This window comes from Achroia grisella, unplaced genomic scaffold, assembly GCF_030625045.1.
Source record: "Achroia grisella isolate CSIRO2021 unplaced genomic scaffold, CSIRO_AGI_Agris_v1 utg770, whole genome shotgun sequence".
Lineage (NCBI taxonomy): Eukaryota > Metazoa > Arthropoda > Insecta > Lepidoptera > Pyralidae > Achroia > Achroia grisella.
This window is the reverse complement of record NW_026713016.1, coordinates 425845-570023: the sequence shown is the minus strand read 5'-3', so window position 1 is coordinate 570023 and position 144179 is coordinate 425845. Positions and strand designations below refer to the sequence as shown.

The 144179-nt window shown below is 32.7% G+C and overlaps 2 protein-coding genes across 3 annotated transcripts; both read left to right on the top strand.

Moving 5' to 3' along the window:
- Positions 1-59826: 59826 nt before the first annotated feature.
- LOC131850492 (angiotensin-converting enzyme-like) lies at positions 59827-120195 on the top strand. 2 transcript variants are annotated; one of them, XM_059200726.1, is made up of 12 exons: positions 59827-59915; positions 110213-110434; positions 110962-111217; positions 112055-112198; positions 113309-113500; positions 114115-114382; positions 115455-115579; positions 116640-116767; positions 117323-117537; positions 118113-118253; positions 118969-119144; positions 120037-120195. In XM_059200726.1, exons 1-12 carry the CDS (start codon positions 59901-59903, stop codon positions 120111-120113), a joined length of 1959 nt encoding a protein of 652 aa, XP_059056709.1. In that variant the 5' UTR covers positions 59827-59900; the 3' UTR covers positions 120114-120195. The 2 variants fall into 2 exon arrangements, with proteins under 2 accessions (XP_059056709.1, XP_059056708.1); XM_059200725.1 differs by lacking the exon at positions 115455-115579 and adding an exon at positions 115301-115425.
- Positions 120196-126514: 6319 nt separating this feature from the next.
- LOC131850498 (angiotensin-converting enzyme-like) lies at positions 126515-134933 on the top strand. The gene is made up of 13 exons (XM_059200731.1): positions 126515-126610; positions 126939-127160; positions 127674-127929; positions 128245-128388; positions 128925-129116; positions 129533-129630; positions 130386-130558; positions 131167-131291; positions 131990-132117; positions 132730-132944; positions 133574-133714; positions 134451-134626; positions 134799-134933. Exons 1-13 carry the CDS (start codon positions 126596-126598, stop codon positions 134876-134878), a joined length of 1965 nt encoding a protein of 654 aa, XP_059056714.1. The 5' UTR covers positions 126515-126595; the 3' UTR covers positions 134879-134933.
- The last annotated feature ends 9246 nt before the right edge of the window (positions 134934-144179 follow it).

Genomic DNA, 144179 nt, shown 5'->3' with positions numbered 1-144179 from the left:
ATCTGTTAAATCATATTTACTGAGCAAGGCCTGTTACTCACTGAACGACTACTTGAATGACGATCGTGCATGGCAATAGTTTTCATGTTCGGGATTTTCATTTAATGTTAGACATAGACACCTATATAAATACCTATGCATTGTAAATAAACTGGATTTAAAAAAAAAGTATATCAATTGAGTTTCTTGCCAGTTCTTCTCAATTGGATCTATATACCGAACGAATGGTAGGGAAAAAAAATTATAACGTAAAAACTTGACGTTCATAAGCGGCTAAAATGTCCTACATGAATAAATGATTTTTGAATTTGAATTTGGTGTGAATAATATAATATATACAATGTACAGTCACGACTACATATCTTATATAATTTATTTATTTATTCATTTGCATTCCATAGTGTTACAATAATGGTTGACATAACTGACGACTATATATTTACGACCGATGGTCGCGGGTTATATAAGTATGATTGTTTGTATCGGTTATTTTTCTATATAGTATGTATGTATTTACAATAAAAAAATATCTATGTATATGTATCAGTTATCTAGTACCCATAACACAAGCTCTAGCTAGCTTAACTTGGGTCTAGATGACGCTGTGTGAATTGTCCAGAGTTTATTATTATTATAACATTATTATAAGAGCGCCATGGACCCTGATGGGCGCAGCAAGCTACAATGAGATACAGTGGCGTTAACAGATCTTAATTATTTTGTATATTATTTTTATGATTCATAAGTTATCTGTCAAATATGCATGGACATTATAATAACATTTGTTTATAAGTAATATCTTTAAGTTATGTATAAACATTTTGTCTTTCTTTATATTTTTAAAAAAATCGGGTAGTTTGTTTTAATAGTATTGAATTAAATGAAAATATTTTAATTCATGTAGGTCTATTACAGAGTATTATGATGTGTCAAAATACTGTCAGTCTGAAGTGCTTTCCAGCTAAGAAGAATTGATTGAAGAATCGGCTCTTATTCTATCAAATGATCTTGTACATGATGACAAAAATACAGATTCATTTTTAAATTCAATTAGGGAGAATATAGTGACTACCAGCACATGCTGTTATATATTTGTCAAAGGAAAATAATTTAATTAGTGGCCGTAACTCGAACATACCAGTCTCTATAAGCTGCAGCCGTTCACGAGTATGACAGATTTAGATTGCATTGTAGATTTTCGATGTTGTGGCGAATACTTGACATTATACCAGGTTAGAATCCAAGAAACATACAAATTGTCCAGGGTTATTATATTATACAGATTACTAGCTGTCCCGGCAAACGATTTGCCATATAAATTTAGCTACTAATCCGTTTTATAAAATAGGGGTTGGTGGTTAAACGGCGAAAATTTAGTATGTATTTTTAATGCCAAATTATAAAAAAATTGTCCAATAAAAAAATCTGTTAAAGGTGGACTACCCTTATCACTTAGGGGTAAGAAATATGATAGTAGCCAATTCTCAGACTTACTGAATATGCACATAAGATTTCATAAAAATTAGTCAAGCTGTTTTATAGGAGTATGTAACTAACACTGTGACATTTTATATATAGATTATAAAAGTATAACGCACAAGAGTAAAAACGTCCATCGACACAACTAATGAGGTAAAATCACAGATGTATAGTAAACAAGCGTGCCCAATTAACTGAAACGTAATGCCGTGTCAATACGCTGGATTACGTTTAGCTCATTACGACTATATAAATACTGAGTGGTTCATTTAATAAGTAGCTTACAGCTTTCAGATAAACACAGTTGTAAACAAGTCGAGAGCGAACATATGTTCGATATAATTATATATCCGATAAGTACCAGTTGAGAAGAATTATTACTTTCCATTAGACTAGAGGTATCCCGTGATTTCGTCTGCATCTCTATGATATAGGTTACATTTTAATGTGAAAAAAGGGTTTATATAAATACTGAGTGGTTCATTTAATAAGTATCTTACAGCTTACAGATACACATAGTTGTAAACAAGTCGAGAGCGAACATATGTTCGATATAATTATATATCCGATAAGTACTAGTTATTAAAGGAATTATTACTTTCCATGATACTAGAGGTATCCTGTGTTTTCGTCTCCTTCTCTTTACATAGTATAATGTCTCTGTCTCGCTTTCACACCAAAATAACTTAACCGTTTTTAATCAAATTTGATACACAAACAGTTTAGAGGAAGGAGAAAGGACAGAGGCAACTTTTTAATGTGTAAAAAGGGTTATAACGTTTTAAAGAGAAAGTGAAAGATTGTATGAAAGAATTGTCATTTACAAAGCTAGAAACTTATTTTTTTAGGCTGTTGTTTGAATTGTATGGAAATCCATCATTTTGATCAAGGTCACTATTTTACCCGGACGAAGTCGCGGGTCGAACAGCTAGTTTAATATACAATAGATTTTAAAGAGTATAATAAATAAATATACTTAATAACGACCCACTTTTACTTTGCTTTCTTACAATTAACAGCCAGATTTCCCAATTGCTTTCTTCCTTCCAAAACCTTAAATATCTACATATCAGTAGCGCGAGCTAGAAAATGACTAAACCACGATGCTGTAGCAGTATAACAGTTTATTTAAATAGAATAATTAATTATGAATATTATTCCAATTTCATTAATTCAAACGTACAATAACATACCGCTAACTTCATATAAGAATAGCGAGTAACTAGTTGATAAGGCCCTCAAAAATACATTAACAGTTAACACAGAAAGGCGCTATCAACAGGCAATTAATTTAGCCCATTATGATGCTAATTAAACGTTACCACCATACTGTCTTGTAAATCTGGCCTCACATTATTAGGTTTAGTCGGACGGTTGTCCATATGCTAACAGTGTTCCGATTGGCGCATTTCCAAAGAAGGAGGGGCTTAGAGTTAAATGCACCAATCGAACGATAGTCGTACAGGACAATTATCTAATAACGTGAGGCCAAGTTAAGGCAACCATATAAATCATGGTATCAATGTGAAATAGGGGCGTTCAGAATTTTACGTACACAATGAAAACGCTAATTATTTTTTTATGAGGATTTTAGGAGGACCATTTTCTTCCATTTAAGTTTGTGTATATTTCATTATTGTCTTTGTTAGGTCATTACAATGACCTACATGAAAGACATGCAGTTTCATTGGCTTTTGTGAATTAATACAACACATTACGAGGAGTGCAGAATGCTAATATTATTTTTAAATTATACATTAAGTCACTAAAAAAATATTGCACACACTATTTAATATGTAATACATGGTGTATTTGACACTCGCACTCTGTGGTCATATTGTGAATAAATAAAGATTGTATATCTTTATTATTAATTGTCTATAGTCGTACTGAATGCAAAATTAATTATGGTCACCTCAGTTTTGACCACTGAGCGACCACGTGTTTTATAAATACAAAGTTCAAAATTCTCATTTCAAAATATCTTTATTCATGTAGGTCTATGACTGTATGTACAGAACCTTATGACATGTAAAATCTACAGTCAGTTCGGAATGATTTCGAGCCTAGAAGAACTGACAGGACCACTCAGCTCATATTCTTTTCAAATGAGCTTGTATATGTTTAAAAAAATACAGATTCATTTTAAAATTCAAATTAGGGTGAATAGAGTGAACATTCATTATTTTGAGAGTTGCGTTAAAAAACTTCGCTGTCAAAACTTTGGTGGGCGACGCGTTCCGGCATAAATTTAAAGTTCACACTTGGCCATTCATTTGCTGACGGCGTGGGGAATATGCTGATTCTGAAAATAGGATGCTCTTACATCATCAGAATACAGGTCAGTCCATTAAATATAACACTTTATTTTATTACATCAAACTAGTTGATTGGTACCGTCATCGCATGGGTAAACAATGTAAACTAAAATTATAGGGAGAACAGATTTAATATAAGTTTTCAAAGAATTAAACCAGTTTTTTTTTAGAAAGTCTCTAACCTATAGAAAGCTGTGTATTATCTTTTCTTCAGGTTATTTGCCATTCCGACTCGTTGGTGTAGTGGTTGGCACACCGCTTTATTTCCGATGATCGCGAGTTCGATTCCTCGTACGGTACAAACATTTGTATTCATGAGTATGATTATTTGTATCTGTATGGGAGTTATTTATGTATGTTAAGTATTTAAAAAAAAAATCTAAGTATTTATATCTATTGTTTATTACCCATAACACAAACTCAGCTTAACATGGGACTAGATAACCCTCTATGAATTATTCTGAGATATTATTGTTATTACTAAAATTACACAAATAAAATAAAAAAAACTATTATGCATCACATTTAAAATTAGTACTATTATTACTTTGCAATTATAACATACGTGCACCTATGACAAAATTATATTTACTATTACATATCCACTGAATATCTCCATCAAAAACAAAGCTAAAATTTTCAAGATTCTACGTTACGTTCTTAAGATAGGTTCCTTCTTAAGATAGGTAATAAATTAACAAATATTCTACATGTCAAAACATGAGAGATGTTAATACTGGTCTTCGAAACAAACTACCCTAGCGTCTAGTGTCATTCCAAAACTACTTACAAAGCGAGGGAAGGAACTAATTGTGATCTCGCCTGTAGCTTCACAGAATAGGACGGCATGCGGATGCATTTTTAATTTTCTCGTTATCAACTTCGCTCCACTCGTAATTTGTCGATGGCACCTCATAAACCCTTAATAGCATTTTACGTCATAATAAATATTGCATGAGGTGATGCCCGGTATATTTCGAAAAGTTAAGTTTTTTTTATTTTGTGTTTTTAATGGCGTCTGCGTTGTGCTGTGTAGACAGAAATAAGTGGCAATGAATGGAATATTAGAATAAACTTAAAATTCATAGCGCTGACAATATTGTCTAATGAGCGCGTAGCGGTTCCTATGTTGATTATCGTATGCCCCTTACTTGTTATTGTGTACTTAATTATTTATATAAAAAAACATCTATTCAAAAGAGCAACACACAAGTTCTTTTGCTCATTCTTCTTGTGATGAATCTGCGTTCCGAATGAGCGGCAGAATAACTATACAAAAGTGCTACTACTGAGTTTATTTGAATAAAGATTTTTTCTATTAAAAACAGTCTCTACTTTTAATATAAAAGTAATTTTTTAAATACTCAATAAATCTGACATATATGTAATGTCGACAAAAATATTATTCTACTTAAAAAACTAATACTTAATTATCTTCATCAGGAGTGCCTCCTCCTGATGAAGATATTGTATTTTCAGATTTGTATATGTCAGAAATTGATCGTCAGATCGTAAAACTTTCAGTAGCGGTGGTCAGGTCACACTGAATATTTGCCGTCTCACACATGTCAGTGGTAGCCGAATTAAACAAAACAATATAAATCTATTAAATAATGAAGTAGACTTCCGCAAAATAACACCCAATTCGATAAAATATAATATAAAAATGTAAAAAAACATAACACTGAAATAGAGAAGAAAAAATTAAGAGTCACACTACACTACATTTACAATTATAATCAAACTGAAAACCAATAGTTAAACAAATTACAGTGAAAATGAAAATTCAGTGTCTGAACAATAAGATTTTTTGCACGGTCTACATTTTTAAAGCCAATAAGAGCAGAAAATCATTTAAAATAATAAGATATTTACATTTAGATAAAAATCAAATTATTTTTCTGTCTCAATCGTTCAGTCTATTTATCTATCTACCTAATTGCTTTGATCTTGTCTGTCAGCGAATATAATTTCGCAGGCTTTGATAGTAACGACTGTAATGTTCACTTTGACGGCCTCCATGGTGTAATGGTTTAGCACACCGCTTTAGTTCCAATAGCCGTGGATTCGATTCCTCGCACAGTGAAAACCTTTGTATTCATGAGTATGATTGTTTGTTTCGGTCGGGTGTTTTCTATGTATATTATGTACGTATTTACAAAAAAATACGTTAGTACTTATATGTTGTTTAGTACCCATAACACAAGCTGTGCTTTACCATAGGACTAGATGGCTCTGTGTTAATTGTCCAGGGTTATTTATTTATTTGTTATTTAAATCCTCTTATATCTTCTAGTATATTAGTTGCTATCGCTATAATATCAGCTCGCTAGCCATAGATTTACATCTACTCCACGGTATCTCTGCAGACTATATATCTCCTCTTGCACCTCACGGACCGTGTAACTTAACTCTCTACTACTACTGTTACACATACACTATAATGACTAATATCAACAGTAGAGGGGGAAAGTAGGTAAGGACATTGTCAGGGTAGAAAGGTACATTATCAGGTTCACCTCCACGCGGTTCCCCTGGAAACCATTGTGATAAATTCTTGGTAAATTTCTCACGATGGGCTAACTGACCTGACCTCATGCTTAACTTATCATCCTCCACTAGTGCCCTGCCAGCGTAAACCGTTAGCGTAGGCGGGAACACCATTCTATTGTCACCCATAAAAAAAATTCAACAGTTAAAATGTAAAATTTAAACTCAAGAAAACAGAGTTCTTTTTCACTAATTTCTGTAATTCATTATCATGCTCAGATTGTCTACTTATTGTTGTACTATTTTAGAAACCAGCGTTATATCGTTACAATGTTACTAAAATGTCCATAAACACACGACCCTAATTCAAAAGCATTCAAATGACGAATGTTTACGACATACCCTCTAGTTACCCGGTTCGTGTTTTAATGCCATTTTTACCCTTCATTCATAGTGTTCATTTAACATTTAACTGCGATCCCGATCTACGAGACGTGTCATTTTATGGCACATTAAACGTTTAAGGTCCTTTTACACACTTGGTTTTAAAATAACGTCTCCTGAATGAAAGGATATGGGCTTTACTTTATTTGTAAAGGTCTTGAATAAACTAGGAATTATTCTGTTTAGTTTTTTTATGATGATGATGATGAAGATAATGGTATATGTGGTAAATGTATAATAAACATGAAAAGCATCAAGGGTTTCACGTTATCACTCTTGCGTTGTTATTACAAGGGACTAAAACGTGATTCCATATACTTATTTCTTAACCATCAATCATTCATTACGTTAACCACTAATTACTATAATATACAATACTACATAAGGTACGTTAGGTACGTTACAAAAACATTTATTCAGAATAATTTAAATTACACTATTTTAAATTATTTATTATTTGAAAATTATTGTTATGCTAAAGCACCAGACATAGAACATTTAAAAGATCAAAATCCAAAATTTTCATTCATGCTTAAAACTGCATTCCGAATTAGCAGTGAGTATGTACATAAAATAAGATAACAATTCCAAAATATTTGTATTAAGTTTATTTGAATTAAGATAATTTCTATTTTATTTAATATAACTAGATACTAGTTAACCTAAAAACTAAAAGTTCTTAGTGAGGAAGACTCTACCGCCCGCCCAGGCGTAGTCTTCCTCACTAAGAACTTTTAGTTTTTAGGTTCAGCATGAGGACTTTCACAATAAAAAAAGATATATAAAAAAGATATTACTTAAATACTATATATTTTAAACTGTTCCTCTCATTCTGTTACATTGTTTATACACTGTACCGTTCATTGTAACAGCATAGGAAACAAATAAAGTTTTTTCGGATGCCTGTAGATGGATTACCGAAGTGAAAATATTTGCACAAAATGTAATGGATAGGCCCGATTTGATCGATGGATAGCTTCATGTTGTCGAAGTTAAATTATCATTGGAATTCATCTTTCTTTTATTACACTAATGGAGGTATTGAGTGTAGAGTGATTGGGTTGATAGTTTAAAGATAACGCAAACAAATATATCGTATTTATTTATTTGGTCTTCAACAAAATTATGACAACACAATTTCGTATATAATCAAACAAAAATCGAATTTAAAACCTCCACCATTATAAAGTCAGTTGAAAAATGAGTCTTTTCCTATGAGTATAGTTAAATATAAACACACAGGTTATATGAGAAAAAACAAATTAAAAAAAAAAGGATTTAATCATTAAGAACGAGACGACAGCAAATGTAAGTTCATTTACACATTTCTTGAAGAAAACAAATATTTAATTAACAACCTCCACCATTATAAAGTCAGTTGAAAAATGAGTCTTTTCCTATGAGTATAGTTAAATATAAACACACAGGTTATATGAGAAAAACAAATTAAAAAAAAAAGGATTTAATCTTAAAAAAGAGGGGACAGCAAATGTAAGTTCATTTACACATTTCTTGAAGAAAACAAAAATTGAATTAACAACCTTATAAAGTCAGTTGAAAAATGAGTCTTTTCCTATGAGTATAGTTCAATAAAAACCGTGTGAACTATGACCAGTTCCTCACTTTGACACTTTGCCAATAAACGTCTCCATAACTCCAGCCACTAAACACGTTATAAATGGCTAAAAGGAATGACATTAATTCTTTATTCATGACGGCCTTATGGCTCTAGAAGAAAAATTGACGGATCAAAGAGATTCAGAATATAGCTGTGCTTGGAGTTTCTGATGGCAAGTTTCCTGTTTATGAACCAGAGCGTCTTGCTTAATTCTTTGGATGCATTTAAATTTACCTATTTACATAATCAATTCATGTTTTATTTTCCTCGTTGGGAAGAAAAGTCGCAAACTTTGTTTATTTTGTTTTAATCTTTTGATTTATGGTATTTAATAAAAAAAATGTATATTTTTTTTAATTGACTTAAACGCATAGGTAGAGCTTGGTGGCGTAGAATAAATATACATTAAAAGAAGTGGGGAAGATCTTTGCCCAGAAGTCGGACTAACAATGATTAATAATAAATAAAGTAAGTAGTAGTAAAGTGAACTAAAAACCCATTGCAGGCAATGTACCTTGTCAGATTGACCTCCACGCGGTTTCCCCTGGAATAAATAAATCCCTGTGAATTTGCCACGATGGGCTAACTGACTTTAGACACATACCTATCTTTTAAGATTCTTATCATAACCTTTTTTATCGTAATTAAATTTCTTCTGTAACAATGCATTATTTACGAAGGTGTTTTTATAAACATAATATTAATCCTTATCTAAATAAATATGTCATTTATTTATTTATTTTAGGTAATCAACAGCTTATACAATTTATAGACAATATATAGTATTACATAGTTAGTAAAACCAATAACAGATACCTCATGAATTTATCTTTAATATTAAAGTTATATTTAAATTGGTTATTTAAAAACAATACAGTTAAACATTTAAACAGGTCAGAGCCAATATATATATTTATTAAATATTTAATCATGAACATAATTGTCTTTTACATCATTCGATTTAACGAACGAACACTTTAGGAGATCTCTTAATTTCAATAAAATAAACTCAAATAATGATTCTTGCGAAGCCAGGGCTGCTAGTATTTAATACGATTCTCGTATAGCGATGATTCAAAGCTCAGATAGATTTAAAACAGTATGTTTATTTGCTTAAATTAGATTCACGTATTACTGAATTCACTGAGCGGAAATGCATATCACGCGAATTAACAGAATTTCTAGCGGTTTCTGTCATAACTAAATTTATTTTATGTATGCTTTTTAAACTGGATGTTTACGTACTGATATAAATATATATTTTTTGTATATGCAACAAAAATAACGTTGTGATGTAACTGATGTAATCAATGTGGACTGATGACCTATTGCTAACAATGTACCATGTCAGTCCACTATACTAACTGACCTGACCTCATGTTCATCCTATCATCCTCCACTAGTGCCCTGCCAGCGTAAACCGTTAGCGCAGATGGGTGAAACATATGGTATGTTAAAAAAAAACACAACAACTATTTATTAAAAAACTGTAATAATTGTACGTGTCGATAACTCAACCAAAAACAAGTCAAAACAAGTGAAAAATGACATATAAAAAAAGAGATATCAAAATAATACAATATTTATAAAAAGAACGGTGGAACCAATAAATTAATTGTATTTGTATCAGTTGTCTAATAGCCATAACAGAAGTTCTGCTTAGCTTGGATCTAGATGGCGCTGTGTGAATTGTCCTGAGATATTAAAGATCAATCATTGTTTTATTAATCATCCTGTATTTTATTATTGAAGTAACTATATATGTACATATTTACTTGAGTACAGCTAGCTAATACAGTTGATAAGGACTGACAAGAAACTCAATTGGTACATTTTTTTGTTATGATTACTTTTTTAATCACATTTCAGTTTCAATGAAGTGCAATTACACTAATAAAAGCTTACGTAATCACAACAAACTGGTTTTACCTAAGTACCGTTTGACGAAAGTTAGTAATTCGGCTTATGGAAATTGCGTACGGTTTTACAAACTGACAGTCGGTCCTCAATCTGCCAGAAAAAGATTCAAATGTTTTATAAAACACTTCCTTTGTAAAGCTTATTACAAGCTTATTATAAAATCCAATGAAAAATCATTTATACAAGTAGGACATTTTAGCCGCTTATGAAAAAAATGAATCAAAGAGCAACACACAAGTTTCTAGCTATTTCTTTTTGTGATGAATCTGCATTCCGAATGAGTGGTAGAATCAAAATATGCCTTTTCAAAAGTAATGAGTTTATTTGAATAAAATTTCTATTTATTGTTTAATAATGTTTAATGTTCATAGAAATATAATTATTTCTATTTCTATGAACGTCAAATACAATCAATTCAATCAAATAGTCTTATTGCACAATGATTGAGTGCCTAGCGGTTTCTATGTTGATTCTCGCATGCCCAATCCTTGTTAATATGTATTTGGTTAGAACGACATTTATTTAAAAGAGCAACACGCAAGTTTCTTGCTCGTTCTTTTTGTGATGAGTCTGCATTCGGAATGAGTAGCATAATAAAAAAATGATTGTGTCTCTCCACTGGTAAGTCGTAAAATTTGTATAATTATAATCTAAATATATATAACTCAAAGGTGACTGACGTAGTGATCTATAAACGCAAAGCCCAAACCACTGGACGGATCGGGCTGAAATTTGGCATGCAGGTAGCTGTTATGACGTAGGCATCCGCTAAGAAATGATTTTGATTAATTCTAACCCCAAGGGGATAAAATAGGGGATGAATGTTTGTATGAAACTTTGTCAATATTAAACCGATCGGGCTGAGACTTTGCATGCGTAAAGCTACTATGACGTAGGCGTCCCCTAAGAAAGGATTTTGATAAATTCCACCCCTAAGGGGATAAATTAACGCGAGCGAAGCCGCGGGCAAAAGCTAGTATAAGATATATTATAATTAAACTAAATCTACTTCCTGCCTAAGATCAATAATACTGTAACAGTTGAGATGCGATGTACTATGAACCTAGTAATAATTTATAAGAGTTGAAAAATTCCAAAGTGCATTAAAATTATTTGAATAAATTATTTCTTTTTCTATTCATTATTCAATCTTTAAAAAATAACATAGCTCTTAAATACACTTTTAAATCTATGCAATGTATTATCTATAATACTACACGTATCTGTTCCCAATGTGTACAATGTTTGTGAGGAGAAATAAACAAAATATTATTATTATTACCATTTGAACGCTATGTTATATTTTTAATGTTGTTATTGAACGATATGCTTTTCATTTTTATTAATATGACTAAAATATTTAAATAACGTTTAAACATTATGCGGATTAGAAATTTAATTTAAATTTGCTAAAGCAATTTCGGACACCGACCTATCCTTTTATAAACTCTCGCATAGAAATTGTTTAGTTAATAATATACTACGACAAAATATAATTATTACGGCTTAGGTGACCTAACCTTTTCATGGATGACCTCACATCGAGGTCTCGTTTTATTAAATTAGGTACAATGTCGATGCAAAATATACATTAGGTTAATTTTGACATTTTAATATTTTTTCTAACATGTTTACAACACACAATAGAAAGAGATACATTAGGTTAATTTTGACATTTTTTATATTGATATTTTAATATTTTTTCTAACATGTTCACAACACACGATAGAAAGTGATTTTTCCAATCATCATAAAATCTGGATGAAATGATGTTTGTTTGTATTCTCGCTAAAACTCAAAAACGGCTGAACCGATTTGGCTAATTTTGGTTTAAAATATTTGCTGAACTCCGTGGAATGTTTAAGTGGTCAGAAAATATGAAGAAATTGAATTACTTAAAGATAGTAAAAACAACAATTTTATTTTCACATATAAACTGTTCATACCTGTCAAACTAAATTTAAAAATTAAATTTCTGAACGAACCTTGCGTTCAGAAATTTATTGCGTACCTGAATTTCAAGAAATCTTTAATATATTATTTAATTCTGAGGCAGAATCGAGTTCGCGGTGTCAGATAATAAATAATAATAATAAGAACCCCAGGTTAATCCACACAGCACTATCTAGACTCAAGCTTTATCAGAGCTTGTATTATGGGTACTAGTCAACTCATATAAATACTTTTTTTTGTGAGAACATACATAATATACATAGAAAACACCTATACTATACGTCTATACTATACGAGGAATCGAACCAGCGACCTTTGCAAGTTAGGCCGTGTGCTAAACCGCTAGAGCACCGCCTTCAGACGAGAATGAATTCAAATCAAATCAAAATATCTTTATTCATGTAGGTGTATTACAGACAGACATGATAAGACAGGAATGTAATTTCGAGCCAAGAACTGACTAGAAATTCGGCTTTTATTTTCAAATAATATTGTACACGATTACAAAAACACATATTTAAATTTATTAAGATCGATCCAATTATTCTCGAGTTGTAAATAGAATAAGCGACCCAACTTTATTTTGTTAATATAGATAGATAGATAGAAGAAGATAGATAGATAGAAGATAGATAGATAGATGTTATTGTCCTGGGTGGGTAAATTTTGCATGGATGGAGATTATATGACCGCAATTATATTATATTTAATACATATAAACATTCCAATAGCTTCTGTGGTGTCCCGGTTTAACACCGCCTTATTACCGATGGTCGTTGGTTCAATCCTCGTACGGTGTAAACATTTGTATTAATGAGTATGATTGTCAGTCTGTCTGATTTCTAAGTATATTATGTATATATTTACAAAAAAAAATATAATTAGGTATTTCAATAGGTTGTCTAGTATCCATAACACAAGCTCTGCATAGCTTAGGACTAAATGGCGTTGTGTAAATTGTTGTAGGTTACTACACTAATAATAAATACCTAATTATTTATGTATGTATAAGAAAGGTAATAAGCACAGAGCACCTGTAACATTTAGAAGGCATTTCTTCTGAATGCCAGATGTTCACCTTTACCCAAAAACTGTGGTTCCGAAAGTTAAGTAAATCAAACACTGAAAGTTATTTATTAAGAGAAATGGGCAAAGTTAAAGATAAATATGTTCATTTTGTTAATGACTTTACCCATCAGCCATCCATTATTTATCTTCGCCACGGATATCACAAAATAAAACTGCTTTTTAATGTAAAACAAACTAATGATTTACCTGATTAGTCACCCTATTCTGTCAAATTTGAATTTAAAAATAAATCTGTATTATGATAAACATATATAAAACTATATTGTTCATTTGAAAAGAATACGAGCTGATTATCTTGTCAGTTCTTCTCATCTCAAAACTCCATTCCGAACTGACGGTACATTTGACATATCATAAAAGTCTGTATTAGACCTACATGAATAAAGATATTTTGAATTTTGAATTTCTTTTTAATTTTGATTGTATTGTATATAGTAATAAATAGATAGATAGAATATACTTTAATTGTAACATACAGGAAGGAAAAGGCATACACAATGTATTAATGAACATATGTATAGTGACAATAAAGCGGCCTTATTGCTGAAAGCAATCTTTTAAATAATAATAGTCGCCTAGATACATGAATAGCATGACGGCCATCATGTGATGGCACATATGTTTTGCCATTCCGAGGTACAGAGTCGAACTTCTCATTATTCCATAAATGCACCGTGTGTGTGCCGGGTCCATCGTGTGGTCGAGAGGGAAACTCCGAGCAGTTCCCGGAACTTGTGACCTTGGTATAGGTTTAGCCTCACCTTTTGCGCTCGTGTTTCTCCTCTGCCCAGCCAAATCTGCTCAGTGCCTGCTAGTATAGCTTTAGATACACGTCCTAGAATAAGACTTACTGCATTTCTGACAGGCCGTAAGAAATAAACATTTAGTTTTAATGTCCTACATGAATAAATACTGTGACTTTCACTAGACTTTGTCTTTGAAGCCTGTCTCTGATAAATTTTCATTAATTCTCTACACATCTTGAGCCATGTGAAAAAGTTACCAAATATTAACAAGTTCTTATAAACAACTTTGAGAGTATGTAAGGAAAATTCCTTACATATATTATTCAACGTTGTTTGGGAATTGTTCTACGACATGTGGATAGGACGGCTTCGTTGTCCGTACCATACACGAGAAGCTACCATTAATTATTCCTCATTTTATTTTCAGTTTTACCCTTTGATGTAAGTATTGCTAAGTACCTATATGGCTGTCTTATATTAAACAGACGCTTATGCATGATGTACCTTTATTAAATTATTTGTTTTCTCTATACTTCTGTCTATAATTCTTCATAAAATTTCCATTTTTTAAAAGTATAATTTTATTATGAATAAGTGTGCTTTCTTGGAAGATCAAGCATCTTACCTCATTAGATGGAAAATGATAGCGAAAACTAGCGCGTAGTAGCGCGTTTACTCAAAAGTTATCAATTCACCATAGATTTGAAGAATCCGGGGTTGCACTTCTCCGGAAACACGAAAGCTGGAAGTGTATTCCACTTAGTGCGTATTAAAAATGACGACGCAAACCGCTCGGCGCGAATATGTGGAATTTCCACAACGTAAGGATGAATGCCCAGTATAGTAGTAGTAATCATTAATTAAATCATCATGTTTCGTCATTCACTCCCCTTGGCATGACAAAGAAACGTCTCGAGTAGTCATTCCTACCCATTTTTGACAAACAAAGGATTTTCATATAAAGTTCTTAACACTAACAACGTGCAACATTGAATGAATGTAATTTTAATTGTAAGTATTGTAACTTCCGAACAAAATGACTAATAAAGATAAGTACCTACTCACCGAAATGTTATTGAACTTTAAGTTTAAAATAGACTGAAATGATCCCAAACACTCCATAATACTTGACACTCATCAAAATTGGCGCGAGACGCTCCTATGCGTTGGCTGCCCGCCAATGTTTCGGACTATCAAGCGACGCCAGCAATTGGGTATTTTCCGAACGCAATGGCGTGTAAAACGACCAACTGCTTGAAGCTGCTGCTTTCGCTTGACTGGTTCAATTTGCGGTAGCGAAATATTATGACAAAGGCTAATGAATATGGTAACAGAAATAAATTATTACTCATTGTTGTTGATCTTGTGCCTTCGATGTGATTGTGGTTGATTATTAGATTCGATAGGAGAAAATTACTTTGGTACTTCGGGCATGATATGTAACAAAATAGATAGAAGCATATAATAATTGGAGAATACCTTCCAATAACAAATATTACAATAGACTGTTAGCTCAAGATTCAGCTGCATCGCAAGATGTCTTTTCTGGACGTTGATCGATAATGCCAGTAAAATACAATTTTTCTCTGCACGACTTATGGTTGACTTTTAGATAACGCCACACGATGTTAATTCTGCCAAATCTACTTTTTGCATTATGTACATTAAAGTTAACTCATGTACTTTATGACGTCACTCCATTTAGTAGGCTAAATAGACAAATGTAGCAAACTCTTCAGGAATTAACTACGATGATTTCCAATGACACTGTGAAGATTGTCCTGATAGGAGAACATTGTTAATAATGAGAACATTAGAACTAATTACTACTAATTGCTTTCGATTCGTGTGTCACGAAAAGCGGTAATTTAGGCACTATGGCATATGTATGTAATAAATGTATCAGGGCAGACTAGTCTAGTACACGGGAGTTCAATTATGCGAGGCAAATGCCAACCAGACTGATCGACATTTCAATATCACTTATAATATTCGTTGCCTGTTCTATTTATATAACGTTTTCATTAATTGCAAATATTCCAATCAGTATCCAATACTCAGGATTAATGATGTTTATTTAAAATTAAAATTGTAAACATTATTGCAGAATGCTATAATTATTATATTATATTGTAATGAACTAATGATACAATATTTCTATATAGGACCATGAAGTAAAAATAACAAGGTAAATTCCCACAAGATGGAAACTGGATAAATCGACACACACCGTATCAGATCAGAAAGAAAATAATAACAAGTGAATTACACAAGAATCATGGTCGAAAGTGATTGTACACCTAAATGAAGTGAATGTAGATCATATTCCACTGTTAGATAAGTTAATAGACCGCGTTTTAACGTCTAACGATATAATATTATTGAAATTCTCAAAATTTTTTTACCCAAACTCACAAGGGGATATCGCTAATAATTATACAATAAATAAAAAGGTTGATAAATATAGTGCCATCAAACATACGGTCATAAACTAAAGCAAATATTCGCTAACATTTCCACTTGTATCCTCTATAAATAAAGTCTTAATTAGCAAAGTGCTCACATTATCTTCATTATCTTATGTTAGAGAGCACGTTAAAATATCGTACCTTTACCTTTCTGAAGCAGGCTTGCAAAATATAGGAGTTCGCTCTACGCCTCGGGCCAAAACGTGTTAATACTACTCCCTAATTTAGGCAACTTAATTAAATACCTCTGCTTGGAAGTTGCGTCGTTGTTTTGAATATGGTATATCTATTTCTATGGGAACATGTGTAAGCACTGCCACAAGGCAGTGACTGGGGCTAGACATGGGTCGTGTTGGCAAAAACGTTTGACATTTCTTGTGACGTTTCAGGAATTCGATCTTTCCAGAATGATAATAGTCGGCGGTTAGTTTGGGTTGAAGTTTGTAAGTTTAGTTGAGCTAAAGAGCGGTAAATTAAGTGAAATATGGCACAATTAATGGTTTCCAATTTAAGAGGCCGTAAAAGTTTGTTGTAATTTAAGATTTTATTATTACTTTGGAGTAAACTAACTCAGGAATTGTTTCAGTAACACGACTATGATATTACAGATTATTTTCTTTCACAAAAAACAATTGCTTCCAACTGAACTGATTAAACAAAAGACGTCAAAAGGTTGAGAAACTTCTGGTATTTGGAGTAGGTTAATAAAGTATTTGTTTCCAGAACAGGGGTAATAAATATGAGACCAAAAGCAAAACAGCAATTTAAAGAATCCATATAAAATTATGTGTTTAAAAAAATCAATAAAAACACAAATACTCACCAACATTTGCGATACAGACTAAGATTTTGAACGCGGCTTTGTGGTTTGGTTAGACCCGAGTTTCCTTCATATTATCAGAAGTTTTATATTTTAGTTTGCGGAATACCGCAAACTAAAATATAAAACTCAAATAACTCAAATATAAAACTAAAGATATTAAGAATTTGACCAAAATAAATACTCCTGTTGGTATAAGCAATGTACTTAAATGTTACTAATCTCTAAGATTCAACATAAATGTAGAGTTATTGTTAGTAATTAATTAGACTTGTACAGGCCTGGAAAAAACCGACTTCAATTGGACTATTAATAATACTATAACTCAAAAGCACTGGTTAGATCTTGATAACATTACAAGAATAGTACATAGGAAATAAAAAACGAAAGAAAGATAATATGACGGCCTCGGTGGTCTAGCTGTTTAACACACAGCCTTAATTCCTATGGTTGCGGATTCGCACACAGCACAAACATTTATATTCATAAGTATGATTAGTGTGGGTTTTTCTCTCAATGATGTATAATATACATGTATTTAGAAAAATGAAATATATATTTAAGTATTTATATCAGTTATCTAGAAACCATAACACAAGCAACGATCATACAGTCCTTATAAACTCGGAAGTTGAATGTACAGATCCTTATACACAAATACAAATGAAGTTCTTGTTTTATCGTATATTTTTTATATAATAGAGAACTATTTAATAAGAAATATAGATTTTTCGAACTCTGATCAGATATCTGTAATTGGTAAATAAAAAAAATATCTAGTTATCTAACTGCTCATACCGTAAGGGACTCGGCGTAACCTTTTGATCTTTAGAGTTGTAGTGGTTAAAGATTGCTAAGATTACAGCCGTAATCTCCACTTTTCTAGAAATCTTCTAAAACCTATGTGAACGGAAAAACTGTAAAGGAGTTTTTAGTTCATTAAACATCTTAAGGCTTATTTGTTTTATAATAAAAACTTTTCTATAACCAAAGAAGCAGAGAAACAATAACCTTTGTCTTACTCTGTTCCCGAGATCGACGCAAAAGAAGAAAGTTTTATTTTATATTCAACTCAAATCTAATTTCATTATGCACTTTCGAAGTGAAGCCGTATTCAACTAACTTCTGCCCGCGACTTTGCCAGTGTTTACTTTTGAATTTAAAGATAAAAATAGTGAATATGTTAAATCAGTTAATAAGTTGTTTACGTGCCAAATCTCCACATCCGTTCATGCGTTTTTGCATAATGAGTAAGAAACAGACAAATATTCAAACTGTGTAAGTTGTAAACCCTTAACCATCTTATGAAGACACTGTCTATATCAGTGTTTCCCAACATGGGGCCCACGACCCACGTTTGATTGACCACCCACAATTATTATTGATTGTTATGGTGGACAAATCAAAAATTTAATGTGAATTTCAATTTTTCATTAAGTATATGTTTTGAAAATTTACTTACTATTTCATTAACAATTTCCTAGTGGTTTCTTCCTAAAACCTATTATTTATTTTTCTTAAGTGAACGACTAAATTTTTTAATGTTATAAATTATGTGTGTTAAGAATTTTAGAAAAACTAAGATGGGGAAGGCACTAAGAAGATTGGGAAACACTACTCTATATTGAATAGAAGCCAACAAAGAACTTCAGACGATAAACATCCCAATTCTTCTTTTTATCAGTTGTGATTAGTGATAATGTTGAAGTCATCATCATTTCAATTGTCGCTGATGATGAGGATGAAACGAATTCTATAGTTAGGAGTGGTTCATTCCCGTCGCGACCTATATCCATAAATTGAGTCAACGTCTAGGAATTTATTAGAGCGTTTTTCTTATCCCTTAATTGACGTTCGGATAGCTTTAAACTATCTGAAATGATGTCACCATTCTGTAGACTCGGTTCGTAACAATTGTCCTATTTTTATATACAGTCCGAGATTTACATGAATATTCTGCGTAGTATAACGCGTGATTGTGTGTTAAATAAACGAGTTGCATTATCATCAATATGTTTATTTAGATAAGTATTTAAACCATACTTAAGGAAGATCCTGCATCTTCCTTAAGTATGGTTTATGGATCATATGGATACTAGATTGGATCACAATATGATAAGAAAGATCAAATAGGATACAGCATGCTAAGAAGTCTCTGAAACTAGTGAATAGTTGTTCATACACTGAATTTTCATTTAATGTTAGACATAGACACCTCTATAAAAAGAAATTGTAAATAAACTGGCTTTAAAATAAAAAAGTAATTCAATTGAGTTTCTTGCCAGTTCTTCTCAATTGGATACCGAACTGGACGGTAGGGAAAAAATGAAATTATAATGTAAAAATTTGACGTTCATAATCGGCTAAAATGTCCTACATGAATAAATGATTTTAGAATTTTGAATTTTGAAAAAAAAACTGTCCTGTAACTAGGGAATAGGATGACAAGCGTTTGAGAACCATCTCAACTAATGTTAAATGAACTGGGGTCTAGGCCCGTTACATGCAAGCTCAAATAGTCCTTATTTACTCTGGACTTGAAAGATCCTATGTTGTAAGCGGCAGGAAGCATTGACGCTGGTAGAGAGTTCCACTCTCTTATTGTAAATATGTATACAATCATCGAAGACAGCTGAGTTTTTTTGATAGTACTTCTTGGCTTGAAACTGCATTCCGATTTGACGATACTTTTATCTTATCAGAAGTGTACGTAATTAGACGTGCCTACGTAAATAACGATATTTTTGATTTGATAGAAAATAGACATAGAGAAATAGATTATAAGATATTGAATAGAATTTACAACTACACAAAGAATGACTGTATTCGCGCTAAGATTAAGCTTTGATACGTCTTTGTTTTTATTAAGAGAGCATTTGAACGTCAACTCACGTGATGTTAGGTGATGATAGGATCTACGTAAGTTCAAATAATGATTTTTCCGATCCAGAATTGTTTTGCGTTGAATAAACGAAAAACGTAGTTCTGAACTCATCTTAAGTTGAACGATCGTGGTACAAATTTTATTGAACAGTTGCATTCGACACACGTACGGAAATGCCCTCCCACCTTTCTGGTATATTGATACGTTCACAAAGAGTGCTTTTATGTGTAGCCGAGTCACGTGTCCCGGATTGCTGTAAATATTTTCAGGTTTAAATCAAAATTCAATGGAAAATGGTTACCGAACAACGGCTAGTAGCGTTCTTTGGTACTTTTAGGTGAATATCCAACTTCATTCAAAGAAGGAAGGGATTACGGACTATGGACATTATAGACCTGTTCGTAAAGTTTTGATAAGTATTTACGAGTGTATAATACTAGCCGTTTCTGATATTTTATTCCTTGTGGATGATAATGGAATGGTACATCCGACTGCGCTAATGGTTTACGCTGGTGCCCACCAGTGGAGAATGACAAGTATGAGGTCAGGTCCGTTAGCTCATAGTGGTAAATCTACCATGAATTTATTACGGTGGGTTCCAGGGGGAACCACGTGGATGTCAATCTGACATAGTACATTGCTACCAATGTGAGTATTGGTCCATATTACTAACAATACTTATATTAGCGCGTACATATGCACAGATAAAGAGACCGAAATAGCGCGTACATATGCACAGATAAAGAGACCGAAATTCTAAAAATAATTGCGGTTCTACCACGCTGATAAAATTCGCCACCAACAGAAAACCTCACAAAACTTCTATGTACAGTTAGCGAACGGTTATTATTAATTGCATGAGCATAAATTTAAGACAAGTTTATTAATATAGACAGAACAATTTATAGACACATTAGACAGAATGCCCTCTACAAATCGCAACTGGAGCCACCATACAACTTCTTATTAAGTACTGAAGCATATACACATCGTAGTAATTGTAGGGTTATTAAACTAAATATCATCTAATGTATAACGTTATAATCCATTATCATCTGCTTCTTCCTTATCCCATTTATTTGGGATCGGCGTAGTAAGGTTATGTTCATTATTCATTATGTTCAGAAGTTTTTCCAGAAACTTTTGTAATCACCTTCCAGCAATGGTATTTCAGAACCAATACGATATTGAAACATTCAAGAAAAGAGCTTATTCCTTCTTACATAGCCGGCGACGCACCTGCAATTCCTCTGGTATTGCTCATGCTCATGGGCGGCGGTAATCACTCACCATCAAGTGAGCCGAAAGGTTAGTTATCCCCTATACTATAAAAATAAATCTCAAGTCATATATGCGATCAGTTCCATCGTGTTGTTATCATAAATTAATAGTCGGTCGGGTCTATTGTTATTAAAAAGTGCGATTACCTAATTTCCCACGTTCGTGAGCATTTAACACTGGCCTAGACGTAAACTAGGGTTGCCAACCATAAGAAGACTTGTTTTTGGTATTCAAAAAACTATGTGCTTAAATTTATACCCACAGCAGGTACAATTTTGTAACTTTATCACAATTTGGGCAATTCACACAGCTCTATTTATATTTTCAAAAGAGAACTTCTGTTGTGGGTACTAGATAACTTATACTTGGCTTTATTTTTTGTAAATACACAAATAATATACATAGAATACACCCAGACCAAGTATTTGTATTGGTCATCATAGTAATGATTACAAATTTTAAAAAGTACTGACTGAAGAATCTAACTCACGCCCATCGGAAGTAACGCGATGTAGTAAACCCCCGATGTAGACTTTTAAAAAGATGGAGTCTGGTGCAGTTTTAAGGTTGGTAACCCTGACGCCAACTGGAAACAATGACTGCGATATCTCACAGATAAAAACATGCTTAATTGTTTATAAAACTACTCTGTGATTGTAACTTGGAATACGGTTAGTGGAACAATGAAAGTTATATATTTTTTTGTTAACGAAATGGAGAGTCTGTGAAGTATTCACATACTTTTAATACAATTTGGTATTCACATTTGTAGAATTAACCGTGACATTTGGATGGAATCGCTGGGCTTTCACTTCATTATGTTCTTTGGTTTTCTTCTTATTTTTTTGGGTGATGTGAATTTATTAAATTGTTAGTCGTTACTAAGTGTCACGCTTCAGTTCCTATTAAAATTAAATTGTCTTGCGACTAAAACAGAAAACCAAGGAAAGTACATTTGTAGTTGAAAGTATTATTTATTGCACTTTGAATACCTGTTCTCTACAAAAGAATTCTTCTAGTCAACCCAAAAAAATGTGCTAACGTGAAGTGTTTGAGTCAAAATGTGCAATTAATAACAAAAACCAAATTCAGTTTAGTCATTTTTAACATTATTGCAGACAAACATTCATACGGGAGGATTTTGTTTTACATATATATATACATAGGTATAGATTGCAGTTTACAACGAAATATACACGTAAAACTCTGTGATAAATACCTCAGAAATCACTGTGTTGGTGGATGACAACCGCATGAAAATTAGTTTAGTATATTTTGAGATTATTGCGTACAAACAATCAGTCGTTTTATGTATATATACAGATTGCAGTTAAACCGGTAAGCGTTAAAAACGTTGATATATTGTTACGTTAGCGTTGAAAAAATGCTGTCAATTAATGTCAGTCGTAAATACCGTTACATTCATTTATTTCCATGTCAATTAAGGTCGATGGACACCATCGATAAAATTCGGAGGCACCTTGAGTGGCCCGGGGCAACAGATGTCAGAACTTTTAACATTCAAACGAGATGCTGTATTTTGGCTTCTGAACACAACATCAAGTCTACTCCTGTCAAACTTAGACCTGAGCGTCATGCGCGAAAGACTCTTCATTTCAGAGTAGAATCTAAACAAAAATAACTAGAATATAATAATGATAATAATTATTACCATAGTATATATTTTCACTGTTATAACAATAAGCCAAGGCAATTGACACTTGACACAGCGCCATGTAATCCCAGGCTACGCTGAACTTGTGTTATGGGTACTATATAGTTATATCCATTTATCTTCTAAATACATATATATTATACATATTAATCACCTAAACCAATACAAACAATCATACTCATGAATACAAATGTTTGAAATATTTGTACCGTACGAGGAATCGAACCCGCTATCTATCGGTAGTTCGACTTATACATATATATAAAAAGTTCAACGTTTAACCACACGAATCAAATGCCACTGATTTCGTACATTTATTACACTCGTCTTAATCTCCGAACGAGCTTCCTCAATATCCGGCGATGTGTAAAATCGTAGCGGTACGATCCCAGATGCACGTTGAGGCAGAACGGCCACGGACGCGTTTACCGTGCAGGTGTTCAAAACAAGACAGATATAGGTTAGATAACGAATGTTAATTATGTCAAGATTACATCTCAGATCTCTATAGGTCTCAGTATTTTTGCTACTTTTTAATTCATCCTTACTTCCTTACTTATAAATGCGAAAGTAACTCTGTCTGTCTGTCGCGCTTTTACGCCAAAACTACTAAACCGATTTAAATGAAATTTGGTACACAGATGGTCAAGACCATGAGAAAGGACATATGCTAATTTTTAATGCGAAAAATGGTTATAATGGCTTGAGAAGGGAGATGAAATGTTATTTGGGAGTATCGTCATTTTTAAAGCTAAAAGCTTGAACCACAAAAAACACTTAACAGATTTTAAATGTTCATTCATCTACTGAAATCTATATTATCCGCGTAACATGGACTCTGTTTCTTTTAATTAGATACCTACCTTACAATAGTTACATGTGTGCTAAGTCCGTCGCTAGTAATAAATGAAACAGAAGTAAATTAAATAAATTGTTTAAATAATAGTGACCGTACCACCTCCATCCACATTTGTGACTTTGATGCATATTATAACGGTGTGAGTCTAGTACCCATGCTTGTAGAGTCAACCATCATGCAGCGTTATGGCGTTAATATTCATACTAATGATGGTATTATTAAAATTTAAAGAATCATTATTAAATTAGACAATTCACACAACGCTATCTAGTCCCAAGGTAAGCAAAATGTTATGGATATTAGACAACTGATATAAATACTTAAACATGTATTTTTTTTGCAAACACATACATAATATGCATAGAAAATACCAAAACTGATATACATTCATTTGTATTAGGTACAGTCCATATGTAATGTAGATTTCAGAATAGACATCATTCTAGAAAGATTTATTGGAGACCACAACCCTCAATTTTGACGATACCAATAGACAGGGACTAAAAATGTACAAAATAAAACAGATTTCTTTTAAAATATCTCATCTACACTTAGTGATAGACAGTTTGTCTGCCGGCGCGTGAGCGGTACACACGTAAGCAACTATTGACGAAACCTGGCGTAGATCCAAGTTAAACAACTTACTGATATTACAAATAACAGCTTCTGTGTACTTGTTACTCAATGTCGATGGAATTCTGTGTACAAGTGGACCATATTTCAGTTAGACACAGCATTTTGTATCTTATTTGAAACGGATAAAAACAAAATTCTACAATTAGTAGTCAATAACTTATTAAAATGGTCCAAATTCACTCAACTTTACAGAAGAACTGAAAGAACAAAATATAAATCTTAAGGAAATAATTAAAATTAAAAATAGAAACCATCGTGATAAATTTCTGGTGAATTCGTCACGATGAGCTAACTGACCTGATCTCATACTCATCTTATCGCTCTCGTTAGCGCAGACGGGTGCACTATTCCATAAACTTCCAATAAAAAAATCACTCGGGAATCAGAAGGACTGGTAGGGAGAAAGGATAATCGGTGCGGAACGCTTATAAAGTAAACAACTAACAGCCAACAAGCAACCCCTGTAAACTAAACTTAATAAAGGTTTCTAAGGGAAATAGCCTGGAGGTAACCCTGATATATGGTACATCGGTAGTAATGGAGCCACTAGTTCCCATTACAATACGAAAAATCCCCTCCGCCCTGCAAGATAGTTCTAGAATATAAGTGTTAACACGACAAGACCAAAATATCAAAATCACAAAACAAATTGTTCAGTATACTCAGACAGTGCCAAAGAAATGAACTAGTGTTTAAATAGTTATTAAAATCTTATAAGCGCTCTAATTTTAATTAACAAACATAATAGTTAGTTTTAACTGCGTAATAAAGTTGGCCATTATTTTTTTACGACCATCAATCTTTCTTGCATCTCTATAAAAACGTCATAAATGATTAAATGTCTATAAATAATAAGAATATTGATTGCAGTCAACACCCGACCTGTCGGTTCGATTTGCAGGACTGAGATTGCTAGGCGATGCTCCAATTAGATGGCCCCGGAGGCGTGCGCATGTACCCACAGGCGTCCATAATTATGTAGGGCGAAATAGGTCGCCCTAACAACGAGATGGAGCCTGCCCTACACTATCTACAGGGCGGGCCGACGTCACCGTAGCCGCAATAGTTATGCTAAAGCCACCTCGCGACTCCGACAATAGCGCTCGTAGGTACACCGTTTGGGTTTTTAGTTGGTAAGAATCCCACTTTCCCACTCTTCGACACCCTCCGGCAGGAAGGGTTGAGGGGGGGGGGGGGGGTTAAAGAATTATCCATACGATAAAAAAAGTATATTAACTATATTATAATGCGTTATATATGAAATTGTGTTGGTGATATAACCAATAAATAACCCTGGAATAAAATACCCAGAGGCAACTCTACTTGGCAATGGCACTCGTAGGTACACCGTGTGGTTCAGCATACCTCACTCCCGATGGTCGTGGGTTCGATTCCTTATACGATAAAAACTTCTGTATTCATGAATATATATGATTGCTTTCAATTGTCCGGGCTATTATTATTTACATATTCACAAACTGTTGCACAAGTATGTGAGGTGCCCGAATGTTATCAAAGTTTGAGTAAACATTTACACTTTGTCATGTCAGGCCGTATCAGTTTTTGTGCGAACATAAAAACCGTTTAAATATCAAATGTGTATATATATAGCGTTTTCAAATTGCTCGAAATCAAGTAATCTAGTTCAAACCTGCAAATAAAAAATATTGCAGAAACTGCGAAAATGTGAAGCAGACAAAGTTGCGGGATCAGATAAAGCTATTAGAGTAAATCTACACTAATATTCTAAAGAGGAAAAAATTAGATTGTTTATTTGTTTGCTTTGATTAGCCTCCAAAACTGCAGGCCCGATTTGAAAAACATAGACAAGAAAATATTTTCAAAAACATTAGGGATACGTATGAAAACTTCGATAATGTAACCAAACGAGTGAAAAAAAAGATGATGGGCAAAGCCGCAGCAGCCCACTAGTTATATCCTTACAAATAAAAAAACTAGAAATACCTTTACCAAATTGTAAATAACCGGTAAGTAAATATAATACAAAATAACAATCCGAGACGTAAAAACACGTGGGAAGGAGCAGCATCTTGTCCTTGTACAGATAATCTGTATTTAAAACTCAGGTAATGTTAGTCTTTATTCCAAACCAATAAGATTCAAACTGAAATCAATGTGACAATTGTTAAAAATTGCCAATTACAGAGTATTACGTACCGCCCACGTGCTTCGCCGCAGTAAATAAACAAAGAGTGTACACAATATATATATTGCCAACATAAAGTAGACTTTATTATCTGAGACTAGTCGATCCTTTTTATATGGCACAGAATACAAGATGGTCTGGATTTACAAACTAAAAATTGGAATAACAAATAAAAAACATTAGTTTACTTAAGAAATAAGATTATATGGCGCATGATTTATTATTTTATACTTCATTGTATACAAACAAAATATTACATATTAATAAGTTTGTATAACGAATACATCAGCAAAGGGGCCCCAATAATACTACACCTGGGCCACAAGTCCTGGATGGACCTGGCACCTGCACCATGAATTCATGGAAAGCCGTCATCCAAAGAGAAACCAAAGAGTCCGTCTCTCATTATTACATGAGTAATTAGTGCTTCTGTCTACCTATTTAACCAGCAGCTTGTTTTGAAAGCTGTTTGGTTGAAGGGTGCGATAATCCAGTAAATTCATCATCGCAGCCCGGAAGACGTCCACTGCTGGACATAGACCTCCCCCAAAGATCTCCACGACGATCGGTCCTGCGCTGCTCGCATCCAATGCCTTCCAGCGATCTTGAGCAGATCGTCGGTCCACCTTGCTGGAGGCCTTCCCACGCTGCGTCTTCCGGTCCGTGGTCGCCACTCGAGGACTTTACTGCCCCAACGACCATCTGTCCTACGAGCTATGTGCCCTGCTCATTGCCACTTCAAAGTCCCAATTCATCGGGCTATGTCGGTCACTCTGGTTCTTCTGCGGATCTCCTCTTTTCTGATTCGATCACGCAGAGTAACTCCGAGCATAGCCCTCTCCATTGCCCTCTGAGTGACTCTGAGGTTGTTGATGGGGCCCATAGTTAGCGACCACGTCTCTGTTCCGTAAGTCATCACTGGCAACACACATTGGTCGTAAACCTTCGTCTTGAGACACTGCGGAAATTTGGACGAAAAGATATAACCAGTAAATTACAGGATAAGAAACAAAACAACTTGGTCCTCTGTAATGGCAATCAGTAGTATCGCAGGCGTCAATTGATAAAAATACAAGCAATATAGAGTTGTTTTTGCGTGAGTCGAATAAATATATTAAAAATTGCATACCCATCTCTATATACTTGACGGCCTCGGTGGTCTAGCGGTTTAGCACACTTTATTTCCGATGGTCGCGGGTTCGATTCCTCGCACGGCACAAACATTTGTATTCAAGAGTATGATTGTTCGTATCGGTCTAGGTGTTTTCTATGTATAATATGTATGTATGTATTTACGAAAAAAAAACATATCTATGTCTTTGTATCAGTTATCTAACACCCATAATACAACCTTCAGCTAGCTGAACTTGGGTCTAGATGTCACTGTGTGAAATGTCCTGAGATTATTATTATTTTTACAATTAATTAAGTAATTAGGTAAAGAGTGAATTAAGACTTTACATACCAAATTTCTAAGTCTACATAATATTCCAATGAAATTGGAGAGAAAATAGAATGTGTGGCTTATATTGGACTTCAGCGGAAATATATTTGTTACAATATAATGGGATTCATCAATGTTGTTTTACTTAAACCTATTCGAGTTATTATTAAAAATACAAAGTAACATAGTCAATAATAATATTTACACTTAAAAATTATTTGGTTTCATGAATGCTTACATTGCCTTGAATCCTACTCTATACGACAAGTCTATGTGTATAAAAATCAGAGCTGTTGCATTTTGTACTACAGATAAGATGGAAGAAATGAAAGTTCAGTTTTTTTTTATTTATATAAGTACATTAAGTATATGTATATACATATTTATAACATTTCTTCCAATATTGTTACCATCATTACACCTCTAACAGACGCAAATCTAATCACTTCTCTCCATCCTAAGGTTGCCTGAAAGAGATCGCTTTTTAGCGATAAGGCCGCCCATTGTTTCCTCTTTGTCTTGTTTATTATTGTTTTTTTTTTATCATTTTATACATAATTGTGTATGTACCTAATTGTATTTTCTGTGAGAGGAACAATAAAGAATTTCATTCATTCATTATAACATTATTTAAATTTTATAAACGAAATAGACTTAAGTGTTATATCATTTTTAAGTTTATTCAACGCTCATAAGACTTATCTTTCAAATATCTTTACAACTTACAACTGAAGTTTTAAAAAATTGGGAGCTGTAAATATTACTTTATATGTGAGTACCTATGTCTAATATTAAAACATATTAGTAGTGATACTATAATTATATAAAATGATCAACATAATGTTGCCTTATATACTCGTACAGTATATACACAAATCTAAATCCCTGATAGTAGATTTCTAATGATAATAATCAACTAAATATCTCAAGAAACAGCAAAGAACAAATTTCCATTTAATACAATCGTCCTTAACGGTTTCCATTCAAGTTAAAATCTATAATCAGCTTTGGTTTGTCATTTCATCCCTGACAATTTCGCTCGCAAAATCCTTTTTAATTGAATTAGGGTACGCAATCGCGGTTGTGGATGCTGTAGATTCTCTTCCAACTTAATTGTACATTTCGAAGATGTTTTATTAGAATTCCACAATTTGGTGGCTCGATTTTCGCCGGGTTGTTTGCCGCTCATTCAGTATGTGGGTAGAGTTTAGATACAGTTTATATAATACTACTATCTATATTTAGAAATTCGTTTATATGATTGACTATGAAGTTACGACAAAAATTTTTTTTATCGACATTGTGACCTGTAGAGATCCATTCTGCTCGCACTTTTTCCAGAATTCACTATCGAGGCCCGTCTACGTCAAGAATTTAGTCTTTCGTCAAGAATTTAGATTCTCTTTAGTCTTAGGAGCGATGGATTTTATCGCCCTAGGATACAGTATGTACTTTTTGAAGGAGATATTTCGTTTATGCATGATTGGATTACAACCACATAGGAGTAAGTTACCATAACTAACGTTTTTTATTAATAAATAAGAGTCATGTATCACAAATCATATTCTTAAATATACACCTAATTTTCCATCATTCTCCATTCCATCATTTTTTTTATTTGGTTAAATATCGGCCTCGGTTATATGTTTAGCACACCGCCTTACTTCCGTTAGTTGTGGGTTAGTTTCCTCGTACGAAACATATATTTGTATTTATAAGTATGGTTTATTGGGAGAGTAATTATAGCTGTAAGTCCATCTTTTGTTCCATATTCTATTGATCAATAAAGCAAATGAATAAAAATGGTTTGTATCGAATTAAAAAAAGAAAAATTGTTATTGTACTTAAGTATCTTATCAGTTGTTTAGCACCCATAACTCAAGCTCTGAGCTCTTAGCTTAGTTTGGGACTAAAGGATATTGGGTGAATTGTTTAGGGTTGTTATTTATTTATAACAGAAAAAAACCCTACCAATTTTCTTGCATTTATTTTTTAGTATCTTCAACTTCTAACATTATAGACTGAAAATTCTCAGTAAAACCATAATTGACAAACAAAAACAGGCAACGTACATAAATTGATAAGTTAAATATTGGAGATTGGTTTCTTTGAAGTAAACTTCAATATAACATAAATCAACTGTACTATACTTTTTATATTTAATGTTTGTTCGTGACAAGTCGTTTATGAGAAAATTACGGACCGGATGAGAAAAAAAATTACGCCCATTACATTCCAAAACATTAGAAGTCTCAAAAATTCCAAATTCCAGCTTTAAATTTGTACTTTCAGATGCACAGGATGGCACTGTAGTTTTCTATGTCCATATACATATAGGTGATGGCTATGGCTAGAGTTACCGACATCATCAACAAAATCACACAGGTAAAGAGATGGCGATACAGATCACTAATGAGGCGACCTGGGATGTGAAGGAGAAGCGTAGGCAAACCAGCTTCCAGATGCTCGGCCATCCTGGACTAGATGAGCCGCAGACCAACGAAGGTAGAAAATTATGCAAGAGGCATATCTAGCAGTGATAAAGAAGAAGTGTCAAGAGGTATACGTCCAGGAGTGAACTAATATATGCCGAAGAAGAAGGCCATCAGTAGGTTTGCTATTTCAATTATAAGACCTCAAAGATGGAACCCAAATATTTTGAATAAATCAAGATTTTTGGTTCTTTCTCTTAATTTTTTTTTTTTATTTATTTGGGTTCTATCTTGTAGACTTAGTGATTTTTTCTCTGTCTGTCACTATATCTGTCGACAGTCGGGTCAGCTAGTGTACAATAAACCCCAATATCATGCATAGTCTTTAACTCGGGCGAAGTCGGAACAGATCACTAGAGGAGAAACAAAGGTTTTTTTACGCCAAAGATAATGACTTGATTCATTACTCAACTGCAACAAAGCAATACATCGTGAATACTGAACTAAAACAGACTTTATTACTTACAAATAAAGGTCATTTTCACATTTTTGTATAGTATTGGAAACTTGTAACTACTGATTGCAGTATCATTACTGATTTTCTACATATACTGATTGGTTGCTTGTATCCAAATCACGTACCGTTTATGTGGTCATTTGTAATGATATACAGGTGTTTTCTATTGAACTTTCTTTAAAATTGTCCATTATACATTATAAGCACTTACCATCACTTGGACTGCCAGCATATTTGCCATAACATAAAAAAATGTAAAATTATTGTAATATTTATTACAGCCTGTACCTGGAACAGAAAAAAAAAACAGTGATATTTTTGTTTTAAGTATTCTATAATTCTAAACTTCTAACACTAATTCAAAACTTGTTTGTATCTAACACTAGTTTGTGCATTATCTAGTACCCATAACACAAGGTTAACTTGGGTCTAGATGGCGCTGTGTGAATTGTCGATTATTATTATTATTATTATTACTAGTTTGTGCTTGGGTTGCTTTGCGATTTCTAACAACTGTGTTCCGGTTTAAATAACTCTTAAATAATGTTATCATGGTATATACGCCATTTGTTTGACGGACTCGATGGTCTAGAGGTTTAGCACACAGTTTTATTTCCGATGATCGCGGGTTTCCTCGCACAGCACAAATATTTGTATTCATGAGTATGATTGTTTGTATCGGTCTGGGTGTTGTCTATGTATAATATGTATGTATTTATAAAAAAAATCTATGTAGTTGTAGCAATTATCTAGTATAACCCAAGTTTTAGCTAGCTTAACTTGAGTCTAGATGGCGCTGTGTGAATTGTCCAGAAATTACTATTATTATTATCATCAAATAAATTTAATATAAGCACCTTTGATGAATCATTGTAAACATTTATTAAATAAGTTACCTCATGTATATAATCTAAAGAGTAGTATTACATCGACAGAAGGTTTGTTAAATATTAGCGTTATTTCCTCTCATAGTAAAATTTACGTACATAATAATCTGATACCGTATATATGGACATAGTTTGCTAGAATCAATACACGTTAATAAAACAACAGTTACGCTAATATTTAGCAAGTCTTCTGTCGATGTGATACCACTGTTTAGATCAGCCATATCAATACGAATAAAATCTACAAATATGGTATTTAGTGAGAGGTCATGTACCAGAACTGTGTTATTGAGACCAACGTTTGTAGACTTTATTAGAATCTTAAATAAACAATCAGAACGTTATAATACGTATTACGCCCATTACAAATTATTTTGATAATAAAATTAAGCAATAAATATTATTTAATTACTCAGTACCCAATCTGTGGTTATTATTAACAAACAATTATCATTAAGCGTCATATATATACTTAGTGTATGTACCGTATTTATATTCATATGTATGTAGTATAAATGGTAATTTCAATGTTACACACAGACACTCCAATTTTATTTATATGCGTAGATTAATATAGATGACGCTTAATGATAATTGGTACTAACATATTTACAATTTTGGTCTGTCTGTCTGTTTGTCTGTTTGTTTCGGCTAATCTCTGAAATGGCTGGACCGATTTTGACGGGACTTTTATTGTCAGGCTGCTGATGTAATAAAGAGTAACTGAGCCTACATTTATTTTAGAAAAATTCTCTAATAAACTTTTTTTGTTAAATTCCACGCGGACGAAGTCTCGGGTACAACTGGTATGTCATAAGTGTTTTTACTGACAGACTCTATTGCGTGGATACCTCAGTTGCAATTATTTCAATCGCCAAACAGCTAAGATTTCATTGTAAGGTCGTTTGAGACATAAATTCACAAATCTACGTTTGTTGCTACTATTGAAATTCCAAATTTTACCGTAATAACGACCGCATCAAATAAAAAAAAGTATTTTTGAGTTTAGTCATTACAAACATTGTCAATGTCATTAGTCTTGCCTTTTTGTACGAATGACATAGTTTGTTACAAAATATATTTTTATAATATACTATTATTCTTCTATTGCGCCTTTTATTGCCATCATGACCGCTGACTGCATGGACCCCATCCCCCTACACAATGCTCCTCCGATCGATCCCCCGTCCAATTCAAACGGGGACCGAAATTACGACGGCCTGAGCCGAGGTTCGAACACCTAGCGGTGCCCTCAGACTATAGTCGTATCCGTCAGACGGGTACGACTATAGTCTAAGCGAGCCTTCAGCCGCTCCATAAGTCCATCCATGGGTTTGGAGTGCAATCTGGTCCTTCGGAGTAGACCAAAACAAAAACCTACAATTATTATTATAAATCTTGCTTCTTTATAATATTAGTGTAGTAACCTCGTAAGCATAATTTGCATACGTGTATACTCTTGGTTGGTACAATAAGTGGTTGTGTTAACGAAATAACACGTTTCTAGTCTTGGTACAGATACGACGTAATCTGGTGACATCTGTGCAAATATTATTTTCATTATCTATAGTCTGTTTGATTTGAATGTTATTCAGATTCTTGCCTTTATAATTGTTACACAAATAAATAAATATTTGTGACATCGTGACAAAATATAAGTACATTTATTCTTAAAAATTCATTGTACACTAGCTACCCCGCCCTGGTTTCGCACAGGTGTATTATGGCTATAACCCTTTGTTTTGAACCAGTCTATCTACTGCAAAAAATTGTATGTGACGCTAATAATGGAGTCTATTTATAAATAACATTATTTTAAGTAAATAACAAATTAAAAAAAAACATGTAACATTTCAGTCAAACAGTCGCCACTAGGTTCCTAAGCTATATCCGAGCTCATTTCATTGCCTGATGCCTCATTCAGAGGCTAAACACTTGTGTTCACCAAATTTTCATATTCGAACTTACTACATTTTTGGTCTATGACAATGCAGTAAACCACAAAACTACCAGGTATACTGTAATGTAGGTTAGGCAAACAAAGAAAGAACAATCTAGTATGTAGTTGTTTACGGTCAAAAGTTATGGTTACTTTACAACACTGTAAAATGCTGTAAAAGAATTTATTCTTTATACGAGAAAATTTATTACTGACACTTAAAAATTCCTGTCTGAATAAACCTTGGTATTTTTATCGTTTCAATAAATTATTCTTTAATTTGTATGAACTTTTGTTAGTAGAAGTATTGAAGTGTATGAACTAAGTAACCGAGGTAGATTTTATAAATCCATATACGTGAAGCAAAAACTTTGTGACCCTTTTTACGAACTTTGCGCGGATGGAGTAGTATGAAATTTTGCACACATATTGTTCATATAGATAGAATATACAGAAAAAGTATAGAACAGTAATTATATTATTTTTTTTTTAATTCCGCACAAAAAATACATCAGTAAGTAGTAGTACTAGTACACACACATGCATAATATATACTTACTCTTGTTTATCGGTAGTCTGTGGTCAAATTGAGAATATATTAATATTGTTTGTCTTTAATATTATTTGTTTATAGTCTTTGACAATGATCGTACTCATTAACAATTTACTGTATACTAGCTGTACTCGCGACTTCGTCCGTGTGGAATTTAACTTTATTTTTCTAAAATAAGCCCATGTTAAAGTAACCTATGTTACTCATTGCATCAGCTACCTGCCAAAAAAAGTTCCGTCAAAATCGGTCGTCGACGTGATGCACGTAAACCTACCTACGGTCCCTTTTCTCTTCATCCTCTTCCTCCATCATTCCTTATCATTTGGGGTCGGCGTAACGTTCTCTATTCCTTACATTTCTATTCGCAGTCAACTAGTTATTCACTCCCTTTCCTGCCATATCATCTAAAACACAGTGTGCATCCATCTTCTTTCAGCCTTCCTCTGCCTTTATAACCATCCTCATTCATATCCCTGGACCTATCCATGTACATCAATTACCAGAGAGTCTGACATAAATATAACGCCACACATTTTTGACAACGACCAAATTCTACTAACAGTATTTTGAGGTTCAATCCCAGTTATAAATTAGAACATAATAATCCTAAATACCAGGGGATTATCAGTAATGTGAACTGAAGATCCTCTTACTAGCAATGTACCATGTCATGTTGAATATAATCTCTCCATTATCATCTATTTAAAAAAACCCTCAGAATATAAATTCTTTTATATTAACCCGCAAATACAATAGAGACTAACGATCGATCATGTTATGAAAAAAACATATACATTCAGCAACTGGCCGCTACAACTCCGATAGCAGTTAGTAGAGTGTTAATAAAAACAAAAAATACATCAAATAACAGTTTTCCATACGTGGCTCCAGCAGATTTACTGTTTAAATTGTTTGCACGGTATTGATTTGTAGCCTCGAACTGAAGTTCAGCAATGAAATACAACATTGTAACAACTCTAGTAATAATAATCTTACTTATATTATAAACGCGCATGTTTGAGTGTGGATAGATGTATGTTTGTTTCTCTTTCATGCAAAAACTACTTAATGATTTTAATGAAATTTTACAATAATATAGCTTGTACATCAGAATAACATATAGGGTATAAATATCACTCGAGTGTAACCGTGGCCACAGCTAGGTATTATTACAAGTGTATTACCGGCCTTTATTGGTTGAGAAAAGACAATGAACCAGTGCAATGTAGTCCTAAAGTTATTCTTGCTAATCTCTGAGATCGCAGGGCCGATTTTGACGAGAATTTCACTCGCAGATAGCTAAAGTCATAACGAGTCACTTAGGCTACTTTTATTTTAAACATTATTCCTTCATCTTATTAAAAAAAACTTTTTTAAAAATTTGACGTGATTGTCATTTATACATAACATTAGGAAAATCACGGGATCTTACCACGTTTTATTTATTTTTAATGAGTTCCCGATATTTCATCAGTTTTACAACCGCCATGATCACGGTACATTTCCTAATTAAAAAAAATTACTCATCGCTAAAAGCTATCTAAACGTAGGGTAAAAGAAAAAAGGCAGATATTTACAATAATAGACGAGAAAAATATTAGGATACTCAATACTGTACGAATAATTATATTGAGGGAAAAATAGGAAAGAGGGGGAAGGGAAGACCAAGGCACAGCTACATCAAGCAAATTAAAGACAAAATTGAAGTCGTGTCGTATCAAAATTGAAAGAGCATGATGGAAGATTGTGGAAAGTGGTAACAACTCCACCAACATGAGCGTAGGTCTTCAATTATGAATGAAAGAATGTGCAAATTAAAGATAAAATTGGAGTCGTGCCGTATCAATATTGAAAGAGCATGATGGAAGACTGTGGAAAGTGGTGAGAGCTCCACCGACAAGAGGGTGGCTCATAAGTTTCATATATATGTTAGTCTATAAGGTATTTATAATATGAAATAAATACTTAAATAAAAAAAAACATGAACGAATGGTTTTAGTTAAGTAATAAACGAGTACTTAAACATGTTTATGATGCCGACTGTACGCAGTTGTTCACTGAATATAACAGTATCATAATTGGTTCATAAATTATGTATGTGCACTACCATACACATATCTAGAGAATGTAATAATGTTACGAGCAGATGAGTAATGTTTGACATACAAATGTCATTCTAATTAACAACCATTTTGTGTGAATTAGAGGCGCTGATAGTGATGGATGGCAGGTAACAAGGTGAAGTGAATTCATTTAGACACATACTGATGACAGCCTCTTGGTCTGATGATTATTTCAATTTTATTTATTTGCTTCTCACATAGTACCTGATAGATTTTATTAATGAATGAACGTAAAATAATAATAATAATAACCCTGGATAATTAACACAACGCCATCCAGTCCCACGGTAAACAGAGCTTGTGTTAGGTGTACTAGACAACTGATATAAATATTTAGATATATTTTTTTTGTAAATACATACATAATATACATAGAAAACACCCAGATCGATATAAACAATGATATTTATGAATACAAACATTTGTACCGTGCGGGGAATCGAACGCAATGCTTTGTTATTTGTATAGAATTATAGTCACTCTCACAGACCCGACCAAGTGAAACTTTGTAGTTCGGTAGCTGTAAAATGCGATAAATATCGATAAATCCGAGAATAAAAACATAAAATCATCGAAATTAATTTCTAGTGTAAACCTGCAAAAGATACCTATAAGAATACACATTTCTGAGCAGAAGGAATATTTTGTAGCCCAAGAAATACAAGAAGTTATAAGAATACACATATCTGAGCAAGGTATTTTGTAGAAAAGCCAAAGAAATATATATCTGTAACATTGGGACTTCTCATTCACAGATTTCCCAATGTTTCGAAACTTTGGTAGGTAATGTTTATTTTATTTACTCGTTTCGCACATTAGATTACAAACAAAAGTTCCGCTTACATAATATAAAGGTACATTACAACTTCGTAATCCAATTACAACTGTAAGTAACACAGACTGACTGCTGACTTTATATTATTTGATAATTTTATATTTTTTCTATGGAACAAATTTAGTAAGTACGTAAAATTAAGTTACAATACACTAGCTGTGCCCGCGGGATCATCTGCGTGAATTTAGCCTATATGTTATTCTGATGTATAATCTATATTACATATATTCTTTATTGCACTTTTAAATACAGTAGTAAGCTTAAATATATATAGAGGAAGCAAAGGTGGACTTATCTCTAAAAGAGATCTCTACCAGTCAACCCAAGAGTGAGGCACAACTATTAGTGAGTGTACTGTACAGTTTCTGGATTCTGGAGCGGTTAAAAGCCAACTCCGGCCTAACGAATACGACTTTAGTCTGAGGGCACCGCTAGGGGTTCGAACTCAGGCCATCCTAATTTCGATCCCCGATTAAATTAGGACGGATCCATAGGAGGGGGACATTTGTCGTTAAGATATTTTGTATTATGAGTACTGAAAGAAATCAGCCAATTCAATTTTTATAAAAAAAAAGTAAACAAATACCTAATTGATTACAATGCCAGTTCTATTTAGTTTAAGACTAAATGGTACTGTATTACAATAAATACATAGTATAAAATAAAGTCGCTGTCGCAGTCTGTCCGTCCCTATTTATGCGTAAATATTTAAAACTACGCAACGGATTTTGAAGCGGTTTTTTTAATACATAGAGTGGTTCCAGAGGAAGGTTTATATATGTATTTAAACTAAAGTTCTAAACTCTCATTAGGTAGGTATACTCTATAGAATACCATTGTAGGTATACATACAAATGTGTTGATAGGTATATCTAGATTTGTAAAACCAATCTTATATATCCGTAATAAGGTTAATATTATTGCTTATTATATAATACATGTACACCCGTGCGAAGCCAGGGCGAGTAGATAGTTACATGATAAAAAATGAATCCAAAACAAATCACAGTAAAATCTGGTAACAAATAAATGATTTAACATTTAATTTCAGATGTTAATTAGTAATTTCAACGACACACTGCCTTGAGATTAAGACAGATGATGGAAAGGTATGCTTGATATTAAACTGAGTTGAAAGTGAGGGTGGCCCCTTTAAGGTATGCTTGTACGGGATAAATTACAAATGGTGACACGGTATTTGATTATAATCCTACTAAATTACTAAAATAATATCGCAAGACAATTCACACAGCGCCATCTAGTCCCAAGCTAAGCAGAGCTTGTGTTATTGGTATTAGCAGTTTTGAAATTTCATATATAATATACATAGATAACACCTAGACCAATACAAACAATCGTATTCATAAGTACAAATGTTTGTCCCGAGCGAGGAATCGAACCAGCGACCATAGGAAGTATAGACAGTGTGCTAAACCGCTAGTCTACTAATGAGGATTGTTAGAAACTACATTTACAACCACCGAGGGGGCCAATATGAATTTATAGTTTAAATTATTTATTATGTAGAATGGAACAGAAACACACCTTTATAAAAACAAAATCCGGCCAGAAATCCTTTTTAACTATTAGTGTTATGTTTTGTCTCTTTCTCACAAATGAAGAATATAAAATGCAAGATAAGCTTTATCTTCACGTATCATCGTCCACTGGTGCCCCGCCAGCATATACCGTTATCGCAGGCGGGTGCATCATTATCACCTAGTAAAAAATGATATTTCCAAAGTATTCTATATTTAAAAAAACAAGACGCCGAGCAAAGCTCGGTCGCCCCGATACATTTAATAAAATAACGTTAAATTTCTAAACGATTCTCATAATGAATTTCAAATTATAAACCTTCTTAACAATTACCTGTACACGGCGAAAATTCCCCAACATGATATTATAAAATCATTTCAACCTTATATCAGTCGTTTATTTAATCTTTCGAGACACTTGAAAAGTTAAATTGGATGTTCTTACAGTCGAGATATTTTAAGACAATAAATAAGCCTTATTGATCGTTAAGGCTGGAACACATGGTGGATTAAATAGAAAAATCTCAAAGAACGAGCATACCATAAAATTCAAAATATGATAACGTACGACCGTCGTCATGCTACAATCTGTCTTAATATCAAATTTCATTAAGATCCGTTCAGCCCTTTTGTAGTGAAAATGTAACGAACAAATAGACACTTTCACTTCTTAGCCCTCCACGGATTCATCGTGCACCACCAGATCATGTGGCAGAGAGGTAAACTCCGAGCACTTCCTAGAACTCGTGACCCAGCGTAGGTTTAAGAGACTCCTTACTGACCGTACGTCAACACTCACCTTTACCGCTAGCATTTATCTCCCTGCCCAGCCAAATCTTGTAGGTGCCTGCTACTGTACCTTTACATACACGTCCTAGTACAGGACTTAATGCAGTTCTGACAGCCCAAGATCTTTTAGAAGATTGTAGGCAGATTTCGCTGATACACCTCTCGCTCCCACTTCAAACGCATGTAAATTAACCATATATCCATTTTCGTTAATTCGTTTTTTAGTTCGTAATATTTATTTGTTTATATTGCCTGGTTATCGGGTATATTTTAAATTAAAAATAAACTTAACTAAAAATATTCAAAGCAAATTTTAAGACAATAAAAATATACAAAAGACGTTATTTGTTATTTTTTCACTCATTTGACTTTGAAATAGTCACCATTAGAACGATCCAATAAAAATATCTCGCCGTTCCTTTCCTCCGTATAGGACTCCTACTTGTAATTTAAAACTGATTTTCAGCCTAATAGTACATTAATAAATATTATATATTAATGAAATAGTTATAATGAAGACATAGATGAATAGAAATAAATTTATTTTTAGTTTATACATTTTTCTTTGAACTAATATTATTTTTGATCTTTTCAGTTTTCTGGTAAAATGGAACGTAATTGTACGGTGACAGACATGAGTGACTGATTTCTGTATGGAATACATAATGAACGATTTAACTGTAGTACTAAGTAGTCCTCTGTTAGATCTGGATTCGTAATAATGTTAGGTTTATTCCAAGTATTAACATTATGAATGGTTTAAACCACGACCATTTAGACCACGTTTCGTCCGAGTTTTAACAGATTTTTTGTAATAAGACCGTATAAGTTCTATATGTTTAATTTAATAGGAATGCGTGGAAGTATGAATATCTAAAAGTCAGTAATGTTAAGGTTTTAAATCGATCACGCCTATAATCGCCATTAAACACCGAAAGACGACTCAGATTTTCTGATTATTTCGGAATAAATTTAAATTACTCGCAGCCTTTGTAATTTGGGTAATTTTCGCTAATGGCCCTACGTAGTGAATTATAGGGAAAACATGACACTATGGAGTTTAAACATTTGCGTAATTTGAATATTACATCTCGCATTTTGGCGTACAGTGCTTAAAATTGTTACAGATATAATATAATAGAAATATAAATTAAATTACATAACATTTAAAATAGAAACTTGTTTAACTGAAACACATATTGATATTATAAATGCGAATAATTGTCTGTCCGTTTGTTATCTTTTCAGGGCTTCACGACTGAACTAATTCTAATAAAATTTTTAATGAAGACACATGCGTGTTATAATATAGAACAAGCCGAGAAACCAAAGATTTGTAATGCTAAACCCAGACGGGTCGCTAACATTATAACATATACATATATAGGACTGGTCTTCCTAGAAATCTGTCATGCAATACTACTAAATATTTTATCATATTATAACGTCCGTACATCTGACATAAATCTGACCATCTGAGCCAATTTAACAGGTATTTCTAAATTGACCCGGGACCTCGATTAAGCGAAGCAATAGACGCCGCAACTATACTATGAAGGTCTTCAATTGTTATTATCAAATACTTAGGAATCTAAAATGAAAATTTATATTATAAATCTATAATGGAATACTTAAAATTTATACCTACCTAGTTATAATTGTAAATGTTTTAATATAGACTAGCTGAGCCTATGACTTTGCGCGCATGGTATATAAAATAACAATAGATTACAGCATTATGGTTTCTATCATCATCCGCTTCTTCCTTATCCCATTTATTTGTGGTCGGCGTAATATGTTTTACTCTTCCATTCATACCTGTTCGCAGTCATCCTGTTATTTCCTCCCTTTCTTACTATATCATCTTTCACACAGTCCATCCATCTCGTTTTCTGCCTTCCTCTGCCCTTAACCATCCACATTCATATGTAACACCTTCCAGAAACGACTAGTACTACATACTCGTACATTAGCAATAAGAAATACTTATCAATTCTTTACGAACAGGTCTATAATATCAATAGTCTGTAATCCCTTCCTTTTTAGAATGAAGTTGGAAAATCACCTAAAAGTAGCAATGAACGCTACTAGCCGTTGTTCAGGAACCATTTTCCATTGGATTTTTAATTAAACCTGAAAATCTGGCTATTTACTCCCTTTCTTACCATATCATTTTTCACGCAGTCCTTACATCTCGGCCTTCGTCTGACCTTATAACATTCATATGTAACACCTTCCTTAGAATATTATCTTCAATCCTAAATATATACATAATATACATAGAAAACACCCAAACCAATACAAACAATCATACTCATAAAAACAATTGTTTGCATTGTACGAGGAATCGACCTCGTGACCGTCGTAAGACGGTACACTAAACCGCTAGACCACCGACGCTGTTGTTGAACAATATTTACTCTACGCAGTGTTTACACAAACCGATTATTTACGATTTATTATACTTATATGTATGATGAGATAGCACACACGAAAGTAGTCATTAACTCTACATTACACAACACTAGGTAGTCGTTGCTCGTACCGGTTTTTTTACAAGTTACCGGTTTTTGCCGCTCTACTTCCAATGCGGAAATAAGACAATGAACTTGCTCACCAAATGTCAAGATCGTGCGTAAACGAACTTGTACCGGCGGCCGTACGAGTGTTTTGTTTTCATATTTGGATGATCTGGGTTTTGATTTTTTTATGGATGATAATGGAATGCTGCCGTTTGCACTAACGATTTACACTGACGAGGCAACAGTGGAGGATGATGAGATGAGCATGAGGTCAGGTCAGTTAGCCCAACCATACCATTTGTAACCATATTATCAATTTTTGTCTAAATGCATGTGAAATACGGTTCTTAAATGAATATATAATTTAAATATTTTTTTAAGTAAGTATATCTTTAATATACTTACTTAAAAAAAAAATTTTAATGTTATTAAGTAATAAAGATTTTACATAGACAGTTGTTTTATATATTGACTCGCTGTATCGCAACAAACTGTAGAACAGTTTGTTGGCAAGATATCGGTCAGTTTTTTTTTAATACTTTTCTACCCATATATATATTATATATGGTATATATGGTAAGTACAGTATATTTAAATTATATATTCATTTAAGAACCGTATTTCACATGTATTTAGACAAAAATTGATAATATGGTTACAAACAGATACTTAAATTTTATTTATTTGTAAAGATGCGGTTAGACTCGTAGTTCAAACTAAATAAATACTTAACAATGTAAATGAAGTAAGTACCCTCGACTCAATTCGACACAAAATTAACACTCCATTGAGGTATTTGTAAATCAACCAAAATTGCTTGTAAAGTTTAAACCCAAACACGATACTGCACAGTGAATACAGAAGTTAATAAATTTCACCTTGAAGGACATTCCATTCCCGACGAATGCTAACTGATGCTGAAGTCAATTTATTTTTGTGTACGTGTCATGCACAAGTTTAACGTGATGCTAAAGTCAATTTATTTTTGTGTAAATGACATGCACAAGTTTAACATGTGATGCTAAAGTCAATTTATTTTTATGTAAGTGCCATGCACAAGTTTAACATGTGATGCTAAAGTCAATTTATTTTTATGTAAGTGCCATGCACAAGTTTAACATGTGATGCTAAAGTCAATTTATTTTTATGTAAGTGCCATGCACAAGTTTAACATGTGATGCTAAAGTCAATTTATTTTTATGTAAGTGCCATGCACAAGTTTAACATGTGATGCTAAAGTCAATTTATTTTTATGTAAGTGCCATGCACAAGTTTAACATGTGATGCTAAAGTCAATTTATTTTTATGTAAGTGCCATGCACAAGTTTAACATGTGATGCTAAAGTCAATTTATTTTTATGTAAGTGCCATGCACAAGTTTAACATGTGATGCTAAAGTCAATTTATTTTTATGTAAGTGCCATGCACAAGTTTAACATGTGATGCTAAAGTCAATTTATTTTTATGTAAGTGCCATGCACAAGTTTAACATGTGATGCTAAAGTCAATTTATTTTTATGTAAGTGCCATGCACAAGTTTAACATGTGATGCTAAAGTCAATTTATTTTTATGTAAGTGCCATGCACAAGTTTAACATGTGATGCTAAAGTCAATTTATTTTTATGTAAGTGCCATGCACAAGTTTAACATGTGATGCTAAAGTCAATTTATTTTTATGTAAGTGCCATGCACAAGTTTAACATGTGATGCTAAAGTCAATTTATTTTTATGTAAGTGCCATGCACAAGTTTAACATGTGATGCTAAAGTCAATTTATTTTTATGTAAATGCCATGCACAGGTTTAACATGTGATGCTAAAGTCAATTTATTTTTGTGTAAGTGCCATGCACAAGTTTAACGGCCTAACCACTTTTCCAAACAGCATACTAGATTCAAATTCAAATTCAAAATATCTTTATTTATGTAGGTCTATTACAGACTCTTATGATATGTCAAATCTACAGTCAGTTCGGAATGATTTCGAGATGAGAAGAACTGACAAGAAACTTAGCTCGTATTCTTTTCAAATAAATGTTGTACATGTTTACAATAATACCGATTCATTTTTAAATTCAAATTTGGGAGAATAGAGTGACTGTGCGATATATGTAGTTGTAATGTCAGGAGAAATAATTTTTTAAAAATTTGACGGCTACGGTGCTAACGTACGGTACAAACTGTTGTGTTAATGAGTATGATTATTTGTCTGTATGTCATGGTACATATACATTTATATAACAGTCAATCTTTATAAATTATTGCTAAGAACCATTTCCATCTAAGCTTTTTACAAAAACACCGCATCATAATCGGTTCACACACAAATACATCAAGCTTCTAACTCACCTTTTTGTGAGTTGGGGGTTAAAAATATAATATATATTTATTGCAGTATCACAAAAATATAACCTTCACATAATATAATAGAACATATTACTAATATAAACGCTGAAGTTTGTGAGTATGGATCGACGGATGGATGTTTGTTACTATTTCACGCAAAAACAACTGAACGGATTTTGATGAAACTTTACAGGAATAACACATAAGCTATAAATTAAAATGATATTATTTAAATTGAGCGAAATATAATGTTAAATGACAATTGATTGTGATGCTGACGAGGTTGCGCGGATCAGCTAGTTATTAATACCGAAATAGTGTATTGACCTTAGAGTCAGAATAAAAAAGCTCAAAAATTTAAAGACTCTTTAATTATACGCCTTGGCCATTTTCTGGTTAAAAAAAACGAAGGCTAACTTTAACAAAGTATTCAATGAAAGTATAATTAAATACTCTCTTCACTGAATGATGGCGGACTTAATTAGTAGCTTATCGTAATAAGATTATAGGCATCTTTGATCATCTTTCCGTTCAACAGTTTATTGGTATATTTGAAATTCTTAATAATGCCAAAAAGTGCCAATGTTAAAGAGATGCTCAGAAAATGTTCACGGGCCCTCATTACGTTCAACTGTTTATTGGTATACCTATTTGAAGTTCTTAATAATGCCAAAGTTCGAATGATGCTCAGAAAATGTTCGAGGGCTCTGATTCCGTTCACATAGTTTGTCGGTATACCTATCTGATATTGTTAATAATGCCAAAAAGTGCCAAAGTTAAAGTGATGGTCCAAAAATGTTCGTGGGCCCTGATATTTAGTGGTATATGGAATGTTTCTGAAAGGAAATTATTTTTTGTTTCCACAAACAATACTTACAAATTCTTGACAACACAACGGCAGCGTAGGCCCATAACCTATTGTAAATTGCGCGATTAACTTCTGCCTATTATTCTAACATGACATAAAGAAAGAATGTGGGAGCGAGTGCAGAATGCACTCCAAACCCGTAGAAGGTCTTGTCGAGCGTCTGAGGGCTGACGCATACTACTTTAATCGTACTCGCTGTTTGATACGGGTGACGAACAAAATCTTAAAACAAAATATTACGTTTAGTTAACAGTTGTCTCCAGATAACGGTTAACATGTTCACCTTACAAGCGTTTCGCACCTAGTGTCTACTCAAAATGTATTTTCTCCCTCCCAACCGCTATTGCCCTACCACATTTATTTCGAAGTTTTTATAGCGCTGCTGAATCCCGAGCGCAATACAGTGGCGTTCAGGGAAATTGTTAGCAATGTAGTTTAATAATCTCTTTGTTAGTAATGTCACTTCACGTAGTTCTCTTGGAAACCATCGAGCTAAACTCCAGGTTTTGGCAGCTTAACATAATTCTCATTTTATCATCTTCCACTGGTGCCCCGCTAGCGTATACCGTTAGCACAGGCGGATGGATCTTTCCACTATCATGTACAGTGATGTCACCATAATACAGTGGCGCCCCCAATCAACTTTCTTACGATAGTGACAACAACCGACATTTTCGAGTAATAAAGTAATATAAGGCAATGCAACGTATATTCTTTCTTATTTATTATATAGCTAGCTGTTCCCGCGACTTCTTCCGCGTGGAATTTAACTTTATTTTTCTAAAATAAAAGTAGCTCAAGTTCCTCCTTATTACATCAGCTACCTGCCAACAAATGTCCCAACAAAATCGGTCCAGTCATTTCAGAGATTAGCCGGAACAAACAGACAGAGAGACAAAAATTGCAAAAAATGTTAGTTTGGTGTATGTACCGTATTTATATTAATATGCATGTAGTCAAAAACGATTATTTTAATATTACAAATAGACACTCCAATTTTATTTATATGTATTGATGTATCGTTATTTGTCCGCGATGGACACCTAAACTATTGAAACTATTGCAAATTTGATTTGCACATTGTGTGCAATTTGATCCAACTTGAAAGATAGGACAACTTACATCTCAATTTATAGTCGCAACATTATATCACCTTAGCCACAGCAACGCGTGGCCGGGTCTGCTAAATTTGAAATAAAAAGAAATACAAAACTCTTTGACTGTCGTATATTTTTTAAATCAATTTTAGATAATGGTAATGATCATTAATAATAAACCGGTGTAGCGTAAACTGGGCAAATTGCCTACGTTACTTCACGAATCGATAACGTTCATATTGATGAACCAATGATGCCACCGTAAATGGAGTTTAATTCATACTTTCTAGATAAGATATTAATCGAACGATGGTATATTAATTGCCGTGAAATCAATACGAGTCTAATGGAGATTTGAAAGGGTTAACGTAGCTATTGTTTGGCTGGATCACTTTTTACCGTATACAAAATGTAGGTTAATTCGACTATTACGTTACTAAAGCGATTACTGAGCATTCTTTGGAAGACGTTTAGTTTAGTCATTTTGCAATCTTATATATCCTTATAATGATTCTGAGACCAAAGGTATCAAAAGAGAAAAACATTCCTTCATAATTCAGCTTTATTAAAATAAGGTAAGTTTATTTATAAAATACTATAGTTTAGGGGGGTCCGGCGGGGGGTTGGAACCACAGTAAGTGTCTGGCAATGAGCAGCGCAAGTTATAATAATGCTACGAACAATATATGAAAATATGGAGTTTCTTAAAATAACGAATTTGATATGAATTTTTTTACAACCTTGTTACCTCCCAAAGGAACCACGATACAGGTTTCATGTTTGGGGATCGTTCTTACCTGTGTTGTACCACACATACAAGAACTTTCACGTTTACTAAAATGACATATGTCTGGCCGTCGTGGGCTCTTGCTCTATAAGTTTGTGAGTATGAATGGATAGATGAAAGGACGGATATTTTGGTTAAAAAATAATCAGTATCGACAACACGTAAGTAATTATTTTTAAACTTCCGCGTATAGTAAATATCTTTCTAATATCTAATATAATATTATAAATGCGTTTATGAGAATGGATGAACAGATGAATGGTTGTATGTTTGATACTCTTTCACGCAAAAACTACTGAACGGATTTTGATGAAACTTAACAGTAATATAGTTATACATGAGGGCAACATATAGGCTATAATTTAAAAAGATATTATTTAAATTGGACGAAATATAACGGTAAATCGTAAGCTAGCTAGTTGTTAATATAGAACAGGAAGTGCAATCTAGTCGAAACGTCGAGAGACATTTTAACTAAAATTATTCGTGTAAAATGGAAGCAAGTTTGGATAGAGCCAAAACGATAGGGCTGTAGGATAGACTCAGAATGCCGTAAACTGGCCCAATACATCTGACCAAACAAAGAGCCCACGATAGAGATGATTCTCGTGGAACCGGAGGTGACAATATTTTTCACTTTTATAATTCAATTTAGTATTACTATAATTGATTGAAATATAAACATAGTAAAACATTGTAACTACAAATAAAATAAATAAAAATCCTTTAATAAATTTATAGAGGATAACCAATATAATACAAATACCTTTATTTTTTAATTTATTTTATAGATTAAGTAAGGAATTTTAATCAACTTATATTGGGGGTAAAGAAAATTTTAACTTAAATGTACGTTTTCGCTTACTATGTGTGTACTATCTCATAGCACCATATACACAATTTTTTATTGTTACCAGTTGTATAGTAAAGAATTTAAATTATTATTAATATAGATTTGACAGATATATAGGCAGTGTAATGTGATAAAATATCAAATTAACATGGCGGTAATAGATTATATTCACACAAATTATATACATGCAAACGGGGGCACAACCACTATCAGAATGTATGATGTATGTAATGACTATACCTACTAAATAATCATGTTTTAAAGCCATATCGATATTATCTATAACAAATGCTAATGTGATTAATCATTAATATAGAATTCATTGTTGTCTTTCACTTCTTTGATTTCTATACTTAATTAAAGAAAAAATCATACAAATTAGCTCACATATTTATCGTGTATCGTGTATTTACATATTTATATTTTATCGTGTGAAAAACTTCAAAAATACGTCCCATATCCCACAAGACCATCCTACACACCCCCACTTCCGTCCCCTGGCCCCCGCTGGAGAAATGACGAGGGGATGGGTGGGATTCTTACACACTAAAGATCCACACGATGTGACAACCACACACTGCTAACACGATCTCGCGAGGGGGGAAAAGGGGATTGTTAGTAATGTAGATTGATGATCTCATTGCTAGCAATGTACCATGTCAGGTTGACCTCCACGCGGTTCCCCCTGGAAACCATCGTGATAAATTCTTGGTGAATGTGTCACGATGGGCTAACTGACCTGACCTCATGTTCATCTTATCATCCTCCACTGGTGTCCCGCCAGCGTAAACCGTTAGCGCAGGCGGGTGCACCATTCCATTGTCATTGATAGAAAAAAAACACGATCTCGCGGGAGAGGGGGAGGGGGGATTGATAGTAATGTGGACTGATGACCCCATTGCTTGTAATATACCATATCAGGTTGACCTCCACGCGGTTTCCCCTAAAAAGTATCATGAGATAAATTCCTGGTGAATTTACCACGATGAGCTAACTGACCTGACCTCACGTTCATCCTATCATCCTCCACTGGTGCCCTGCCAGCTGAAACCGTCAGCGCAGGCGGGTGCACCATTCCATTATCATCCTTTAAAAAAAAACGCAGTGTCCAGGTTGGCCAATCCTCTCACCAAAATGACAACTCAAACGATAAACCCCGCTCTACAAGTGATCTATTAAAAAAAAGGCGATCTCGCTACTCCGACAATAAACTTTAAAGGTACACCTTCGGATTTTAGCTGGTAAGAACTCGACAGCACCCGTTTGTCCCTGGAGCGGACTACATGATAAACTCCCCATTTAAGACATGTCAAGTGTCGGTCTAATGTCGGGGTCATTTATTGTCACTGCGTACCTGCAACTGGGCTTGTAGTACTATAATAATAGAGATAAGTGTACTAAGACTGACTCTTGTTATACAATTAGTGGGAAAGTAGGTTACCTACCTTACTTACCCTACCTTAGCGTATAGACCTATGTTTTATTCAATTAAAACATATTATGATATGTCAATTCTACCGCCAGTTCGGAATGATTTCGAGATGAGAAGAACTGACAAGAAACTCAGATCCTATTCTTTTCAAATAAATGTTGTACCTACATGTTTACAATAATACAGATTCATTTTTAAATTCAAATTTGGGAGAATAGTGTGACCACCAGCATATACTTTATATATACGGATAACTGAGTCCGCAGTAGGGAAAGAGGATTGTTAGCAATGTGGACTGATGATCTTATTGCTAGCAATGTACCATGTCAGGTTGACTTCCATGTGGTAGCCCCTGCAAAGCATCGTGATAAACACTAAGTAACTGATCTGACTTCATGCTCATCCTATCATCCTTCACTAGTGCCCCGCCAGGGTAAACCGTTAGAGCAGACGAGTGCATTATTACATTATTATTATTAAAAATAAAGATAATAATAAATATACGTAATCGCAGTTATTTACTCCCTATTAAAATATTTAACGGAGTGTTTACCTCAAATTATAAGTATTTATTTATAAACCTATTATTTGCCTGCTTTGAAATCAAATGTCTTGACAATTATTATACAATAATTTAAAAAGGAAAAATGTCACAGTGATTTTAACCGACAGCAAAAAAGAAGTAGAATTTATGTCCAAATGCTCTATTTGTTTTTTTATAAAGATATATTCATCGATAACTTCGTCAATTGGAGACTGATTAGAAACATTCCTTTTTTGTTTGGATGGGAATAATCCTGTGGTAGTCCCATTAGTAGGATCTGACAATCAAGAAATACGAAGAAAATTCTCAAATATTACAGGCTGGAATTTTGTTTATACTTTCTAGTTGAGTTACTCTGCTAATTGCGTCTGTGAATTATTACTTGTCGACGTATAAATCATTAACGATTGCAGTATAATTACTGAGAAGTACTAACCTTCGATAGCAACGACGTGGTCTCGAATCTGCTGTGCAAGCAAGGGATCCGGCACCAACTCTACGAGGTCATATAGAGCGTAAATCGAAGGATGCACGCTCTCAAAACGCTGTATCTCCTGTCTTATAGACAGGGATGTATTTAAACACGCCTGGGTATGCTGTCTGTTGCACATAGTGGACCTGAAGCCCAGCATTTAGGCAGTAAAACTCAGCACAACACAACACTACACCTTATGCATTCTCATTTCAACGCGTGGTATATAAACGCGGTGGTAAACTTTCTCAAAATACACTCTTGTTTCTTATCCAACGTGTTATTTTCTATCAACTGTACACAATAAACACATGTCACAATTAAATTTGTAGTTATAATAACAATGTAAATAAAGTAAACAACAGATCAGCGTGCGATACACTGACAGCACTAAACATAAACCACCTGAGCGGCGGCCATTACCGAACTGGCATTCCGGCCGGCCGCGTCCTAGCGTGACCTGTCATGTTGAGCTAATTCACAAATAGCGCCATCTACATTTTTATTCCTACATTTCTGTATACTGTTTGTTTGCTAAGAATTTGTTTTTATAAATGCTAATAGATGGCTCTCTCGTTGCTTTTTGTTGATCTTACGAATATTAGAAAAACGAAAGTTTGTGAGGATGAATGGATGGATGTTTGTTACTACATAATATATATATATCACACAAAAACTACTAAACGGATTCTGATGAAAATTTACAATAATGTAGCTTATACATCAGAATAAGATGAGCTATAATTTAAAAAGATATTCTGTAAATTGGGCAAAATATAATGGTAAATATAAAAGAACTGTGATGCAGAAGTTGCAGGGATCAACTAATGACTTCATAAAATATTATAGTTGTTACAATACTGGCAATTCAAAGGGTTTCTGTAAATAAAATAAAAGACAATTCCTTAAATGTATTAATAATAAACAATATGAGAGTGTTTTGGCAGGTCGTGAATAGTGTATTATTCCATTGAAAAAGGCTTGAATAAAATATAATATTGTGCCCTGAAATATTCTCAGGATATATTATGAGGATATTTTTTGACACAATATTATATTTTATTCATGTACCTACGTTAGTTCTTTATGTTCGAGTCGCTGGAAGAATGTAGACTACATTCTTTTATTGATAAAATATGAGTGTAAAATAAGCGAATTGTATATTTTTTATACTACGTAGGTAGCAAACAAACCCACACATATACCTATATGTCACTTCACTGTGTCTACCATTCATATCATTTATTTTTTATTCATCATTCATAACTACTATTAAAATATTTATCCCACTATGAATCGTTTTTGTACAATATTTGTAGTAAGTAATATTTCTACAAAAATGATATTAGCAATGGTGGCCCCACTGCTAATAATGTACCCCGTTATTCCCCGTTATTAATTGACTCTTCCCTCTCCTCTCTCCCTCTTCCTTCTTACCTCCCTCTTCTCCTTCGTCATACTATTAGAGCACATAATTTAAAATTTGACAAATATTGAGTGCGTAGCATTCTCTATGTTGATTGCCGCATGCATAATCCTTGTTAATGTGTATTTACTTTAAATAACTTTTATTTTTTTGAAGATTTTAGAGAGAGAAGATTTTATATCTAACTGTAATTTATGAGAATTTAATATATTTTTATAATATCTAATTAAATTATAATTTATAAATTTATTTATATTGGTAGTAGTTTGAATAATTTTATGGTTTTAAATAATTTACACACCTTGAATGGTAAATATTGCATAACACCTTATTAATTGTTGTGTAAGATCTGCCCTATGCAATTACCAGTATTTTCTAAATAAACATTGATTTCATTTCATTTTTAAACAGCAACACGCATCGTTCTTCTTGTGATGAGTCTGCGTTCCGAGAAAGTGCTAGCATATAAAAATATGACTATTTAAAAGTGCTTATATTAAGTTTATTTGAATATTTCTATCTGTTCTATTCTATTTAAATTCTATTTCAATACAAGTCTTTGTGTTGTAGCTGTAGATATATCTATAACGTTTGTTCTTAGTGTAATACAATATTTGTTCAACAAACACTGCGTATTGAATGTATGCACAAGCAGCACTATTTCCATCAAAATTGATAACATATAACACATCAATATATACTTTATTGCATTGTGGTAGGTTACAAAATTGTTTGTTTGTCTCTTTTATGACATTACACCTTATTTACAAAATCCAATGCTGAGACAGGTACATATGACGTTTTATTTGTAAATATTTGTACTGTAGTAATGCCAGACCAAAAATATATAGATAAGATTCTTCTGGAAAGAAACGACAGAAGAATTGTAATAATTAATTGAATTGAATGATTCATTTAATCATTATTTATTAGTTTATTGTGATGGAATATTTATGTATTGTATGATATGTATCTTTATTCATATATATTTGTATAACTATTTATGTTTATGTATATTCGTATTTTACTTTTGTATTAAATTGTACGATTTGTTAGTTGTTTTAGATTTAGTAGTATTATATATATAAACCTTACTCTTGAATCAATCTATCTATTAAAAACCGCTTCAAAATCCGTTGCGTAGTTTTAAAGATTTAAGCATACATAGGGACGGACAGACAGCGACAGCAACTTTATTTTTGTCTGTCTGTCTGTTTGTTCCGGCTAACAAACAAACAGAAATTATTTTGGTGCATGTACTATATTTATATGTATATGCATGTAGTAAAAAACGGTTATTTCAATATTACAAACAGACACTCCAATTTTATTTATATGTATAGATGTATTATATGTGCAATAAAGAATATATATATTCTTTATTTTAGCTAGAAAATTACTTTCGACAGAATTATATATATATAATTCTGTCGAAAGTAATTTTCTAGCTGTTACTCGGGACTTCGTCCGTGTGGAATTCAACTACTTTCTTTTATTGAAATAAATAAATTTTCTAAAATAAATAGCTCAAGTTACTCCATATAACATTAGTTGTGTGCGAGTGTAAGTCCCGTTAAAATCGGTCCAGCCGTTTCAGAGATTAGCAAGAGCAAATAAACTGTCAGAAACACATTTTTTTTTGTAAGTGCAATATTTATAATTTCACATGTATAATTAAAATCTGTTAATTTGATTAAACTCATGACATCTTCTCTCTTTTCTGATACTTGTACCTATAGTAAATAATCTAAATATACATATATAAATCAAGGGTGACTGACATAGTGATCTATCAACGCACAGCCCAAACGACTGGGCGGATCGGACTGAAGTTTGGCAAGCAGGTAGATGTTATGACGTAGGCATCCGCTAAGAAAGGATTTTGATTAATTCTACCCCCAAGGGGATAAAATAGGGGATGAAAGTTTGTATGAAACTTTGTAAATTTTAAGCCCATCGGGCTGAGACTTTGCATGCATAAAGCTACAATGACGTAGGCATCTCCTAAGAAAGGATTTTGATAAATTCCACCCCTAAGGGGATAAATTAACGCGAGCGAAGCCGCGGGTAAAAGCTAGTCAATACATATAAATAAAATTAGAGTGTCTGTTTGTAATATTGAAAGAACCGTTTTTTACTACATACATATGCATATAAATACGGTACATACACCAAAATAAATTTATGTCTGTCTGTCTGTTTGTTTTGGCTAATTTCTGAAACGGCTGGACCGATTTTGACGGTACTTTTTTGGCAGGAAGGAGTAACTTAGGCTACTTTTATTTTAGACAATAATGTTAAATTCCACGCGGACGGAGTCGCGGGAACTGCTAGTCTTTTATATTGGTCATCAGGTCAGTCATGGTTACGATGTTCAAGGAGAGCACAAAAGTTTGTTATTACTGTAGTTCTAAAAGAGAAATCGGGTATCGCTTACTACTGTGGTCCTAGCCTTATTACAATCGAGCGATCTGGTCCATACGCTTATTGGTACATACTACACTTAGAACGTGTCCAATCTAAGTTGCAAGAATAATGAAGTTATTGTCTGATGAAGTGGAACTATTGGAGACCTTTGATACTATGTTGCTAAATACTTGAAAGTTACTTGATATCGCTGTAGTGTGTAAGAACTATGTAATATTATGTTATCTGTGGTAAGAACACAATGTTATGACTTCGTAACAACTCCACCCGAAATACAGCTTAAACAGCCAGCTTTTTTGTGCACTAGGAAAGTCAAATAAGTCGACTATCAATAATTCATACATCTATACATATAAATAAAATTGGAGTGTCTGTTTGTAATATTGAAATAACTGTTTATTAGTACATCCATATGAATATAAATACGCTACATACACCAGAATAACATTTTTTACATTTTTTGGTCTGTCTGTCGGTTTGGCTAATTTCTGAAATGGCTGGACTGATTTTGACGAGACTGTCTTTGGCACGTAGCTGATGTAATAAGGAGTAACTTAGGCTACTTTTATTTTAGAAAAATAAAGTTAAATTCCGCGCGGACGTGGTTGCGGGAACAGCTAGTCATACATAAAAAACATGTTATATATTACTAAAAATTGAATATTGCCCTAACGTATGAATAATGCAGTGCACTGTCATTGTGACTAATAAAATGTTGCGTTTTAGATGGACACTGAGTATAATTGTGTAGAACAGACATTTTTATTCAATTTTTTAAGGATTACCTTATGGTAACTAGTAACCATGTTCTGTATACAAGAATCACCATATCATATGACACCCATGGTGCCATTCATGTGTTGCCATTCTGGAGGAATAAAATGTCATTCCTAGTATCCTGCAATTTCATTTTGTTATAGATAATTTTTGCATTTATTTGTTTGAACGTATATTCAAATGAGTGTCAAATATTTGATCAAATCTTTAATGGTATTTAATGTTATTATGTCAAACATACACATATGTAGGATTTGTAAAGCGGAACATCATCACTACATAGTATAAAACAAAGTCGTTGTCGTTGTCTGTCCGTCCCTATGTATGCTTAAATCTTTAAAACTACGCAACGGATTTTGAAGCGATTTTTTTTTAATAGATAGAGGAAGGTTTATATATATAATACATGTACACCTGTGCAAACTCGGGGCGAGTAGCTAGTGACTATATAAATAGCAAAAATTACTAAAGACGAATATTGCCCGCTCTATATCATAGTAAGTAGTGGTAAGGAGTGCATTGAATACGCAATAACAGTGATACAGTGACGCAGATGCAGCAGTATAATTGAGATATCAACTCATAAACTAGCGTGAGAAATTCTGAGAGCTGTGCTTGTTAATTTCTTGCACCTGTAGGTGCTAAAATAGTGCAAAATTATAAGCTAGAATTGCCTCCTTTTATATAAGTCAATTAAATTAACCACGCCGTCTTAATCATTATCTAAATACTTTTAAAATGATATATAATACTTCTGTGTAAATTTAAAATCTTAAAGAAAAAATATAATAATTTAAATAAATAAAAAAGAAACATTTTTTTTTTACAAGACAAGCATTTATTTTCATTGTCTTGTAAAAAATGTACATTTTGAATGCTGCCATTTTTCTATTTAACCGACGATATATTAACTGTAATGCATAAAACTGATTTGTAAGTAACAATAGCTCTCTCTCTGTAATCACGGCCAATGTATTAAGTATACTTATAATAATAATAATAATCTAAGGACAATTCACACAGCGCCATCTAGACCCAAGTTAAGGTATCGAAAGCATGTATTATGGGTACCAGGTAACTGATACAAATACATTGATAACTTTTTTTAGAGTATGGTTGTTTGTATTGGTCTTTCTATACTTTACTTTCTATGTTTTTATATAAATATATACTATATGTATTTATATCAGTTGTCAAACTATGTTTATCTTGGGACTATTGCTCTGTAATTGTCTTGAGATATCAATATTATTCTATACTAGCTGACCCTGCGTCCGCGTGGAATTTAACTTTATTTTTCTAAAATAAAAGTAGCCTATGTTACTTCATATTACATCGGCTACCTGCCAAAAAAAGACCCGTCAAAATCGGTTCAGCCATTTCAGAGATTAGCTGGAACAACCAGACCGACAGACAAACGGAAAAAATTGAAAAAAATGTTATTTTGATGTATATACCTTATTTATATATATACATGCAGTATATAACGGTTATTTCAATATTACAAACAGACACTCCAATGTAATTTATATATATAGATGATGGAGTGCTACCACCTACGCTAACGATATATCTTTCCAGGGCGTGGAGAATGATAGGACGATCATGAAGTTTTTTTTATGTATGACAATGGAATGGTGCACCCGCCTGTAGTAACTGAGTGAAGCATGATATGAAGAGAATATAATCAACACAACGATAGGTTATCGTGATGAAATCACCGAAAATTATCAGCTTTGGTTTCCAGGGCACGGTCGATGTCGGCAGCAATGTACCCTACAGTGCTAACAATAGGGTACAGCTATTAAGATAGGTGGACTATTCCATCATCATCCATAATGAAAGAAAGAAAGAAAAATATTTTATTCAGTGCAATGTAAAAAATACAATATAAACAACAAACTAAAAAAAAAGAGCTAATAAAATGTACATATAATTAAACTTAATTGACCGTGTAGATAATTAAAAATAAACATAAAATAATCATTTTTTACTGCTCGATGTATTTATATTATTTTGTATTAATAATATAAATCTATCGAGTAGTGAAATGGACTTCCGCAAAATAACATCTAATTCGATAAAAAAAAAACATTTTTTACATCCAAAAATGCACTGAAATGGGTCCACTCACCTTTAATGTATGTCCTAGGTGAACATACAGCTGGAAAAGTATAAAAACGAAGAATTTCTCATCCAGGAAGCCAGAATTAAAGTAAGCCTTCACAACCAGAGATTTTACTGCCGTATCTCAACCGTCGAATCAAATAACATTTATTACTGGCTGTTTACATAAAATCTTAATGAATTAGGGTAACTGCGTCATAACATTATTTATTGCATTAAGAAATAATAAAAATAATCTCAAGTAATTATATAGTGTGGATCTTAGGAATTTATATTATATTGTTTTAGATTATATTATATTAATAATTATACAAAAAAATGTTATAGTTACATATTTGATATATAAATGAAGAGTGTCTAGTTGTTTCTAGAACATTACGTAGTCTTATTATTAATGTTATAAACGCGAAAGTCTGTGAGTATATGTAGATTGATGTTTGTTACTCTTTCACGCAAAAACTACTATACGGATTTTGATGAAACTTTACAGCGATATAGCTTATATATCAGAATAAGATATAGGCTATAAATTTAATGCGGGTAAAACCGTGGGCACAGCTAGCATAACACAAGTTTACTACAATACTTAGATAGTTTTTTTTTGTAAATATATATATACATAACTAGCTTTTGCCCGCGGCCTCGCTCGCGTTAATTTATCCCCTTAGGGGTGGAATTTATCAAAATCCTTTTTTAGGGGATGCCTACGTTATAGTAGATTTATGCATGCAAAGTCTCAGCCCGATCGGTTTAAAATTGACAAAGTTTCATATAAACTTTCATCACCTATTTTATCCCTTTGGGGTAAAATTAATCAAAATCATTTCTTAGCGGATGCCTACGTTATAATACCCGTATGCCAAATTTCAGCCCGATCCGTCCAGTGGTTTGGGCTGTGCGTTGATAGATCACTACGTCAGTCACCTCTGAGTTATATATATTTAGATAGAAGAAGATATGCATAGAAAACCCAGACCGATATAAACAATCATACTCATGAATACAAATGTTTATACTGTGCGAGGAATCAAACCCGCGGAAGAAAAGCGGTGTCCCATACCGCTAGACCACCGAGGGCCCCTCCGATCGATCCCCCATCCAATTCAAATGGTGATCGATATTACGACGGCCTGAACCCAGGTTCGAAGCCCAAGCGGTGCCCTCAGACTAAAGTCGTATCCGTCAGGCGGGAGTTGGCCTTCAGCCGCTCCATAAGTCCATCCGCGGGTTTGGAGTGCCATCTGCACTCGCCCCTATCGTCCGGTGAAGCTGTAAAGGCCAGCTACGGACAACAGCATTAGAGTAGTCCGAAAAAAAAAACACCGAGAAAATTTTTCACATGAATGGAACTCCAATGATCATTGTATAATCGATTATGTTTTAAACACAATCCATAATAGATGCGCCTGAATAAGACATCAGCTGAGTAAATATTGTTTTACAAATATTACTTACTCTGTTATTCCACTTTCTGTTTTATTCTTACAAATATATTTCATTCATACATGAAGTAATTATTCTATTGTGTAAATAAAAAAAACCTCGCAAAGCCTATTCGGTAGCCTGAGCAAACAAATTGTTCGCGCAACAATCAAAACACGGTATCAAACACTTTCGCGCTCGACGCCACTATAGCAGGCAGTGTTGCCAACTTAATTGTTTTACCATTGCAAATGGTGAATTTAACCTTATTTTTGGTGGGCATAATTTGTTACTGGTAGTTAGTAGACTGTTAGTGAGCTTAAAAAACCATCTAATTAATGATAACAAAATGGAAGCCATAAGTTACTCATTGGAAAAATTTATTGTATAGATAAAAAATAGTTTTCAGGTGGTTAATATGTTTTATATTTCTAAACGATTTACATAATGTAAAGTAAATAATTAAAGAGTCACTGGAGTATTTCTAATATTTTAATTATAGAGGAAAAGTTTTCTTAGTAATGAGCAATGTAACATGGTCATGTATCACAGTTATTTCTTGGTGAATTTATCACGATGTGCTTATTCCTTTAACACAGACGGCTGCAACATTACATTATGACCATTAAAAATTCATATTATTAATGCTAAATTGAAATTTAAGCCCTAAACCAACCACTAGTTCTTAATTCTTATTTGGTTTTATTAATATTGGTTAAATAATTTGGTAGGTAGTTGTTTGGAGGTTTCAGGAGTTCCAGCTTGTGGGTTTCTTCTTACTAAGCTGGCAACACCGTCAGCGGGCCAGCAGTATCTTTGCGTGTGTCGATCGTGTCGCGCGCTGGTTCGGTTCAGCGTTCGCTCCAATTGTTCGTATGACCCAAGTAATTGTTCACCATGTCTAAAGTCAAGGTAATGAAATTGATAGCGGCATTAATGAACAAAAGTTTGGTGGTATTTATGTGTTGTATGTTATTTCGCGTTTGTTTTGTTTATTTGTGTATCTATTTATGTGTTTGTTTTAATGTTTATAGAATAATCTTTGTCGTTTTATAGTGTAGACGAATATATATTGTATTCCGTTTATTTAGTAAGTGATATATTTAAGATGTGCTAAATTTATCGTAAATTACGTTTTTAATATTCGATATTTTCCGTATTTTATATCTTATTGTATTAAATCTAAAAGATTAAATTACCTTGCCTAATTTCGTCGTATAATCTTTTTCATTAAGTAAATATATTTGATAAAAAAAACAAATACAAGGGCTTCTTCAGCCCGGAATCCAGTGTTTACCGTTCCAATGGAAACTTAGTAGGAATTAGTCTACAATCGGAAATGTATAGCTTTCTAGCATTTTTTTAATAGAAATTCAGTCCTAGAATATTGCGTCCTCCACAAAACTGTATGAAAATTACCACTGCATATTGTAATGCATTTCAAGTTACCTTGACACGCTACGTTTCAGTTTTATTATGAAAAAAATTATAGGCTGCAGGTAAATTGAGATCAACTACAATGTAATGGTTATTATTGTGAATACGGATCCTGGTTCCCGGACAGATCAGAAACAAAGTGAGTGTGTGCTTGACGATTTATTCAAGTAAGTCCGACTGTTATTTATATAAATTAATATTAACATTAAAAAAATCAGACAAAATTTATTTATCGTTTACACCGTCCTGAAAATAGAAGTTTTTTTAGAAAACACTGTTACTTACCTCGTTTTTAATTACAATTTTTCGATAAATTTATATTAATACCTATTTAAAAAAAAAGTTTTATTTATTAGCTACACTGTTCTGAAAATAGATGAATTTTGAGAAAACACTGTTACTTACCTCGTTTTTAATTACAATTTTTCGATAAATTTATATTAATACCTATTTAAAAAAAAAGTTTTATTTATTAGTTACACCGTTCTGTAAATAGATGAATTTTGAGAAAAAACTGTTACTTACCTCGTTTTTAATTACAATCTTTCTAGTTCTATTATTACTACTTATATAAACGTGATTGCGTGTATTGCCAACGCTATGACATTGCGGGTAGATGCAAGATTATAGTCAAAGTGGAATAGAAAAAAACAGAATGAAAGTAAATATCCAAATATTTAGTATATACCTTATAATAACTTATATTAGGTAATTCTGACATTTTTTTAACATTGACTTTTAGCCAAAAAATGGAACACATAGTAAAATAACATGTACTTATGATAATATCCTAATCTTCTCCAAAATGTTACCACAGATAAGATACATAATAGTCCCGGCTTTGTCAGGCATTACAATTTTTTTAATTTCTCGTCTTGTTCTATACTATAATAAGCATGTATTATACATATAAATCTTCCTCTTGAATCAGTCTATTTATTGCTGAAAACTGTATAAATATCCGTTGCGGAATTTAAAAGAGACGAGATGTTTTATACCATGTGATGATTTACAAATGTGTACCTTTGCATGTTATTATACAAAAAAAAGCTAACGTAACCTACATACTTTCATGTTGATTTAAATAATATCAAATACATTTAAAGTCAGATAAGTGTTTAATTATGTCTGTACAAACATGGAAAAAGTGCATTAGTGCAATAGTTTTTTAAAGTTGATAATGGAATGGAGCACCCTCCTGCGCTAACGGTATACGCTGGCGGGGCACCAGTGGAGGATGATAAAGATGAACATGGTCAGGTCAGCTAGACCATCGTGGCAAATTTACCAGGAATTTATCACGATGTTTCCCTGGTGGAATCGCGTGGAGCTTAACGTGGTACATTGCTAACTATGGGGATATTATTTCCCCCCTCAGTGCAATAGTTGTTCATTATAACATAATTTAAGTGCCTAATGATATTGATGTAAGAATGTAGACTTTCAAAATGTGAGTAGGTACTGCTGTTTGTCATTAAAAAAAAACAACTGAGAGTCGAGAGGTCGTCTATTGATATTTACGTATTTTATAAAACAACAGTTTTTTTGTATATTAAAATTGCGGGGTACCAGTGGAAGACGATAAGATGGGCATAAAGTAAGGTCAGTTAGCACATAGTGGCGAATTCACCTGAAATTAAGTACAAAAAATGTTGTTTACACTGTGATCTTGTTATGAATCTCTGTCACTATAACAATCACACGCAGGTGAGGTCATACGAGTATGATTATTTATATTATTAACCGGGTCTACACGAATAATTTTATGGCAAATAACCTGACTAGGGCCCTCACAGGACAGTGTAAATTGAACAAACATATCGCAAACAATAAAATCTGCAGATTTTGTCAAACTGAAAAGGAATCGCCACTACACATCTTATGTGGTTGTAGCCCACTCAGGCATAAACGAAATATGTTTGGAAAGTATTACACTGTATCCTGAGGAGACAAAAACCATCGCTCTGTAGAATATCCTTCAATTCTTGTCCCCTAACGGTTCAAGGTAGAAAACTCAGAAATAGGACGAGCAGAATAGATTATGTAGATCGCAGTGCTCAAGCCCATATAAAAAAATAAGATCCAGTTAATAATATAAATAATCTATATTAAACACGAGGGTTTAAAAATACGAGTGTGATGACATAAAAATCATGAAACTATATATTTTTTAATTTAGTTATATTTATATCGTTGATTTTATATGCTTGCTTTTGAAGTGTCATGAGCAAACGACGAGTGCATTCGGTCGAAGTTCTCTCAAATGGATCTGGAGGGGTCACTGACCAAATTAGATGTACCCACTACCGACGTTGATTTATCTCACGACTTGAATCGTGTACATTCAGACACATTTCCACTAGCAGTAGGATATACTCTTATTGTAACAGATATGTTACAATATGAGTATATCCTATTGTAAATATTTTCATTGAAGGCCTCGGTGGTACAGGGTTTTAGCACACCGCCTTACTTTCGATGGTCGCGGGTTCGATTGATCGCACGGCACAAACATTTGTATTTATGAGTATGATTGTTTATATCGGTCTGAGTGTTTTCTATGTATAATATTTATGTATTTATGAAAAAAATCTATGTATTTGTATCAGTTATCTAGTGCCCATAACACAAGCTTTAGCTAGCTTAACTTGTAAGATGGCGCTGTGTGAATTATTATTATTATATTATTATCATTCATTCATTCTGGAAAGAATGAATGAAAGTCTTTATTTTTCCTTCACAGAAAATACAGTTACTAGTTAGTTTTTTCAAATAGTATCAGTGATTCCGGAGATTTTGCAACAGCTATACTGACTATATTACAAAAATCCCACGCTCTCTTTGCAACAATTTTGTCTGGTGTAGAGACATAAAGAGAAACTTAATTTCCCATAAATCTATATTAGAATAATTAGTATTTAATATTAACTTTGGTGTGGTACATTTTTTTAATGTTAATGGAATGGTGCACCCGCCTTTGCTAACGGTTTACGCTGGCGGGACACCAGTGGAGGATGATAAGATGAATGTAAGGAAGGTCTGTTAAACCATCATGGCCAATTCACCAGGAATTTATAAGAATGGTTTGTAAGGGAACTGAGTTGAGGAATGAATTTCCAGGGGCCTCACTATCAGGGGCTATAAATCCCCTTTACTAACAATCTCCTTTCCACCCTGTGATGTGGTACTATACAGAGACAGGCTTTATATCCCTAAATTTGATAAACTTGAAATATTTATTTCTCGTGACTATAGTCGATTTTTAGTGGCACTTTTTAGTGAAACCAGTATCAAATATTGCAAAAACATATTACACTAAAGTATTCTATAGACTATGTTAACATTATAAAGATTCTATTGTTTGTTTGTTTGTGTTGAATAATTCTTCCACTTTTTCTTACCGACAAGTCGCACAATTATAGGATGTAACCGTTTTCATTAAATAAGGAAATTTATTTAATGGAATGTGTCAGGAACTCAATCTATTTGCAATAACAATGTGCTGTTTATTTATGATTATCTTTGTGTGTGGGAACCAGGGAATACTGACGGTGCGTCGTTTTAGATTATACTTGCTACCCGCCCCGGCTACGCACGAGTGTACATGTATTATACATATAAACCTTCCTCTTGAATCACTCTATCCATTGCTGAAACTATATTGAAATCCGTTGGGTGAATTAAAAGACCTAAGACCTAACCAATTTTTATAGTATGTACTTTTTTATATTTTCTTTGTGTCACTGAATAATCAAGTAATATATATCATACTACTACTACTTCTTATAGATCCTTATTGACTCCAGAGCAGGCTATTTGGCTAAAATATCAGCTTTCTCGTCTCCTTGTAGACCTACATGAGCTGGGATCCATTGCAAACCCCTAAAATTGTTAATTTTCTCTAATTTTTTAAAATCTGTTGATATTCTTCTACATTGGGAAGCGTGTCTTAAAATATTAAATTAGATACGGGCTATCCGTCCCATGCCTTCTAGAGAGAACACGTACCTCCGTTTATTTAATAAATCTAAATATTTCAATGCTAGTGGACAGTTAATTTCGTAATGACGGTCGTAGTCGCTTGGTATTCCAGCAATGACTCAATGACTTGATTGTGGATCCACAGCGACTCACATATTTTTTAATAGTTCATTGTTTTAATTAAGTGGCTTTTGCGCCTTTTGTTTTCTTTTCATTTACTATGTGTGTAAGATTTAATGTCTCTTTGTGTGGACAAATAAGATCTATACTAATCTTGTAATTAGGGAGATCAGATGTTATGAGGAAATTAATTAATTAAAACAATTCCTAGCATTTATATATTATTATTATTTTTTGAAAGCCTTTGGTCGCTTAGGTAATGGTCTGCGTCAACAGTTATTTGTATTTGAATTGATATTGATGTACATTTTGATTTATTTATTTTATTATTTTTTTCTTCTATTATTTTTATTAAGAATTAGTTTAATTTAAATTTTGGTAACATTAAGATTGTTGAGTGAATATGTCGCTGCACGCGATCGCACCACCACTGGGCTGCTACTGAAAATCAGTGTTTTGCTCGCTGAGCAAATTGTTCACTGAGTAGCTCAACCCTTTCGTATCCCTGTGGCACCTAATATATATTTTAATGTTTATTTTATGTTTTTTATTTTATGTGGAAGTTAAAGTATTATGTGTTGTATTTTTTTTTTATAATTATTTACTATTCTTATGTGTTATTTGAATTTTATTTGTACTATCTTTGTTATCGGGATACGAATAAAGATTTTTATCTATCTATCTATCTAAATTAAACTGCTGTACCACATTACGCGTAATTAAGAATTTCTTCACTGTTTGAAAGTTACATTACTCCAGAGTGGCAAGCTATATAAAAAGAAACAAAACGAATGGCCTAGCGGTTCAGCACTCCAATTTACTTCCGATGGTCGCGAGTTTGTTTCCTCACACAGTAGTTCACAGTACAAACATTTATATTCATGAATATGATTGTTTGTACTGGTCTGGGTGTTTTTATGATTATTATGTGTTTAAAATATATATTTTATTAATAATAATAATAATAAGTTTATAATACGTAACTTTTATTCAATTATTTAAAAAATAATAATAGATTAATTCAATATGTATTTGCATGTCTGTAAAGACCAAAAGTGAGAGCTATATAACAAAAATAACCATACAATCTATTATGTACTAATTTTATAACAAATAAATTTCATTTCACTTCATTACACATATATCTCTGTGTTTTTAATAGTTGTCTAGTAATTATAATACAAGCTCTGCTTAGCTTGAGACTAGATGGTACTATCTGAAATGTCCAAGTAAATTATTATTACCCAAGACAGAATTCTTAATAGTTACGAATACGGCAGAACTCTTGGGTGTGCTTTTTATCTGTGCTTTTCTATATTGTGCGGTGCTAGCAGACCGAAGTTAGAAATAACTGAAATATTGTATTATTTATTTAAACACTTCTTACCTAAGTCGATAAAAACCATCGGTCATTCAATTCTTGTCTCTGACGGGTCTAGGTAACGAACTCAGAAAAAGGGCGAGCACAATAGATTTATGTAGGTACCAGTGCTGCAGGTCCTAGCACCTCACAAAGGGGTGAAGAGGATTGTTAGTAATGTGAACATGTTCTGATTGCTAGCAATGGTTCAATCAGGTTGACCTCCAAGCGGTTCCCCCTGGCAACCATCGTGATAAATTCCTGGTGAATTTGTCAGTTAGCCCAAACTGACCTGATCTCCTGCTCATCTTATCATCTCCACTGCCTCGCCAGCGTAAACTTTAGCGCAGGGTGGGTGCACCATTCCATTATCATCCATAAAAAAAAAACAAAAAAATCACCTGACCATAGCCCAAATCCCCCAATAAAAAAATAAACACTATTCCAAGCATTAAGTACATTAAGTATTAAAGACAGTGTGTCCTCCGTGTGAAAAGACATTTGTTGATAAACACATTGGATCACGTTCACGAGTGTAAGCAAAATTGTATCACAGTTCTCAAGTTCAGTGAATAGATAGTATCAGATTCTAACTCCCACGGGAATGGGTCTAAAACCAAATTAACGTAGGCGTCAGTTGATAGAGACACTATCAAATTAGGATTCCACAGCAATTATTGGTTCTTGATACTCTTCCTGATATGACGGCTGACGGTCTCGGTCTAGCGGTTTGGTACACCGCCTTACTTCCAATGGTCACGGGTACGATTCCTCGCATGGCACAAACATTTGTATTCATGTGTTTTCTATGTATAATATGTATGTATTTACGAAAAAAAAATCTATGTATTTGTATCAGTGATCTAGTACCCATAACACAAGCTTTAGCTAGCTTTTCTTGGGTCTAGATGGCGCTGTGTAAATTATCCCGAGATGAAGCCAAATCTCGAGATCATTGGCGTTGCTATATCTAGTGACGTTCAATTTGCAGTCCTTTGGAGGACAAGGCTAAAACATCTAAAAGTTAGGTGTGCTCAGTATAGTGAGACGGTTTCACGGCGGCCCATAGTTTGTAATTATACAAGGCACAGATCCGGCCGCATATGGAATACTGTTCTCGTCTCTGGACGGGAGCATTACAATCTCAGTTACTTCCATTTGACCGCATTCAGAACCGAGCAGCCAGAATCATTGTTAATCAAAGTCTTTGTGACAGACTCAACCCATTGGCTTTGCGGCGAGACATTGCATTCTGCATTTTCTACCGTACATATACCAGGAATGACAGAATAAGGAATGTGTATATACGAGGAAGTTGGAAAGTTGCGCCGGTTATAGAAAAGTTACGAGGTAACAGATTGAGCTGGTATGGGCATGTTATGCGGAGGAATGAGGATCATGTCTTATGGAAAGTGTATAATATGAATGTGGATGGATGTAAAGGGAGGGGACGCCCTAAGAAAAGATGGATGGATTGTGTGAAAGATGATATGAATAAAAGAAGAGTATGTTTAGATATGACGACCGATAAAGAGCAGTGGAAGAGAATGACATACTGCGCCGACTCCAAATAATAGGATAAAGGTAAGGCAATGATGAGTATTCTGAGTTATTCAGATTGATACCAGCTACTGAATTTCACCACTAACTCTCCGCCAGAAACTAAAATACTATCCCTATCATCTCGATGAATGGCGGTCCTCCACTGTGCTTTTTTTCAGAAACTTTTTCATTGTGGTTTGGGCATTGTATTTGCCACGATCGGGAATATCCCCAAGTAATAGTATTTCCGAACCTGTACGATATTGAAACCTTCAAGAAAAGAGTTTATTCCTTCTTAAAAGGCCGGCAACGCATTTGCAATTCCCCTGGTGTTGCGGGTGATCGTAGACGGCGGTAATCAAGTCAAGCTAGTTTGTCCCTTGTGCTATAAAAAAAGTAAAGAACTGGCATTCGGTTGTAGACCAATTGAAAGTGTTTAAAAAAGGGTTAGAAGGTAGTTTGGGAGACAAACCAAAAGACTGGGACCTATTTTTAGTGAGGCAAAAAACCTGAAGTTTCCATTGCCTTTCGATTTATATAATTAAGGATTTATATAAGCAATGTTTTTGGCTTACAAAATATTCAAATTCAAAACTCATTTGTTCATGTAGGACATTTTAGCTGTTTATGAACGTAAAATTTTTTATATTATAATTTTTTCCCTACCGTCCAGTTCAGTATATAGATCCAATTGAGAAGAACTGGCGAGAATTGAGTTACTTTTTTTTCTAAAGGAGAATGTTCCTTATTCTCTCTTATTTAATTTTTTATTATTTATTATACAATAAAACATGTTTAAAAGTCGTACTTAAGGCCATATGGCATTGTCTGCCAGCTAATATTTAGCTAAAAACAGAAACAGTAAACAGTTTTTACCTAAAGATTACCCTACAACTTGTAGGGCAGTCATAGGGAAAAGCTATGACAATAATACTATATTATCATATATAAATAACTAAACAATGTTGTCCGTGTAATGACAAAGTGTGACACAATTGTCACATTACCATAATTTCATTTACATACATTCTATTCATGTATTATTTAAAGTTAAACTGAGGTTGACATACTTAAACTTTATGTTGATATGATTTTACTATCCATTGATAACCAAGAAAAAGGTAAATAACACGGTTGTCGATTTGTTTTATAACTAGTGCGAGGCCATAATGCGTAAAAGCAATTGTAAGTACATACAACTAACAGTTATTTCATGCCTATTTTACCCATGAAAATATGTCTATATCCTATGTCGATCTTCCGTCTAATTCAAACGGGAATCGAAATTACAACGGCTTGAATTGAGGTTCGAACCCCTAGCAGTGCAGCCGCACCATAAGTTCTTCCGCAGGTTTGGAGTGCCGTCTGCACTCGCCCCCTATTTTCCGGTGAAGCTGTAAAGGTCAGATGCGGCCAACAGCATTGCTAAAGTCCGAAAATCACACAACAAAATTTTATTATTAAAGGATTTTTTTATTTTTAATGGAAAAAAATGAAATAGGGACTCATGGTCATCTTATCATCCTCCACAGGTGCCTCGTCATGGTTAACCAGGCGCGGGTGCAGCATTATAGAATCACAATATCATGACTAAAAAAACTATGCTATACATAATATATCATGGTTACCCTTACACATTAGTTTCCGCTGTAATTACTTAATGATTTAATCAGTCTCAGTCTCTCATAATAATTTATTAATACATGAAACTGCACGATTCATATTTTTGCGTATATCACTCGCTTAATAATAAACTGCATTAACTCAAAAATTTCAAGTTTTTAATAATCGACTATAAGTCTTTGTTTTAGGGTTCAATTTAAAAAATATATAATTTATTATATATGGCGTGATTTATATTACCTGTAAACATGTTATCAACGTTATATTACCACTGAAATACATGATTATGTTGTAAATGACCTTGGTGATTTGCTTGTTTGTCTTTTCATGTATATGAAACGACTCTAGTGGAATCGAACTAGTCACCACTGCGTTTTTGCTACGGAACGCTAATACGCAGGGGGGCGGAGGGGGGGGGGGGGAGCTAAAGGGGGTTGTTAATAATCTGAACTGTTGACGGTCTGGTCAGATTGACTTCCCTAAGGTTCCCCATGGAAACCAGCATGATAAATTCTTGGTGAATTTGTCAAGATGGACTAACTTATCTGACGTCATCTTTGATTGCATTGCATGGGTGATTACATGCACCCTACACTAGTGCCTCGCTAGCATATACAATTAACACAGACGGGTGCACCATTTCATTATCATCAATTAAAAAAACCCTAATATTGACTTAAACAACCGTGTTGTAAACGCTGTCAGCGTATAACATTAGTTGTCATACTATACTATGTAAATTTAAGTCAGCAAGCATTGATCATTTATATTTAAATCTGTGCTCATAATGTTTACTTATGTAAATCATAAGCATATTAGTACATTTGTCATTCAAGAACAGTATATTATCAGCGATCTTAAAAAAAAATAAGAATAGAATACAACATTCTTTATTCAAATTTTGAATATTCGATATTTTTTAATTTGCCGCTCATTCGGAAAGCTGTCTCATGACAAGAAATCCCAGCATGAACTTGTTCACTATATAAATTAAGTTAAAATGCCTTTAATGTACATTAAGAAGTATTATTTCTTTTGTTTTTAAAATTAGAATGACATATCATTCTTTTTTTTTAATTGCCTACAAAGATTATTTGCGCTCTGGCCTCTGACGTTCTGTTTTTGGATACTCTGAATGCCACAGATATGTGTGAATTCAAACTACCAATTAGCACTAATTTATTAGAATAATATAAGTCAAGGAAAGTGTAAAGGAACCTTTTTTTCGTATTCCATGTGGTAATTAAAATACGAGGAATCTATATTATTTTGTATAATTCCGCTTCAATTAACATGTGTGAGAGTATATAGATATTCAGTACGGAAACCTGACCGCCGCTACTGGAAGTGTTACCACATTACTGACATTCTCGATTCTTCATCTTTATTCAAATAATCTTAATATAAGCACTTTTGGATTGTCATATAATACTTTTTTATCGATGATCTCGGTGGCCTAGCGGTTGAGCACGCCGCCTTACTTCCAATGGTCGCGCGTTCAATTCCTCTCATGGCACAAACATTTGTATTCATGATTGTTAGTATTGGTCTGGCTGTTTTTTATGTATGTATAGATATGTAAACATCACATATCTATGTATAGATACTTTTTTTCCTAAATATATATTTTATTTACGAAAAAAAATATCTATGTATTTGTATCAGTTATCTGGTACCCGTAACACAAGCTTCAGCTAACTTAACTTGGATCTAGATGGCGCTGTGAGAATTGTCCTGAGATTATTATTATTACCACTCATTCGGAGAGCACACAGAGCAAATAACATAAAGAGATGTGTTAAAATAAATAAATAATTGCGAACACTATACGAGTATCGTACGAGACAAACATACATATGTATCCGCTCGCATCTGTACCAGGATATAGATGATTTTACGAAACTAGTGCAGCGGCCGTGTCCGTAGGGCGTCGTAAATCAAATTAGGTCCAATTAAAGTAACACGATATTTCACAATCTTCGTTTCGTTTACTACAAAAATCTTAGTAATATTAAAAATGCGACAGTTTCTGAGTATGGATGGATCTATCCATCCATAGATGGGTGGATGTTAGTCTTTCTGTTGAGAAACACTTTTGATATTAATATATATTATGTTTTCTTGTATTCTTTAATCAAAATTATAAAAACAAAATTATATAATTGTCACTTCACTCTCTACCATCTTACCATTAAATACATTTTTCCAGTCATAAATAGTTTTACTACATATTTCTACAACACTTTCACGCAAAAACGACTAAGTTGATTTTATTTAAACTACAATAATATAGCTTATACATCAGAATAACCCGAATAACATGGCTATAAATTTCATAAGGGCACAACTAATTATACTATTTATTTATTAAACGCCTTAATTATTTACGGCGTTTTAATATAGATTCAAAAATCATTCGATTTAATTAATTAGACACCGATACCCGATGATTCGATTTCGAAATTCTTAAATAAACGGATCCATTGAAAATGTCGGAAAATGCTTAGGCACTCATATTGATAACCTTGGTGTTTTAGCGGTTTTGTACAGCGCCTTACATCCAATGGTCGCAGGTTCGATTCCTCGTCCGCTACAAACATTTGTATTTATGAGTAAGATTGTTTGTAATGTTCTGGCTTGTTGCATGCTTGTTTATTTGTTTGCTATGTATATTATGTATGTTTTTACAAAAAATAAATTTAAGTATTCATACTAGTTGTCTAGTATCCATAACACAAGCTCTGCTTACCGTGGGACTAGATGGCGCCGTGTTAATTGTTCAGCGTTATTTATTAATTCTATTTCAATTATCAAAATCATTTTGTCACTGTCATATGTCGAGGATTTCATAAATCACAGTATAGGTCAATATATATAATAGGTCAATAATATATGTTGACATATTTCGGAGTGTTTCGATATATTCAGAATCATTCGGTTGATTTCATTCTCTATTTTCCGCTGCGTCACTCGCGCATTCAATATCTCTCGCTCCTCTGAAAATGATGAGATGATGTAAAATCAATATTTTATGTAACATTGTAACATGTGTATATAACATTAAGATCTATATCTGGAGTATAGCCTTGAATGCATGTAAGACAAGGACCTTAACACAAAAAGGAAGGGACAAACTGGAAGCTTTTAAAATGTGGTGCTGGAGAAGGATGGAAAGAATTAGCTGGAAAGAGTAAGTAAGAAATGAAGAAGTATTGCAGTGGTGATAGAAAAAAGCAGATATTGAATACTATAGAAAATGGACGAGGAAAAATGTTAGGACACTTGATACGGCGCAATGAATTTATGAAAGTTATTATTGAGGGAAAGACACAAGGAAGAAGGGGGAGCGGAAGACCAAGGCACAGCTACATCAAGCCAATTAAAGACAGAATTGGAGTCGTGTCGTATCCAGTGTTTAAAGAGTATGATGGCAGATCGTGGAAAGTGGCAAGAGCTCCTAAAAGGTAGTTATTTAATGTCAGCCCCTCGTTTTCCTACTAGCTGTGCCCGTTACTTCGCCCGCGTGGAACCTTGGATAACATTTTTAATTATTAGGCTTAAGTGTACAATAAATAATAGTCACGTAATATTAAATTCTAAAGTAATCTACTATTGACGAATAAAATAAACAAAACAATGACCCAAATAAAGGAAAATATCTAGTATCTAACCCAAAAAGATAAAGAAATAAGTTTCATCGTTCTATGTTTAAAATTGACAAACTTCCATAAAATTTGGATATTTGGATATTATTTGGATATTACTAACAATCTCCTTTTCTCCAATTTATAAATTCAATCAAATCAAATCAAAATATCTTTATTCATGTAGGTCTATTAAAATATGATCTGTCAAATCTACCGTCAGTTCGTAATGCTTTCGAGATGAGAAGAATTAGAGTTTAGACCTTCTTGTCAGTTACAAGAAGGTCTAAACTCTAATTCTTTTCAAATATGGTTTACAATACAAAAAAGTCATTTTTAAATTTAACTTTGGGAGAATACTCAATATTTCGACGATGACGATAGTTATTTCCATGCTGCTGCAACGGTGATCATTTTCCATGAAGTCGGTCGTCATTGTATAATAGTAAAAAAAATCTAGTTCACACTATAATTTATATTAACAATGTATCAGCTTTAACATGCAATTCTAAAAGGAAAACAACCGGTACATCGAAGGCCGTACGCCTTCCATATTACACAACTGTGGGGACAATAAATAATTATTGCTTTCCTTTCGACACTTATTGTGGCAATTCTTTACCACTAATTGTTTTATTTTCATTTTATTATACTACGTGACCGTATAATGTACAATTTACTAGTTGTGCCTGCGTGAAATTTATAGCCTATGTTATTCTGCTATATTACTGTAGTTTCATCAAAATCCGTTCAGTAGTTTTTGCGTGAAAGAGTAACAAACATCCACATACCTATCCATCCATACTCACAAACTTCCGCGTTTATAATATTATAGTAAGTGGTCACCAGAAATTGATTGACCATTAATTTAACATTCAGTAAGATTATAGACAAATAATATTAAATACGAAAGATGTTAATCTACTTTCAATTTGACCATAGACTTTAACAATAAACAAAAGAGTATATATATATATGTGTGTGTGTTTATTGTTAGCATTCTGCACTCCTTCTTTATACAATCTGTAATTGTGTGAAATTTCATACATCTTCGTACGGCTAGACCGTACGAAGATTTCGTAAAAATTTATATAAAATTTTAATTCACGTATTAATATATATATATTACTAGCTGTGCCCGCGACTTCGTCCGCCTGAAATAGTGACCTTGGCCAAAAATATTTCATAATCTAACTCCAAAAAAGCTAAAGAAAAAAGTTTTATCGTTCTAGCTACAACAATGACGAATTTTCATACAAATTTTCATCCCCTATTTAACCCCCTTAAGGATAAAATTTTTACAAACTTTGTATGTCATATTTACTTATATTTAATCAACCGCACAAAAAATAATTTTCGAGCTTCTAAAAATGACAATACTTCCGTACAATCTTTCATCTCCTCTTTCAACCCCTTACAACCCTTTTTTCGCTTCAAGAAGTAGCCTATCTCCTTTCTCAGGATCTAGACTATCTGTGTACCAAATTTCATTTATATCGGCTCAGTAGTTTTGGCGTGAAAGCGAGACAGACAGACAGACAGAGTTACTTTCGCATTTATAATATATTAGTAATTAGTAAGGATAATTACTCGCTGAATACCGCAGTTGTGTCCACATATATATGTAGCTTGTATGTTACGCATTGATTATGATTTTTCCCATTTTTTACCTACTTCCTTATCAGCTTATTAAATTATCTATATTTTTTTTACCTCCTTCACTATTAGTATCTATGACTCTATATAAATATATTTCTTAACGATGATAATAAAATGGTGCACCAGCTTGCGTTTACAGTTTACGCTGCCGGGGCACCATATGCATCCATGGAGGATGCTATAACGAGCATGAGGTTAGGTCAGTTGACCAGAAATTTATCACGATGGTTTCCGTGTGGATGTCAACCTGACCTGGTAAATTGCTAGCAATGGGTTCATCAGTCATCAGTCCATTGTGATGTGAAGTATATTGAATGAGCCGATGACTGGTTACTGTAACCAGAGGCTCTATGCCCTTCCTTATATCCTTCCTTAATTAATATATCCAATTTTAAATCTGCACCCGTATTGCTACGTGTTTCGCATCCAAATGAAGCATAAACAGCCAATTATTCGATTGAAGTTTAATAACGCATTCATTAGTTAGTTAATTGAACTTCAGAAAATTAAAACTTCGTATTAAACCTTTCGTTGTTCTTTTCGGAACTCTCGTAAGAAACAAGTAGATTACTACAACTGGCTATATAAATATATGTTTATATTTAACACTAGCTACTCGTCTCGGCTTCGCTCGGATGTACATGTGTTATACATATAAACCTTCCTTTTGAATCACTCTGTCTATTAAAAGAGGTGATTCCAAATTTAAGTTTTAAAGATTTAAGCATGTAGTACTATAACATAGGGACGAAAAGACAGCGACAGCAACTTTGTTTTATACTATGTAATTTATTTATTTTATTTATTTAATTAACACAATATAAACTTACAGCTAATTACCAACACGTTTATATTTTAAAACTATTTATACTACTTAAAATTATACGAGGATAAAAATATTCCTATTATTATGTAATGATTTTATTGAATCTGCGATATGGAAAAATAAACATATGATGTCGCAGCGAAAAACGAGTATAATCAAAATAAAAATCACGTGAAATTACTAAGATAAGTAACGTTATTATTTATAATAAGTTCCCCTTCCTATGAATGGACCTTTGCATGTCCAACATGCTATGACGTGCATGTTTAATATGTTTCCTGTTCACTGAATGACGGAGCAATGTTGTTTTTTTATCACCTATCAAATCCATTCTTGTTTACTCAATTTGATTATCAATAGATTGTTTTTGTGTTTTTATTAATTGCAATTGTAAATATGCCCACCTGATGGTAAAGGGTACTGGCGTTTGTTTACATGAACAGCACTATCACATTATCATGTAATCATGATATCACGCGTACAGTACGAAGATATCATGATTCTTTTGAATTTCACTAAATTACAGGACAAGAATCTGGTAGTAACCAGATCACACGCTTTAACTGAGACATGTGTTGTAAAGCTGTTTGGGGCGAAATAGGAGATTAGGGCTACGTCAGTCTATGCCTGAGTATAGCCTATGCTACCAGGAATAATGTAACATTCTAATGGTGAAAGAATTTATAAAATCAGTCCAGAAATTTTTGAGTATATTCGTCACAAACTTAAAAATACAAATCGTTCCTCGTATAATATTATTGTAGACCAGCTGTATTCGCGAATTCGTCCGCTGGGAATTTATCTTTATTTTTCTAAAATAAAAGTAGCCTAAGTTACTCCTTATTACATCAGCTACCTGCCAAAAAGTTCCCGACAAAATCGGTTCTGCCATTTCAAAGATTAGCCGGCACAAACAGACAGACAGATGAAAAATGGAAAAAATGTTATTTTGGTGTAAGCACCGTATTTATATTCATATGCATGTAATAAAAAACGGTTATTTCAATATTAGAAGCAGAAGCTCCAATTTTATTTATATATAGATTTCAAAATAGCAAATAACAAACAGACAGACAGACATACAGACAGAAATCCTAAAAAATGTTATTTTGGTGTATGTACCGTATTTATATTCATATGCATGTAGGAAAAAATGGTTATTTCAATATTACAAAACGACACTCCAATTTTATTTATACGTATAGATATAAAAAAAGATTTGTTTTTGAGCCTATCTGTCAGTTATCTAATACTGATAATTCACGTAGAAACTCTAGACGACGCGGCGCTGAAAATCTCTTTCAGAAACGAAGCAATTTTGTTACTATGCCTTATTTTAAAATACGTATAAATATTTTCCACAGATTGTGTACTAACTTTTGAGTATCTGTTGCAATAGTTTATTATATAAATATTAGCTAATGGCTAATAAAATACATTAAATATTTTGTATAAAAAATGATCGCTAACGCTGCCAATATTTATACTACGTTGCTTTCAAACAGAAATGAATTATATATATGCATGTGAATGATAGAAATACTTGTTCATGTAGGACATCTAAGTAGCCTATGAACATTAAATAAATTTGACAAAAATCACGAAAATATCACAAGGGGGAGGGGTGTGTAGTGTCATCACGTGTATTTATGTTTTCTGTTTTTATGGCAATCAAAAACAAACCTGCAACCTGGTCTAGACATTTTTATCATAGTCCTTAATTTCATAGTAAAATAGAATTATATTATAATTTATTAAATAGAATTATATTATAATTTATTATATTATAATTTAGGGGTAGGAAGGGGTTAAAAAATGCTAAAAAAGATCACGTGATTAATGATCGCCTCCCAACCAAAGCACAGATAATAAAGCTACTTGGGGTATCCGTGTATCTGTAAGGAATATAAATAAGTTAACTCTGTTGATCCAATACGTTGGAAAGTTTTATAAAGGTTGGACCCTTTGCGAGAGTTCTCGACCCGGGGACCCGGGTAATAGAAACCGTTGCTTCTTTTCGTTCCATTATACAAACAAAACAAACGATCCCCTTTTTCAATACACCTTCCGTATCTAACCGGGGAAAGAGGTATGTTTTATCTTTTTTTGAAATGTATCTTTTCGTGAAAATGTATACATATTTATCTGTACCATGGGAAACAAATATATCTAAAGATGCAATAAAAACAAATAAACTTTACAATTTATAAAAGAATTAAAGAAATGCTATGTGGTTAATTTATATGCCGTCCAATTGGGAGCGAGAGGTATATCAGCGAAATCTCTCAACAATCTTCTAAAAGATCTTGGCCTGTCTAGAACTGCAGTGGATTCTATACTAGAACGTGTATCTAAAGCTATACTAGGCTTCTACTGATAGCAAAGCGACTGCATATAAACATTTTCATCAGCCCTTCCCCTCTGATTTATCCCCAGTCCAATTCAAACGGGAATCGAAATTAAGACGGCTTGAGCCGAAGTTTGAACCCCTAACACTGCCGTAGTATCCGTCAGGCGGGAGTTGGCCTTCAGCCACATAAGTCCTTCCGCGGGTTTGGAGTGCCATCTGCTGTCGCCTCCTATCGTCCGATGAAGCAATCTAGGCCAGCTGCGTCCAACAGCATTAGAGTAGTCTGAAAAAAAAATCAGCCCTTCCGTTATTTAAAAACGAAATTTACTAAGATATAAATGTGTAGATTTTCATTAAAAAAAAAAAGATAAAATACATGTTTCTCCAGGTAAATGAAAGGTGACAATCATATTACCTACAAATTCTATCTCACTAATGTTAGTGTTACAATAGTGTAGTACACTTGCACTTGAGATAAACTCAACACGAGATCTCGTAAATATAATCTACTTCTCAATCCATTAACAAAGCAAATGGAAAACCAGTGAGAAAACTGTACATCTAGGCCATTGTTTCACCACATATAATGTGCCACTGATTGGTAGAGAACATGCGAGATTTATTAAATTTTCTTATCCGGTTTCAGCATCAATTTATCAATAGACTTTGTAGCTTCTTGGTTTTCTAAGTTATAAACCGAGCGGTTTCGAGTGAAAAAATTCAGATTGATATACATTATTTAAATTATTAACCGGGTCTTAACACGAATAATTTTATGGCAAATAAAAGTATTTACCTCTCTCGACGTTTCGGCTAGATTGCACTAGCCGTGGTCAGCTCGTGACCACGGCTATTACCTTATGGTATAATATAATAATTTTATGGCAAATAATACCTTTATTTGCCATAAAATTATTCGTATTAAGACCCGGTTAATCATTTGAATAATTCAGATTGATGACTTTGGTAGGTATTGAAACGGTTCACAATTCTTTCACGAAATATAAGTACATAAAATAAAAATAAATAAAAGAATAATAATAATTACCTTTTCGTTGTTGCCTTAATAATAATAAGTTGGCCTTCAGCCGCTCCGTAAATCCTTCTGCGGATTTGGAGTGCCATCAGCACTCGCCCCCTATCGACTCCTGTGAACTTGGCACACGATATTCAAAAATCGATTTTTTTTTAGAGTTCTGATATCCTTTTGTATGGTTCTAGAGTTCTTTATAGTCATTTTGAATAGTTCCGATGTTAAATTTTAAAAAATCGTGCGCTAAGTTCACGCAGCGCACGAAATCACGAAAATCACAAATTTCTTCGGAGTTCTAACTTGCTTTAAAATAGTTCTACAGTTCTCTACCAGTTATATCAATAGTTCTAACGATTAAAACGAAAAAATCGATTTTTGAAGTTTCTGGTGGTCAGTCAGTTTGTTTGCCATTCCAATAGATAAAAATGAACAGTTTGACCGTCTCCAGCGGCCCTTACCTTGGTTGTATTTTCAATAATGCGGCAAGATAAATACTAAATGGTTGCAATTTCGCGCCATTATCAAGTGCACAATAGCTATGTACTCGCATTATTGTGACATAAAAATGTTTGCGACTCGGTTCAATTGGCTGCGATTGCGCTGTAGGCCTACTGTATTTGATAATCTATACATTTATACATATAAATAAAATTGGAGGGTCTGTTTGTAATATTGAAATAACTGTTTTTTACTACATGCATATGAATATAAATACGGTACATACACCAATATAATACTTTGTACAATTTTTGTCTGTCTGTCTGTTTGTTCCACCTAATCTCTGAAATGGCTGGACCTATTTTGACGGGACTTTTTTTGGCAGGAAGCTGATGTAATAAGGAGTAATTTAGGCTACATTTATTTTCGAAAAATTAATTTGTTTTGGAATAATTAAGTTAATTTCTACGCAGACGAAATCGCGGGAACAGTAGTTTAAATATATAATTTGAAATAGCTGAAAATCATAGGCGAGTAATGTATGCGGAGTTGAAAAGGATTTTATGGTAATGTTATTTTCATTTTTATTATACTTTGGTTATAGACGGCCACGGTGGTCTAGCGATTTAGAACGGTTTTCGATGACTGCGGGTTCGAATCCCCGCATGGTACAAAAAATTATATTAAAAAAGATGTTATTCTCTTATTACTTTTGTTTTAAATATATTTTGGTTATAAACAGCCACGGTCTAGGGGTTTAACACGCTGGTTTTCGATGGTCGCCGGTTCGTTTCCTCGCATGGTGTATCCATTACACAAGCTCTGCCTAGCTTTGGATTAGATGGCGCTGTGTAAATTGTCCAGAGTTATTATTATTATTTTAGGAAAAGTGATCTAAAACGTGACCTAGTTCATACTAAGGTGTGAAATAGGGGATTCAATTTTGCGCAGACGAAGTATAGCTACGCCTAGTAACAAATACTTAAAAAAATAAAAAAACTATACCGGGAATTATCACAGTGACATATAATTAATAAATAGGGATTCAATTTTAATATTTACTAAACTATTTATATGAATATATGTATTTTTGAATAAGGGTTGGTTAAAACGAGCAAAATAAGACGGAATCCATCAATAGATCAATATCTGTTATACAAAGTATTTTTTAAATATATCCCCTGAATATATAATTATACATAAATAATTTATATGTTACTCAAAATGTATTTTAATTTATCCCCATCCCTTATTAATTTTACAAAATCTACTGACATAGTTTCAACTTCTGCGCCATCTAGCGAAAATATTGCATAATGGTTAGTTTATAAAACTAAAAGCAGATGTCGATAATTATTTTCCTATTACAGGGTAATGTAAGATTCTCGAATTGCTAGGAAACATTACAGTATAATAAAGCGAAAAAACATTACTTTATCAAATACATTTCTTTATTAATAAAATAATTTGTTTATTGCCTTATCAGTATTAAAACAAAATATAAATCTAGAAGCATTACTTTCAATCGTATACCGCCATCTATCAGTTTAAAATATAACTAAATAGTATATGCTATTCCACCACAGATGTCGCTAGGTGTATAAATTTGCTTACATATTTAAACATTTACGGAGTACTACTATTTTGTGTATTGTATGTACATTTCGCAATATCATCGGATATTGTCAACTTTAAATTTATTGTTAGTTGCTTTTGTTTTTGGTGAGTTTTTTTAACTGTAATGACCCACCTGATGTTCCTTGAATTCAAACGGGAATTGAAATTATGACGGCCTGAGCCGAGGTTCGAACTCCTAGAAGTGCCTTCAGACCAAAGTCGTATGCGTCAGGTAGGAGTTGGCCTTCAGCCGCTTCATAAGTCCTTCTTCATTAGTTTGGAGTGCCATCTGCATATCTGCCATGCCTCCCACTAATATGGGGGAGCTGTTTACAGCTTCTCTGGTGCAATATTAATTATTATATCTTAGAACAATGATACAGGGTCTTCTAGTCCCGAGACAAGAAGAGCTTGTGACAATAGACAACTGATATAACTACTTACATATATTTTTTACTTAAATAAATACACATAATATACATATAAAACACCCAGACCGATACAAACAATCATACTGAATAATACGAATATTTGTACTGTACAAAGAATCGAACCCGCGGCCGTCGGAAGTAAGGAAATGTGCTAAGCCGTTAGACAACCGAGGCCGTCAGATTAAAAATAAAGAATTCCTATGTACAATACCAATCTCGGTAGTAATATTAAAAATATAATTTAAACATAAATGGGTCAGAGGGGGGATGGGGATTGTTAGTAATGTGGACTAATAACCCCATTGCTGGCAATGTACCATATAGGGACCTCCCCGTGGTTCCCCTGGATAAATTCATGGTGAATTTACAACGATTGGCAAACTGATCTGACCTTATGCCCATCTTATCATACTCCACTCGTGCTCCGCCAGCGTAAACCCTTATCGTTGGCGGGTGCACCATTTCATTTGCATTTATCCAGAAAAAAAACATAATTATGTACATAGTAACTAAAGGTAAATATAAAAAATAAAAATAAATAAATGGATAAGTAGGTAATTTGTGACTTAATTCTCATCGGAATAAGGAAATAATACACGTACTTATTAACATTCTTACTATTTGATATACTTGTAACAACCTTAATACAGTAATGCGTGAGGAGATTGCATGATATAAACAAACAAACCTTCAAAGTTGAAGACTAGTATTTGTTTTATTTTACTTTACAAAGGATTCGCATTTTGTTATTTTAAACAGTAGCCGATTATCTCGACTTCCGTGTAATAATCTATACATATAAATAAAATTGGAGTGTCTGTTTGTAATGTTGAATTAACCGTTTTTTACTACATGCATATGAATATAAATACGGTGCATACTCCAAAAAACCACTTTTTACAATTTTTGTCTGTCTGTCTGTCGGTTTGTTTGTTCTGGTTAATCTATGAAACGGCTGGACCGAATTTAACGGGACTTTTTTTGGCAGGTAGCTGATGTAATAAGGACTAATTTAGACTACTTTTATTTTAGAAAAATAAGTTATATTCCACGCGGACGAAGAATCGGGAACAGCTAGTGTAGAATAAAATGCGGAACGCTAATGCGGGTTCGAAACTGTGGGATAAAAATGCAATCTAAAGTAAAAATAAAATAATAATAATATAGTTTATTTTAGACTAGCCGAGCCCTCTACTTCATCTGCGTTGTATAGTTATTGGATAGCAATTTTTATCTTCTTCTTCCTCTTAGTCCCACATCTCTGTTTCTTCTCTCTGTCCCGCTTTATGCAGGGTCGGCTCTCCTAATTTTTCGGCGCCAGGCGACAATCTGTCCTGGGTTGTCGAGTCGGGCAATTTTTCCGCAGCGACAAGATAGTAATTTTAAATATTTAAGCTAATTACAAAAAGAACATAGAAAGAATTTTCATCGTTCTAGCTTCATGTCCACTTTGCATACCAACTTTCATCCCCTATTTTATTTTAACCCCTTAAGGGTAAGGGTTTTTTACAAACTTTGAATGTTATATTTATTTATATTTCATCAACAACTTCTAAAATAGGTGAGTGTCAAGTTTCTAGCTTTAAAAATGATTGTACTTCCATACAACCTTTCATCTCCTCTTTCAACCCCTACAACCTTTTTTTTGCATTACCAAGTAGCCTATATCCTTCCTCAGAGTATAAGGTATCTGTGTACTAAATTTCATTTATATCGGTTCAGTAGTTTTTGCGTGAAAGAGTGACAGACAGACAGAGTTACTTTCGCATTTATAATATTAGAATAGATAACTATTATACCTACATGTCTGTTTTTTTAATTACTAATTAATTAGTAATACGATCTCCCAATTTGCGTCGCTTTTTTGTGTGGTATATGAATGATGTAATTTTTTTACTGATTGCATGCTACATACTTTAGATAATATTGTTTTAGTATATATACTAGCTAATCCGACCCGGCTTCGTAGAGATAAATGGCTGTATTTAACTTAAAAAAATCAATGTATGTATATGTAATAATTTTCTAACTTTTGGTCTTGATTTATTTTTCATATTTTGTATTTAACTTAAAAAAAAAATATTCAATGTTAAACAAGAACATGTTTAAAAATTCCTATTTTCTCCGTTTTGAGGAGAAATTATGAAAAACACCGAAATGCTTGTTACTCTGTTTGTATATAGTATGCGGTATTAATTAGTTGGTTTGTATATAGCACAGATAAGATAATATTACTTAGTATATAACATACAGTAGTATACTAAATTAATATTTATAATATAATATATAAACAACGTGTATTAAATACATACATAGTTTAAAAATAACTATAAGTTTAGTTACACATAAAATTAGAAAAATAACCTATGTTTAAAATTTAATAATTAAATTTTCTAAGCAGTTTAAGCTATCTATTAATTGCATCACACGTTAAAGGAGAGAGGATCGAGAAAATGTGACATTGTGTGACAAGGCGAGGGCGGATCCTACATTTTGTGACATCATATTTTTAAATGCAGTATATCTAAGTTATAAAAAAAAACACTAATTTTCAACTATGAACTATGAATACGTAAAGCATTTCCAACTTAATTTATATAAGAATAAGGTTTAAATTATTTTGTAACCAACTTTCACTTTCGGCTTATTGTAAAATTGGAAAATATGTGAAAAGACGCTCATAGTCACAAATCTGATCAGTTCTAACAAAAAGAGGAGAGGACTCAAGAATACACAAAATTTGGGTGACATTATTTATATATGGTTCCCATTTAATTAGTCAGTATGGACAAACCGCTACATAATTATATATATAGACAATAACCCGATAGGTATGTAAACAGTAATAGAAACCGAGAGGGAAGGTCGCGGGTTCGGTGTTATCGGCCCGAATCGCAGATATCGCTGAAACCAGACCAGAGGGAGAGAGTAAAAATTAGTCTGCATTGTTGTCCCTGTCTTCTAAATACGTAAATAAAATAAAATTATATTTATTCGGTAAATGGTTAAATACTCACTCACAATTATAATATACTTAATATAAAATGATTTTATAGAATAAAACACACAAAAGCTTAAAACATTGCAAGAATTATAAAAAAATAGGAGATATACGGCCTCGGTGGTCTAGCGGTTTAGCACACCGCTTTGCTTTGACAGTCGCAGGTTCGATTCCTCGCACGGTACATACTTTTGTATTTATGAGTATGATAGTTTGTATCGGTCTGTGTGTTTTCTATGTGTATAATGTATGTATGAGGTACTTACGCAGACGACATTTTATTTTAATTTTGTCTACCTTTTGCAGAATTTCTCAAATTTTCAAATTTTTTACTCATGTATGTCGATTACATACAGATTCTTATGATATATCAAATCTACCGTCAGTTCGGAATGATTTCGAGATGAGAAGAACTGACAAGACACTCAGCTCGTATTCTTTTCAAATAAATGTTGTACATGTTTACAATAATACAGATTCATTTATATTCAAATTTGGGAGAATAGAGTGACCACCAGTAATTAAATAATCTTTTTTTACTACATGCATATGAATATAAATACGGTACATACACCAAAATAACATTTTTTACAATTTTTGTCTGTCTGTCTGTTTGTCCGGCTAATCTCTGAAATGGCTCTACCGATTTTGACGGGACTTTTTTTGGTAGGTAGCTGATGTAATAAAGAGTAACATAGACTACTTTTATTTTAGAAAATTAAAGTTAAGTTCCACGCAGATGAAATCGCCGGAAGAGCTAGTATAAAGTAGAATTGTACCCGGACCCTATCCAAGGTGAGGCCACAAACAATACCGTTTCGCCAATATCCTCGCGATGCATACTTTATGGTATTACACTTGAAGGTTGCGTCACAAACATTCTTGTACGTGACCAATGGTTATTTGAATGACTAACCACACAGTTAACTTAAATAGAGCTGACACTGATAGTAAATTTAAATTATATAACAATAGCATAGAAAAATAATAAACAAGTATAAATCTTATATATAAAATTCTCGTGTCACAATGTTAATTACTTGCTTGGCCGATTTTTATGAAATTTTATATGCATATTCAGTAGGTCTGATAATCGGCTACTATCTATTTTTCATACCCCTAAATGATAAGGGTTGTCCGCCCCAACATTATTTCTTTATTTTTTGGGCAATTTTTTATTATTATTTATCATTAAAAAATACATACAACCCTAAATTTTCGCCCTTTTATCACCAACCCCTATTTTTTTATAGCGTTATTGATTTATATGGCAAAACAACATTTGCCGCGACAGCTAGTATTATATAATAAAATGTTATTATGTTATTTAGGCTAATGTTTAAATTTATAATTTTAAATAATCATATTCTTCTCCAATAACGAGGAATAAATAATACTAGTAAGTTGGATTGTTAAAAATTTTAATTTACATACTTTTTTCTACACGTTTCATTCTTCAGTCTTTGAAATAGAAATAGAAATAATCTTTATTCAAATAAACTCATTACAAGCACTTTTGAATAGTCATATTTTGATTCTACAACTCATTCGGAATGCAGATTCATCACAAGAAGAACGAGCAAGAAACTTGTGTGTTGCTCTTTTTAATAGATGTTTTTTTATATAAATAATTACAGTATAACAAGTAAGAGGCATGCGATAATCAACATAGAAATCGCTACGCACTCATTATTAGTGTAATTAGATAATATTGTCAGTGCTATGGATTTAAAGTTTTTCTATAAAAACATTATTATCGTTAACGAATTCTTCATAATACAGTTCAACTTTTACATAAATAATTTCAATAGTAGTAATTTCAGAGGAAGAAGTAAACATTTCATAACGGCGTTGGTGATCTAGTGGTTTAGCACACCGCCTTCTTCCGACGGTCGTGGGTTTGATTCCTCGCACGGACATACATTGTATCGGTTTGGGTGTCTTCTATGTATAATATGAATATATACGAAAAAAAATGTGTATGCATTTGTATCAGTTATCTAGTACCCATTTCATATTATGATAAAAGTCCCTAAATAAATGTAAGAGTAAAAAAAAAAAAAACCACAAGCTTGGTTGATGGTTGTCGTGTGAATTGTCCTGATATTATTATTTACAATTTGTTCTTTATTACACTTAAAAATTGTTTCTCATTCATTCTCAGTCAGGCATTCAGGCATTCTCTACCAGCTGACCATTAGGTAAGAACAGAAAGCGGCTGATGGGCAGTGGTGGGAAAGGACTAACGTATAATCTTACCTAACATAGGTAAATAGGTAATATTATTTCTTAAATAATAATATATTAATATATTCTCTTCATAATATATTACTTTTCCACGTCTCTAGTCACCGTGTACTCTGTGACGTCCGCGTCGATGTTTACGTATATTGGCGACAGTTACTTTCCATCAGGTGGATTCAGTTTGTTTACCATTCCATTTACATAAAACTAGCAAATTATGGTAGGACTAGCTTTTGCCCGCGGCTGCGCTCGCGTTGATTTATCCCCTTAAGGGTTGAATTAATCAAAATCCTTTCTTAAGGGATTCCTACGTCATAGTATCTTTATGAATGCAAAGTCTCAGCCCGATCGGTTTAAAATTGACAAAGTTTCATAGAAACTTTCATTCCCTACTTTATCCCCTTGGGGGTAGAATTAATCAAAATCCTTTCTTAGCGGATGCCTACGTCATAACCTCTACCTGCATACCAAATTTCAGCTCGATCCGTCTAATGGTTTGGGCTGTGCGTTGATAGATCACTATGTCAGTCACCTTTGAGTTATATATATATATTATGGTAGGATTTTCTAATATTGAAGAAAAAGGCAATGTAGTCAATAATAATAATGTACATATGAACTTAAAAAAAAAGTGTAGTTTTTGTTATTTATAATCAATCTGTCCTTCTTTATAATATTACTAGCTGTGCCCGCGGTTACACACGCCTGAATTTTATAGTCTATATGTTATTTTGATGTATAAGCTATATAGTAATATAGCTCACTTAACTTAATTTTCAATAGTAAAGTTTCATCAAAATGCGTTCAGTAGTTTTTGCATGAAAAAGTAACAAACATCCATACTTCCAAACTTTCGCGTGTATAATATTATTAAGATAAGATTATATTTTAGAACTGCAAATAATTTCAATCGGGAATACGGTTATAGACTCTCTAACGCCTGGAATCCAGTGATTGGTTTAATTAAAAAAAAACATAAAACACGATCAGAAAATGTATTAAATGTACGTGAAGATACTGTAACTATTGTTTGCGGAGATGAATATCGAGCGAGTTTCAATAGTAGCAACGAACGAAGACGTGTGAAGGTAGACGAATATGTCTACCTATAAAAGACTCTTACCATCTACCAACTGCTCTTCAGTTTACCCGTGACCATGGCGGTTGAAACACTGTTGAAATATCAGGAACTTAATAAAAATAAAACGTAGTAAGATCCCGTGATTTTTGCTAATTATACGTTTAGAACTGCACTCGCTCTGTATTCGGCGAAGCTGTAAAGACCAGCATCCAATAGCATCAAAATAATTGTAAAAAAAAACTACGCAGTTTACGCGGGGTCTTAGTAATATAGATTAATAAACCATTGCTAGCAATGGTTCATTTATGAGTGAAAGAATTTTTCTAAAATAAAAGTAGCCTATGTTACGCCTTATTACATCAGCTACCTACTAAAAAAAAGTCCCGTAAATTCGGTCCAGCCATTTCAGAGAACAGAGAGACGCCTGTCTGTTCTCTGAAATGGCACAGACACTGACACAGACAGACAAAATTGTGAAAAAAAATATTTTGGTGTATGTACCGTATTTATAATAAAAACGGTTATTTCAATATTACAAACAGACACTCCAATTTTATTTATATGTATAGATTGATATGTACATTTTATTATTTAATAGAGCTATTTTCTAACTCGTCGTTTTTTTTTATAATGGGTTATAATAACAAAGCTAACTAAGCAAGCTGCCAAACAGCTTGCTTTGTGAATTGTATTTCGGTTGCAAGATTATGCTGGGAATATGCCGGCTGTGGAGGCTTAGGCTTAGGAGGATTAGCCGGAACAAACAGACAGACAAAAATTATAAAAAATGTAATTTTGGTGTATACACCTACCGTATTTATTCATATGCATGTAGTAAAAAACGGTTATTTCAATATTACAAACAGACACTCCAATTATATTTATATGTATATATAAACAAACCTGTTTATGTTTATTATTTCACAAGATGTACGTACGCATACAAAATTGGATATGTTACCGTCAACGCGGGCAGTTGCAAATAATGTAGCGGTAACGCGTGGGAACTACTTACCGTGATCACTACGCACGATCAATGCATGTGCGACGTTTTATTTTATTGTCATTTCACAGACAAGCACTTTTGAATGGTCATGTTTTTTTCTATCAGTCAAATATGGTTGAGTGCAATGATGGCTGGCTCATCTGTCATACTCGTGAACGGGTGCTGCGTGTGGGGACTGGTCTGTTCAGGTTGTGAACACTGATTAAATTTTGCGATAGCATATGCTGGTGGTCACTCTACTCTCCCAAATTTGAATTTTAATGACTATGTATTATTATAAACATGTTCCACTATTATTTGAAAAAAATACGAGCTGAGTTTCTTGTCAGTTCTTCTCATCTCGATATCATTCCGAACTGACGGTTCCGAATTTGACATATTATAAGAGTCTGTAATAGACCTACATGAATAAAGATATTTTGAATTTGAATTTTGAGTCATTCGGAAATTGAGCGATATGGTCGACTAGCCGTTAGCGGATAGGTCGATAGCCTATAAGGATAGGCTAACAATTTGTATATTAAATTCTTTTTTATATTCTTTCTATGTACAATGTGGAGTATTAGTATTTTATAGGGATGATATTAAGTTTTGGTTGTTTTTTAAGAACGCATACAGAGTTATGGTAGTGTTTGGAGAAACAGGAAGCGTCTGGGAATTGGACCAGCTCCCCGAAGCACTGGCTTATTGCGTAGAAAGGGATTACCCGTGCATTCTCTTGTGCTAATAGTAGGTACTGGTAGGGCATTCGTTATGGACGATAGAATGAGGACGAAGTCAGATTAATTAAGAGAATTAACCAGGAATTAAGCATAATGATTTCCAGAATAGACCACGTGCAGGTCAATGTGGCATGTGTATGTTCTCTTACCATCTATACATATAAATAAAATTGGAGTGTCTGTTTGTGATATTGAAATAACCGTTTTTTAATACATGCATATAAATATAAATACGGTACATACACCAAAATAATATTTTTAAAAAATTTTGTCTGTCTATCTGTTTGTTCCGGCTAATCTCTGAAATGGCTGGACCGATTTTGATGGGACTTTTTTTGGTAGGTAGCTGATGTAATAAGGAGTAACTTAGGCTACTTTTATTTTAGAAAAATTCTTTCACTTTAGAAACATAAAGTTAAATTCCACGCAGACGAAGTCGCGGGAACAGCTAGTTTTTAATAATAATTTCATTCCTTGCCATAGTGAATTGAAAACAGTGCAGAATCCACATTTATTTGTTTATTCTCTCCACGTGATCTGCCACGTGACCACTCGAATACACAGTTTTAATATATCTCTGCTCTAAATGTTAGATAATTGTATAAATGAAATTTCATGATTATTTCATTATGACTGACAAGTCATTATAGCATAAACACAGAATAAACAAACTCACTTTCGCACTTTAGGTTGAGCATCTAATGAGTTGTTTCGTAATTGAGTATACACTTTTAGGCTATGTTTTACAACTTTTGACTTTTTAAATGACGGCATGGATAGTCAAATATATACGTAATTAAGTGGACGGATGTTGAATGTATAATGTGAAGCCAATAAAGAATAAATTACTTATTAGCGACCAAGTTTTGGATTATATTTATATATATACTAAGTAATTGTATCCTATTGTGTTGTATACGTAAATTTTGATAGAAGTAGTCTATATGTTAATCTAAGATATAATCTATGGATGTACAAAAATTTAATTGAAATCGGTCCAGCCGTTTAAATATAATCAAATTACTGACATACAATTTTCCACTGTTATAGTAAATAATACGATTGTCTGTTGTTTGTTATGGATGATTGACATTCTTATACTGATATTCCCACTAAACGGTGCACCATTTCATGTCGCGCCCACTATATTCAACTTCCTCAACTCAGCATGTCTTCACTCCAGTGTCGAGCCTCATACGCAGTCTGATTGACGTCTGCTCACTATTGAACGCAACATTAAGTGCATTCGAATTTCGAACCAGTTACAACGAATACGACTGTTGTATTTTATTTAAAATTACTACATAAAAAATTAATATTTTTTCTGAGTTACATCGCTTTTGTGTCGTGATACGTGTAGTTATGACGTAGTATGTAACGGTAAAGTGGTGAAGCGATTCACATCAACGATCAGATACAATGTGAGTATTTACTTTAAATATTCAAATTTGGAATACTTTCTTTCCATTTTCAAATTTATAGAATCTGATATAACTCTTCGTTAAATTAATGATTATTATTTTAAATTAATGACAGTTAAGATTGCTATAGGGAAAAATAGTTTGCGCCTTCTTGTTTTTTTTTTCTCTTACCTACTATAAAGGTGAAAATATGTACATAATATCCTACTACTATGGACAACATGTGTTCTGTATGAAATAGTAGAAAGTCTTTCCTTAAGAGGGAATAGGGTAGGTTGGTATTGTCACGCTGATCAAACGGTTTGTGTGTTAAATTTTATTAAGATTTTACTTATTGTGTACCTATACGGCTTCGGTGGTCTAATGGTTTAGCACACTGCCTTACTTCCGATGATCGCGGGTTCGATTCCTCGCACGGCGCATTTTGTATTCATGAGTATGATGGTTGTATCGGTCTAGGTGCTTTCTAATATAACTTTAAAAAAATAGGAGTTGGTGGTAGAAGGATAAAAATTTAGGGTTGTATATATTTTTAATGCCACATTATAAAAAATTAAAAACCCTTATCACTTAGAAGTATGAAAAAGTAGCCGATTCTCAGACGTGCTGAATATGCATATAAAATTTCATAAAAATCGGTCAAGCTGTTTCAGAGGAGTATGGTAAATAACATTGTGATACGAGAATGTTATATATAAGATACATTTAGTTTCTAGAATTAGATATATGTCAAATGATTTAACACAATGTTGACAGTGGGTAATATTTCTGATTACACCAGCTGTGTCTGCAGTCGTAAAGTTTATAATTTTGTGATTATTTAGGAGAGAAAGAATGTTGTTAAGGATTTCTCGTGAAGAAGAGAAAGTTAGCTAATATCCATAGTTGACAGTAGCTATTATCATTATATTAATACGTGAAGTTTGTATCTCTATTTAAGAAAATGGCACGGACGGAAGAGTATGAAATTTCGCACACTTATAGCATTATAGTTTACTAGCTACTCGCCCTGGTTTCGCACGGGTGTACATGTATTATACATATAAACCTTTCTCTTGAATCACTCTATCTATTAAAAAAAACAGCTTCAAAATCCGTTGAGTATTGTTAAACACACACTCATATATACTTCTTTGTTTTTTGCCTGTGCGACTGCTAGTGTCTGTGATTATAGAAGTATAGTCTTTGATAATAGAACTTTAATTATGGTCGAATTTCGACCACTACTATAAAACAAAGTCGCTGTCGCTGTCTGTCCGTCTCTACGTATGCTTAAATCTTTAAAACTACGCGGCGGATTTTGAAGCGGTTTTTTAATAGGTAGATTGTTGTGAGTGATTCTAGAGGAAGGTTTAAATGTACATACATGTACATTGTACACCCGTGCGAAGCCGGGGCGAGTAGCTAGTAATATTATAAATGCGAAAATAACTGTCTGTCTGTCTCGCTTTGACGCCAAAAGTACTCTACCGATTTAAATGAAATTTGAGCAAAAAGGTATAGGCTACTTTTTGATGAAAAAGGGTTGTAAGGGGTTGAAAGAGGAGACGTGAGTTTATATGAAAGAAGAGAATCGTTATTTTAAAGCTAGAAGCTTGAAACTTATTTATTAGGCTGTTGATTAAATATAAATATTCAAAGTTTGCAAGTACCCCCTTAAGGGTAAAATAAAATAGCGGATGAAAGTTTTTATAGAATTTCTTCATTTTTAAAGCTAGAACGAAGAAACTTTTTGGCTCTTATTAGGTTAGATTATTAAATATTTTTTCATTATTTGGTCAAGGTCACTGTTTTATGCGGACGAAGTCGTGGCTACAGCTAGCTTACATGCCATATCGAAAAACCGGCATCAATCGCAACTTTTTGTAGTACAGTTTGGGAACAACTAATAACCGGTCTAAAATACTGTTAGGACGAGAGATTTGCGACCGTTATTAGCCGATACCGATATTTGAAACGATGAAAGTGTTTGCCAATACACGTCACTATCAACCAGTAAGAATACATAAAAAAATATCTAGCGGATTCCATTAAACTACGTAGTAAATAACTTTTTACAAAGTGTACACTTTGTAAGAAATCGTTATGTAAAGCAGGGCCGTAAGAGAACGGCATAGTAATTTCAATAATGGATATAATTTATCGATTATAGAAATGACTAGCCGCGTATAATAGTTACCGATTCCGCATACAATTTTTTTTTATAAAAATAAATAAAATTTCTAAAATATAAGTTGTCTAAGTTACTCATTATAGCATTAGCTATCTGCGAGTGAAAGTCCCGTTCAAATTGATCCAGCAGTTTCAGAGATAAGCAAGAACAGACAGACAGACAGAATTTTTAAATTATTTTTTTGATGTAAGTACCGTATATATTTTTATAAGCATTTAGTGAGAGCTATTAATTAGAAATTACAAACTGACACTTAAATTTTATTTATTTTTTGTAGATGTACAGATTAAGCAGTTCTATTCGGCAATGCGTCGAATGATCATCTATTTATTTATTTATATAATTAAAAAAAATACAATATAAACTTACAGTTAATCACCAATCTGACTAATATCACAGATAACATATTACCTACTAATATTATAAACGCGAAATATTTTGAGTATGAATGGATGGATGGATGGATGGATAGACGTTTGTTACTCTTTCACGCAAAAACTACTGAACGGATTTAGATGAAATTTTACAGTAATATTTATTATTATTATATTAGTTATATATTAGTATTTATTTTCTTATTGTATTTCTTCTATGTGCACAATAAAGAGTTTATTATTATTATTAATATAACTTATGCATCAGAATCTAAATATATATAACTCAAAGGTGACTGACGTAGTGATCTATCAACGCACAGCCCAAACCACTGGACGGTTCGGGCTGAAATTTGGCATGCAGATAGATGTTATGACGTAGGCATCCGCTAAGAAAGGATTTTGATTAATTCTACCCCCAAAGGGATAAAATAGGGGATGAAAGTTATTATGAAACTTGGCAATTTTAAACCGATCGGGCTGAGACTTTGCATGCATAAAGCTACTATGACGTAGGCATCCCCTAAGAAAGGATTTTGATAAATTCCACTATCTACTAAATACACGTCACTATCAACCAGTAAGAATACATAAGGTGGATAAATTAACGCGAGCGAAGCCGCGGACTAAAGCTATAAATATGTAAGTTATAATTTAAAAAGATAGTATGTAAATTGGGCGAATAATGATAAATGTCAAGTAAATGTGATGCAGTATATATGCGATATATGAAACTATAACATAAAGACGACCTGTTGGTTTAGCAGTTTAGCATACCGCTTTACTTCCGATAGCGGGTTCAATTCCTTGCTAATAATTATGCAATACTAGCTGTGTTATCCGTAAGAAATTTATGCCCTATGTGCTATTCTGATGTATAAGCTATGTCACTGCAAAGTTTCATCAAAATTCGTTCAGTAGATTTTGTGTGAGAGAGTAACAAACATCCATCCATCCATTTATCCAACCATACGCACAAACTTTCGCGTTTATATATATATATATTATAATATTAGTAAGATAACCAAATAAATTGTAATGTATATAATACGGTTTATTTCATATTCGCCTTACTTCCGATGGTCGCGGGTTTGATTCCTGGTACTGCACAAATATTTGTATTCATGTGTATGATTATTTGTATCGGTCTGGGTGTTTTCTATGTAAATATGTATGTATTTACGAAAAAAAAATATTTCTATGTATTTGTATCAGTTATATATGTAATATTATATTATCTGTGCTAGTACCCATAATACAAACTTTATGGATGGATATCCATCCATTTATCCAACCAGACTCACAAACGTTTGCGGTTATAATATTAGTAAGACAACCAATTAAATTGTAATTTATATAATACGATTTATTTCATGTCAAAATTAAGGCGGTCTCGATGGTCTTGCGGTTTTTTTTTATTGGGTTGTTTGGGCTATTGCCAGATGTTTTTTTTTGTATATGATAATGAAATGGTGCACCCGCCTGCGCTAACGGTTTACACTGGCGGGGCACCAGTGGAGGATGATAAGATGAGGTCAGGTCAGTTAGCCCATCGTGATAAATTCATCTGGAACGTATCACAATGGTTTCCAGGGGGAACCGCGTGGAGGTCAACCTGACATGGTACATTGCTAACAATCCCTTTCCCCCCTATTGTCAGATGTTTGTAGCACCTGTAGCACTGCGACCTACATAGATCTATTGTGCTCGCCCTTTTTCAAAGTTCGCTACCTAGACCCGTCAGGGACAAGAATTGAAGGATATTCCTAGGAGCGATGGTTTTTATCTCCTCAGGATGATGTTTGTAGCACCTGTAGCACTGCGACCTACATAGATCTATTGTGCTCGCCCTTTTTCAAAGTTCGCTAACTAGACCCGTCAGGGACAAGAATTGAAGGATATTCTTAGGAGCGATGGTTTTTATCTCCTCAGTTATCTCCTCGTCAGGAAAGAGAGTAAACTTTCCAAAGGAGATATTTATTCTTAGGAGCGATTTTTTATCATGATGTTTGTAGGGCTACAACTATTATGCTCGCCCTTATTCAAAGTTCGCTACATAGGATGTGAAGCTAGGCGTTTTTTCTTCAGTTTGGCAGAATCTGCAGATTCTTGTCGTGAATAGGCCTAGTTTGGCCATATGCTTGTTCAATTTGCAGTGTCCTGTGGGGGCCCTAGTCATCATGTATATGTTGTTTTCAATTTGCACTCAATAGCAGTAGTCTATTGGAGTATTTGTTCGAGTAGCCCGATATTATGGCTTTTGAATGTATTAATCCTGGCATTTCTTGCCAGTGTCTAGCGGTCTAGCGGTTTAGCACACCACCTTACTTCGGATGGTCCTGGGTTCGATTCCTAGTACTGCACAAATTATAAATAATTTGTATTCATGTGTATGATTGTTTGTATCGGTCTGCGTGTTTTCTATGCATATTATGTATATATTTATAAAAAATCTTAATATTTATATCAGTTGTCTAGTAGTACCCATCATAACACAAGCTGTACTTAACTTGGGACTAGATGGCGCTGTGTTAATTGTCCAGGGATATTTATTTATTTTAGATATATATGAAAACTATTAATATAACGACAGGTATTTAGTTATCATCAAGTGAACATGATAGTGAGTCAACACTTATGTTGTACACATTGGATTATACAATTACGTACATTGGTGACTAATTTTTGTTAATATTTATACAATAATGAACTTAATTGTTCACATTGTTATGTGTGAATGAACTTAATATAGTGAACAATATTGAAGGATTAGTGTGTGACATTGGTGACTACTTTTGTTAATATTTATACAATAATGAACTTAATGTGAACAATATTGTTGTGTGACGACTGCGCCCAGTGTAAGCTAACCTGAATAAAGGTCGTGATTTCGAATCCGGCTGACTCTATTTTCTTATATATGTATATATATTTTTTGGTTACGCTGTGTGAAGGATGTTAGAATGAGCATGAAGTTAGGTAAGATAGCCCATTTTGGCAAATCGTAATTTACCACGACAGATTCCAGGGGAAACCGCGTAGTATATCGCATACAAATAAGGGTTGATGGTAGAAGGTGGGAAATTGAGGAGTATAAGTGTTTTAATGGGACATCATAAAAAAATAGTAAAATATTTTTTTTTTGACAAAATATAAATATGGCTAGTCCTATATTTAAGTAAGTGGGACAGAGATATCCCACGCAAGTCGACTTTAGCTGTATCATAAAAAAATATAAAAATGAATATTTTGTAAAAAAAAAATTAAGTGGGTACAAAATATTAATATCACTACTCTTATCTCTAAATAGGTGAGACTTTGTACAAAGTCACAAATAACATGGCTTCCAGGGGTAATCGTCTAAAAGTCAACAATTTCTCGACTCAACTATCACTATTACTAATTATCCCCTCCCCATATGTTGGTATTAGATCACTTTATCCGCCACTAACAAATTGGAAATAGTACACAAATTATCAAATAACCCATCTGCAATAATTGACTACCAATTAAGTCTATGTCTGAAAGCAATTTATCGGATGTGCTTATGTGTGCGCAGACGCAGCCAGTGTTGCCATCTCAATGATTTTACCACTAAAATTGTTGTTAATGACTGATCAGAAATGTATTTATTTTTCTAAATTTGTATTTAAATTTATATTCAATTCAAATACAAATTTAGAAAAAAAATACATTTCTGTCGTAGTCGCAATCGTTCATATAAATCTCTTAATATAAATCTATATACATATAAAAATAAAACTACAACAAAGATTGTTTTGACCTATTCTTTGATGAGAAAAAATTGTTTATATTGTCAAGATTTTTAATGAATTTAATAAAGTAAGAAACAATTATTTCTTATCAGGAATATTTCATTGAATACTTACTATAGTTTTTAATTTATTATACTAACTTACTCAATCTTAACTGTTCTAAGAAAAATATAAATAAAATACGTATTAAAAAAAACAAAGAGACTGAATTATTTATTTTTGGTGTAGTTAAAAATAGCCAAAATTCAAAATTCATAAATCATTTCTTCATTAGGACATTTTAGCCGCTTATGAACGTAAAAAGTTTTACACTATAATTTTTTTGCCTACCGTCCAGTTCAGTATAAAGTTTACAGGCATTATTTTATACGCATTTTAAACATATTAGTTTTACACATTTGTAAATTTTTTTCGTAGTTTAAAAGAGGTTTAGCCAGTGGTGTTGGTCACATTTTGTTGGCAACACTACACAACTCGCGGTCAGTCATCTACCAACCGACCGCGGCGACTGGCCGCATCAGTTTGAAACTAATTCGAACGTCGTGTTTATAAATTTTAAATCGCGAACATTTTTTTTGTTAATAAACGGCTGGCTAATGAGGATTTCTTAACGGCCAGGTACGTCTCTAGTTATTATATTTTTTGTTAGAAAAGTGATGGTAGACTTATTATTTTTTACACAATTCAGTAATGATAATGGTATTTAGATTACTTTTTTTACGTTAACTATGGATATAATAAGCAAATTGTACCTTTTTGAGTTAGGTGGTTGTTATTATGTAGAATTACGACAATTGTCTCGTGTCAAGTGATTATTACAATAAATATATTTTTCTCGCTATTATATAATTTATTTATGACAGAATAAAACAATAGTTGAACTAATAACAATGTTATTATTAAATTATTATTTAAATGTAGCTAATTATAAAACAATATTCATATATTCGTAAAAAGAAATTAACGCACACTTAATGGAATAGTGTAATAAATTAAAAATTGTAAATATTGGAATAGTACTCTAAAGTTCTATCTTTAAAATCTAATTTTAAAAATTAGTAACTTTTGAGTTAATGCAGTATTGTATTGAACATGTGAAATTTGAATTAAGAATAAAGTTTTATTTTAATTACTATATGTTTAGTTTTGGTTAATAAAGGAAATAGGTAGTATTCTAAGTTTTACTTATTATTTTTCAGATTGTATTCTATGTATTATTGTATACTATATGTTATACATAAATATATAACATAATTATAAGTTATGTACTGTATACACGTACTTAACTTGCCTTCTTATTTTATTAGCATGAGGAAAAACGCAATACATTGCGTTTTTGGACCGGATTGCAATCGTCTCAGTAATAATGTCAAGGTTCAATTCCCGGCTTGTGACAATATCGGTCGCATAAACAAACATAGTCATTTTTGTTTATTGTTGTTAATATAGAAGTTGTAGTTGATATTTTGTTCGTTTGTTTATCATCAAAGAAATTCATGCAAAATAACTAAGTATATATGACAAATCGAATAGTATAAAAACCATATGAAATCAAACTCAAAATAATTTAAGTATACAATTTAAGAAGATTCCTCCAATTATAGATATCAAAATTGATAACATTGCCGTTCCAGTTATATATAAAAAAATGGGAAATTTAATAACATTGAGAATAAAAAATACTATAAAAGATTTATTTATCTTTACCGAGAAAGACATAAAAAATATTTCTAAAAGTACAGATAGTAATGCAGCTTCAATAAAATTAAATATTATTCTTAATCATTTGAATAAGAATTGAATATGAAAAAATGTATATTTCTTTAACAAATCTATAAGATGATATAAAATTTGTGGGAGACTGGACCCTAAACTATATCGGAGATTTGCATCTTAGGAATCCAGGCCTCGATCTCAGACAGTGTCTAGAGTAAACTTAAAAGCAAATGAAATAAGATAGTAATAATTAAATGGTCCTCCTGAGATATTGATAGTAGTACCATATACATGTGTATATATAATATTATACTATAGTCCTGGGTTCTTACAGTATAATATTAAAAAAAAATATATAACTTTGTAATTTTATGGCTCTTTACTTTTAAGTAATATAAATTTACTATACGACATATAGCACATATAATAACAAACTGCATTAAGTAACAAGGAATTGTATTACAATATCTATTTCAATACCTTAACTTTATAGTCGATTTTCCAATCATATTTTTTTATTGGTTACTGCACTTTATTATTAAACGTGCAAAATGTCGATTTATTTAAAAATGGAATTTCAGTATAGCGTGCGCAATTCGAATTGCATTATTATAAATATTTATCGGCGTAACAAATTCAAAATATTTTAATGTGTTAAATTAAATTATTTATTATAGAAATAACATGCTTCTTTTTACGTAAAATTGTGGTGGAATTTAGAAATAATTTTATAGCTTTGCGAGTTTATTTCTTGTTTTTGTTGTCTTTTAAAACTTTTATGTGTATATTTTAAACATTATATATTATTTAGCGGATATTATTATCTACGTACAACTCACGAGTAAAGCAGCGAAATTAATTAGCGATATCATTAAACATTTATTATTTTTATTAGTTCAACTATTCCTACAACTAGTTCAACTAAACACTGATTATGTATGGATCACAGGAAAAAATAATATTATTTATGGAAATACTTTTGCCACATTCCAATGTACAGACAATGATCAGTTATTATTTATATGTTTATATTTATATTTCTTACTAGCTTTACCCGTGATTTCGTCCGCGTGGAATTTAAGTTTATTTTTCAAAAATAAAAGTAGCCTAAGTTACTCCTAATTGCATCGGTTACCTGCCAAAAAAAGTCCCGTCAAAATAGGTCCAGTCATTTCAGAGATTAGCCGAAACGAACAGACAGACACAGATGAAAAATGGAAAAAATGTTATTTTGGTGTATGCACCGTATTTATATTCATATGCATGTAATAAAAAGCGGTTATTTCAATATTAGAAACAGAAGCTCCAATTTTATTTATATATAGATTTCAAAATAGCAAATAACCGTTCTATATTTAAATTCTTATTACAAATTATACATTATATACTAACCCAGCAAGCTGATGAGTCATAAGTCGAAGATTATGAGTCATATTGTCTATGTCACAGTTTTATTTTGGTAAAAATTTAAATTTCGAATAAATTAATGATGATGTTACAATTACTAAAACCGACTCGTTGGATAACTAGTAATATTATTTCTTTTTTATTTATTCCATTCTGTTCTATTAGTAGCTACAATTTTTTTAACAGTAAATATTTTATCTATACCTACCTATAAATAAAATTGGAGTGTCTGTTTGTAATATTGAAATAACCGTTTTTTACATATACCAAAATAACATTTTTTATAATTTTTGTCTGTCTGTCTGTCGATCTGTTTGTTCCGGCTAATCTCGGAAATGGCTGGACCGATTTTGACGGAACTTTTTTGGCAGGTAGCTGATGTAATAAGGATTAACTTAGGCTTACTTTTATTTTAGATTTCTTTTTATTTAAAAAAAAGTATAAAAAAAAATGCCACGCGGACTGAGTCGCGGAACAGCTAGTATAGTAGTATAAGACGATGGAACGGAACCTGTGCTAGGAAAATCTGTGTTACAGTATTCCGCCCACATACTCGGCTCATGGGTAATTAGATAGTTCAGAACTTGACCAGAATTAGAGAAATACACTACTTTGTTGCCTAGTCTATATTTCTCTAATTCTGGTCAAGTTCTGAACTATCTGATTACCCATGAGCCGAAAATCTGTGTTACAGTATTCCGCCCATACTCGGCTCATGGATAATCAGTGTCTGAGGGGAGGGGGTGTACCAGAATTAGAGACACACAAATTACTTTGTTGCCTATACTATATAAAGTTCTATAATATTAATAAGTATTATTTTGGCCAAAATTGTAAAACAGTAATTTTATGTACATATATCTAGAAAAATTTAGTTCACAGTATTCCGCCCATAAGTCGGCTCATTGATGTTAATCAGGTTTTTATTGTAGGGGGTGTATACCAATTACTAGCCCCTCAAACGACACACATACATATAAATAAAATTTTTGTTGTCTATACATACGTATAAAGTAAATTATAATATTAATAAGTATTATTTTGGCCAAAATTGTAAAACAGTAATTTTATGTACATATATCTAGTATAATTTAGCTGTCACCACTTTCACTTTACCAAAGTAGGCACAGTTGATGTAATGACTGGTTTTTATTGTAGCTTTTAAAAAATATTTAATTACTAGCCACAGCTTCACACGGTTATACATCTATACATATAAATAAAATTTTATCTATTTCTAAAAACGGAAATAATCCGTTTTTTTAAAAGTTTCTACATGCATATGAATATAAATAAAAGGTAATATAAAAAAAGCATTTTTAAAAAAAAGTATAACATTAACTCTGTCTGTCTGTTTGTACATTATAATAATAATAAATTTATTTTTAACGAACTATTTTTTAGGTAAGAACTGATATAATATAAACTTATCCTTTGTTTTAGAAAAATATAAGAAAAACTGCAAAAATCCGTTGCGTTTTATAAAAGCTATAAGTCCCACAGTGTTTTAGAATGGGACAGCCTCATTTTATACTATGATAATTGCCTTAAAACTCATTCTAATAAAAAAAAGTAATAACATTAACAAACCCGAGATTATACTAAATTTATACAAAGTCATCTATGTTCATTATATTGATCATTTATATCTGCTGCTAAGAAGTTTGCTATATACGCTATTTTGTGGTTTAAGTGGTGGTATGTGACAGAGAACGGGGTTTGACCTCCTTAAATGTGGCAATGCTTCGGTGGTAAGTACCACGACCGTCATGTAACATCGTGATACCTGTAGTGCTGTTCATGTCTATAGGCGACGGTTACCAATTTTCAATTGGTCAGCTCTCGGTCATCTCACTGCATGCACTTATTTAAAATTAGAATGCTAAAATGCAATGCCAATATTACAAATATTTTTAAATTTAGAATTCATTTTAATTTTACAAATCATTTTAAATTAAAAAGCTTAAAAAAATATATAATATGATGACTAAAATATATTATTAAAAGGGACCCCTTTTAATAATATATTTTAGTCATCTTTAGGCAACGTTTCGAAGATACTGGCAGCGTTCCCTCTTTGAATGGCTAGACTAATTCTTTGTCCAAGATAGCTGCCAGCTCTTCGGTCTTCTGTGATGTCGACTAACCTTTTCGTTCTTTCTTTGAAAAGTCTTATAGCGTGTGTGAAAAGTCTTTTAAATTTACAATGACATTTTGATAATAAATAAATTTTAAATTTAGAATGCATTTTTATATTACAAATAATTTGAAATTTAGAATTCGTTTTAAATTAACAATAATTTGAAATTTAGAATTCAATTTAATATTACAAGTGATTATAAATTTACTATATCATTTTGAGATTAAAAATAATTTTAAATTTAGAATTCATTTTAACATATGGTGGTACGATTAACGGTTTTAAGCGCAGATGAGCAAAACGGCCCTTGCTCCTGGGACGTCGGCATTCCGAACACCTTTTGTGACGTCACTCGTTCAAAACAGGTTGAATTAACTGCATCTGATTATGCAGAAAGATCCAGGGTCGATGACCTTTGGGAATCTCAAACTGGCTCTGTATTAGAATGTTGTTGGTTTCATTCGATTTTTTTATATCGAAATATGCAATTATGTCATTTGAATGCTTTTTGCATATGAAATAATTATGCAATACTAGCTGTGTCATCCGCAAAAAAATTATGCCCTATGTGTTATTCTGATGTATAAGCTATGTCACTGTAATGTTTCATCAAAATCCGTTCAGTAGATTTTGCGTGAGAGAGTAACAAACATCCATCCATCCATTTATCCAACCATACTCACAAACTTTCGCGTTTATATATATATATTATAATATTAGTAAGATAACCAAATAAATTGTAATGTATATAATACGGTTTATTTCATATCAAAATTGCGGCGGTCTCGATGGTCTTGCGGTTTAGCACACCGCCTTACTTCCGATGGTCCCGGGTTCGATTCCTCGTACTGCACAAATATTTGTATTCATGTGTATGATTGTTTGTGTCGGTCTGGGTGTTTTCTATGTAAATATGTATGTATTTACGAAAAAAATATATATCTATGTATTTGTATCAGTTATCTAGTACTCATAAGACATTCTTTAGCTAGTTTAACTTGGGTCTAGATGGCGCTGTGTGAATTATCCTGATATTATTATTATTTGGAAAAAAAATCAATGGACAAATCGTAGTGCTGCTTTTTACGTGATTCTTCAAAATTCCCCATTTTTCTACACTTGTATGTTGCAACTTTTTTTTATATGTGCACATAATTTTGCTATCAACTCCATAGTCATTAATATACAACATACCTTCTTTTTTTATATGCGCGCATAATTTTGATATCAACTTCATACACTCCAATGAAATTAATCAACAAAATTAGACCACTCGTTGTCGTTCCTAGCCAATTTTCACTGAATGTAATGAGTCATAGTGTTTAAACCAGTTTTCGAACTGATCATCTGTTGGGAGTTGCGACACTGTATATAATAGACATACTGAGCTATGGGAGGCTGGGTAAAAGATTTAAATACGACCTTGATGGTGTATAAACTCGCTGGCTGTACAGTACATATATATAAGTTCTGCATAATTTGTGCCTAGATGGCGCTCCGCGATATTGTCACATTGAACACCATATACTAGCTACCCGCCCCTTCGTATACCTGCAGTTCGAGTGATTCATGAAAAAGGTTTATATATCCATTATATGTATGTACACCTGAATATATAATGTATATATAAACCTTCCGCTTGAATCACTATATTATTGTATGGGTTCCAGGGAGTCATTGCGAGAGTGTTTTAAGGAATCAAATATCCTCATCTTTATGAAAATATCATGTATGCCAGGAAGAATATAGACAGTTTCAAAAGAGTTAGTGATTGCACTAATAAAAGCTTACATAACAATAACAAACTGATTTTACCTAAATGTCGTTTGGCTAAAGTTAGTAATTCGTTTTATGGCAATTGCGTAAGGTTTTACAATAAAATACCAGAGTCTGTTATAAATCTGCCAGAAAAAAGATTTAAATGTCAAATAAAACAGTTCCTTTGCAAAAAAGCTTACTATAAAATTGAAGAATTCGTTAACGATAATAATGTTTTTATAGAAAAACTTTAAATCTATAGCACTGACAATATTATCTGATTACACTAATAATGAGTGCGTAGCGACTTGTATGTTGATTATCGCATGCCTCTTACTTATTATACTGTAATTATTTATATATAAAAAAACATCTATTAAAAAGAGCAACACACAAGTTTCTTGCTCATTCTTCTTGTGATGAATCTGCATTCCGAATGAGTGGTAGAATCAAAATATGACGATTCAAAAGTGCTTGTAATGAGTTTATTTGATTAAAGATTATTTCTATTTCTATTTCTATCTTTATTAAGATCAATTGCGTAGTTTAAAAGATATAAGCGAATAGACAGCGGACGCGTTTTCTTTTTATACTATGTAAAGTAATATATAGTAATATTTTAATTATATGTTAAAATTATTTTTTAACAATTTTAAGAATATATTTTTGCAATTAATATATTTATTGAGAACGTTGTAGATTAGTGGTGCACTGTAATGAGTTATAGTCCTTAACCGTAGTGAGTTAGAATTGGACCTAAAATCAAAATATTATAATAGAGCATGCATTGTAATATATTCGAAATATAATGTAAATGTAACAACATTATAAGCCCAACTATTCGTAAGGATAGATGACTGTTTGTTACTCTTTCACATAAAAACTGCTATATTGATTTGAATATAATTTGATATACAGACAGAATTTATTCTAGATTTACATAAAGAATACTTTCCAGTTTACTTAATACCTATGAACGCCGTATGTTGGTAGGTGTAGTAGATAGGTGGTATTTTTAACATTAATAAGACATGTATATATGTATACTAAGTGTAATATGTGACGTTGCCTGTATAAATTCGGCTCTAAAGTATCCTATACATAAATAAAGGATACGACCTACCTGTGTATAAAATTACATTGAACGCCGTCAACTAGTTTTTGTTTAAAAGACACATCCAAAACATCCATACAATAATGATTCGTCACAGATAATTATTATATGTATCGAAATAAACTCGTAAACATTAGCAAAGCCTTCAAGTAACAAATGAAGTTGAGACAATCCAGGGAATTAGTCATGGTGGCTTATGGCCTGTGTACACGGCAACGATTTATCGTTGCGATTTAACTGCACAGTTCGGATGTGCAGAACATCATTTAGTTGTTGGCTACAACTGTCAGTCAAATCTAGCTGACAAAAAACTGTTAATTTATATTTTTGATTGGCACTTCGATGTTGGTAATATTGATACTAAAACAATATAATTCCAAGACACGGTAGCCGAGTCACTTCCATATGACTTCGGTGATAGAAATATTGTTAATAAACCAAATTAATCTAAGAAAACGCAGCTATTTCGAAGTGACCCACTTCGCTAATATAAAAGTAAATTGATTTTCCTTCTGTTCGTACGCTATAACAAAACTGCATTAACATGAGAACGAATTCCTTTTAAGCTGTCGTGTTGAATATACCGTAGTTAGATACCATAGAATTATTCTGGTTAATACCTGGTGAATAATATAAATAATGACAACGATTTATACCTAATAAATCGTTATCATTGTGTCATGTCATTAATTATTATATTATGTATTTTACCATGGTATATGACGTTATAAATTTGAAAGTTTAAAAAAAATCGTTTTGTTAGCGCTGTTTTATTGCAGCGTATGAACAGAAAGGAAATCAATTTATTTATTACATTATTTATATTATTGACATTTGGAAACTGCATTCAATCATTTGATACAACCAAAAATAATGAAAAATTATTTATATATCTATCTAACTGTGCAAAATATAAATATGTGACGACATAAAAATATAAAATTTTTATACCTGTCATTTGAAACCAAAAAATTTGCATCAATTTCCATACATATATGTTCTAGACTCTCGTATTTGACTTAGTCCATCAGCATGTCGTCGGTTAAATAGAAAAATAGCAGTATTCAAAATGTATATTTTTTACAAGACAAGCATGTAAAGTTTTTTTTTTAATTTATTTAAATTATTTTTTCCTTTAACGTTTTAAATTTACACATAAGTATTATATATAATTTTAAAAGTATTTAGATAGTGATTAAGACGGCGTGGTTAATTTAATTGACTTATATAAAGGAAGGCAATTCTTCTAATTTTGAAAAATGTAATTTTTCTATTTAATCTGTGGTATATATGTTCGAGTACACCGTATTCATCACGTCTGAGAGAGTGAGACGTTGTTAATAATAATAATAATCTCAGGACAATTCACACAGCGCCATCTAGACCCAAGTTATGGGTACTAGATAACTGATACAAATACATAGATATTTTTTTTCGTAAATACATACATATTATATATAGAAAATACCCAGACCGATACAAACAATCATACTCATAATAATCATTTGTGCCGTGCAAGGAATCGAACTCGCGACCATCGAACGTAAAGCGGTGTGCTAGACCGCTAGATCACCGAGGTCGTCGAGAAATCTGCCTATAGATTCGATTAATCGGTCTAAATCGATTGCGCGGCCAAATCGCAACGATAAATCGTTATCGTATGCACCGAGCGTTAGAAAACTAATATAAGTTTAATAGAAAGTAATAAGTTTATTAGATAGACAGATATTTTTTTTATTAACTTTAAAGGCACAAGCATATAAGACACAATGTGAACTTATTCCTAGGAAACTCATACCTACTTGAAGATGACACCGCCTCCGTCGCGGCTCGACGCACATCGCTGGTTTTGAATGATGAACGAGATAGACTATTTACCAGTCTTGCGGTTACAGCATCGCTCTAAGGCCGATAATGTTTTTATAAGTAACTAGGTTCTCGCCCCGACTGCACCCGAAAATTTTCTCTAATATCTTAATAATACGCGAAAGTTCGTAGGTATGGATGTTTGTTACTTTTTCACGCAGAAACTACTGAACGGATTTTCATGGAACTTTGCAGTAATATAGCTTATGTATCAGAATAACACATAGGCTATATTTTTTTATTGAAATTTATGTATTTAAATGTAACGCGGTTGAAACCGCGGATACAACTAGTCTATAATGTAAGTCATGTGAGTGATTAATAGACAAGGTGTACTTACCTTCCGATGGTAGCGAGGTCGATCTTCGCTCATCTATATATATAAATAAAATTGGAGTGTCTGTTTGTAATATTGAAACAACCGTTTTTTACTACATGCATATGAATATAAATACGGTACATACACCAAAATAACAATTTTTACAGTTTTTGTCTGTCTGTTTGTTCCGGGTAATCTCTGAAATGGCTGGACCGATTTTGACGGGACTTTTTTTGGCAAGTAGCCGATGTAATAAGGAGTAACTTAGGCTACTTTTATTTTAGAAAAATAAAGTTAAATTCAGCGAGTTATAAATATAAGCATTTATATGTATATCTGTTTGTATTAGTTTGGGTACTCTTCAATATATATCTATTCTTATATTATAAACTAGCGCCTTCGTTATATTCATCGAGAATACATCAGCGTGGAATATAACTTCTTTTTATTAAAATAAATACAAAAAAAATGAAAGTAAAGTCACTTACTCTTTATAAAATTATCTTCGAGTGAAAGTCTCATCAAAATCGGTCCAGCCTTTTGAGACATTAGCAGGAACAGAAAAACAAAATTTTTTAAATTAATTTTTGATATACTTGTAAGTACCGTATATATTTACTTTCATAAGCGAACATGGAAAATTTATATATATATATATATATATACAGAAACTACTAGCGTACGAATATACACAAACAGACTAGCGTTGTTATAAAAAAACATCATGGGCTTTTTTATACCGTTTCCTTTTTATAATGGACCTGCATTTTCACAATTAAGTATGTAATTTTCTGTTTGTAAAACAAAAAATATGGAGTTTTATAATAATCATTACAATCAATTTATCTTAACCTTTTCCTTACGTATTAGGGGAAGGACCGTCGTTTTCCTTTTTCAAAAGAATTTCATATTAATGTAAAGCAAGGCGATGCAATGTGGTGATGACTCAATTTCTGATTATAAGAGCTCATTTCAATGATTATTTGTATTGGGATTTCCTGATAGCGTCTAATTTATTATTGTCCTTTGTGTAACCTGTTTTTTTTTTATGTTTATTCAATATTTTAGGACTTTGGTAGTCTAGCCGTCTAATCTAATCTAATCTAGTCTATATATTTATATAAAATTCTCGTCTTACACTTCTCCGATTTGCTTAACCGATTTTGATGAAATTTTAAATGCATATTTAATAGATCTGATAATAGGTTGTTATATTTTTTTACCCCTAAGTGATAAGGGTAGCTTACCTCAAAAATTTGTTATTTCTATTTTTGAACAATTTTTTTTATAGTTTGCCATTAAAAACACATAGGACCCAATATTTTCATCCCTCTACTATGAATCCCTATTTTTTAATACGGATACTAATTTATATGGCAAAACATTTGTGGCGAATTAACTATTATCGCGCGGCAACACCGTTGCCTAGTTACGACAGACGAATAGAATAACAAGCTTATCATTCGAGACCGAATCACTTTCTTGTACATACCTATATATTCATTGTAAATATTTCGTAATTATAAATATGTACATAACAACAATCTCGACTCATCATTTCACCTCCTTCTTTCCCGCTGTTGCTACAAGAACACAACATAAACACAAATAATAGCGGTAACAATATAGACGCTAAACATTGTTTGCCGGTTCAGCCAGTAATTTCAAATTTTGGCAGAAATACCAGACTAAGCTAAAGTGGCATGTTTATTTTTTAGACACTCATTCAGACGCTTATAACCCGATATTTGACTTCTTAGTTAGCTACCAAACATTAAAATTAAAAGTGTAAAAATGACACTGACAGTCAAATATTTTGATTGTAACGGTGCGGTATATTTTTGATAAACTCTACAGCATGTTGAGAATATTTATTTACATATAACATAATGTACAATAATTGTTGAATAAATAAACAGGTAAATAGTTTCACAATCATAGCTAATTATTATAAAGTCAAATTCTATATTATATGTTCATAAAAATTCCCAGACCAATACAAATACTTACAAATGTTTCCATGCAAGAAATGCAGGTGGTCACTCTATTCTCCCAAATTTGAATTTAAAAATGAATTTGTATTTTTGTAAACTTGTACAAGCTCATTTTAAAATAATAAGAGCTAAGTTTTTGTCGGTTCTTCTCAGCTCGAAAACAGTCCGAACTGACGGTAGATTTGATATATCATAAGAGTCTGTCATAGACCTACATGAATAAAGATCTTTCAGTTCATCTCATTTCAAAAGCACTCCGAACTGACGGTAGATTTGACATATAAGAGTCTGTAATAGACCTACATAAATAAAGATATTTTTATTTTTATTTTGAATTGAACACGCGACCATAGTAAAACAGTGATGATCTAACCGCTAGTCCATTGCCATCGTCGTTCCAAGATTAGTTGTCTACATTTGTTTTTATTTTAATTTTATGATGTTGTTTGCTTTTATGATATTAAATTTATTTTTAGTACCGTCATATGTTGCATTACAAGAGATACTATATCTTGCATTATAAGACAACACTATATATACTGTGTTTTCTGAACAATATTATAAATATTCAATTTGCAATAAAAACTATATAATTAACTTTGTTTATATTTTTGTTTCTTTTTAAATGATCTATCTATTTAGGCTTATTAATAGACTAGACGACGACCTCGGTGGTCTAGCGGTCTGGCACACCGCTTTATGTGCGATGGTCGCGGGTTCGATTCCTCGCACGACACAAACATTTATATTCATGAGTATGGTTTGTATTGGTCTGGGTGTTTTCTATGTATGATATGTATGTATTTAAGAAAAAAAATCTATATATTTGTATCAGTTGTCTAGTACCCATAACACAAGCTTTAGCTAGCTTAACTTGGGTCTAGATGGCGCTGTGTGAATTGTCCTGAGATTCTTATTATTAGAATATTCAACATACGTGTCTCAGATAAGAAGATATGCAGTTTCTTGTTAGCTAATTGGATTCCTCGAGATTATTATTATTATTATTATTATATAACAGATTCTCTTTTTTCAGACAATGCTGAAAATTGGTGGCGGCGCGTTGCTGGTAGCAGCTATTGTCGCCGTCTTCATTGTCGCCACACAGGGTCGTGATCCAGAATTAGAAGCCTTAGAGCATGAAGGCAGTGACTATATATTACAATTAGACAAAGCTTCCGGTTTAAGGAAGAATCTAGCAAGTAAAGCCGAGTGGGATTACACTGCTAATATAACGAAGGAGAATGAGGAGAAATGGGTTAGTTTTATTATTTATTAGCTGTATGCCGTGATGATGCTCGCGTGGATGCATCCTTATATTACTGGCTGATAATGATCAGTAGCTTTTTTAAAATATCAACTGCCAAGTTACATTCTCGTTCTTTTTGTGATGTAGAAGCAAAACTATTATGATTGTTCAAATATGATTACATTAAATTTATCTGAATAACAGTTTATTTCTGTTTCTATTGAAGGATAAAGATATGTAAATCTTTAAATCAATCTGTAGATTTTATCAATTAGAAGAAACGCCACTACACATCTTATTTGTCTATATCCCTCTCATGCATAAACGCAGTATCTCCATTGAAACGTATACATTATATACTGGGGAGATAGAAACCATCGCTCCTAAGAATATCCTTCAATTCTTGTCCTTGACTGGCCTAGCTTGGTAACTTTAAAAAAGGCCGAGCATAATAGATCTATGCAAGTCACAGTGTTACAGCTTAGCACCGGAATAGACCAAGACTCTTCAATAAAAAAAAACTCTTTAAATTCCAGATACAACTCCGATTAGAATTATCAAAACTCGAGAAACAAGCGTGGGAGGAGACGAAGATGTACAAATGGCAGATATTCCAGGACAACTCGCTGAAGAGAATGTTCAAGAAGTACTGCGAGTTGGGCGTATCAGCACTACCAGATGACAAGTACAAACAACTCATGAAATCTGTGTCGGGAATGGAATCCAACTATGCCACATCCAAAATATGCTCGTTCAAAAACGAAACGAAATGTGATCTGTCTTTAGAACCAGGTATGTTGGATTTGCGAAATGCGATGAATAGGCCTGATGCAATGCAATGTAAATATAAAATTACACACAAAAGATTGTGTGTAATGTTATATTTGCATACTTTTACTTTATGCTACGACAGTGGCAAATAAGTTACGGCCCATCTGAAGGTAAATGGTTACTGTAGTTTATGGATCCCTGAAATATCAAGGATGTTGTGCGTGTTGCCGACCTTAGGAAATCGTCACCTTCTTGAAATCCCCATCCTGTAGTCCCTTAGCAGGTAGTTAATTCAACAATCTAAGTGTAACTTTGAAACAGCACTGTCCGAGACCAATTTGGTTCCAGAGTATAGCGATAAATTTCCTGTCGATGGCGAATATTGCGATGTAAAAGGTAGCCGTAGGCATCATGTAGAATAATTCCTCAGAACACAGTGCATTATAATTATTAGCTGACCCAGCAAACATTGTTTCGCCATATAAATTAATCAGTTGTCGACTGCCAAGGGTACAATATTATTAAAGTACTAATATCGCTATTAAAAATAGGAGTTAAGGTAGAAGGGTAGAAACTTAGGGATGTATGTATTTTTTAATTCCGATCACTTAAGGGGTAAGAAAAAACTTTACCACCTTTTTATTTATTTTAATATTAAAAGAATTCATAAGTTAATGAACTTCAAAATATTATATAATAGTGAATTCAAATGATTAATATTAATATCTAGTATTATTTAAATAATATACATACCAAACTTAACATTTTAAATTCACTATCATTATATAATATTTTCAATCGTTCAACAAGTTATTAGAGAAGACTGACATCATTCACGATAAAAAATATGATTCGCAGAAATTACGGAGATCTTTGCAAAAAGTCAAGACCCTGAAGAACTCAAGCACACGTGGATAGAGTGGCACAAAGTAGCCGGGGCTAAGGCACGCGATAATTTTACACAGTATGTGCAACTGTACAATGAGGCCGCCAAACTCAATGGTAAGAATATACTAGATACTAGACTTACACGTGACATCGTCTGGTTTTTTTAAATAAAAGATACGTCTAGGTCCATCCTCGTTCTGCAATATATATCCACGTTAAATTTCAGTTAAATTAGTTCAATCAAACATTTTTTCGAATTTAAAATTTAAAACAATGGATACGATATCGTGGTAATATATAACATGAAATGTTGAGAAAAACCAATAAGTAAAATTTGTAACAAATCCAATAATTTAAATAAATTTGTATCTATGAATTATCTAACGATAATTAGATTAATCTTAGTACTAGTTAGTGGTCGCCCAGTCGTCGATATTCGACTATAATAAATTTAATATTCAGTAAGACTATTCTCAATTTGACCACAGACTTTAACAATAAACAAAAGAGTGTATATATGCATGAGTGTGTCAACTACCCATGTAATCTACACTACCGTTAATGTTTTTTTTGTTGTATAATGTATTTCTATGCATAAATTAAAAAATATTATTATTCTGAAAATTATTGGCACTTCTTCTTTGTGTATTATAAACTGCGAGATTTCATACTTCTCCGTCTGCGCATTATTCGTAAAAAAGGGTACAAAGTTTTTACTTTACGAAAGTTTCATATTGGTTTGTGATTGGGATGATTATGAGGAAGAGAATAAGACATAAATAATCAATATTATAGTAATAGTTTCAATCATATAGTGTTTTAAATTAATTTTGTGTCCTTAAATAACATTTTTTTTAGAAAGTATATGGAAAGGTAAGGTATTAATTGAAATGCCTTATTAATGAAAATAGTTTAGTTATAAAATGAATGTGAACAAGAAAATAATGAACAAGTAGTTTCATTAGAAAACAATACTACTACTGAAATTGTTCCAGATGTAATCAGTGATGCTACTATTATAAAGCCAAATTCAAGTAAACATAATAACATCACGATAACATCATAAAAATTAATTAAGTGTTTTAGAATATAGGTTGCTACCTGAGGACAATTTTAAAAGATTTTATATATATCTGGAAAGATTAATTAATTAACAACCGACTGTACTTAATAAAATGAAGACGATATTAGGTATTAGTCTAATAAAAATAAAATTCATTTTAGATTACAAAGATGTGGCTGATTGGTGGCAGGCTGATTATGAAGTACCTGACTTTGAGGATCAGCTCGCAAAACTGTGGGAGGATGTGAAACCTTTGTATCAACAGATGCATGCGTATGTAAGAAAGAAGTTAAGAGACAAATACGGTGAACATATTGTATCAATGAAAGGACCAATACCAGCGCATTTATTAGGTAAGTAGTGGTGACATCGAGTTCATAAGCGTGTAATCCATGCCATCTATTGTCAAAATCAAAATAAAAAAATATTTGATTTATATATGTATATTTTAGCCGCATGAACGTCAAGTTTTTTGTATTAATATTTTTTTCCTACCATCCAGTTCAGCATACAGTTTCAATTGGGAAGACCTGGCAAGGAAACTCAACAGAGTTTCTTCTTTTTTCAAAAGCCAGTTTTTACATTGTATACTTATTTAGGAATCTAGTCTAACAGTAAATGAAAATCTCGTGCCTGAACAGAGATTGAATTGAGAAAAACTGGCAAGGAAACTCGACTTAGTTTCTGTTTTTTTTTCCAAAGCCTGTTTATAACTATTAACTACTTTTCTCAACTTTCTTTTGCCTATATGTTGATCCATATTTAATAACATAATTTTTGGAAATGTCAACGTAGTTTTGATATTAAATTTGAAGTAAAAAAATAACACGCAAACAGCTATGCAGATAGTTTTGCGAAACGTCACGATTTTAGGTTTTTATTATATGTCAAAACCGAGAACTCAGTACTACTTTGTGTCTTACAATATTTCATTATTATTAATTCCAATGCAATTATGTCGTTATAGGTAACATGTGGGCGCAGACATGGAACAATATAGAATCATTCACACGTCCATACCCAGATAAAAAGGAAAGTGATATCACTCAAGCGATGAGAGATCAGAATTACACACCATTAAAAATGTTCCAAATGTCCGATGAATTCTTCAAGTCGTTGAATTTGACGGCGATGCCACCGAAATTTTGGGAGAACTCCATCATTGAGAAGCCGACGGATAGAGAGATAGTTTGTCACGCGTCGGCTTGGGACTTCTATGATGGACAAGATTTTAGGTAACAAGTCTGAGGCTCATATTTTGCATGCGACAATATTTCTTAAATTCAATAATGCGTAGTTAGGATTCAGGGATGCCAATTGCACTAATATCGTCGAAAAAAATATCGTAGAATGAGATTTTTGGCTTTCGGTACGAGTTCCTTTTTATCCTAGTAAGTTTGTATGAGATTTTAACAACAAAACTTGGAGAATATGAGTTTTATATTTTTTCGTGCAATACTTCGATATTTTAAGCTTAACAAACCTGTTAGGATTTGTATATTTTTAAAGACTGTTATTTTAAACTTGTTAAAATATTATTCAGATGTAAACACAACTAAATCTATTCTGCTATTCAAAGGAAAACCTTTGAAATAGGCAAAGTCACTTGAATCTGAGTGAAGAATTAATATGTTTTAACATGTACGACAAATGAAATATTTTATCTGGCATGAGTTTTGAATATATAAGGAATGTGTATATATGTGGATATTTGAAAGTTGCGACAGTTGTAGACAAGCTGCGAGGTAACAGATTAATCTGGTATTGTTATGCGGAGGAGCGAAGACCATGTCTAAAGAAAATATATAACGTCCATGGATGGAAAGGAAGAGGAAGACCGATAAAATGATAGATGAATTGTGTGAAAGATGATATGTATAAAAGGAGAGTATGCTCAAATATAACAGCTGATAGGGATCAATAGAAGAGGATGACAAACTGCGCCGACCCCAAATAATGGGATAAAGGAAGGATAAAACATTGCTAAATGATAAGAACGCTTTTTATGCTAGTTAATGAATATTTACTATTTTAATTATTTTCTATATTTGGCGCAATAAATAGTATAAATAAATAAAGACAAGGTGCCGATGATGTGTTTTGATGATTCTATTCCAAATTGTATGTTAATATCTTTGGCTTTAATTTTGAAGGATCAAACAATGTACAACAGTAGATTACGAATATTTCCAAACAACACATCACGAAATGGGGCACATACAGTACTTCCTCCAGTACAAAGATCAACCGGTCGTGTTTCGTGATGGAGCAAATCCAGGTAATTGACAATAATTTCCTTAAACGCAGGATCAAAATGTGTACAGTGGTGAACAGAGAGCATTTAAGAATAGTACATCATGAAATGGGACATGTGCAGTATTACTTGCAATATAAAGATTTGCCGTCCGTATTTCGAGGGGGCGCGAATCCAGGTGAAGTCCGGGTTTAGATTTTATATGGGATATATTATCTTATGCAAAAATGTAATGCTCCTGGAAACCCATTTTAGCTATTACAGCAATTTGTCAATTGTCACTTTATGTAAAGTTAGGGAAATAAATTATAAGATAAAGACAAAAGTTTGAATAGCTAAAATAGGTTTTTTGGATGATTTGTGTCTTAACAAATAAAAGTCATGTTTCTGGAGTTCTTGCATATGTATTGTATGAATTTTACGTTTAAAGTCATTTTACATCTTTTATGCTGCTGTGTATTTCTGAATTTTCTGTGAATTAACCTATGCGATATAATGAACTACTAATAATAACATGTTTCTAATTATCATCATGATTTTCAATTAGTTGTCTTATAGATCATAGACAAATCACTATAGAGTTTTGTTAGTGTTATCAGATTTTAAATTTGATAGTTTCTTCGAAAAAAAACTCACTTTCTTCTGACTTTGACTTAACATCCTGATTTTCGTTACCATAGTATTTTAACTTTCACTAACTACAGTTTTATTTATGATTCTGTTTACGTTATATTTGTGATATTAATATGTTATACTAATGGTGACAACGGTCTCTGTAGTTAAACATACCGGTTTACTTCCGATGGTCACGGGTTCGATTCCTACATATACGGTAAAACATTTGTATTAATGAGTTTAATTGTTTGTATTACTCTGGGTGATTTTTATGACTATTATATTTAGGTATTCTATCAGTTATCTAGTACCCATTACAATATCTCCCGTTAGCTTGGGATTAGATAACATTGTTATTTAGGGTTGTTATAAAGGGTTGTATAAAGGTTGTATAAAGGTTGGTATAAAGGGTTAGGGTTGGAAAAAAGATTATATTGTGTTTCATTCTAACTTGTTCAACATAAAGGCTAGTTTTATTATACCTTTCATCATACCTTTCATCATTATTTGTGGTGTTAACAATACATTTTGTTGCATTATAATTGTTTTCATCAAATGTTACTAATTGCATTTTATTAAATAAATTACTACTATATTAAAGTTTGTGATTTTATGTTTTACAGGTTTCCATGAAGCAGTCGGTGATACAATCGCGCTATCAGTGTCATCACCGAAGCACTTGCGCCGAGTGGGCCTTATAAATGGAGACGCTGAAGATGAGCAGACTGAAATAAATCAGCTTTATAAAATGGCAAGTATAGTACCTTTAAACTTTTATATTTAGTACATCGATAGGGAATTCATCCCCATATGTTAGAACCTAAGTGGTCGCCAACAGTGCGGTTATAAAGGAGTTTCCTCCAGCGTTCACTTAACATTGTGGAATGCACTATCTGCCGACGTTTTCTCAGGTTGGCGCAGTGAGTTGTCCAGCGTTATTATTATTTACAATATAAAAAACATCATTACCATAATAGCGGTCTTTGCTCTTAGTGGAGGTCTGCAGTCACACGAAAACTTGCTACCATCTGCCATTTTCAGTTGCAATGCAAGAAATCATGATATTTCTTCTTCTTAGCACTCTCCTACTTTATGGGGGGTTGTTGGATTGGGTAATTTTTCCATCGCGATAAGATTACCTGCTCATGCTGGTCCACTAGGTAGCTGGAGGACGTTTTCTACCTCTTTTGCGATGGGCAGTCATAAGGCTTTTTTGGCCTTACATTCTTCTCCTCGTCACTTCACATTACATGGCCGTACCATCTGAGTAATCATGACATTTAAAGACAGCCTTGTTCAATTTCAGGGTATGGACAAGATCGTGTTCCTACCGTTCGCCTATACATTGGACCTGTTCAGATACGGTGTCTTCCGAGGTACCACTCAGCCAGAAGATTACAACTGCCACTACTGGCGGCTGAGAGAAACGCTACAAGGAGTTGAACCTCCTGTAAATAGGACTGAGGAAGACTTTGATGCCGCTGCAAAATACCACGTATCTGCTAATGTGGAGTATGCTAGGTAAATAAAATAAGATAAAATAACTAAATTTTACTACTTAATTTAGAGAGAACCGGTACACAGTAGTCTGCGACGGTGATGTCCCATTCCCCATCCAATTGAAACTTAAATTGAAAGTTGAACCTTTCTAATTAGATAAGCCTATTACACACTAAACGATTGCTTAAATGTTAAGCGAGCATGGCAATAGTTGTTCATGTACGGAATTTTAATTTAATGTTAGACATAAACACCATACGTACCAACATAAGTATACATTGTAAATAAACTGTTTTTTTTTTAAACAGAAACTAAGTAAAAAAATAGTTAAGTCTCTCTTGCCATGTCTTTTCAAATTGAATCTGTATTATGAATGGGATAGTAGGGAAAAATATGAAGACATAAACTTTAACATTCATAAACGGCATTTGATTTTTTATATACTACGATGGTGGCAAACAAGTATACGATTCATCTAATTGTAAACGGTTACCGTAGCCTATGTACGCCTGAAACACCAGGGGTGTCAATGATTTGATTTAATTTGCTGAAAATGCATATAAACCATTATAGATATAAATTTATCAACTTCACAGGTATTACGTCTCCTTCATTATCCAGTTCCAATTCCACCGCGCCCTCTGCAGTCTGGCCGGGGAGTACGCTCCAGCGGACGTGAACAAGAAATTGGTTGACTGTGATATTTATCAGAGTGTAACTGCGGGCAATGCATTAGCGTAAGTATGAAATATTAGCTCATTACTTATTTAAACGACTATTCACCGAGAAGACATATATTTACGCGACAACGCCGACCGAGGCCCGTTCTTATTCATCCCGACGAGCCCATAACGGCAGCAAAACTCCCTACGAGTTCACCCGTTTCATCTCTACCACGCTATCACATACACACGACACCGTCCTCGCCGGCGAAGACGACGACCTCAACCACACCATATCGCACATTCAAAGAGCGCCCACATCGGTGTCCCTGTTCGATCCCCTGTCCAATTTAAACGGGGAACGAAATTACGCGGCCTGAGCCAAGGTATGAATCTCTAGCAGTGCACTAATACTAAAGTCGTACTCTCATGGTACAAGTATTTGAATACATGAGTATGATTGTTTGTATTGGTCTTGCAAAAAAATATTTATATCAGTTGTCTAGTAGTAATGGTATCAATCCATAACACAAGCTCTGCTTACCTTGGGACTAGATGATGTTGTATGAATTGTCCAGAGGTTATTATTATTATTTGCCTCATTTTCCCAGCTTTTGCTGGTTTTTTTACGCTTTGTGGCGTACTATTTTATCTTATCTACTATATTATTATTTCTTTTTTATTTTTTTTCTCCTCGGCTTTCACCGGTATTTTTGCTAGTTACGGTCCTAAGCCAAGTTTTCATTATTATTACTGTTATTACTATACAATTTATTTTTATTAATTACAGTAATATGCTCAAAATGGGTTCCTCGAAGCCGTGGCCCGAGGCGATGGAGGCGCTCACCGGCCAGCGGTCCATGAAGGCTGATGGCCTCTTAGAATACTTTAAACCACTGTATGAATGGTTGGAGGTAGAAAATCAACGAACTGGAGAATATATCGGATGGGAAACTAGTAAAATACGTATGTATTTACTTATATATACGATATTAAAATCATAAATCATTTATTCATATAGGACATTTTAGCCAGTTAGAAACGTCAAGTTTCTGTATTAATATTTTTTTTCCTATCGTCCAATTCAGTATACAGATTCAATTGAGAAGAACTGGCAAGAAACACAACTGATTTATTTTTAATTTTTAAAGGCAGTTTATTTACAGACACCTATACATCATGATGATGATGTATAGGTTTCTATATCTAACATAAAAAACTAACATAAACGAAAATTCCGTGCATAAATAACTATTGACTTTTACCTGAGACTGAGTTATTTTGTTTTTTTTATACTACAATGGTGGCAATCAAGCATACGGCCCATCTGATAGTAAATGGTTAGCGTAGCCTATGGACGCCTGAAACATCAGGGGAGTCACGTGCACGTTGCTGACCTTCAAGAAACCTTAATATACCCTGCTTGAAAACCCTATACTGTAGTCTCTAGATAAAACCTCTGCAGGTAGTTCATTCCATAATCTAAGTGTACTTGTAAGATAGCTTATTCTTCATAATAAGCCGGCAAAGCACTTGCAATACCCCTAGTGTTGCGGCTGCATGTGCAGCGGTAATTACTTGCAATTAGGTGAGCTGCCAGCTCCTTTGTTGTCAGCTTCTATGCTATAAAAACCTTATTTTAGCACTATTAGCGCCCCCGGTTTTACTCACGTGAAATTTATAGCCTATTATCTGATATATAATCTATATTACTGTAAAGTTTCAACAAAATCCATTCGCTAGTTTTTGTGTGAAAGTGTAACAAACGTCCATTTATCCATATATTATTTATATCTATACTTCATAATTTCGCGTGTATAATATTATTAAGATTAAAATGTCGCCATTTCCATTTCAGAATATTGTACAGTGGAGCAGTTAGCAGCCCTTAATGCCAAACTAGTGAGCTCCGAGCCCCAAAAGGCGGACACGTGACGAGCAAGCGTACTTACAACCTTCACTTAGTCTAATTTATAGTATGCAAGCGTCAGTATTCGGAATAAATGTTTTTAAGATAATTTAATATATGTCAATTTTATTTCACCTACTATTGTAGACATATCGTCGATTAAATAGAAAAATTACATTTTTCAAAATTAGAAGCTAGAATTGCCTCCTTTTATATAAGTCAATTAAATTAACCACGCCGTCTTAATCATTATCTAAATACTTTTAAAATAATATATAATACTTCTGTGTAAATTTAAAACTTTAAAGAAAAAAATAATTTAAAAACTTTAAATGCAAGACAAGACATAAATGTAAATTTGGATACTGCCATTTTTCTATTTACCGACGATATGCACTAGGGGCAGGTATTCCCGGGGACTTCGGCAGCGTGGAATATCGTTAGCGCAGGCGGGTGCTGCATTGCAATATCATCGAAAATATGTTATTGTACACTTGGTAATGTTTTTATTTTTGGACTACTTTAATGCTGTTGGCCGCAACTGGCCTCTACAGCTTCACCCGACATTAGGGGGCGAGTGCAGATGGCACTCCAAACCCGCGGATGGACTTATGGAGCGGCTGAAGGCCAGCTCCTGCCTGACGGATACGACTTTAGTCTAAGGGTACCAGTAGGCTCGAGCCTCGGCTCAGGCCGTCGTAATTTCGATCCCCGTTTGAATTGGACGGGGGATCGAACTTGGTAAACGCATTCTGTAATTATCTTGTCACTATTATTAAAACTGCAACATAGGTAAGGGACGACTTACGGTTAACCTTTTTTTTATATAATTGGAATGGCAAGCCCGCCTGATGGTAAGTGGGAATCATCGTCCTTATACATGAACAGCACCACAGATAATACGTTATGATGTGAGAACCGTGATACCAAGTGTTGCCAGTCCAAAAGAGTGAGATGCCATTCCTCCGTAAAAATTTCAATTCTGTGTAATTTCACCTGAATAGTTACTGAGAAAAAGAAATTTTCCGTCAAGGGGTGTTACCCCCATTATTCTCTCACTATGAGGGTTAGGGGTGTGAGATTATGTGTATGGCTATTATCGAAATACAATAAAAACAAGGCATTTTTATCCCGCTAGATCCTTCATATTATTGTTTTTTGTTTATTTTAATAAATTCTATCAATTTATTCTGTCTTATCTTAACTTAATGTGTACTATGTGAATTGTCCTGGGTTATTATTATTATTATTATAAATATCAATATTATTATCAGTTTCAGATAGCTACACTGTCGATTTGAGATGATTCTGACGTTATTTTATCAATTATCTGTATCAGATCAGCATTTATTTACATGTAATATGAATCTACTCACATGAATGAAGTTATTGTTTATCTTATTTGATAAATTACACTTGAATTTGTCAATCACATGTTATACATATTATATTTTATTGTAAAATATATCCACTTCATAATATTAAAGAAATGTTTATTGCACACAGCTCCATGTAAACCGAAGTTAAGTTAGCTAAAACTTGTGTCATGGGTCTCAGATAGCCAATACAAATACATCGATATATACATTTTTTTTCGTAAATACATACATAGAAACCACTCGGACCGATACAAACAATCATATTCATGAATATAAATGTTTATGCCATGCGAGCAATCGAACCAGCGACCATCGGAAGTAAGGCGGTGCTAAGTTAAGATTATTTGAATGTTTGTTTGTTACTAAGAACTAAATTCTTCTTTAGAAGGAAAGATTATCACTATGTAATATAGTCTGTAATTCACACGAATAGTATTACAGGAAAGCGCAATCTATCTACACGTTTAGAAACTATGATTCCACAAATTCTATAGACACTAAGTTATATAATATTAACTTTTCTGTGGTATTTAGATAAATAAACAAACATAAATTTAGAACACCCCTCTTTGCGCCCGGGGTTAAAAATAACTCTTTTCTTCATTTTATATAGATATTTTCTTCCATTATAAATCCTCAGATATCACCAATGTTACTACATAACTTTTGTAAATATTTTCTTTTAAAATCCCTCTCCTAAACCTTTTCTCTGCCCATCCTTGGCCTAATTTACGCCAATAATAATATAATTTGTGTCGTATAACCCGGCGAGTTTAAAACACCTCTCGTCGCGTTAGAGCACAATTACAATGGCGATTACATTTACATTGGCAGGGTTTTAAAAATCCTTGTCCATCTCAACATTTGCATCTCGGCTATCTGTGTCCAATAAATTAATTCAACATAGACAGTCTAAAGAGTGTCGTGTATAGTCTTAAACATATTCTTGTCATGAAATGTTGCATAAACAACCAAATATCTACTTATAAGTGCGTTTGTTGTTATCATTAGATGTCGTGATAAAATATATATGTGCCATTCGTCTCAAGTGGTCGCGTCTTTAACAGTTCGGTTGAATAATCGTGGTGAGTAGTTTTGTAACTTATTATTGACTATACGACTATTTCTTTATTAACCTGCTATTAAAAGGATGAAAATTTTTCATCGATTTTTCATTTGGTGACAATGAATTTTATTTATTTCAATCAAAAAAATTCATTGTCATGTAATGAAAAATCATAAAAATCAAAAGAAAAAGCATAAACATGAATAAAAAATATACATTTTTTGTGGGTGAGTTTCGTGGGTGAGTGATTGTTTTTGGATATCTCTTTTATTAACCTGCTACAAAAAGGATGAAGTCTTCATCCTGTTTCGTCGATTTTTCATTGGAATTTTATTTATTTTAATCAAAAAGCATAAATATGTACAAAAAATATTTTTTTAACATATTTATGCAATATCTTTAAGAAAAAATCGATGAAATTTGGTGACAATAATTTTTTTTTCATCGATGAGTCATTGCTGCCGGGTCACTAGTAGGGGATGTGGATGAAGTCAGGTCTGTCCATACTATTGAAATTTGGAATCATTATACTGAAACAAAAACTTTGTACACCTTTTTACGAAAATTTGGCGGACTGATTTCATATAGAAGGCGTACAGAGTATAATTGTTTTTTAATACATTAAATTAATAAAAAAGCATTACATACACCACCAAATATTTGTGGTCCTTTCCTTCTCCAAAGCAGACTAGGTTAATTGTACAATAGATTTATGCACGTCCGCAGTCCTTCAGATCTAAGCACCTGACAACAGCCCAAATCCTTCAATAAAAAACACCATATATGTATTTGACACACGCATATATAGTCTTTTGTTTATTTTTAAAGTCTGTAATCTAATTGAGAATAGATTAATATTGTTTGTTTTTAATATTATTTGTCTATAGTCTTACTGAAATGGTCGATATCGACCACTGGGTAACCACTAGTTATAGAAATAAATTACTCCAGTTCTGGCAAAAGTATTTGCGTCATTTTGATATAATAGTGAATTTGGATTTTTTTTATAAAATATATAAAATTTTACTTTTTTATAACACTTAAGTCTTCGATAGTATTAGAGTATTAAGGTTTTCTAGAAGAGAATCTTATTTAATCCATTATTGTAATATGATCTATTTATTATTTTGATCATTAATAGAAATTTGACCGTCGTACATATTTATTATTTGTCTTGAAAAGACAACAATATAAATACATTATTTGTCATTTCTAGAAATGTTAGTATGAAGCATGGGATTGTATTCAGTTACGGATATAAAAATCTCATTACGTATGAATACATTAGTACACAGTACACTCGCATACAATATTTTGTATTTATGAGAATTTTTACTCATTGAAATAGAAAATAAAGACAGATAAAAACTAACTTTATTAATTTGAGATACGGTACGTTAGAAAGTAGGTTTGGATCGCTTATTTCATAAATTTCATTATTTACAAGAATGGGTCTATTTAATTCCAATGATTTCATTAAGCTGCACATTTCAAAAACATTAAACATCATAATATGAAATTAAATTAAATAATGTCATAATTCAATTAAATAAATTATTTATTTTATTTATTAACTGTTTATTGCTCTGAAAGTAAATTACAACGATGTGTTCTTTGTAATTTACTAATTATATTTACTAATTTATTAATTTATAATAAGATATGAAAAGAGGCAATCTCTTCCAGACAACTTTTGGGTAGAGAAGAGAAGATAGAAATTGGTAGATGGGCTATGAATGTAAACGTAGTAACTAACACATACTAACGACATATATATTTGGTACAGATTATATTAGTTAATAAATTTGAATGACTTTACTCGTATACAGTACAACAGAAAGACCTATATAATAATAATAATTATAATATTTATCCGGCTTCATCCATTACTCTTTCGCCGTTCAGGCTATCAAACTGGAATGACTTACCTCTTGATATCAAGACCGCCACGAGTAAAATTTCCTTTAAACAGAAATTTTTTACTGTCTTTCTACCTTTTTCACATCTTTCTGTTATTTCCCTATTGCTCTCTCTATATTTATATATATATATTTTCTTACTTTCAACTTGAGGCTCTACTTATAATTTGATTATCAGATAATTATGTATTTATTTATATATAATATTTATATATTTATGTTTATATTTATACATTTATTTATGTATGTTTATTATTATTATTAATTTTTATTGAAATTTACATTTAAAATATTTTGCTTTATATTTATACATATATTTTTTTTTTTTTTTTTAACATACATATATATTAGTGCACCGCCAACAATTATCATGGTTGACTGGTAGATAACGCCGCATGGTGTTAAGTCCGCCATATGTACACATTGTTTTTGTGCATTAAAGTTAAATAAATAAATAAATAAAATAAATATCAGGACAATTCGCACAGCGCCACTCAGACTCAAGTTAAGCTAGCTAAAACTTGTGTTATGGGTTCTAGATAACTGATACTGAATCAATCAAAGTCTGTAAATCCATACATATTATACATAGAAATCACACAGACCAGTACACACAATCATAATCATGAATACAAATATTGGTACCGTGCGAGGAATCGAACCCGCGACCATCAGAAGTAAGGCAGTGTGCTAAACCGCTAGACCACCGAGGTCGTATATATAATACATACATAATTTAATTTTTCAGTTTTACTTGTAAAGACGTTGACTTTGAATATATTCGCTATACAATGTAGCTGTACAGTATTTGTTTCGGCTGAAAGCTACAAAAGATCTCAAATCTGGAGGCATGACAGACAGAATGAATGACTTGTAATTCATTTGCATAATAATTAAACGTGTACGAGTTACAATATTTTGTTCAGTTTATTACCAACAACCATTAGGATCGCATTTGATTTTTTTTAAGTATAACTTAATAGTCTAATGAAATGCCGTGCGGATACTGCAGTAAATCTGCCAAGAAAGTGTTATTTGTGAGTTCAATTTGTAGAATTACTGCCACGCGGATAATTTAGATAGTTTTAAAGTAGGTATATGTTGTTCTAAGGATACGGTACGTGTCATCCTCCATTGGGACCGAGATGCTTGCCTTGAGGAAGGTAGCGCCCTTATCTGGAGACCTGCCCCTATACTGCTATCGTAATTAAATAGGGAGAAATAGGTGGCCCTAATAACAAGATAGGGTATGTCCTACACTATCAATAGGTTGAGTTAACGCTGGCGGAATGCGGTAGTTATGCTAATCTGGTGACACCAGCAATGGCACTCGTAGGTACACCATGTAGTTTTTAGTGGGTAGGAATCTCATCACAACTCTAACAGTCACGAATACGAACAAAATAGGATACGGCTAGTCTGTCTATCGAATATTCAAATCACGACGTTCTCGGAGATACAACCATCCTTACATGATACAGCTTGGAAGCCTAGCATAATCTGGTCGCCGAACACTCAACGCCAGGCTTCCAAGCTATATTCAAACTCCATTAATTGCTAGATAATACCTCGTTTAAAAGCAAAATACGTGTCGCAATATGGTTGTAGATTTAATAACATTTGGAATTTGATTACTAATATGGAAGGTCATAATGGTTTTAATAGCAATGGTAGGGTTTCAACACGGAATATTTGTGATCTTACACATATTAATGATAATGGAATTAAACAAATTACAACAAATCTATTAAGGAATAAATTATATTTACTATAAGGTTCTCGACTCGACGGGCTGGTCATGGTATTCGTAGCAGTCATCTTCAACAGAGTCTAGATCTATAAGCTAGCCTATTTTTGCAGAGGGCTCTAAATTTCTTTTACTATTTTAAGAATTGGACGGAATGATACAAAGACTTGAAATCGTATAAACTGCAGACTTATACCTGTTATTATACTGTTCGTACTTCATTTGGATGCAACTAGTTTTTCTGACTGTCCTTATAGCATCAATACAGTAAAGAGACCGTTACAATATGATTATAGATCGTTTTTTAGTCTTCAAACTGCCTTGACATCTTGATTTGTTTTTGTTTCTTTACAAGTTTATATATTCTGTAATATTCAATGCATTGTGTTATTATTGAATGTGTCTTTGTGGAGTTGAGTATTTTATTATATCGTATGCAGTGTAAATGACTGATCCATTACGTTAACGCGGTTGAGGTTTTATTTTTCAATATTTCATTTCTGACTAGATAACTAGTGTCATAGTACTAAGATATATTAATTTAAATGTTGCACTATTTCATGCTTGTTACAAATTTAAATTACCGTTTTATTTTAATATAGTTATATTTGCTATTTCAAATTTTATTTTAGTATGTTCATTCAAACCGGACACTCATGAAGTGTCCTGTTTGTTATATTACTTACTATTAAATTTTTTCGTTACCTTTTCATACCTTTTAAATCTTTCATTAATTCTAGCTGATAATGAAGATCGTCATCGAACTTGCCCTAGTGGGGGCTATAGCATCAGTTTTTATAGTGGCTGCTCAGGGAAGAGCAGCCGAGAGAGCCGCGGAAGAAGCAGCAGGCCGAGAGTACATGAGGAAACTTGATGAAGAAATGTCCATTGCGCGGAACAAGAAGGCATTAGCGTCTTGGAATTATGAGAGCAATATTACAGATCACAATGAGGAGCTGATGGTGAGTAATATTATGATGAAAGACACAAAAAAATCCAATAACTTTATGCAGAGCAAAAATATTATAACATCAACAGACGTAAAGAACTGCATATAGAATATATTTTGTTTGCATTATACAATAAAGAAATTACACAATATATTAATTTATACATATAGAATTGAAATCAGGGAGTAATGGTAATAACTCCAAACCCTATCGAGAAAATATCTATTTGCTATTTGTGGTATCACTTAGTATATTTTATTGATATTTTCTTCAGAATTTAGGTATTTTATTCGTTAAAATGCCAACGCAAACTTGTGATTCAGATAATGGCGGCTCGTATGAATACCATGTTGTCTTTTAGCTAATTTGAATTTAATAAACTCTCTCACTATCCCTCCATCGAGAGGGTCAGTGTGAAGACTTTTTCACAAATTTAAAAAAATATTCGTTACACTTACAAGTAGAACAAATAAAATGTCTAAGTTACAATGATTGATAACATTAGTTTCAAATGCTTGTTTGCAGCTACAAGTCTCATTAGAAATAGCAGAAGAAGAAAAAGAATACTGGAAGGAGACAATGAGTTACCTCTGGCATGAATATGAAGATCCAGACCTTAAAAGAATGTTCAAGAAATATTCAGAGCTTGGGACATCGGCATTGCCAGAAGATTTAAACCAGAGATTGTTAACAGCAATAAGTAATATGCAAAGTATATATGCAAAAGCAACCATATGTGATTATAAAGATAGAAACAAATGTGATTTGCACGTAGAACCAGGTAAATGACATGATATGTCGCTAACTACATTAACTTCTACTCTAGATTCATTTGTGTAACTAACATTTCATAACATGTTACAAATAAATAAACATGACCCAAATAATGCGATTAAGGTGCAACCATAAATGATATATTCATGGATACAATAATAGTAACAAGCATACATAGATTAACACAGAGCATAGCAATAAATTGATCGAACTGTCATAAGAAAGTTTTAAAGTTAATGGAATATTTTCTAGAAAATAAATGTATTTAGAAAGTCTGAAGTAGTTACTAGTTTGTTTTAATTAATTGTTGCGTCTATTTCAGATGTGACAGATATTTTCGCTAATAGTGAAGATCCAGAAGAGTTAAAATATACATGGCTGGAGTGGCACAAAGCGGCAGGTGCACCATCTAGAGGCAATTTCACTGAATACATACAAATGGATAATGAGGCTGCTAAACTGAATGGTATTTATTTATAAAATGACATAGGTCTTAATTTAAATAATCAACCTACCTAAAAAGACAACATATATTTATTCGTCACTATAGCAGTGACAACTGTAGATGTTATGGAAAACGCAATGCTTGACATGTCGACATTTCGCAAATTAGATTTATTTAAATCTAACATCTACAAATAGTAGATGTCAGATTTAACCTCTAAGATTATCGTACTACAGTTCATAATGAGATACATACCATAATAAATTACAGTACTGGTCTTTATTCAGGCACTTTTGCGTTTTTGACCAAACTAATTGTAGTTTGTCAAAAAAGTAATTTAGCATTTAAGTATTTTATTATATGATGGTTACAATAGTGTAATATCTATGTTATAATCATCTTCTCAGATAGACTCACATTTGACAGTTCTTTGGATAGATAATAAACTGAAAACAAATTATTTAACGCAATATAATTTATATTCTGTAAAGCTTGACACTAAAACCAACTTACATTTAACTTACCCAACTTACCCAGTTTTGTTTAATATGTTTAAGGTTACGACAGCGTAGCGGAGTGGTGGTTGAGTGAATACGAATCCGATGATAGTGAGGACCAGTTCGCCTCACTCTGGAGTCAGATCAAACCATTGTATCAGCAAATACATGCATACGTGAGGAGACAGCTTAGGTTAAAGTACGGAGAAGATGTAGTACCTACCAAGGGGCCTATTCCAGCTCACCTTTTAGGTATGTTTTGAAAAGCAATGTTTTTTTATTTATCTATTCAACTGGCGATTACTCACAGCTTTTTAGATAAACTAAGAAAATGGACCATTATCTACTTCTAAGCTAAATATCATTGAAGTCTGTTGTATTGTTTATGAGTGATTAAGTACCTAATCTTCCAACATATTTATATAACATTGATACCGACGATGCTGGGAGAAAACATCAATAAAGAAATAAACATGACTTACAATATTTTCATATTTTATGATTCGTTTTAGTATAAGTATACTACGCATTATAACACAAAACGAACTTTTTTATAGCAGCATTGTGTACATCAGATACAAATAAGTGGAGCTAATCATTAGGCGTTCCATATAATAATAATAATTAACATTGAGGTACCAATATTCAAGGTTTAATTTCGGTTACAGGTAACATCTGGGCACAAACATGGGGAAACATTGAAAAATTTACTAGACCTTACCCTAACAAAGCAGATGTTGATGTAACCTCAGCTTTGATTGCTCAGGTAAGAACATTTTATAATAAAATGCAAGAATAATCCTAGGAATGGTAAACAGTCTGGCATTCTACTGTGATATGTCTTCGTATATAATAATTTCAACACCATCTTTACGTTTTCTTTTAAGTTGCTTTGTAATAAATTATTTGTATTATTAAACGGGTATTAACACGAATAATTTTATGTAAAGACCCGGTTAATAATATAAATAAAATATATTAAAAACAAAAGTTTAGAAATAGCTTTTCTAATTGTTTTAATTTTGAAGACGTCATATCTCCCTTCAGTTTCGAAATATAGTTGAGCTTCTTGCCAGTTTTTCTCAACTGAATTAGTTTACTGACCTGAACGATAGGGAAAAATATTATTACAAAAACTTGACGTTTATAAGCGGCTAAAATGTCCAACACGAAAAAATGATTTTAGATTTGATTTTATATATTTAAGAATGGAAGCAGTGCTGTTATAGTGTAAGTTATTAATTTCAAAAACCTAAATGATGGTCATATAGAGAGAGGTACGTCGTCATACAAAGTTCTATGTGCCATGTCGGTGTTCTGCCCATTCTGGTCTTTGAGCTGGAGAAGAATATATTGCCATGCACTTAAAATTAAAATCAGAAGAGATATTAGATATTACTATTTAATGAAAGTTGTTTTTTACATCGCATATTATGCTCTGATTATTTAAATTTTAATACCTAGTCTAGGTATACAGTGGAGTATTACAAGAAATCGTATTACCTTTTCTAATTGTTTTAGAATTATACGGTCCTAAAAATGTTCGAAACTGCCGAAGAATTCTTTAAATCATTGAACCTCAGTGCGATGCCAGACCTGTTCTGGGAGAAGTCAATCATAGAAAAACCTAATGATGGTCGAGAATTGGTGTGCCATGCTTCAGCTTGGGATTTCTACGATGGAGAAGATTTTAGGTAAGTTAAAATTAAAAAAGAAAGATGTTGATATAAACTTAATTTAATTAAATTGTTTTGAGATTGTTTAATTTTTAATGTATAGCTTAATATTATGTATGTCGTCATACTCGTGAACGAGTGCTGCGTGTAGGAATTGCTCTGATTTAACCACTACGAGTGATTTACTCTTATTGAGTTAATTAACCAGTGGGTTGCGTATATGATTATACTCACTCATTTCAACTTAAAAATCTAAAGTAACAATTAAATTATTTCAAAAAGCAACACGCAAGTGTTCATCTTTTTCTTCTTGGCATAAAACAGCTTTTCGAATGCGCGGTAGATTAAATAATAAGTAATCACTATTAAAAAGTGCTTAAATGTATGTTAATTTGAATAAAGAATATTCTATTCTATTAGTCTTATAGAGGACAATTGCATTTTTGAAAGCGTTAAAATATACTAAAATTATTTCTAGGATTAAACAATGTACTACTATAACAAGCGATTATTTTTCAACAACTCATCATGAAATGGGTCATATACAATACTATCTACAGTATAAAGATCAGCCAATTGTATATAGAGAAGGCGCGAATCCTGGTAATATTTTCATATATTTTTAGGATCAAGCAATGTTCCACGTTAACATCAGCTTTCTTCAAAACAACGCATCACGAAATGGGTCACATTCAGTATTATTTGCAATACAAAGACCAACCAGTCATTTATAGGGGCGGAGCAAATCCTGGTAATATATCGGACTGTACAGAGGATTTTGTACAAAGTATCTTTATTGTTTAAAGTAATTTTTTAATGGACAATTCATCCAGCCTCAAGTTAAGCAGAGTTTCTAGACAACTGATAGAAATACTTACTTTTTTATCTGAAAAATAAAATTATACATTTGAGTTGCCTACTATATGTACACTCAGATTTAATTCAGAAACATCCAGACCAATATAAACAATTATACTCATCAATACAAATGTTTGCACCGTGCGCGAAATTAATCCCGCAATCAACGGAAATAAATTGTTGTGCTAAACCGTTATATTACCAAGGCCGACATTCGGTGATATCTCTGATATGTATTGATGGGCCATCACCTGATGGTAAATGGTAACCGTAGCCTATATACATGAAGAGCGCTATGGACATCACGTTATCGTGTGACCACTTATGCATTGCCATTTCGCAAAACCATGATTTTTCACTGCTTACAGTCCCTTCAACCGAAATACATCTTACAAAGCAAGCTATTTGACGGCACTAATAGCTGCTACTGAGGTACCAACGCAGACGAATAAATAGAATCTACAATTATTTCTTTAGTCACTCTATTACAATTTTCGTTTTGGCTAATGGGACCAAAATATTTAAGAATTTATTATTTACTTGTAATAATTGGCTTGACATTTGTAAATATTATTTCTATTATTTCTATAGGTTTCCATGAAGCAGTTGGTGATGTAATAGCTCTATCAGTTTCAACTCCTAAACATTTGAAAGTAATTGGCTTATTAGAAGATGGACCGGAGGATACTGAATCTAATATCAATCAGTTGTATAAAATGGTAGGTTATGGATAATTTCGTAATATATTGTATGATTCTTATGTCACCTTACCTGTATTGGTTACGGGATAAAGTTTGATAGACTTCAATATTTCTGAAACTACTAGTCATAAATCTTTATTCCTTGCTATTTCTTGATTGATATTACCTGAATTTACTGCCATATCTTGTAATTTAAGAATAGAATAGAAAAATATTTCATTTCTTTCTAAAATAGAATAGTAAGCTCTTTTGAATAGTCATACTTATTTTTTAATCTACCTAGCTAGCTATCTTATCATAAGAGGAATAAGAAAGAAATTTTCTTGTTGCTCTTTTAAATAATTTAGTTGTAACTTCACATTTTTAAGTTGAAATGTGTAAATACAAACTAGAAACTAGTATTAACTATTAATTCATTACAGTAAAAATATTAAATACACAATCAATTGGTTAAGAAATTAAATAAGATTAAATCAGTCGCTAGTGATTAGATTAGACCAGTCCCTACAAGCAGTACTCGTTCACGAGTGAACAACAGATAGTGTTGATAAGCTAGGCCATATCAAACTTTCTATACAAAGGTAAGTGTTACAGATTCCGATAATCAGTATTTATGAATTTTTATTCCAGGGCTTAGATAAAATCGTCTTTCTTCCATTTGCCTATCTTCTCGATCTCTTCCGCTACGGAGTATTCCGCGGGACCACTACAACCAGGGACTACAACTGCCATTACTGGCGATTGAGGGAAACACTACAGGGAGTAGAACCTCCAGCTCCCAGAAGTGAGGACGACTTTGATCCAGCAGCTAAATATCACGTTGCTGCAGATGTTGAATACATGAGGTAAATAAAACTATTTTCTCCATTAAATATCTCATTACAATGTTAAATATTCATTATTCAAAATCATGTAGTTACAGAAATCAATTCAATTAATTATATGTTAATTGAATTGAATTAAGTATTAATTTCAATTACTAATTATCAAATGAAATAAGAACTTTTATTTCATTGTTATAAAGTTATAAAAAGTTAGTTATAAAAAGGCATAATCGTAAAAATTATAAGAAATGAAAAAGAAAAAAAAACTCTTCATACAACACATTACACAGTACATATGGACAGAGCATCTAAATAAAATATTCGTTCTAAATGTTTGTACGTTTAAAATACAATATGCAATAGCGAGAGACATTCTTAATTATCGATGGCTTTATCAACATCGACATGACATTAATTAAAACAGTCCAACATGTCATTTCAGTTACCCAATTATGAAATATTGAGTACATTTACGTGGCAAATTTCATAAGAGTCATAGTAATAGACCTACATGACTAAAGATATTTCGAATTTCAATTTGAGTACGAATTGTTTTTATTAATTTTAATAATAAAAAAAAATATTATTTCTGATAAATGCTCAAAATTTTAATTTCTGTGTTGTTTATAAGAATATATCTTTGATTACAGATACTATATTTCTTACATAATACAATTCCAATTCCACCGGTCCTTATGTCAGTTAGCCAACGAGTACAGCCCGGGAGACTCATCTAAACTCCTCTCAGCTTGTGATATTTACAAAAGCCAGCCGGCTGGGGAGGCCTTAGGGTAAGTTATCTGCTCAAATAATAATAATAATCATGGATAATCTATACAAGGCCATGTAGTCCTGAACTAAGCAGAGCTTGTGTTATGAGAACTAGCCAACGGATATTAATACTCAGATGCATTTTTTTTGTAAATATAAATGTATATAACATTGAAAATATCCAGATTAATACAAACAACAATATTCAAGTTGGCATCGTGTGAGAAATACAACCCGCGTCCATCGGGATTAAAGCGTTATGCTCAACCACTATACCATCAAGGAAGTCTATAAATACTCGTCTTAAATTATATACACTATTATTATTATATTAAATTAAATACACAGTATTAGCGTCCGTCCTGCTTTTGTACGGGTGTACATTCGGCTGTCGTACTTGTCAAGTACCCTAGTACTTCTGCATAACTTTGGGTTAGATGGCGCTGTGACTTGTCCTGAGTTCTTATTATGAATTATTTGTACTAGTAGATTAGTACCCATAGTACCAACTCTACTTAGTTTGGGAAATATATGGATCTACATATGTGTTATGTCCTAGGTATTTAATATGATTGTATAAAATAATGTGTGTAATGTTTTTTTATTGATTTTTATACAGAATTTTAATAAGATTACCATTCTGCACTCTCTCTACCATAAACTATAAGTGTGCGACATTTCATAATCCTAATTTTCGTAAAAGGTGCTACAACGTTTTTGCTTCACGTATTAATGTATAGATAACTTTGTAAATAGGAAAATGCTTCAAATGGGCTCATCAAAACCATGGCCTGATGCTATGGAAGCATTAACCGGACAAAGAAACATGGACGCCAGCGGTGTGCTGGAGTATTTTGAACCTTTACATGAATGGCTGAAGGCTGAAAATGAGCGTAGTGGAGAATACATTGGATGGGAAGCGAGTAATATTGGTGAATATTTATTTAATTAACCATTTTTACTCATCTTTCTTAATTATTTCAAGTTCTTTTTTTGATATAATTGAAATGGTAAACTAGATTGCAGATAGAAAAGGAAAAAAAAGATCATCAACTCATGAAAAAGCGCAAACATGTATATATGAAACTTTGTTTTTTTTTTCAGAATATTGTTCAGATGAGCAACGTATGGCAATGGAGGAGTTTGGTTTCAATGAGAGACTGAAGAAATACGCTGCATTGTAAATACATATCAAATTCATAAATTAAATTATTAAGTACATATTTAAATAAATTATTAGGTACACGTTTATGAATTGGCAATTGTTTTATTAATCCTCTTTAATCACAATCAAACTACGTCAAATACTCCTGCCTATTTATTATTCTATATTACATCCAGCATATATATTTTTTCATATTTATTTCAGACTATTAATGACCCATATAATAAATACTTTATAGACTAATATACATGTGTAATAATAATATAAATAAATATAAATATTCTCTGTGGTCATGACACTGACTACGTTAATCTGCCACGGTTGCGCCGATGCACCACCCTCTTCGGCTAGTCCTCCTTTATGAATGTGGCAGCATGTTAGTGGGGACCCGGGCTACAAACGCCTTGAAACTCGCGTTGGGAATCGATCCTTGCTGCGTCAGTCCCAATGCCAGGTTACTCTTAATGCTTATGTAGTCGACAATGTCCTGCTCCTTGATGACGTAGTGTATGCGGGACAGGTACCTTCCATATCATATGATTATTATCATAATCATAATATATCATATCATTATATTTTTTTTAATATATTTGAGGCATCTTAATAATAATATCCCAAGACGATTGATCGTCGTGTAGGGCGCCCTAAATAACGAAGGAAGTGAGCAATTACCTTCAATTTCAGTCTTAGTGGTTTATTATTATATAATCTTTCTATATAGGGAGAGTTAGGTTCTTTTTAATAGATGATAACGGAATGGTGCACCTCCTGCGCTAAAAGTACACGCTGGCCGGGCAACAATGGAGGATGATAAGATGAACATGAGGTCAGGTCAGTTAGCCCATCGTGATAAATTCACCAGGAATTGATCACGATGGTTTCCAGGAGGACCGCGTGGAGGTCAACTGTTATAGTACATTGTTGGATGTAACGCCATCTAGTGTGTTCCCTATTAATACGTGTTAAATGAAATTCGATGATAACGAATCTATTCGTCATCGTGACGTAGCAGTATTAGATATTGTTTGTTTAAAAAATAGAGTTCTAGTACAAAAGGTCGGACTGAAACTAAATTAAATATTATAGGTGGCATTACAGACAGTATCAATGGAGGGAAATGACTCAATGGCATGACAATTTAGCCACAGGTTATTACTAACTAGCAGCCATGACCTACTGAAAAAAAACTATAGATTCAACAGAATATGGACTTTTTTATATAGCTGGAATGCTAAAAGCTGATGGCCCACTAAATCAAAAGAGGTAAAAGTAGTATATACAATATATATATAATATGGCTCATTATTATAGTTAACTTGTAATAATACAACTATTTGGATCTGAAAAATATCTTAAACAGCGGTCTAGCACACCGCATTATGGTAGCGGGTTCGATTTCTTGCACGGCACAAACATTTGTATTCATGAGTATGATTGTTTGTACCGGTCTGGGTGTTTTCTATGTATAATATGTATTTATTTACAAAAAAAAAAATATCTATGTATATGTATCAGTTATCTAGTTTAACATAAAAAACTCTAGATGTGTGATATTATTATTTTTTTTTTCAAATATATCTAGGAGAGGAGATGGCAACATACCCCCGGTAGAAGCACAGTCGGCCGGGGTTCACCCCAAGAGAAACAAATGCTTTAGCACTTTCTGCATCTTTCCCGGGAGTTTTAGATGGTCCCAACCGTCTGAGATGTTGTTCCAGACTGGTTAAGATAAGACCGTTCACCGACATAACGATTGGATTTTTGTTGGACATCACCCCCCACATTTCGGTCACCTATTATTTTCTCTTTTTCTCAGTTTCACTATTATTGTTACTATAATAATACAACACTATTTAAGATACTTTTCAGAATTCATGTAACTGCTATAATATAAATCCATTACATTTATAAAGAAAATAAAGATTTTAAAATAAAAAAAAAGGTGGGCAAAAAGAATATGTATAACGGCAGTAATTACTAGTAATGATATAACAGAACACTGGAGATATTAGAAAATAACTAAAAACATTACACTTTTATTGGGTTAGACTAAGTTAACTTCAGAAAGTAAAGCAAATTTCTTAAAACAACAGTCAACCAAAATGCGTCTTACAAAGGAAGCTGCTTAGCAGCTGAAACAGGTGACACAATTTATGCTAAGTCCGCTTGTATTAAATCTCCCACAACTCCCCTCTGTGAGAAGGGAAGAGATTGTTAGTAATTCGGGCTAACCACAATACCAAAATAGCCCCTGCCAGGTTGACCTCCACGCAGTTCCTCCTGGAAACCCTCCATGGTAAATTGTCATTTCACAAGATGGGCAAACTGAAGTGACTTCATGCTCAATTTATGATTCTCTATTGGTACTGCCACCGTGAACCGTTAGTGCAGGAGGGTGCACCATTTCATTATCTATACATATATATATACATATAAAAAAAATTGGAGTGTCTATTTGTAATATTGAAATAACCGTTTTTTACTACGTGCATGAGTGTATGTATATGGTACATATATTAAAATAACAATTTTTATAAATTTTTGTCTGTCTGTGTGTTTATTCTGGCTAATCTCTGAAATGGCTGAACCGATTTTGACGGGATTTGTTTTGGCAGGTAGCTGATGTAATAATGAGTAACTTAGGCTATTTTTATTTTAGATAAATAAAGTTAAATTCCACGCGGACGAACAGCTAGTCACCTATAAAAAAAACCGATCTCACAGCTAGAAGTGTGGGTTGTATCAGTTTAAAAGTTCAATACAATATAGGGCGTCAACATATTCACCCAAACCAATATCTTAATGTATTTTTTTAATGCCATCATTGAAGGACTGTTTTTTTTATTGTCAAACAATGTAGTATTTTTTGTGCGGCACTTATTTTCCGGTCCACTTGTCTGTCTGACAAGGCCTTATGAATGATTTATCTTTTGGTACGCAAATTATGCAGAGATACGCTTTTAGAATAACTCTTTGTGTTTCTAGTAACTCAATTTAAACTGTATTAACAAAGTCATAATAATAATAATCTAAGGACAATTCACACAGCGCCATCTAGACACAAATTAAGCTAAAGCTTGTGTTATGAGTACTAGATAACTGATACTAATAATATAGACTTTTGTAAATATAATACATGCATATTATACATAGAAAACACCGAGACTGCAACAACGATACTCATGAGTACAAATGTTTGTGCCGTGCAAGGAATCGAACCCGCGACTATCGGAAGTAAGGCGGTGTGCTATACCGCTAGACCGTAGAGACCGTCAAAAGTCATATTGTCAATAATAGTAATAATAATATCTCAGTACAGTACACACTGTCACCAAATTCCAAGCTAAGCAGAGCTTGTGTTATGGGTACTAGAAGACTAATATAAATACATAGACACATGTTTTTTGTAAATACATACATATATTATACATAGTAAACACCCAGACCGGCACAAACAACCGTACTCATGAATACAATAGTTTGTACCGTCCGAGGTATGAACCCGCGACCATTAGAAGTAAAATGTACTTAACCATTAAACCACCGAGGCCGCCGAAGAAATAAATTTACATTTTTTCATGTACATCAACCCACTGAGATTTCGCAATCTAATTCACATAACAAAAGCATTCCAGCTAAACCAGTGATTCTCAAAGTGCTCTATATCGACCCCCAGGGGGGGTTATGACAAACTGCAAGGGGTCTACGACAGCGGTCATCTTGTTTTTACTTTATATTTTTAACACTAAACTTTATTACAGTTAGAAATTTATAAAAAATCAATACCAGGTAAGAATATAATATAAATAATGCCATATTTTTCGGTTTTGGATAGACCCTGGGAGGTCTAAAAGTATGGCAATGGGTCTACGACACAAAAAAGTTTGGGAACCTCTGAGCTAAACTATATTACTACCAACTATTGACCCATTGATACACAAATAGTGCTAATTAAACCTTAAGAGCGGCTACTACGGGTCAAGGTTCCGTAGTGGAGTGAGTACAGTTTTCTCTTGTATCTGTTGTTATAGGTTTTTGCAGATATTCAGACAGATATCTATTCTAATCTATTCTCCCAAATTTGAATTTAAATGAAATAGTATTATTGTAAATATGTACAACATTAAAAAAAAAAATACGAGCTGAGTTTCTTGTCAGATATTCAGACAGATAGATAAAACGTTTATTGCCAATATTAATCAAATTATAAAGACCTAGCTGTGCCAGCGATGTCACATGCATAAAATATATAAAAAAAATCTTTACTAGTCGTGCCTGCGGTTTCACTCGTGTTAAATTTCAATAAAATATATAGGCTATATGTTAACCTATTACACTGTAAAGTTTCAACAAAACCATCACACACACACACAGCGAGGAATCGAACTCGTGAAATCGTAAGTAAGACAGTGTGCTAAATCGCTCGAGTACCGAGGTCGTCCAATGGAAATTTACAATAATAATGGAATATATATATTCTATAAATGGAAATGTTTTTGTAATTGTTTCGATTAATAAATTATATATAGATATCATTTACTAGCTATAGCCGCGACTTCGTCCGCGAGTGGCCTTTGATAGCATAAAATATTGAACAATCTAACACAAAAAAAGCCAAAGAAAAAAGTTTCAACATTCAAGCTTCCAAAATGACGTATTTCCATATATAACTTTACCCCCTTATGGATGTTATTTTAACAAACAAGAATCTCATATTTATTTATACGTAATCAGAAATAAGTTTTATGCTTCTAGCTTTAAAAATAACAATACTCGCATCTCCCCTTTTAACTCCTTACAAACCTTTTTTCGCATTAAATAGTAGTCTATACCCTTCTAGATTATCTGTATACCAAATTTCATTTAAATCGGTTCAATAGTTTTGGCGTGAAAGCACGACAAATAGACAGACAGAGTTAATTTCGCATTTATAGTGTTTATATATATATGTGTATATATATATATAGATTAATAGAATAACATAATAATTTATTTACGAACAATATGAGTATGCGTAAACAGTTTTTAATATGCTAAGCGAGTACTACCATGACATATATATAATATAGTAGTACGTACGTATGTTGGTCTGTTCCCACGGTAAACTGGCACAATAGGAAAATTGCGTATCGCATTTCAAGACGTTAGCCAGAATACACAGAGCTGTTAATACGCTATTTGATTAATGGAAAATGTCATAAGTGACAAGTTTAAAACAATAAAATTCATAAATAACCGTGATCATATCAGACAATGGTACTTACTTCAAAAATAAGCATAGTTTGTTTTATGGATATAAACAATTTTTTTAATTTTTTCTTTTAATACACTAGTTGTATATCGCGGTGCTGACTACGTGAAATATACGCAATGTTGCTCTGTAATGATTTATTTATTTTAGGCTACTAATGTGCCATATTATAAATACCATATAGATGAACATATATATATGTAATAATATAAATATAAATATAGCTAGCTATAAATAAACGATTCAATTGAGTTTCTTGCCAGTTCTTCTCAATTGAATCTGTTTACTGAACTGTACGGAAGGGAAAAAAATGTTAAAACAAAAAATTTTACGTTCATAGGAGGCTAAAATGTTCTATATAAATAAATTTTAGATATGATTTGATCTTTTAAATTTTTTAACAAGCATTTCTTATTCATTACTAACAAATAAACATATGCAAAATTATTTATTTACACAAATGTATGTATCATTAACCAAGTAGACATATTTATCAATACGAGTTTCTTGTATTGCGCGGGATTGAACCCGCGATCATCGGTAGATGAAGCTCGAAAAAGTATATTTATATGACTGAAAATATATTAATATTATTTGTCTATATTCTAACTGAATGTCAAATACAGATATTACTCTGTGATTATAGAGGTAGTCTGTAAAAATAAATCTTTAATAATGTTAAAACGTTCGAAAATCGACTTATATTTCAACTAATTATGGTCGAATTTCTGTCACTCGGCGACCATTAGTATCTAGAAAAATATAAATGTAAGAATTTCTTAAAGAAAGCTTTCTTCAAAGCGGTTCTTACTGTCTACCCCGTTACATTAATTGAAGATATAGAAATATATATTCATGCAAATGTTTACCCGGGACTTAAGTTTTACAATGACTGTATACTAGGGCATCATTTCCTCGCGGTAATAGGGTTGTCTACTATCTATAAATACTAATAAAGTAATATTTTAAATTTATTTGAATCTAATTTAATTAAATCTGATTAGAAATCTTAACTGAATCTAATTAAAAAGGAGATATTACAATAACTATGACACAACGGCGATTGTAAAATAGAAACTAAACGAAGAAACCATTTCATTTTATTTCTTGGATATAATGAAAAATAAACGGAATCTTAATGATATTATCTAATATTATATTATCTGTGGTAATACTGTTTAATGATTAGGGAAAAATAAAAATGTTGTACCATCCTTACTAAATAATACTACTTACTTACTAAATATACACTGTACTTTTTGGTCTGTTTGACTGCACCTAAATATATTTATTATATTCGTTTCCGAATAATCATATATTTTTTTTATCAAAAAATTATAAAAAATCAATAATATTTTATATAGTACTATACTGAAGTATACATATATAAATCTCTTATTTAATATTTTTTATGAAAAATATCAAAACATTAATTAATTTAAGACTGTTTCTCAGATGTGACAACCCTAGATAAAAATGAGCCACTCCGTCATAGATTCGTTATCACTTTCTACTCCACGCCCCTAACTTTAAACTAAAGCATTAACGTATTGTACATCGACTTCCGTGCATTAAAAAGATAAAATTTACTAACCTTTATTTTCAAAGATTGTTTTTAACTCGTCCACTAACAGCCTTATCGTGAGTTGAGGTCAGGGATGCCAACCTTACGAGGATTCTTGTACAAATACATCGTACAAATATGGGCTTTAGTCCGAAAATATTTTCACCATTATACAAGTTTGTACGAGACTGCGATGGTACGCGTACGTGATAAGAAGACCACCTAACTACGTTGGCAATCTGACGCTACAGCTTTCCATCCCCGGTAAGAGGTAGAGGCAGAACAAGGAAGGGGTGGGAAGATGTAATTGCTGGAGATATGGTGGAGTGCGAGGTTTCTGAAGACGATGTCTGCGACAGGGAAAAGTGGCGGAGAAAAACAAGGAAAGCTGACCCCACCACCATGTGGTATACACAGCTGGTGAAAGAGAGAGATACAAGTTTGTACGTCATTTTGACCCGGTCAAAATTGAACCGGTCAAATCAAATTAAATCAAATCTAATTTATTTGCACTATTTGCTTGTCAAAATACTATGATCTACGAAGTTAGAGCTTAAGTTGTTTAAGTTGCAAAAGTTATTTAAAAGAAACACGCAGGTTTCTTTGTTGTTCTTCTTGTGATAAGACAGCTTTCCGAATAAATAACAGTTGATTAAAAAAATTAACTATTCTAATGTGCTTAAATTTAAGTTTTATTTTTGCTGTGTGAATTCTCCAGCTTCTTTTCTATCTTTTGAATTATAATTTAATCTTCTCTTCTATTTTTTTTTAAACTTTATGCACCATTAAATTTTGGTACAAAAGGCGGACTTAATATAGGCATTCTCTACCAGAAACCATTACTGTTTTTGTTTTCTTCATACGATGTCTTAAGGTTGGCAACCCTGGCAGAGGCGCAAGCACTAATTGTCAAACGGTGTAAAGCGTGCGCTAGGGACGTTGCGCCTGCGCAGGTTATGCAACACAAATGGTAACATTCTTATATAAGTAACATCATTGTGTGTAAATCAAGTCCCTCGGGAAAATACTAAGCATAATGGACGTTATATGAGTTTTACTTGTCAACAATTAAGGTACAAGTAAATACAATAATGTACTTATTGTATTGAATCTGTAGTCACCAAAACACTGAACATGAAAATGTAAAAATTTTAGACTAAGATATATTTTTATTTATTTATTTCAAGCTACTGATGGCCCATATTAAAAATACCATCCAGATTAACAGGTCTATGTATTAATATTATAATACTAATATAAAATTGTCTGTGTGGTCATGCATTGCCGACGGCAATTTTGCCACGGTAGCGCCGATACACCACTCCATTCTGTACTCATTTTGCCAGAAAAAAGATTCAAATGTCTTATGAAATAAATCTTTATAAAAAAGCTTATTACAAAATTGAAGAATTTATAAATGATAATAATGTTTTTGTAGAAAATATCTAACTTAAAAATCATAGCGCTGACAATGTTATGTGATTGAACTGAGATTAAGTGCGTAGCGGTTTCTATGTTCATTGTCGTAAGCCTAATCATTGTTAATGATAATCTAATTAAAACAAAATTTATTTAAAAGAGCAACACACACGTTTCTTGCTCATTCTTCGTGCGATGATTCTGCATTCCTGAATGAGAGGTAGAATAAAAAAAATGTGACTATTCAAAATGTTTATATTAAGTTTATTTGAATAAAGATTATTTCTATTCTATTCTATAATAACTATATTGTTTTACATATATGACATAAGTCAATACAATATTTTTCGACTATACCGGTGCCCTTTCTTTGCTCGTCTCGTCTTCGATCTCTATCCTTTGCATCAAATCAATTATTTCACTCAAGTGATTATTCCTGAAGGGACTACCGATGAGCGGTAGAATCAAAATAAAAAATGTGACTGTTCAAAAGTGCTTATATTATATATATATAAGTTTATTTGAATAAAGATTATTTCTATTTCTATTTCCTTCGGCCAGTAGTCCTCCTTCGTGTTGTGACTCGACTCCAGCTGCGTCACTCTCATTACATAATTGGTATTTTTAAATTTTACCATAGAATTTATACACATAACACAAGCTTACCATGGGACTAGATGGTGCTGTGTGAATTGTCCAGAGATATTATTATTATTAAGGAAAGGCCTCCAGCAAGGTGGACCGACGATCTGGTCAAGATCGCTGGAGGGCATTGGATGCGAGCAGCGCAGGACCGATCGTCGTGGAGATCTTTGGGGGAGGCCTATGTCCAACAGTGGACGTCTTCCGGGCTGCGATGATGATGATGATGATTATTATTATTATTAAAATTTAAAATTAAATATAAATAGAAGCGTATGTGAACAAGCCTCCTAGATAGCTTATTCAATAGCCTATGTTTAAGATTATTGTAAACACTAGTTCTTGATAAATGATTGATGATGTTATAATTAGATATTATAAATGGTCATTAATGATTCGATCCACTGCATTAAATTATTCTTCAATGACGTTCACGGGTGATGA

Excerpts from the sequence above, each read along its gene's own strand:
- LOC131850492 (XM_059200726.1), top strand. Across the intron at positions 115,580-116,639 it reads TCGAGGGGGCGCGAATCCAG|GTTTCCATGAAGCAGTCGGT; the intron begins GTGAAGTCCGGG and ends TATGTTTTACAG. Across the intron at positions 116,768-117,322 it reads TAAATCAGCTTTATAAAATG|GGTATGGACAAGATCGTGTT; the intron begins GCAAGTATAGTA and ends GTTCAATTTCAG.
- LOC131850498 (XM_059200731.1), top strand. Across the intron at positions 127,161-127,673 it reads ATCACAATGAGGAGCTGATG|CTACAAGTCTCATTAGAAAT; the intron begins GTGAGTAATATT and ends GCTTGTTTGCAG. Across the intron at positions 134,627-134,798 it reads ATGGGAAGCGAGTAATATTG|AATATTGTTCAGATGAGCAA; the intron begins GTGAATATTTAT and ends TTTTTTTTTCAG.